The sequence below is a fragment of the Labrus bergylta genome, chromosome 11 (genome assembly GCF_963930695.1).
Source record: "Labrus bergylta chromosome 11, fLabBer1.1, whole genome shotgun sequence".
Classification (NCBI taxonomy): domain Eukaryota; kingdom Metazoa; phylum Chordata; class Actinopteri; order Labriformes; family Labridae; genus Labrus; species Labrus bergylta.
The window spans coordinates 25,710,050-25,848,790 of record NC_089205.1 but is presented as its reverse complement, the minus strand read 5'-3'; the positions used below and the strand labels follow the sequence as shown (position 1 = coordinate 25,848,790).

Below are 138,741 nucleotides of genomic sequence, written 5' to 3'. Positions count from 1 at the left end.
AGATGAGGTAATTTAGACGCTGCAGAAACAGCTTTTACAATTTCTGAAGCAAAGATTCACAGTCAGGGAAACATTGGACTGTTAAAAGAAAGCAGAATGACATTTTCTAAACTAAACAAAGTTTGGACGATCAGATCAGCCGAGAGAGAGAGAACGGGGCGCTAAAATGGACAGAAACTGAACATTTCTCACAGGAGCTTTAAAGAACATTGCATGAAAGATGTTAAGACTGAAAAAGGATTGTTTTAAATTATGTGCTCATAAAATAGTTCTGTTGTTTTCCTCATGGTTAACGTGAAATAAAGTCAATATGGCAAGAATAGAGATTACAATAAAAGACATAAACAAGCATATTTAACAATTAAATCTAATAGAAAATAAAGTATTATTGGATTCTGAGGGTCAACAAAAGTCTGCAAGTAATGATAGGGTAAAACAAACTATAATCAGCAAAGAGAAAACAGGGGGCGTATACCACAAAGAATGCAGTAAAACAGAGAAGACATGGGGTGAACGAATTGCTGGGAAGAAAGGCAAGCGTTCAGGGAGTGATTGACGACCTGACCTTTGTGAGTCAGTGAGAGTGTAATCTGTGTGTGTGTGTGTGACACACACTCATGACAGAGATAAGCGTCCCAGGCTGTGTGTGAGTTGAATGCCTCACTGGGAGGAGTAGAGAGGAATGTGAGTCTGTTACCAGGCCTGATTGAGACACAAACTGTTCCAGTACACAGCATTATTATCTGACTGAGCTGCACTCTTCAGTTTGATGACCTTATAGGACACGTATGTTTTCTTTGATTGCTCGGGCTAATGTTCTACTTGTGTTTGGAGTTAATGTGCTATCTGAGAGGGAAGAGGGATGTTCTCGTCAAAGTTTTAAAGCTGTATATTTGAAGTAGTTGTTGTAGAGTACAGTCAACATAGATTTATTTTAATCCTGTAAAGAAACAAACAATAATCTTGGACATATAAACCTACAAGAGCTAACCCTTGAAATGGAAATCATACTTTCCTAAGGACAGCTATTCATCTTGCAGTGGCCTCTGTAGCTTCTTGTCTTGTTTTTTATTTCTTTCGATTTGATCAAATTAAGAAAGAGGACAGCTTTGGGATTGTTTTCACTGTTTAGTGCATCCACTACCAAAGTGCAAGAAACTTTGCTCTTGAAAATGGGGGAACAAGATCACGTAGTGAAGGCTTGTAAAGCACATGGGCTTAGGAAAACAATACATCAGAGTAATTTATTTGAATATGAAGCCTTTTAATCTAATAAAAAAACAAAGAAATGAAGAATGTAGGAGTCGCTGTAGTTAGGTTTTGAAGTTGGAAATGCTCCACTTTGCTCACAGCAGGTTGAATCATTGGTGACAGTGGATTCCTTGTTTTCCACAGGCCGGGAAACTGACCTCACTTTATGCCCGTCTGTGTAAATATGTTTGCATGGGCTATGTTTGTCAAACTAGGGCAGGACTTTGAATACTGGTCAGGTGTGTCAGGATGGCTGAATACACTTGGATGACCATATGGAGTTTTCACTATAATTTTGAGATATTTAAGTAGCCCAAACGTCTGCTGTAATATTCAAATAATATAATGTGTTTGGACTAACATGGAATTCATTTTATCCAGTTTTATACAAGGGTCATATATGAGGTTTTCAACATTACTAAGATTTAACTGTAGAGAAAGAAGTAACATGTAGTGCATTGGGTGTGTTGAGACGATGCCCGTGGGTAAGCTTTTCATTTCTTTCTTTGTTTCTTTGTAGGGAATAATCAGAACGGGAAATCAATCAAGTTGATGGTTATTTTAAGATCTCTTTAAATTGAATTTGACTTTTACTCAAAACGGCCTTACTAAGTGTTAATAACTCATTTGTAAAAATCCTACAAAGTTGATATGGAGCAAGCTGTGAGTAGCTGTTAGAGTTTGTTTTTTTGCTAATAACGAATCATTTTGCATGCAATGCCTGTGCAGGTTGTTGTTTATCTAGGGCATGCTAATTCAAAGCTTGATCTGGACTTCTTGGTTTAGATGAATTTGCATGCATGCATTTCAGTAGTTTTAAAGGCATGCTGGGAGTCTTTGGCCTTCGCACATACTTTGAGTTGCTTTTGCATCCAGTCTTGACTTAGTTGATCTGTTATGCAAAGCTGTCTGGAGAATGAGCTGAATCTGCCGTCATCAACTCAATTAGTTTCTCTTGTCTGTCTGTCTGTCTGTCTGTCTGTCTGAAACGGGCTTTAACCAGACCAGTCATATGTGACATGGAGATGAGAACACCTGGCCCCACAGATAATACAGTTGAGTCAGCAAGCTTTTCTGAAATGGGCCTCAAAAGCTGTGATGTCATTGAGTGGTGTGATCCTTGACATAAATAATTTTAAGTATTGCCAACAAATATCCAAAGTATGAGGAAAGAATAGCTTGTTTAAACATGTCGGCTTGCGTGGCGTCTCTCTGCCTGATAGCCCGAGGGCTGAGAACGAGTTTGAAGCGAGAAGCAAGTCAGAGTTCTCAGTTTGAATCTACGGTGTGTCTTGTTTTGTGGCATCAAACTATCAGCGACAGATTTATAAGAACAGAAGGCAGAATCCTGCTCATGTAAATCTCTCTGTGCCTCTGCTTGAGTCATTGAGTTGATCATGCCAATGCCCATGTTTTGCATAAAGTGCTGGGAAGGAATCCATCTCAACAGAAAAATGTTGTTGTTGTTGGTGAAGTTGTCTGTTCTACTTTTCAGGAGCCGAACCCTGCCACCTTGCAGCCATGAGTTCTCAGTCGGGCTTAGGCACCAGTTTGATGTGTGAGTTTCCTCATATCCTTAATTTGTCTTTTTTTTCTTCTCATTGTATAATTGTGCACATGGGAGTTTTAACGTTTGCTAACCAGCCTGTGGTGTTTTTATGGTTCATATTCAGTCCAGGCTATGAATGATGACCTGAATGCATCACTGGCAACAGCTGATGAGTTATCCAAAGAGTTCAACTCCCTGCTGAGTGAGGCCTCATCCAACGACAACAGAATGTCTGGACCTCAAGTATGCACATGCCCATCTGCACACACACACACACACACACACACACACACACACACAAAGTGCAACTTTTAGCCTACTCTGCGAACTCTTAATATGTGAAGGTGCCTCTCTTAGCCACCACACCGTAAGCAGTGGAGTTTATTTTTGATGCAGTATGTTACACAACTAAACACACTTAGTTGCTCAGGTGACTCGTACTGTACTGGAAAGTGCAATTTAAACACACTCATGCTGTGAAGAAATAAAACGACCATGTTGCTAATATTTTAACAACAACATGACGAAAGTCTTATCAACAACAAAACATCAAAATAAGCATTGTTCTTTTATTATCTGAAACAATGTAGTAATTCTACTTCACAGCGCAGAAGTATAATTATTCTGTACAATATCAATTTTCTCTTTAGACCAGCTCTACATTCTCCACAGAGATGCCTATGTCCAGCACCTCTAGCTACACCAGAGACTCAAGTGGCAGTAATGGCAGCTCCAGCTCTTTCCCGTTCTCCCCGAGCTCAGCAACCTTCAATGCCCCCGACTCGGTCTTCTCCAGCAATAAGAGCGTGCCATCCAACCCTGCCTTCTCCTCCAGCTCTCTTTCATCCCTCAGCATCCACACACACTCACCGCTTCCCCGATCAGAGAGCTACTCGTACAGCCAGAAAAGTCCCAAACATTCCCCTCATACCCAGAGACGTAATTCCCCCTTGCGTTACGACAGAAGCCCACGAGGCTCATTAAGCTACGCTGAAAGAAGTCCATCCCCGAACCTCACAGCTGTGTCTCTCGATCAGTCATCACGGTCAGCCTCATTCCATGGCGCCCCAAACCTACTGAGCCCTTATGAGAGCAGCCAGATGGGCCGCAGGTCACCTCGGCCGGACAGAAGCCCCTCTCCTCTGTCCTTCAATCAAATATCCAGCACACTGCCTCGAAATCTTGGCGCCTTTAGGACACTTGGTAAGTTATTGTAGTTTAAACATTCATTCATTCATCCATCCACCCATCCACACCCTGTTTACTCTCTGTTTGATGTTATGTTGTGCTGTTACTGTAGAACGTATGTGAATCTGTGAACATTAATATCCCTTTTGGACCAGTAAAGCCCAGCTTTGATACCTAATTATCGTTGGATTAAACCCACCAGATTTAAATCATTTTGAGTTGACATTACAAGCAACGTGGGAAACTTCCTCAAAGATTGGTACATAGTGTGTGAAAGAAATATTAACCCAGTATATAAAAGGGCTTTTTCACAATTTTTACAGTATTACCTGCATTGTTAAGATTTATGAAGAAGGGTTACTTTGACCAACAAAGGGATGCATGTTTCAGTCAGTGATGTTAGTATAGTGCTGCATGTGCTTCAGGCTGGTAATCAACTTTTTAGATTGCACCACTTTGGCAGAACTGAACTGGCAAATAAAATTTAAAGAAAATCTAAAAGTTGTTCCCGGGGGGATATCGACTGATCACTAAGAGTCCCTCATGTTCTGAAATAGAGACATGTATTTATATATGCTAATAGAAACTATAAGACAATAAAAATAGAAATAGAGTATTTATATTAATAAAATCAAAATTGGAAAATATATAAAATATATATACATATACATATACATAATGCAATGTTATAGGAATTATATAATATATAACTACTGTATAAAGTTAAAATGCAGCAGTAAATGTTATGCCAAAGTAAAGCATTTTTGAGTTATTACAAAGAATAAGTGTTGTTATATGACATTGGACATTTTTTTTATGAGGCTGAAAAGTGTGGGAAATTATTTTAAATGAATACAAACTACACTGTTACCCTGTGCTCTGTGTCACTCTGCTCACAAAATAATTAAATCATGTAGTGTTTAATGTCAAAGTATTCTTGCTGAGATTCTTGAACCGTACAAATATAACGGCTTCTTTTTTCCCAAGCTCACTTTGTTCCTCTGTCTGACACTCAATGTTTTCATGTGCTTGCTTTTTGTGCTATTTGATCTCCGCATCTCTCTGAATTCCTCCTCCATCTGCGTCTCTCAGATGAGGGTGTGAAGCGCCAGAAGAGCCCTGGCAAGTGGAATGAGACAGATCTGGACATGTCCTACGAGAAAAAACCTCACCACACCTATGACAGTTGGTTAATTTCTGCTTTCTGTTGTACTTCCTAACTTTTATTTTGCCTATAGTCCAAAAAAAAAGATAATTAGTAACAACACCTACATAGAATTGGCACCATTCCTTTACATAATTGAGTCTCTGTTTTCTAAATTAACACTTTCCTGTTTCAGAGACAGAGTGGCTACGGCAGTCTGTGCCAAACAGCAGCTGGAAAGAGTCCAACCTCGATGGCCCCCCTCCTTCAGCCTCAAGCCTTAAAAAGGTCCGTGTTTATGTTGGCTTTGAATAGGTACAGTGATTGGTGGGTTTTTGTATGGCTTAGTTTGGTCCATGGTTTGGGAGTTACTCCATATCCCCTCCTTACAGGATGAATTGCTTAACAGAACATAGATGTGAATGTGTAGGTGACACACCTATCCTTAGCTGGGACAGAAATCCATCACAACTGGCTAAGCAAGCCGTGTCACTGGCTTGTTCATATAAGCTGTGCCAATTAAAACAAGCTAAAGTATATAATTACAATTAAGTATTTTCTTTTATTTGGGACAGAATCCTTCAGATTAAACCGTCATCTGAAATGGCAGGTAGATGTTGGCACTAATGAATTATTCTTTTCTTTCCTTCCCAGGATCCTCGCTCTAAATCCCTCCAGTATGCAAATGCTTCTCTGCCCCGCAACATACGTATAGCAGTACCTCCAGATGTTTCATCCCCAGTCCACTCCCCTTACCACCCCCAGCCCATCATTTCCCGCATTTCTATTCCCCCAGCTCCTACTGCATCCCGCCAGCGCAAGCCTATACCCCTCTCCGTCATCATGCGTCTTCAAAACCCTCGCTGGGTAGCGATGACAACCCGCCACCCTAGAAGCCTTGGAGGAGAAGGTGACATGGGTCCTTACCAACCAGCTGTACCTTTCACCAGGGAATTCTTCCACCAACCTGTGGTTCAGCCACTGCAACACCCTCCTGAGCTGAGACAGCCCACAATATACAGTGATGGTATAACACATTTGAGATCAGACCCACTGAAATTCAATATATTCACAAGATCTGTGTTAGACTTTGTATTAAATATGTGGTTTGGTTTTAATCATTGCAGCGCTGAACCCAGGTGACATAGACGCAGAGATAGAGCGCCTGGACTTTGTCCAACACATGCCTTTGACTCAGGAGGATCATAACATGCCAGAGGGCAGCGCAGAGGTCAATCAGAGTGCACCCAAAGCTCCTCGGCCCCTCAGCCCCACCAGGCTGCAACCAGTGGTGGCTCCCGAGGCCCAGAGCCAGGTGGTCGCTGACGTTGAAGAGCTGCTCCGCATCCGGGGAGAAATCCCTCGAGCCCTGAAGAGACGAGGCTCCATGGATCAGCAGGGGTCTCTGAAGAAGGCCTCTCATTACCAACCGAACCAGTACAAGAATCTCATTGACAAGCTTTTTCGCAGGAAGGAACGAAAACAGAGGGGGGAACGTGGCAGCGAGAGCAGCAGCTCCTCAGATGAGGAGGATTGTGCCATGCCTCCTGCCCCTCCACCTACATCCCATAGTTCACGTATCCCCCTTGACTACAAAGTAAGAACTGGGCTTACAGAATGTTACAAAAAAATCATTAATCTATATCATTAAGAAAGTTTTTTTTTAATGCACCAAATATTTCAAGATACAGTAAATCCCCTATGGATTAAATAATGGGATGTTCAAATGATGGAATGTATTCATGATCTATCACGTATCCTGTTTGTCCCTTCAGAGCTACCGTTCCATTCTGCGGCGGGCCAGTAGGGAGCGCAAAAGTTCTGGGAAAAGAGCTCGACTCAGCCCACTTGTTCTGGTGCTGGACGGAGCCTTGGTCGGGGAACTGGAAACAGTGCAGAGGGCCGTGCAGGAGGTGTGTGTGTGTGTCTATTTATACAATCTAATCATACATATGTACACACACACGTACATACATCTACTACTCCTACTGCTACTTTGCTGCAAAAACAATCGACACCTTCTTTTATGACATCTATCTATCTATCTGTCTGGGGCTAAAGGTGCTCCTGATAGTAGATTTCTAAGATTGATAAAGAAGATAAAGCTAGTAACAGTAGACAGACTTGGACTGGAAAACTTACTGTTTAAAGGCTTCATATGGGATTTTTCACACTTAAATAGAAATCAAGTATATCCTCTGAAAATAACTCTGTGAGTCATGACTGTCTACAATGGGTGTAACACCTGAGTCCCACTGTCTGTGATGTTTTCAGAGTTTTCAGAGTCCTATCTTCAGTTTGTTTACATCGCCCGGACGGCCGGCTGACTCCTCCCCTCGTGTATAAAAGTTGTTTAATTGAGGGACTAGAGAAAAGAAGAATAACATACTGTACTCACTGCTTAACTGTGTTTCTAGATCACGCTCATTTCAGGTAAATTTACATGCAGTGTGAAGATACCAGCATAATAAAGATTGCTAGCATTAGCATGCTAACACAACAATGCAGCGCGAGTTGTTTTGGTTTCATGCTGGTGCTCAAGGGCGACATTTGCTGGATCAAAAAAAATCACATGTAAAGCCTTTAAGAATAAACAAGTACATGAAAACGCTCATGAATTAACAGGTAAAATGTTTTCCACAGATGATCGACCCTAGCCAGCCCAATGATGAAGGAATCACTGCCCTTCACAATGCCATCTGCGGAGGCCATTACAATGTAGTGGATTTCCTGGTTCGCATTGGAGCCAATGTCAGCGCACCAGACAGTCACGGCTGGTAAATATTTGCTTCTTCTTTTCCACCAATATACTGTCCAGCAGTGTTTGGCCTCCACTGAAGGTTTTGTGATACTCAGTTCATACATATGTCATGTTAAGATTGCATAGAAGATGATTGTGTCATAATGTTGTATTAATATGTAACCGTAATCTCGATTCTTTCATGTATTTACTTACTGGCATTTCTCATGCACAACAGGACCCCTCTGCACTGCGCAGCCTCTTGTAACGACCGTCCTCTGTGTGAGTTTTTGGTGAGGAATGGAGCTGCTGTCATGGCCATGACGGAGAGCGACAGTGCCACCGCCTCCCTGAAGTGTGATCCTTACGCTGTTGGATATGAAGAGTGTGAGAGCTTCCTGAGGGGTAAGACGGTTACAGCTACATTTAAGCTCTCCCTGTGACACTGCACTATGTGTGAGCTTGGTTTCCTGCCATTCAATCGAAAAAAACATATGGCCTTGCTTTAACTTCATTTGGTTGATTAGGCCATGAACTCAAAAACCATGAGCTCTTCAATTGGTTGGATCTAAAGACACGATATTGCCCACCTGAACTTCATCCTACATTTTTTTTTTAAATGAAGGCGACTGATTAGGAAATTCAACTCTTGGAAAAGAAACCTTCACTGTTCCACTCCCTGTCAGCAGTTATGGTTGGTTACCCATGACTACCGGTATCTCAGGGTGTTTCCACAAGGACTTTAGACATTTTTTCACTGGCAGGTTTTGAAGTTAAATAAATAACAGTACTAATGGTTAAAGGAGAAATACAGATGAAGTGTTCAAGCCTAAACTTGTTTTAAAGTCTTTATCTGTGATTTTTCACACTTAAATAAAATATAAATAAAGTCTATCCTCTGAAAATAACTCTGTGAGTCATGACTGTCTACAATGGGTGTAACACCCGAGTCCCACTGTCTGTGGTTTCAGAGTTTTCAGAGTCCTATCTTCACTTTGTTTACATCGCCCGGACGGCCGGCTGACTCCTCCCCTCGCGTATAAAAGTTGTTTAATTGAGGGACTAGAGAAAAGAAGAATAACATACTGTACTCACTGCTTCACTGTGTTTCTAGATCACGCTCATTTCAGGTAAATTTACATGCAGTGTGAAGATACCAGCATAATAAAGATCGCTAGCATTAGCATGCTAACACAACAATGCAGCGCAAGTTGTTTTGGTTTCATGCTGGTGCTCAAGGGCGACATCTGCTGGATCAAAAAATCACATGTAAAGCCTTTAATGCATATTCCTACTAATTTTAATTTCAAGGTTTAGGTATATAAACCTTATGCTTTTTAAACAGTAACACTACCATGAAAGCAAAAGTCTTGAAGACCACTTGTCCAAACTACCACTCTCTGTTACAGAAAATGTAAAGCATGCATATACTGTATGTATTAATTGGTTTTTTTTTGAATACCAGGTGTGGAGGAGGCCATGGGGGTGGAGAACAGCGGGGTGTTGTATGCTCTGTGGAACTACCCGGCTCAGGCGGCCGATGAGCTGAGCTTCAGAGATGGAGACATGGTCACCATCCTGCAGAAAGCTGAGGGCTCGAATTGGTGGTGGGCCTCACTCTGTGGCAGGGAAGGCTTTGTACCAAACAATTACTTTGGGGTAAGAAACCAATTTTAAACAAAGAGTTAAAACAATTCAAATCCTGATTCAACCGCATTGCATGAAAAAAAAAAACATTTATTTCTTCTTGTTTTGTTCTTTTTGCAGCTTTTTCCAAAAACTCGGCCAAAATCTCTCTGCTAAGTCATCTTTTGATGAACAACCTCAGTGCAGAGGACTGTCTGAAAATCTGTGCGTTACAGCGTCACACTGTTTTTGAGAGAACAGTGTCTGTGTGATTATGAAAGCCTGTATCGCTTTAGCACATGAGAAATGTTTCTGATATGTCAGGCAAGGAGAGTTGAAGGAGAAGTCGCAGTATTCAATTTGTTCTCACTGACATGACAAATGTCTGAAGAAGATGTATTTTGTGCCGGTTCTGCTGTATGATATTTTTTCCTCGTTCTGCTACAGTTTTGTACTCTGCTAAACATTTCTGTCCAGCAACGCCCGTCTAACCAAAATTTAAAACAGGTCATGTCTCAGCTGTGTACATTACTGACTCATTTGATGGTTAGTAATCAGCATGCATTCAGTGCATGTAGATGTTTTAGTCCACTCACCACACTCATCACAATGTAGCTTAATGCTGTCAATATACTAGACAAGTTTGTTCAGTTTAGAAAAGGGCTGCTTAAACAAGATACTCACTACAGCGATTTCAGCTTCTACAACAGAGGTATTAAAAACGGTTCAACTAAAGGTCAATGATCAGGATTCGTTAGAGATCTTTTAATCACATTGGATGCATTTTCTTCAACATATTGAATTTATGTTTTTCAGCAAAAAGTTTGTGTTGAAATGTCTTGCTCTTTGTCTTCACACTTAAAGGAACTATTGTTTGAAGCAACTATTTCTCACCATAGCTGATCCTTATAAAAACGACATTCTAAGGGCTGAATATTAATTTTAAACATTGGTGTATAATATTTTTCAGTATGTGGCTGTAGATTTTTTTACATAATAGTTAAAGCAGCTTTTGAAGAAACCTGATAGCCCCTGGCTAGTTCCCACTTGGCTCCAGTCTTACACACAGTGTAGGTCCGTCATGCTGCCTTTATGAATTAATATCTTTTTTAGGAGAACTTTTAATCACAAAGATACTGGTCTTGTGTGGTTGTTGCTGTTGTTGTTGTTGTTGTTGTTGTTGTTGTTGTATTTGTGTGTGTGTGTATTCACAGAATGAATGATTTGTAATGAATTTGTTTTCATGTTTCAGTTTTCATTGTAACACCTTTGTTTCACTGCTGGGTTTCACAGTGCACACATTTTTAGATATGCAATAAAAACATGAGTCTAATTCTTTGGCTTCCTTTGACATCATTTTTTCATGTGCGTGCGTTTGTGGCTTAAATAAGACTGTGAAATGTCCTTTAATGACCAGCAGATGACACTATACAGTCACGTATTAGTTCAACAGCAGCATAACGTCTACATTTGTCAAGTCAAGTAAAGTCACATTTATTTATAAAGCGCATTTAGAAACAGCAGCAGCTGACCAAAGTGCTGTACGATGCATCATGAAACAATATGCAGGAGTTCACAAAATCCTAAAAGAAACAGCCTTTTCAGGACCAGAGGGCGCTAACATGTAAAAATATGTTTTGAGGCAGGACTTAAAAGAGTCAACAGAGGGGGCAGAGCATGATCTAATGGGGGCTTTGACTCCAAAAGGATGATCTAAGGGGTCTACATAAAGTGTACTGGCTAAGGAGGTCGATAATGTACAGGGGGGCCAAGCCATTCACGGCTTTAAAACATTTTTTTCAATAATATCAGCAACTATAAACCAACACATAGTAAAATATAATTTATTGAGGCTATTTTTGGCTTTAACACTCGGTCGCTGTGCATCATGCAAATGCTTTCTAAGTACTTGTTTCGTCCTCTTTCAGTTTTTTTTCCCTCATACTTTTCAATTTTTCTCTTTACATCATCGAGCATCACAGCCACTGGCGCATTTTCTGCGATTCTTAATAAATCAATTAGCTGCACTATTATGCACAAGGGTAATTACTAAAAAGAACTACACACTATTAATATTTTTTAATTAAAACTGGCTTAAGCCTTCTGATCTGAAGACTATCTCGTTCCCACTGGTATAAAGAAAACACCAGCGCCTGTATGCATCATTACAATCCCTGAGGAAGATCACTGTCAACATTGTTTCATGCTGACGGCTCTTTTCTTTTTAATATTTTTTTAAATATTTTAATTTAATATAGAATACAAAAGCATGTGAATATGATGAAATGCGTTCACAGTTTACTCACACACTCTTTGGTGTGTAGCCGTGGAGAACTTAAGCAGTGTTTCATATTTTTCTGGTAAATAATTCAGATGATATAAGTAGAGTCGACTGTTCACTGGCCTGTGGCAGCATATATAATGTTCTGCTGAAACAGATCTCCTCTAAGCCTCAAGTAGAGGGCCACGGCAAAGAAAAAGAAGCATGCACTTTACTCTTTCTATGATAGGTCTCAGTTATTCATAAAACATTAGGTTCCTTGATCCAACTCAACCTTGAAGGTGAGATGTCATTTACACATTCAGCGTGGAAATACAATTTCTAAGATTGGATGATTAAAAAAAGTTTCATGGGTAAAATTATTTAAAGGGAAAAAAAGACATTTAATTTCTTTCATCAGAAATTTAATAAAGAAATGTTTCAGTTGAGATGATTTTGTCAGTGGTTCCAATCATAGGGGTCACAAGATTAATCAGAGGGGGGTCACAACATCATTAAAATGATATAAAAAAAAAAAAAGATTTGAATATTTCTGCTGATTATCACTTTTTCAATCTTTTCTCTGGCTTTATTTTGTAGAAAGCATTGTTCATTTTTGCTTTTCTGACCTCTAAAATAGTCATTCTCAAATTGTATTCTCTCCTGTAAGTGCTTGCAAGTTGAAAATGTGCAACTAACAACAAGCTGTGGTGAGAAGAAGGTATTGATATAATTTAAAGGGTCACATGTTAAAAGATTTGGGAACATGACTCCTTATATTCATATTTTCAAAAACACTATTTAATGCAGTCTAGTTCAGTTCAGTAGGATCTTCTTGTCTGCTTGTCTCGCAAATCTATCTTTAGCACAGCTATTGGATTTTACGGCTTAACATTCAGGTTTTCTGTTTTTCTAACCGTTGAGTCTCAGACACAAATTCACATTTGCTTTGTATCCATGAGGACACAAATTTACAGTCACACTTGAAGCACTTCTCCTTCCTCCCTGTGGGTCTTTGACAGTCTGAGAAGAATTGTATCTGCAGCAGTTTTGTGCTGAGCGTGTTCCTGCTCGAGCAGAATTCATTTGATGCCTCATTGAAAGCCCATTATGGCCAAGATGGAACAAAATGAACTCTTATTGACATGGTCTGCAGCCAGCTGGTTCACAGCGTAGTTACTTGCCCAGTCTGCAGGGTGGTTACACATTTTTATTTTTATCTTATTCTCCTCACTGCATTCAGTTCTGCCTCACTGCCCGCCACTAAAACCCCTGACTACACACTTATACACACAGTGTGGTTTCAGAGAGGCGAGCCATTATCAGGGGGGCAGCCTTTTTTGGCCCATCATGGTCTGACAATCCCACTTGACACGACAGGCCGTCCCTCAACTGCTGCGGTCAAATAAACACATAAGAGCACTAAGAGCAGAAGGCTTTACAAACATAAAGTGAAAAAACTGGACTGGGAGGCTGTACAGCGAAATATGAGGAGGGGGGGGGAGCAAAGCAGGAAGGGAAAATTGAATGGAGAGAAATAATGATTGTGATAGAGGGAATGGAACATCTTTCTGAGCACAACACACACTTTTCTGTCTGATAAGATACCTGCCAGAAGAATGCAAAGATAATCTATAAACCAGTCAACCATGTCAAATATGCTCCATTATATCTGCTACGACTGACGGCCTGTAGAATAACACACAACTATCTGAAATCTGTTCTGAAGGTTACAATAAGGAGGAATATCAATACAAGTGGCTATGGAGTAGACATACAGAAAAACTAGTATCCATTTCATTCAGACAGTGTTGCAGTGTTGACGTGGGGTTTACAGTACAATGCTTCTGCTTTAAGGAGGCAACCCGTGGACCCAGAAGTCATCAATGTTGTATGTTCTTGCCTTTAAAGTATTGAAAAGATGCCCCTCTCAGTTATACTTCTGAGGAGATATGTTCTGTCAGATTGGTGAAAGAAAAGTATCTTATACTGTGATCTCAGCGAGGGCAATGTTTCATTATTCAGGGATGATAAACAAGTGAGTATATGTGTGTTTTTTATGTGTCCCTACATGGCTGCAACAACAGTTGAATGCAATCACACCACATGCCAAGTCTGTTTTCCAACAGTCCAGGCCAGAAGTGGACTGATGTCTCCCTTTATTTGAGAGTATTGTATGTGACAGCCAGCAAACTGCCTTGAAGGGAGACCCTCTGTATGTGTGTTCCAGTGTGTGTGTGTGTGTGTTTTTTTTTTTTTTTTTGTGTCAGTGTGTGTGGTTTTGTTTGCGTGTATGTTAGCCTGCATTATTGCATGCATGCTCCACTCTCGCTCAGACACTGAGGTGAGCAGACAGATCCCTGCAGAAACATTCAGCTTTACTGAACCCAGCAAACAGTGCATCAAGGGCACAGACTAAAACACGGGGAAACAAACAAAGTCAAATGTACCAAACATTGTCCAAAGCAGTATTCAAAAATGTCCAGTTCCAATTTCTGTGCGTCTCCTCCTTTCCCGACTCTGCGCTGTTCCAGCCATGCTCCCACTTTGGGCTCCCATGGAGTAATGAATAATAGAGGAGTGCTTGTCCTCCCGCGCTCCCCTAGTTAATCAGAGCTCGCCTCGCTGCCCTCTTCTCTGCCACTCCTCACTTTAATAAATCATTCAAGCCTTCAGGACAACAAGTCCGTCAGCGCAGGCTAAGCAAGGGCCACGCTTGGTGAGGATAAAAAAACCTCACCATCTTCCCTCTCTTCAACCGCCTCCTCTTATCCTGCACTAAAGCCGGGGACAGCACTGTCTCACAACTTTCCCCTTCTTCTGTGTCCTTTAATTTTTCAGTTGCCCCATCTCTTACGTCCTCATCTTATCTGATTATCAGTAAAATCAGACTAGCAAGGAGTTTCTCCCCCTGCTTGTGTCTCTCTTTGTCTCTCTCTCTCCCATGGGAAACCATTTCACTCTCACTCTGCCAGGGTTCAAGCTAATGTGTAATTTTCTCGATTCTCATTACTTCTCCTCCTTCTTCGTGGTTCTCTTGGCTCTCTGCCCTGCCTGTCTGAAAATAGAAGTTCCTGTCAGGGATGACGTCACATAAACGCGTATACCAAACAGATGCTGCAGCATTGTGGGTCATAAAAGAGATGGATACAGGATCTGTGCAAGGGAGACCATTTTTTCATGCCATGACACATTCTCATAATAAGATCTATTTACATCAATTTAGCAAAAATTCAACATTTATGTAAATAGATGCGTCCATGTCTCTTTAAGTAAAGCAATTGAGAGAATATTCACAAAATGTACTCAAATTCTTTTGGTGCTTTTTGCCTAAATAACCGTGATGAAGAACAAACTTCAGATTGTGTTTGAGATGAAAAACACAGAAGTCTGATTTGAAAGCTTTGACAAAAAACCTTTGTTTCCTCTCTTTTCTTGAACAACATACAAGTTGTATCCGACCTTCTCTCCTCCATCCATTCACTCCCTCCCGCCTCCCTCTCTACTTCAATGCAGAGATCCCCTCTTGGTATCATTGCTCTGTACAGCCTCAGCATCTCTGTCCCCTCTCTCCTCTCTTCTGGGTGTTCTTATCCTCCTTTAGGTCTTTACAGATGTCTGCCCGAGTAGCAATTATTCTTAATCTAGCTACATTAACCAAGAACCCCACCACCACGTCCTTGGCAAGCAAGTATAATTCACTTGAATTGTTAAAAAGCACGAGACTCCGATTCCTATCCCCCAATCCTTATCCTCTTCCTCTGCATCTCTGCGTTTCTGTCTCTCTCACTAAAGTTGCACTTCACTGACTCACCTCGAGCTTGTTCTTCATCAAGCCTCCCTTTCTGCACATCTCATCCCCCTAAATGACCACTCAAGCGTGTATTTCATTATATACAGGCTACCACAGTTTCACTGCAACAAGATCCATTGGAATCTCTCAAAGTGATGTGTGTGTGAGTATAAACCCGGGTATGTGTGAATGCCCTGGTGTTTACTTGCTGTCTGATCTGATTAGTGGCTACTCCACAGTCCCTTTTTAAAATGTTCATAACGAGGAGACCGTTCAGTTCAGTGTGAGGTTAATGGATAAAAAGGAGGAGGATGTGGGAAAAAGGTGCTGCATCTGGGAAAAATATATCACAGGGCAGAAAACAAAAATGATAAAAAGAGAGAGCAAGGACGACGGCCTGTGCAAGCGCAGACTAGAGATGTGAATTATGATATCATTTGTGTGGTGACCTTAGTTAAATATTGCGGTCGGCCTTGTTGCTGTGAAGCACTTTACCCCAGGGAGCTCGGCCAATAGACATTAGCCGTGCCGGATTATGTATATTACTTTAAGAAGTCATGATATATTTAAATATTTAGGTAAAAATGAATACTGCACAAACAAAACTCAGCAGGTAAATGCTGAAAAGATCATACACACAAAGAAGAGCAAGAGTCTGGATGTGCTTATGCATGGTGGTGCTTCGAGCTAAATACTGTCGTCAGCATCCTTACACGATTACAGTGACCATGCTAACATGCTGATGCTAAGCTGTAATGCATACAATGTTCTTTTTATGTATAGCACATCAATTTATATGTTAATTAGCCCGACAGAGTCAGGAGTCGGAGCTGAAACTGGAAAATGTCATCGATTTTGAAGGTATTTGGTCATTAATCAGGGATTTCTTTCATCTCAATGTTAGCACTAAATAAAAAGAAAGAAGATCACCAAGTTATAAGTCGGCTGGAAAGGGCTCGACTGAAGAAATAATTGTTTGGTACAAAATTAAATGGCAATCCATCCATAGTCAGCAGAGTCAATAGGAAGTCCTCTGGAAAGTTTCTTTTTTTAAAGTTCGATTGAGATAAATTCAACGTTTTCTGAGTTATTTTGGTCCGAGCCGAAAGTTGTGAACCAAGAGACAAATGTCCGATTTTGCCATCCCAAGAGTCCGCATGGCCATAAAACATTTTATTTTGCTCAGCAGGCAGACAAAACCTTCAACTTTGCAGTTTCTTCTTTCTGCTTTTGCTTCTGGTTCTTTGGCCTTTGTTACCTCTTCAGTTTAACACTATTTTTTATATTAAGAGAGTAGAGCAACTTATGTTACCAATGTTAAATATTTTGTTATCAGTACTTATATATAAGGTGATGAACTATTGTAAACAACTATAACACATGCTTAGTTGATTTAGTGTTATTGCACACTGGCAGAAACATTGGCAAATCTAAAGAACCTACAGGAACAAAATGTGCAAACGAAAAAAAGGGATGCTTACCTGTAGAACTGTTTGTTTATATTAGGTTAAATTGTTTTTCTGCATCATGTTGGTACTTTTCCTGTATCAAAATCAGCAAAATAAGGATTCTGTCATGGTCGTGAGTCTACACAGCTCCTCCTGGAAATATCTTGAGTTTTTCAGGAGATTTCTGCAAGTGTGAAAGTCCGATAAGACAGCTTTTCTGTGTTTGTTTGCTTGTTTTCTCGATAATGCACTTTACAGCTCTCAGCCTGATCCAAACAAAAAGTAACATGGTTTACTTCATGTTAAATAAGTATTGACTAAAGTTTATTTCCCAAATTGTTTGTTGAAACATTTTGTCTATTTAACTTTTGTTGATCTAATAATCTTTTTTTTTTTGATACCTAGCATCTACCCCGCACCATCTGGTGTAGGATTGTTCCAGGTAGGAGTGTCTGTTTGCACATCCCTCATGAGGATGGATGTTTTCAGAGAAATACAACTAAGCACTGAGCAGCTCTGTCCCATTTCAACAGGATGGAGCTGCTGAAGCAATCACAGTTATAGCCGAGCCAGGGGCGGAGTCACATCAATAAATTGGACAGCACAGTTACTCTTTGGGTGGTCACGTTCCTGAACACCCTTCATTTCTCTCCCTCCATCTATCTCTCAAGTATCAAACAGTCGTTGTTTGCAGGCTTACAATATGTCTGTAAAAACTTTGTGTCATCGTCTTTTCAGAAAAGCTGCAGCCAAAGTCAGCCTGATCGGTCGTTTCATGCTTTTACAGCGAAATGTTCCTCCATAATCTCTATATACTTTCGAAACAGTTACTGTTTCACAAAGACAAAGCCGGGACACCCTAATGCCTGACATCGCTCTCACATCTCTCCCATTTATCTCCATCTGTGTATTCGTCATTCCCTCATTCAGTCACATGAAAATCAATTGATGGATATTTTTTACTTCAGGACTCTTTTGATTCCATAAATACTTTACTTAAATCTCAAGTGTCTTAGTTTTCATAATGATGAACATTTAAGGCTTTATATGCGTTTTTTGCGATTTTTTGATCCAGCAGATGTCTCCCCTTGAGCACCAGCATGAAACCAAAACAACTGGCGCTGCATTGTTGTGTTAGCATGCTAATGCTAGCGATCTTTATTATGCTGGTATCTTCACACTGCATGTAAATTTACCTGAAATGAGCGTGATCTAGAAACACAGTTAAGCAGTGAGTACAGTATGTTATTCTTCTTTTCTCTAGTCCCTCAATTAAACAAGGGGGGAGGAGTCAGCCGGCTGTCCGGGCGATGTAAACAAAGTGAAGATAGGACTCTGAAAACTCTGAAAGCATCACAGACAGTGGGACTCGGGTGTTACACCCATTGTAGACAGTCATGACTCACAGAGTTATTTTCAGAGGATATACTTGATTTATATTATATTTAAGTGTGAAAAATCACATATAAAGACTTTAATCCTGCAGGAAGTTTCTACATCCAAACTAGCTGTTGTTTTGACTTGTTGGTGCCAAACTCTGCTCCTCATAAGTGCATCATGTTTTGTCTCCCACCCAGCTTGCCATGTAATAAATTTACTTACACAAACAATCTCTTTCCCCAAGAAACATCCTTACTCTTCTTCTCCACATATTTCTCTCTCTCTCTCTGTTCTTACTCAGGTCTACCCTTTTTACCAAACCAGCACATACAGAAATAGAAAAACCAAGAATGTATTTGTGTGTTTGAGTGTATTTAAATAAACACATTTGCTTATGTGTGGGTTAGGGGGTGAGCCGAAACTGTGAACGTGTGTGTGTGGATGTGTTTGGGAATCTCACACTGAGCTATTTCCCTTTGATTGTCCTTGTTTCCCTTAGCATTTCTTTCCTTATGTAAGATAAATAATTCAGGCCTCCAGAGGCAGAAAGTGGGGGAGAGAATATTCATGGAAAAAAAAAATGAAAGAGTCATGAGCCCCCGACTTCCTCCGTGTATTGTTTTTCAGGGAGGCAGAGAGCACAAAGGCGGCATTTCCCCTGTAGTGGTGCGTAAACCCCAGCCCCACTGCAGAACACACACACACACACACACACACACGCATACATACAAACCAGCTCACATCAGCTGTGTGCAGCCTAGACGGGAGATTGAATGGCTGTATTTGCATTTTGCCCAAAGTGCTTGGCAAACACAAACTCTCTTGTTATCTCTGGTGTGTAACGGGGATAATAGATTACATCTTTGTTAAATATCAATAAGAAGAAGAAGAAGAAAGGAGGAAAGAGAGAACAGCAGGTTTGACAGAAGAGCACCTTTATCTATTCAGAAAAAATAGTTTGATAACTGAATTGATTAAATTAAATCTGTCAACCACCAGTCACACAGATTCAACCCTTAATAACTGTTTTAGATTTCCAACGTGGTTTGCTTTCTCTCCACAGCGAGTATTGGATTAGCTGTGTTTTCTCTATTGAACGACTTAGCACCTCAGGCTTTCTGCTAATACTACCCCCCCCCCCCCCTCCCCTCCTCCTTTACAGCGTTTGCTGAGGTGGCCATTCAAGTAGAAATGTTGCAGCCCAAGCGCTACCAAAGGGGAAAACACAGGCTTGCTTAAAATATCAAGCCTTGTTTTTTTTTTTGTTTTTGCCTGCAGCGTTTTTCATCTCATCAAGGATGCTGTTATTGAACCTCATTTAAGAATCTGATATCACACTGGCTTGGTCGCCTCTGCGTGTGACGTCTGTTATCTCAATGCCAGGTGGTCGATGCCTTTTCACCCAGAAGCTGTCTCAATCCTCAGTTAGCTCATTATTCTCAAAGCGGCTTGTGAAAATGATTGGCGGGTAAGGCGATAAGAGTCTTATTCTCGTCTGGTGACACTTCTTTCAACATCAGACTCAGGGAGAGGCAAGGCACAAGAAGTTGAAAAATCCAAGGGGCACTAGATAGCCATAGCGGTTACATCATGTGCCCCGTAGATGTTTTTTTTTGTGTTGATCTTGGAGACGCCACTGGGACAAAGTGATAAGTCCCCTTTGCTGATCCTGTCCTCTACATGTGTAAGCACTGTTTCATAATCTGAAAGTTAATTCTGCTGTCTTTATCAGTCAAACAGTGAACCTTTATGTGGAAAATATGTTTTAAAAAAGACTATAGGGCTGCTGCATGCTTTCATCTGACCCAGTGGCAGAGGTCACAGGCATTAAAAATAACTCAATCTTAAAGTCAATCTTTCTCTGATGGTCTGTTTACTAGGTCACATGCAGGCATCAGTTGAATATGAGTCTTTTTCATAACAAGTTTAAACGAAACTTGAAGAATGGGTGCTGTTCCTATGATTGAAGGGGATTAGTTTTGGTGAAACATTTAAACGGGGTAAGGTGAAAAAAAAGCAAAATCCCTGCAAGGGAAAACACCACATAAAACATTAAAGGATAGAAGATAGAAGCCATAAAGCCTTACTTCGCAATCCAAATCTTTATTAAAACCCAACATTTTCAGCATGTAGGGTTCAAGCTCTGTGATTGCTTTTGTTTTATGGAGAGACAGAGATTTTAAAACTGTTAAAATACAAACAGCTAAGGGCTCCAGATAGGCTTGTAGTTATTTTATGCACAGAGCCTGTAGTCCTCGAGGGGGCCCACCGTCGACTCCAAACCCTCGGCACTTTACCGCACGTCAATCCATACTCTCCCAATGTGAGGCACGTTCCCTCTGAAATAGATTGCCAAGTGCAGGTTAAATGCACCTTCAACAACAGACTACACAGACCCAAATACTTAAAGCTGAACTAGAATTCTAAAATATGAATGTTTTTTTGACTGTTTTTCTTTCCAGGATGGGGGACTTTCTGTTGTGTGTGCGTGTGTGTGTGTGTGTGTGTGTGTGTGTGTGTGTGTGTGTGTTCTTAAGCACAACCATTGTTTACATGGTTTTCCTGTTTACTACGTGTAAGGCTGTTTTGTATTTGTCCATTTTTCCTTTGTTCAAATATTTTGTGGATTTGTATTGTTCATAAAAGGGCCTAAAGAGAAAATACCCCAGCAGTGCTCAGGGAGTAAACTGGTCTGTCTTCAGAAACCAGTCCAGCCCCAATGCCTCTTGTTCCCAACCCAAGTCTCTACAGACTGAGCTACAGCTAACCTTGTATCTGTTAACCCGAGAATCGAATAAAGACTGAAAGACATTGATGAAGCTGGACAAGGACACATTTAACTGTTTTTTTTTTTTTTTTTGGGGGGGGGGGGCAGATGACCTAGTTGGCTCTTTTCCTATATGTCATTACCCACTCTATCCCCCCGGTTTCCTACACTCTATCCCCCCACCGCCTCCCCCAAAAAAAAATCTGCAAAAGGGTTAACTGTATTAATTAACGATGTTTACCATCAACACTATTCATACACCCACACAACATTTGTTGAAAATTGCCTTTGAGTGAAACTGTCCTCAAGTTTAACTTAAAAATCTCCATAATACAACAACATGTGAGTGCAGAAAAAGCTGTTAAAGATATCCTAAAGGTGAGGTCAGTCATATTAGTGTTTTTTAAATCTCGTCACCTGCATTTCAAAGTTGAAAAACTAGAAACAAGAAATGAGACTGCAGGTTTTACTGTCCGTTCTTATTATTTGTGGTCAAAACCTCAGTCATAGCAGAGGTCTGACAACATTGATTGTGTATTTTGGGAACAATATCAGTGTCACAAGAACAAAGATGAACATTGGTCTTACCCTGAGCTATATCATTAGTGTCCCCATCTCCATCCCCCACCTAATCAATTCTTCTATCTCTTCCCCTGCCCTTTACTCTGCATGCTCCAGCTAAGAAGTAAACAGAGATGAAGATGGAGACAGAAGCGGGAGATGGAGGCATTGGCCGATTGAGAGAGAAAATTGAAGACTAAAGGGGAGAGGACGAGAGAAAAGGGAGGAGGATCCAAAAAAAAAAGAGAGTGATGGGGGAGGATGTGCTGAGAATAAGGAGAGTGTATTGATCCCTGCTTCATGATGGACTGAGAGGATGCTTGTCACTCTGACAGCCAAAGACAAATGGAGCATCAGATGAACAGATTTGTGGCTGTGCTGAATAACTGGAAAGCACAGAACACAAGATCAACAAAAACAAAACAAAAAAACATGCCTAAAGGTTAAACCTTCTGGAGGGGAGGGTGATTCTAGCTTAGAGCAGAGCACCTCATTAAATACTCAGGGTAAGCCCTGTGGATTGCATTGATTGCTGGTGTCCAGCAATGCTTGAGCTTCATAGCTTGGCCTCCTCTAAAAGAGGCGAAATGAGCGTGAGCCTGGAGCAGGGATGATTGTTTTTTGCATCTTGAGTCTATTTCTGACTAGAGATCTTAATGTGGGCTGGCCCAGGCAGCTTAAAGTGGGTCATAGGGTGAAGCAGGCATGAAAGGGCTGACACTAAGTGGAGTCATCCTTGCTGGGGGGCATATCACTGCCTTCGCTCTGGTACATACACACACACAAAGCAAATGCATAACACCAACCCCCCTTGTTCTCCACCTCCCTTGGTTATTTTTCGCAATACATTTCTGTTTTGATGGCTGCCTTCGTCCATTTTTTTGTGTTTGCCTCAACACGATTTAAATCTCACACTTGCACCTTTCAGCACACTGCGGATATTACATTTGCAGCTTGTCCAGAATCCTAATATCCATTGGCATCCAAATAAACACACACATTTGTGTTGCTACAGCTAACCTTAACCCTCCCCTGTTACATCCCATAGCATTAAACCCAATCACACTTCCAACCCAAAATCAAGCCCTGACCTTACTAATCCTCTTAAAAGAGGAAGAAAAGGCAAATGTCTTTACGCAGCATATGTGCGTTCTTCCCTCTGTCCTTAAGAGGACCTCAGAGTAATTAGAAGAAGCTCAGGCTCACACCTAACAGGCTCTAGGACCCAGTGTATCTGCCGTATTAAGGTAGCAGAGCTGAGAAAAGGCAAAAAAAGGGAGAGAGAGAGACGGAAAGGAGTAGAGAAGAGGGCTGCATTTGGAAAAGTCAGAGAAAAAGCTGAGAGTGGCAGAAGAAAGTTGACACCACGTAAGATGAACTGCAACCGCAACGAGGATTAATAAAAGACCTTCTCCTTCCAGAGAGGAGGAGAGAGCAAGCCGAGGAGGATGCGAGAGGAGCTGCTGTGCAGAGGGGAAGGGGAGTCTTTGACAAAGCATGCACAATCCTGATGCCACCCTGCACAGGTGTACGGGTGCATTTGTACGCGTCCACAGCCGAATCAGCACAGCTCGACGGAGGGGAAAACTAGTTTGACTGACTGTTCATAAAAACACATGTGGGATACACAATCTGGTCACATTTTAGACAAAAAGGGGATACTCACTAACACACACTTCTTCTGCACATGCCCACGGTAATCGAAAGCCATCAGTGGATCCGTGTGTGTGGCAGAATCCTGTGGATGCAATAACTGGGACGCTGGATCTTCTCGTTTCTTCTCGGAGGACTCATCCCGAGGAAAGCTCCAGGTTCTGACGTGAAGGTGAGAAAGCAGATATAAACCATGAACAGGGACGAATATACTGCATTTAATTTGACGGTTTTTTTGTGTGTTTTTGTCTCTTTTGACAATTTAACAATGATTCAGATTATGTCCCCTTTCTGTTGTTGTCTCCTTCCCACCTCATCTCATCCCTCACTGTGGCAGGGGTACGGAAATAGGCTATAGCCTGCATGGGGAATTTTAGAAGATTAACATTTAAAAAGCAATAATATGCACGTAGGCCTATACGATCCTTAATTTGAACCTTCTGGTTTACCATAAAACTGGTATTAACTGTAATAAAAATGATTTAAAGCAGCAAACACGTTCATCTTTGCTCCTTTCAGATCCTACACATCAATAAAAAAAATGCTCACAGAATTTTAATTCTGGATATTTATTGAGTACACCTAGTGTTAACAATGAGGTTAAAAAAAAACATTTGTTATTAATAATAACATAAATCCTGATTAATGATGGCCAAGTGAATATGATTATCAGTATCTCAAATGTGCATATTCTGAAGGAACAGGAATAGGAAAGGTATAGAGGTACCAAAAATGGGACCATGTTGCCAGCTAGTGTAGGTATGGTAACTCTAATCCTAATCCTTCTGGCTAATAATTTATTAACTGTGAGGTGCTGACAACCTCTTGGCAGAAAGCTTCGACATCCAAATATGTCACCAATAGTCACCAAAAGAATAGTATCAATAACATCAAATGTATAAAATGTTTACACTGCTCAATTCTCTGCTCAAGGTGATGTTGCAGTTTGCAGCAAATGCATCTTTTCTTCAGAAATGATCTATGTCAAGTGTGATTTGCATTTCAGTACTGTAGTTCTGACATTTAAAAAAAAAGATTTTAACATGCAGGCTAATATTTTGAAAGTTGGATTTATTTATTCTGTTTAGGAGTCAGAATCGGTTTCTGAACAATTAAGACATATTAACCGCTCAGTCACAGTAGTGACCTGAAAAAGAGGACCAGATTGTTATCAGATTCGTTGCAGCAGGAGACCTCTTCTGCTCTGAGTATTCCTTAAAATGTAAATTAATATCTCTAATTTGCATGTAGATTTTTGAAATATTGAATGGAGGCTGTGCTGCGTCAGAGTAGAACAGCAACAACAACAAAAACCTCTTTTTCACAAACACACACAGCTCTGCTCCAATGTTCATGTTTGTGTATTGCTCTGCTGTAAGACAAGCCGGGAGTGCTGTAATACAAAACCACGCTTTCCTTATGCAGCAATAGTGAAGCCGGAAAAGGACCGCATCCCCACATTTTCATCTTTTGTTATGTTTTTTAAAAACTTGAGGTATGGAAAGCTTTCTGTGGAATCCATTTGGAAGATCAGTTATTTAAGTGTGAAATCTAAAATGTGTGTCAGGATGAGGTAGGAAAAGAGACATTTTGAGTCCTTTCAAAGGACATGCAGGGTGAGCTTTCCTGATTAACAGCAGGTGTTTTCCTTACTCTTACCACCCCTGTGCTGTACAGTGCTGTGTGTGTGTGTGTGTGTGTGTGTGTGTGTGTGTGTGTGTGTGTGTGTGTATGTGTGTGTGTGTGTTGTAAATTAGATGCCAACACATATGCCCTCCCTCTGTGGTAATGATCATGAGACCATGTAATACATCATTGCTCATGTAAAGATCTATGGGGGGCTAATTACCTCACTGAGCTCAGTCGCTACATACGTACCATAACACACACACTTGTTTTGGTTATTTGTGAGGACACTGTATTGATTTGTGTTTGTTAGAGAAGACTTTTATTGACCTTAACCATAACTGGCACTTTCAAAGTTTAATCCTGAACCCCAAACTTAGCCTGAGTACTCTTTTAAGATTAAGTAAACACAAGTAATTATGTGTGTGAACAGATTTTTGAAATTAGTACCAGCACTCTCCCTCTCTCTCTCTCTCTCTCTCTCTCTCTCTCTCTCTCTCTCTCTCTCTCTCTCTCTCTCTCTCTCTCTCTCTTTCTCTCTCTCACACACATACACACACACACACACACCACACACACACAGTGATAAACACATGCAGGCACACATAACTCATAACACAACCGGGCTGATATTAACACAGCGTAGATCAGTGGTTCTCAGCTGGTGGGTCGGGTCAGATGAAACCTACAGCCTTGATATTGCACCTGTTAACTATTTGTTCGGCATTATGGCTGTTTTTTAAAATCATGTCATGGTTACACATACATTAGCACAGACTTAAATAACTAGAATTAGACGTTTTAAAAAATGTATGTGGTGTAAAATAATGGACCCACATACTTATCTTATTTTTCAGTTTTGGCCGTCATTTTGTGATTGAAACAATGAAGGATTATCGCAGCGTGTTGAAAGTTTTAACAAAAATGAACTATCTCAAGTAATTATTACTTGGACTAATCATTGCCTTTGTTTATTTTTTGTAATTAGTTAGGATGACGACGTGCAAACACTTGAGGTTTGTTTAAAATCTTTCTACACGAATGTCTGTTTTGCATTTTGTAAATATGCACTTTTTTGTAAGTTTAGTCATCAGATCTGAGGAATGAAACTGGTGTAAATCGTGCAAATCCTGACGGACAAAAATGATTGCCGTATATGCGGATCAAATCAAATCTCTTCTGTGATACATGCGCTGTTTGTTACATGTGTATACAACGATCAGCTACCTCATCTCACATGTTGAAATGCTTTTAACGCAGACACATCCGCATGCATCCATAGATACATGTAAACCCGGGGAGAATAGCAAACTGAGTTGCAGCTGTAAAAGACACTGAAGCACATGTGACACACGCACACACATACATAAGCTCATGCATGACTACACAAACAACAGAAAAGTTCAAGTCAGTCGCACGCGTATGTCCCATGTGTGTCGACAGATGCACATAACAGAACACTGCAGAGATCCATTTTCAACATATTGCAGATCCTCATTTCATGGGCCTCGTTGCACACAAGCACTATCTGTGTGTGTGTGTGTGTGTGTGTGTGTGTGTGTGTGTGTGTGTGTATGTGTGAGTGTGTGTAAGTCAGCTTATGTATGTGAGCATGTAGGAGGTAGGGGAATGGAGCGTTTCACAGGGTTTGTTTTCTATTTTACTGTCTGAAGGGGGAAGATGATGCAATGCTGCAAAGGAGTGCATGTGTGTTTATGATTGCATGTGTAGGCATGTGTTGGAAAATAAATTACTGTGTGTGTGTGTGTGTGTGTGTGTGTGTGTGTGTGTGTGTGTGTGTGTGTGTGTGTGTGTGTGTGTGTGTGTGTGTGTGCAGTGAGAGCAGACACACAGTCCACTACATAATGCGCTAACACTGTCAAACACACATTCTGCACCGGGGGGGTGTTCAAGTTAACCCAGCGCCTGGCGTGACTGCACTCATTTGTTATTATAGGGTAATTCTGAGGAAATTATCCATCCTTTGCTGTTTAATGTGACAGTAACACATCCTTACTGGAAGGCATGGCTGCGCTAGAATTATCCCATCTAGTTATTATCAACCTTAGCAGAGGAACAGAACTGAAATGGCAAATTAGCCTCTGCTTCATTTATCCTGCAGTGAGCACTCCACTCAATGGTGAATTTGTTTCCATAGGAACATGATGTTACTTTGGGCTTCACGAGCTGTGCAACGCACTCTACATCTCAGCCTGTTTTTTTTTCCGCTTATCTTTCCTGTTCCGTTTTTTTCTCTGCTCTTGTAAGACACTCCACACAGATCAAGGAACAGAGACGGCGAGCAAGAAAAGCCTTTGGAAATCAAATCAACAGGGACATTTAACCCCCACTTGGCTTTTCAGATTTTTGTTTGACATAACTCAAAGCCTGCTCTGGTCTTATCAGCCTCGACATCGCTGTTCTTCAAGATGTCTTTTTCATTAGAGACTGAGCATGTGCAGCTCCAATTTCCTGCAGCCACTATGCCATTTCTTTTCTTCTTGAGTTTCACTGATCTGCATCTCTTCAATCTGTGGCAGCTGAAATAGTACAGCAATTACGTTTATCTGTGTTTGTGTTCATATGCTGAGAGACAGAATCAGTGTGTGTGTGAAAAAACACAAGAGTTACTGATATTCTACAGTGTCAGAGTCAGCAGCAGGAAACTGCTTTGCAGCAGGGATTTGGTTGCACATTTCCATATCTAAAGAACAAGAATTCTTTTCTTGCAGCAAGTCAAATTAAACCCATGTTTTAAGTTTAGTACAGTGACTCTGCAGAAAGTATTGGCTTAATGTGAAAAAGGTAGGGAGTTTGATCAAAAAACTGAAGAAGAAGGGTAAGAAACTGGAGCTGAGTGAATGTGTGGTTGTGTGTGTGCATGACAAAGCATCAGACTTAAAAGGAGAGAGATAGGGGAGGGAGAGAAGAGTAGCTCTTCTAAAAGTGTTGGCGGTGATTTGCAGCGGCGTCCTTGCAACCTTCCCTCTACCTGACTGGATGTTTTATGAGCGTTGAAGAATCAGAAAAAGAGGCAGGCTTATAATACAGCTGACAGAAGTCTTTTTATGGTGGATAGGCAGAGGTGCAGGGAGGGAGGGAGGGGGGGTGGGGGGGGGGGGGTGTAATAAAGCTGAGTGCATCTCTCCTGAAATGAAGCTGCAGCGATCTGGAGGAGAGCAGAATAGAGGGAGAATGCTAAAGAAGTGCTACACATGTAAGTGTGTGAGTGACCACTGTATGTGCTTTACTATGCACCATATGTCCAGCTGTGTGTGTGTGTGTGTGTGTGTGTGTGTGTGTGTGTGTTATGAGGGGGAGGCAGTTTGCTGGGAGCTGTTGCTGACGTCAGTGTGTTGAACGATCACTCAGCTTGTTCAGTATGAGAAGCACTAGCCCCACATAAATGGGTGGGTGAAGGAGGAGGTGAGTGGAGGGGGGTTTGCTCAGAGAGGCAGTATCAGCGCACAGAGAAGACTGCAACCCTCAGCACCATGTGAGCCCAAAGACACCCAATTATTCTCTTCTTTTCTTTTTTTGCCTGTGCTGTGCAGTGAAGCATGCAACAACGAGCCAACGAGTGCCTTCATGCCTGTGAAGCACGCTGCCATGCAGAATGAATACTTACTGATGAGATATTATGTAGTTAGTTGAAATAACACTTTCAGATGCATCCCACCCAGAATGAAAATACCCTTCACACACTACACAGAGGCTTCTTTTTTTCATCTCTTCTCACTTGTCAGCTCACACAGCAGCCTGTCTCCACCTCTCAGTAGTGCGCTAATTTTAGATGTTCTCGGTTTGGGATATATGAAAGTCAGTTGTATAAGAATTTAACTACGTCCTCTGACACTTCTGGGTTATGTTTTAAGTCACTTATCGCGTCTATGTTATAGGGTAATCAGGTGCATATGTCCAACGCGCCATCCACTTCCTAAGCTGCTTATCTTTGGGCGCTGGAGCTTATCCCAGCATGCCGTAGGTGAGAAGTAGGGTAGGCTACACTGTGAATAGGTCAACTTTTATTCTGTCACCATACCTTTACATCAAGCTGATTAGATTTTAAAAAACAATGTCACGTCAAATTTGTATGACACAAGGTCAAAATTGAAACCACATATGTGATGTCGTTTATAAATATCTGTTAAAAATCTTCAATGCCTGAACAACTGATAACAAGTGAATTTTTCCTTCTTTATCATATGTCCGTCAGCAAACAAAATCTGTTCATTACAGACACTACACGGGCTTTCTACTTCTTTATCAGCCATCATTGAGTTGTTTTATCCCCCACAGTTTTTCTCTGTTGTGATATGATGGTTTCTATTATTATCAGTGTGATGTTGACAACCGCCCATGCAAAATAGTTTTAGGACATTCTCTAGCTCGTTTACCTCTTCTTGTTTATCAGTGAAAACTCTCAAATATCTTGTAATTTAGACTTTGATTTTTGCTCTGAAATAATATATAAGACAAATAGTTTCCTGCATTGCAACGTTTAACAAACCAGTGTGGTATTGTTCGGTCATAACAAAAAGCATAAATACAGGGTAGTGACAACTGCTGTGTAATTTGTAAACTGTCATTTAAAAAGAGTTTTATCTGAGAGAATTAGAAGTGATTGAAGGTTTACTGCCAAACCAGCCTCTTGATGCGTCTGCTCTGGTTTACGACACTTAACAAGAGGGACGCATTTTTTTTGATCCACACTATAAACAATATTGATGTTTTGAAATTCATAACCGCTGGATAAATTCCTGGAAAAAGTGTGCTTTGCATGTTAGATAATTGTTCGCTTAGTGTGGACAGTAAGGCACTTTTTAATAAGCCACTGCACACCTGAGAATAAGTGTTTACTCGGCTGTGACTGATAATGTGGAAATAATTGATATGACTGGTTTTAACAGTTGAATTTGTTTCTCTGTGTTGTAAGTGATAACTAGATGGAGGGGTCCAGTGGTACATACCTCGCATTAGTTGAATATTATCATCGCATCGGTCCTCTTTGCTGTGAAGCATTCATAGCATCTCCAGTGACTCACAGATTAAAAGAGCAGTTTAATCCTTTAAATCAAAATAACTGTAGAAGAAAAGAAAGATTTTTGATCAACCCAAATGGTCTTAATCTATCACACGGTGATTTTATATTCCATATAGTCTCCAGTATCTCAAACTGGTGTAAAACTGTAGTTAAGAGCAGCTTTCTCAATTAATACAATAGTTGGTAATACAATGTTTATTACATGTCCATTTTGATAATCACAATATTTGTACTCGACTTCCACCTGGAGAAAAAAAAAGATGTTCACTGTTAAGCAAAACATTTGTTTTTAGGTTAATATTTTGTTTAAAGCTTCTGTTATAAATATGATAGAATGATTGTTATACCGAAAAGAGCAATTCACCAACACCAGTTGCAAGCTGTAGTGATAAATCCCCCCCCTCCCCCTTTTTCTAAAAAAAATAAAATAAATGTAACAATCCCGAAGGCTCCAAGACACAACTTGCAGCGAGTACATTTATTTTCCCATGTGTGCTCGTGAGCATAATCTCCATAGGCAACATTTCAAATCAAACTCTGCTCCTGTGAAGTTATTTATAGTGATCTATCGACGCCCACGGTGAGATTCCCAATGAGAGTCTTGGCTCTGGGAATTTCAAGCTGAAGTGGGCCGCAGAAAAAAGAAAATTTGAGTCAATAAATAACAACATGACTTTCTTTCTTTTTACTGCTCGAAGAGCCCTAGACAACTTTTTGTCCGTTAAACTGATATTTGTCACCATGTTAAAGACAAGTTATCTCAGTGACAAAGGTCAGAAGTGTTATATAAACAGTGTATATAAACAGTAATGGTCACTTTGCGCATATTTCTTGTGTCTGGTTAGGTTTAGGGGCGATATTAGAGTCGCTTGGAGCCCTAGGCAATAATCACTTTACTCCTCTTCCTCTTTTTTTCCTGTTCCTTTCTGTCTCTCTCCCATAGATTGATAATTCCTCTTCATTTTTACTGGTTGATTTCATTGATAAACTTTGGTCTTCACAAGAATAATGCATGCAGCGTCTAGCAGGGAAAGAGAGCGAGTGCTGTCAGGGAGGTTTCCTACTGGAGTTTAAAAAAAAGAAATCACATTTTTGGCCACTGCTTTGGTTTAATTTTGTGAGCCCTCGGGGGGGCCCCCTCCAGGTCTGGGGCCCCAAGTAGTGGCCTGCCTTGCCTGTTGACAAGCAGCGCCTCTGCATATAGCCTTGGTAACATAAAGTATGTGAAGAAAAGAACCTCTCTGGTCCAGTGTGCATCCTTAGTAACACACTATCCTTGGTAAACAATAAAAAAAGTGCTGTGTGCAGAGAGTGTAAATATTGTGAGTGACCTTGTTTTTTTCTTCTTGCAGACCTCCTTGTCCTCATCTGAGAACTGGATCGAGAGCTGCCTGACTTCTCTGACGTCTGTCCTGAATGAAACCTTTTAAAGCTGGATGGAGTACATTAAAAACACACGTCCCAGAGGAGCACTGCTGTGGCATTCAGAAAACCCAAAGCCAGAAATCAACACCGAAGGACTTTGATTTCTCCAGTATTGCTTCCTGCTGAAACAACAGAGGAACAGGCGTGTTGGCAGGCCCGCTGACCTGCGGATGTGCACCATAGGATTCTATTTCTGGAGCCTCGTTGCTTTTACAGATTAACTGCCCTCAATTATGGCCCCAATCCTTTCATTGCGCCACTAGTTCGACTGCCGCTGGAGGTTGTACATATTCAAGCTTCAGAAAAACGCCACTGTGCATCCGGCCAGTCGTTTGAGGGCGACTACCTTTAGACTGTTTTAAGAAGTGGTGGCTGAGCACTTTTTTCAGATGCCTACAGAGGAACAAATATATCACTATATGTCATGACAGCTTGAGAGTCATTTTTTGTTTTTCTCCGTGTGACAGTTTCTCAACTTACAAGTCGTTGCACATTTCATCCAGAACAGTGAAAGGGGAAGATTGGTATTTAATGTTTTCCCTCCAATACCATGACTCTATGCATGAATTAATACTTCATCTTTTTTTATTTGCAACTTTCCATGAGGGCAAATCAAACTAAAATCCCATTGCCACGTGTTTTCATTGGCCTGTCTTGGGCTAATCAAGGTCTTCTATCATCAGAATTGAAATTTCCATTTTGCATGAGAAAGAAAATAGCTAACATTAGCATATTCATGAACACTGACGGGGCTCAATCAAACGAAATTGAAGACATTGGGAAAAATCCTGAGCCATCAATCCTGGGAACAAAATAGCTCATGACATGTGAGGAAAAGAGGCTCTCGGATCTACCCGCGCAACTTCAGCGCATCCCATAGCACGCAGGACACATTAAGGATATTCGCTCATAAAACCTGGCATGTGTTAGTGACCTCTGACCCAAAGGCTAAGATAAAAAAAAAATTAAGAACAGGATTAAAGATGGATTATCAGTGAAACAGTAAAATCTGCAAAGCAGCTGAGACTCTTCTGGGAGGTGCTCTGCAGACCAATTTGTAGATTACTTTGTGTTGTTGATGTGGTGGTCTCCTGTGTGTTGGGTGTTAAAAGATAGGGATGGAGAATCTAGATGAGCTAGAGCACCCTCTTCTGGGAGAAGGACACAATGACAACCGGGCGTCCGGGCCAGGGCCTGGGCCTGGGGCTGGACAGGCCCCTGGTGGGATGTTTAAGGGCTACTTGGTAAAATGTGAGGAGGACATGGCCTACCCTCCTTTAGCGTGGAGGAGCTATTGTGGACATCCTCCTGAGCTTCAGCAGCAGCAGCTACTGGACCCCTGCTCCTTACCTCGCACACTGGAGTCCTATTATCCATCAGCTCCGATCTGGGGCCACACAGACTCCCTGCTCAGCAAAGACTACCTGGAGACCACCTTCGTGGACATCCGGCCGGGCTCCACACTGGAGAGGAAGCTGCTGGCTGAGACGCAGGACTACAACAGTCTGTCTTACAGCATGGACGATGAGGATGACCTGCTTCCTGACTCTGACGTAAGACTGACAAAATGCCTGGAATCTTCTTTTCACATTTTAACATTAAAATCAACACATTACAAATTGTAAAATCTAACAAACATCCCCCCCAAAAAAAGAATGAATATTTATTTTCTCCATCAAACTGATTTGTCTATTCAGGAACATCCAAAACTTCAGGACTAGGCAGTACTTTATCCCCCATTGTGTCAACAATAATGAAAAAGTACCAGTATGATAATCTAGAGTCCAAGGGATGTGTTCCAATATATATTATCCAACCAACAGTGCAAACTTGAAATAACAGAAAGACTGCAAGTCCTCACCTTGGAGAATCAGAGTCAGGTGAATTGCTTAATGAAGGGCTGAAAAAAATGGTAAATCAACAAAAGAGCTGAATAATCATTATCTGTCAGTTGACTTCTAGTTTCACCTCTTCCTCCTCAGAGTGACTCTCATATTCACGGAATCTGGGAGCCCAGGAGAAACTTAATATAGACATATAAGCAATATATTTCAGGGTATAGGCAGCAATTGAATGATGACTGTGAAGAAGGTAGATGACATGAAGCTCGTCTGCTGCTGCGGTGCAGGTAATGACACTACAGTAGTGATGGAGGATGCCAGCTCTATTTCATAGATGACTGAGCAAAGCCCGGCCTGGAGTGAAATGTAAATGAGCCCATGTGATGTGTAAAGAGTCGACGTTAGTATGTATATGCTTTAAGAAGCTGTGGGTTGTTTAAAATGATTTGAACAATCGTTTAGAGGGTCAAATCAAAGGTTCAATCACCTGCTGTGGACTTAAAGGCTGAAGGCCGTCTTACTTTGATTTAGAGCCTGATCAAGTGGACACACACATAGCAGCACCACACACCTCATTAAAATCTAGAGCACTTCGCTGCCACAAAGCTCACCCTGAAAGTCTTTCTCCACGAGGGCAAAAGAACACAACAGCGCACAAAATAACGTTTTTTTACAAGCTCATTGTGAATGCTGACGGTCGTGCGGTGATGCAAAGTCGCCGGCCTGTGGGAATAAAACCTTGAAGTGACCTCAACGAACCACAACGCCACATCTCCTTCTCCTTTGTTTCACTTCAAACGTTTAGTTTAAGGACTGAAGATGCCCTCCTCCCCTCCCTCCCAACCTCTTTATCGCTTCATGCTGAATTTTTCACTGTGAGGCTGATCACAGTATTGATTAGCTCCTAAAGAGATGACTTCAGGAGTGTCCAAGCCTCAGTGACTTTATATATATATATCAGCAGGATATGTATCTGACATTTGGCTAAATTCAGGAGTTTCCTTCTCCTATAGCGATCAGCATTGCTTCACAACAACAGAAAATGCTGAAGGAAGATCACTCCTAATATATGAGAACAAGTCAAAAACAAGACTGCTCGATTCTCACACTGATCAAGTGAGAGAATTTTCTCAGACTAGCAGAACAAATGTGTGAATTTACAGTCAGAAACATTCAGTGTAACCCCTTGAACTAATCTTATTTATAATATTAGTGTACTGTAAGAGTACCTGTAAGATCTTCTTGGGTGATTAAAAGCAGAGAAAGAAAAGCTTTTTTTTCCTTTTCTTAAATCTTACAGGAGCATCTTTTTAAATTGCGTAATTATTTCACGCACAGAATAAAACGAGCTCAGTGATATGACAGGGCTGGCATGAGAGAGGAAGTCGGATTGAATACGCAGCTGTTACAAAAAAGACACGTGAGTCATGAATTGCCCGCGGTCAGCAGAGCTAGTGCACATCCAGACTAACCCCATTCAGTCACATTATCTTACCACACCAGCTAAGTCTTACAAATATAAAACGTTGACTCCGCGTGAGAGGACGTTGTCTGTGTTTGTTTGATGCATCTTCTTTTTTTTTTTTGTTTTTTTAAAGGGATAACCTAAAACTGACATATCAGCTGACTGAGTGACTAAGCTTTGATTCTTTAGGGTTGTGACGCCACACCCTTTAACCTGAGCTGAACCTAAGTGCACTCTGTTTGAATCCCAGGACTCATCCATTGATGACTTCAGTGATACAGACAGCGAGAGCAACTTCCCTCTGATGATCCCTCAGGACTACCTGGGTCTGGCCTTTTTCTCCATGCTCTGCTGCTTCTGGCCCCTGGGCATCGCTGCCTTCTACCTATCACAGAAGGTACACACACACACACACACACACAAACACACACACACACTCTGTCCTGAGCTGACACAATACAACCTGGCACTGTATTTCACAGCCAAGGGTGATTTCTTAACCTCCGCAGTGTGTGTAGACTTCCAACAGGTCAAGTGTCTAAGAGTTGAGACAGGTTGGGATTACAACTGGATTTGGAGGATTACACCAACAGAGTTTTTGAAACAACACACAGCTGAACAGGAGGAAGTTACAAAGATGTGCAGCGTTGATTTCACACGTTTGATTTATTTTTAGAATCACAGTTCTCTCTTACGACCTCCTGTGTCTTATTTTAGACTGAATGTTTGTTCAGAAGCTTTTTTTTTAGATATCTAAGTGTCACCTAGAATCACAAATCAGTGTTGATGTTTATTATGAGTAATCTTCAACCTTTCATGACTCCTCAAAAATGACCCGATCACAACTGGCACACTGGACATTGTGAACATCTTTAATCTTTAATCTTTAATCAGCTTTTTAATGGCAAAGCGCAAGACAGAAACAAGTTGTTTTTTTCTTATTTGATGTTTGATTTAGGGACGACCAATTGCCACTTAAGCCTACTCTTGATGTAAACAAAGGAATACTTGTCAAGACATTGTTAATAACAAATTATAAGGAGCATTTTTTTTTTGTATTAGTGACCCCAGTCTGTCTCATACGTGCTATCTCTTTCTTATAAGAATCATATATCCAATGCCAGAGTATATCATTTATTTTGTATGATAATGTAGTGAGGAATCTAACAAGCCCTCCTGAAAAAAAACAATATGGGATGCCTGTGGCCTAGTGGTTAGTTTGTGCATCTCATGGATAGAGGCTGTAGTCCTCCAAGCGGGCTTCATGGGTTTGAATCAGACCTGAGGCTCCTTTCCCGCATGTCATTCCCCACTCTCTCTCTCTCTCTCTCTCTCTCTCTCTCTCTCTCTCTCTCTCTCTCTCTCTCTCTTCTCGATGTCCAGCTCTGTCCACTATCCTGTGTCTAAAATAAAGGCAAAAAGGTCAATATAAAAAAACCAACACATTTATTTTTATAACACTACACAGGAATCATGCTACGTATCTGAATAATCATCACCATGCAAGCTGAAAGAAACTTCTGTCTTGACTTTTAAAAGAGTATGCTTGACCACAACAAATACTAAAAAAAATGCACATGCAGTGAAGTATTTTCCTATTACTACGTGTTATTATAACAGCTGAGAAAAATCAGCCTGAAACTGATGATACCCAGTATCAGTAGCAGGACAAAGGAAAACAGCACCACTGCAAAGAATGATGTCATCAGTCAGTATTACCACTGGCAAGTGTGGACAATCCCCAAACATCTCTATCTCCAGCCACCAGAGGCCCTTAGTGTATGCAGGCATCCTTCCAGCAGTGCAGGGGAAGAATCCCATTAACACTTTTGCAAAAGCTAACTGGCAGCTAGCTGCAAAGGCCTTTTGATCAAATCAATGGCCTTCATTAAGGTTTAATTAGAGCCATAACTAGAAGCCCCAAGGTGATAGATTTCCAATATTGTTGAGTGCTTCCTAAAACAGGGGTCAGAGTCAAAGACAAGGACTAGAGGGAGAGAGGGGAAGGGAGGAGGGGGGAAGTGATGAATGAGGCACAAGTGCTGGGTGTGATTCAGAGATGGGACATAATACAGGCTTAGTGTGTTATTGGAATGAGTGGAAGAGGAAAGTGGAGGCCATGGAGGACATTGACAAATGATGATGAATGCCCTTTCTCTCCTATTCCCCCCCCCCTCTATAATCCTTATCTCACTGTCCTCTCTCCTCCGATTCTCAGACCAACAAGGCATCGGCTCAGGGGGATTTTCAGGGGGCCAACGCAGCATCTCGCCAGGCTCTGTGGCTCTCAGTGCTCTCCATCGTGTTCGGAATCATAACGTACATCTGTGCCATCGCTGCGTTGATCTCCTACCTGTCCGGAAAACCACCGTAACAGCAACTCATCGGAAAGGAATCCCAAACACAAAAAAAATACCAGATCATTCACACATATCATGAACATCTAACACACAACAAACACACCACCTGTTTATGGAAGTTATTCACAGTCTTTGTCTGTCGACCATATCTGCTGTCATGTTTTTTATCTACACCGAGCTGGGAAAGGAAACACAAGAGGGGAGCTGCTGCAGAGATTATAATCACATCTAATTTGATTAAGGAATAATTCAGCTCGGCGGACGCCCCCACACACGTTTAGACAGATTATTAAAAGATAAGTTATGCAACATCGCTCCATATAGGATAGTCAGTGTGTTGATGTGGTTCATTTTGTCACCCGATGACTCAAGTAACCTGCCATCCTTTTAAATCTGTGTTGTAGTTGTCATTACGTGTTAGTGGTGTTAAAAGAAAAAAAAAGAAAAAAAAAAAAGTACAACAACAAATGCAGATGTTATCACAACACTGTATATATCACTGTCACAATGACATCTGATGAGTATCGAGAGGCAGTTGAGGAAGAGAGGAGATATGAGGAGATAGCTGACGGCAGAGAACGACAATGGAGTCTGCAGATTTATGAGAAGGTCGCGGCAAGGACGCAACGGCGGCTAAATCCTGATGGACCTCGCTGTAGGGGGGCCTGAGCTCGCACTGTCACTCTCAGGGGTGAAAGCTGGTGACGGTTTGAGAGATTTAGCTTTTAAAATATCAAGGGGCCAGAAGCGATACTCTCTCAGAGAACTCAGAATATCTTGCGACTGCTTTGGCCAGAATGAGAGAACCTCGTGGAAACGTTGCACATGTACTGTACATCAATCAATACATCCTGATTTTATTCAGCACCTGTTATTGTTTACCTGCAGAAAGGACTGATTGAGCTTTCTTTATGACAAGTTTGATATTTATCTTTATGTTGAAATACAGGAAAATAAAGTACATTTAAAATACATATAGTGCCATTCTGTAAGAAAATAAGTATAGAGGTGGAGTTTGGGAGCAAGGTTAAGATGGAAAACAGTGAATCTAGTTTTAGAAATAAAGGAGCTGCTTCTATATACATAGATGGGAAATGTTGACATAGACAGAGGGGCGCAGACCTGTGATGAAAAGTGCCAAAAATACGGAAGAAACTCTAAGGATGATCCTTTTATCAGCTGTTCCATTAATAGAAGCAAACCAGGCTGCTACTTCACACTCCCCAAATTTAGATTCTGCTATTTTCTCCTCATAAAAAAAAAACGTGCTACTTTGCACTCTGAGAAACTTGAAAATTAAGCTGTATCCATAAACTTATGTAAACACAATATCACCTTTATTTTCTTCTCCAAATGAGTTTGGGTAAAGTATGACGCAAAAACAAAAAACAAGAGATCTAATGCTCAGCTGTGTGATGCATGAGTCAGTAAAATCTCCTCTTCAGCCACAACAACATACATACGTGCATGGCAAGTGTGTAGTTTGTCATGCACAGACCTGCTTAGTGTTTGGCTTCAGTCACTTCCCTAACTTGGGCCTCAAAGTATTGCATCAACAGCTTTGTTAAAAGGAGAAGAAAAAAAAAACTCTGGCCGCGTTGGTTTGAGCTTAAATGTGCCATTAAACTGTGAACAGGAGATCTCCAAGTATAAATATTTTAAAAAGGACTGAACGGTGAAGTTGAGATTTTCTATTTAGATGTATAGTTTTTATAGAGTCCACAGCTTGACTTCAATTAACTCAGATCAAATCATTTGTTCTCTGCAAACTCAGTGTTGTATCAAAACTAAGCAGGATGTAGATTTTGATCACTCGACGTGGTGTTAGTAGACACACCTCTGTTATCTCAAGTGTCTGACCCTCTTCAGCTATCACTGTTGATGTCCTGTGATGCAGCTGCACCGACACACTGCATCATATAGAGTTCTGACAATCCTGAACCATCCTGTCTCCACCAGGCGTTTGTGTCAATGAAATAAAATGACCCTTTTGTTGTTACAGCAGTTACCACCCGTACTCATTTATAAAGGGAGCGATTTACGTGGATTTGACTTGACTGATCATGTCGTCTTGAGACAGGCTCTGTGCAGATGTGTCTCTTTGTACAGACAACAACTGGAAGAGGTGAAATGGACAAATCTCTCAAGGGGATAAAGGTCAAAGGCTCTGGTAAAATTAGATTTATTAATACAAGAGGTACTCCGTTTTTACCCAGTTGACATCCTTGTATTACATGTAAATATTAAACTGAGAGAAAATCCCAATAAATGCACTTGTTTGACATTCAAGGTCTCTCTTTTTATTTTACACCCCGACAGACTCAAGCTCAATGTGGTCTTCTTACAAAAAAAACAAAAAATCACATCACCCACAGCTTCACTACACACATCTGAACTGAAGAAGAGGTAGCCCAAAGCAACTTCTCAATGATTTATTACAAAATCAGTATTTGTTAAAAAAAAAAAAAAGACAAGAAAACAGAGATCATCTTCTTCATCAGAGGTTTTTGGAGTATCGACGGCTGACGGAGTCTCTGTAAAACTGGAAGATCTTCTGTGACGCTTTCTGACTGACTGCTATACACTGCTGCAGCTGTGAACGAGAAGAAGAGATCAACCCTCAAAACATGAAACGTCTGTGATATCAATACAACTGAAATCTGATGCATCAGAGATCAACACAAACATAAATCAGAAAAATGAAGTGGTATTGTTTTTACTGATGAGATTTTTACTGACCTCGTTAACTGAAAATGATCCTTTGGTATCCGACATCAACACTCGGCATTCTTTGCTGTCGATTGCAAAGGTCATCAAAGCTCGACTTTCCTGACGAGAAAGGAAAACAGAGATGATCAAACCAGCAGCAGCTCTGCCTTCACAGTGAGGACATGCAAATAATCAGAGGACTCTCCTGTGAGGTTTACTCTACTCAATAAGTCATTGAATAATAATCTACTGAAGTCTTTGTTGTATGTGGTCTTTAGTTTACCAAACACTCTGTCTGTATCAGTGAGATTTCTACAATGCTTTTTGACTCTTAAAATCGATATTTTACGAGATGAAGTAGAACGAGTTTGGAGGCTTAATTGAGCACAAAATGAGGACTAGCGAGTAGACTGGCCTAGAAAAGCGTTAAAAAGTATAACTGCAGTATTTTTGTGTCATTTTTTTTTTTACAACTCGACACACGAGGCTCATATTTACCTTTTCCTGTGCTGCTGTGGGGTCCGTGATGATTTGACCGTCTGCGTCGATGGCACAGGTAACTCCACAAAACAGGCAACTCATAGGCAGACCTGCATCCATCAGAGCCATACAGGCCGCATTCAGAGAGCAAGACAGCAGCTGGGGAACAGGTAAGGAAGTATACTCGCCAAGAAACACCATCAGGACACCATCATACAGTCTACATGTTTAATGGAGTTCACAGTGCAGCAGCAGAGAGTTTCACTGAAGGATACTGAACCGTCGTCATGTAACACCTGAAGAATGAGAGTGAGGGAGGAGCGGGGATGAAGGGACAAGAGCAGAGATGCCTCACAGGTCTCTCGCACACACTGCTCCTGCGATCGCTCCCTTACACCTGACACACACATGACAAAAAACACTGGGGTAAATACTTGACTCAGGCTGGAAACAAACTAACTCTCTTATTCCACCTGGTGGTGTGTTGGGGTATAGCAGCACAACAGAAGTAGACAAGGTGGAAATTTAAAAATGATTTGGCCTCCGTAAACCCTTAACTTTATCTTTAGTTTCCTGGGTTCCCTCACTTAGTTTAGTTTATTTGCACATTTTTTGAAAGAAGAGTCAAACAGGAAATTAAAACAAATAAAAATAAAACACATGTCCAGGTGAGGGAGAAACCCATGAGGGCTTATCTCAAAACCTCACCTTAAGAGATTAAACAGTGTCCTTAAGTTAAGTTAAAATAAAATACAGTAAAAAAAATAACAAAGTAAGAATATTTACTATCACAAATAAAATTTACCCAATTTGAAAATGACATACAAACATTGAAAACATAAAAAAATAGAGCAAAACAGGACACACAGTATGTAGACAATATAACAAAATCAGGACACTTCACTATTCACTACAAATCTTTCTGACATCAACACATTTCTGAGTCTCAATTTGTATCTAGAAAAAGACAAAAAAAAATCATCAAGTAAATAAATGTGGAAGAAGTAATCAGATCTTGTATTTTTAAATGAACAACACCAAAGTAACGTATTCTTTAAATGTCAATTTCATTCAATATTTTAGTATTTTAATGAACCAGTGTTATTTTAACTCAAATATGAGAGTCCTTTAACTGCGTGATTATCATTATCACAATAATATACTTCTGCGTATTATTTCGCTGATAGATCATTAACAGTTATTTAGTTTAATGTTGAAGCTGACTGAGATGTGGCTGATGTGCATTACTTTATATACACTTCTGTTTTTTTACCTAAACATATATTTTCCTAATTGATGCAGGGTAAAACTTTAAAGCAGTGATAGAAAGTACCTCAAAATGTTAAATGTTGTCAGGCTAGCAGTTGATTTGTAGTGACAACACAAATCAAATGGTGCAGAAATATTTATGGAGTTTAAATATTTACTCAAGCCCAACACTTGCACACAATTGTGAGCATGTGAGATGCTTGTTCCATAATTTGACTCCACGGCATCTTATTGAGTCCTCGAGATGTACGACACATTGATAGGTGTAGGTTATTGGTTTGTCTAGTTAAAAATGCTTTAAAGCTTTCTGGCAAGTTTGCGCTCACTTTAAAAATAAAGCTACTTATTTGAAGAATATTAATATCAAAGATTGTCAATATGTTACACTTCAGAAAAAACTTCACTGTAACTAAAGAAAGGCTTAAACTGAGACATAATTCAACAGAACCTAAAATCTTTAATGTTTCCACAGTAACATCACATGATCTGAACACATAGTGCCGTTTGTAGCATAACATTGTATATGAATATTATATCTGAGCTCTGCTAAGTTATTTAGTAAAGATATTAAATGGTATAACACTAACACACTTTTTCTCTTTGGGTCAATTACTCACTTGGCAGTCCAACTTTGGGCTGGATCAGCACCTCCAGCGTGGCCCGGTCGTAGATTTCCTTGCTGACTTTGACCTCGGCTGGTCCGTACACTCCAGCCAACACACTTGTGTCTCCTTCTCGTACAAACAAAAGAGAGCATTGATCAACGGAAAGTACATTATTGATCCGGGTGGGGAAATCAAGTACAACTGAAAAGCCACAGAAACATCTCTTAAGTGGACAAAAGTAACAAACACAGGAGTTAGCGGGATTATTACAGAGTCTGACCACACTGGAGAATTAAATATTTTTCTAAAAACAAGTGAAGATTGAACGCAAAGGTTTGACTTGAGTTTATGTGCTTCATTATGTATTACATGCAGTAAAGAAGATTGTGATGTTGTCACTGTTGCTCTCAATTTCGACTGCAGATTTTAGCATAATCAACCTGTTCACACCAAACAGGACTCACAACCTCACAGGTTTTTACACATTGTTGGGCGTCTTTCTTCAGGAATTAAATTCACAACACACTCTAGATTTCATGACGTGGAAACCACCTTTGAGGACATGTTTGTAGTTCTTCAAGTTCAAACGGTGTATAATTGTGTTGATGGTAGGGCTCGGCGATATGGACCAAAACTCATATCTTAATATTGATTTGCTGAATGAAGATACTCGATATATATCGATATGTTTTTTTTATTAACAGTGAAAACACATGGAAAAATAAACTACCTGTTTGTGAATTTAAAAAGGAAAATTATAAACGAAAAATGTTCCTTCAATACAATAAAAGAGAGAGAGAGGAGGAGCAGAGTCATCATCAGTGAGGTGAGGAAAAACCTGGCACCTCTGTAACGTTATTTTAATGCCACATAAACTATATCCACATTAACGATATCGTCTTACCCTACATCTTGTTTGAAAATATATCGATATATCTTAAAAAGTGGATGTGTTTCCCAGCCCTATGTTGATGGTTGACATTTTAATCACACGTCATATTATAACCCAACAAATCAATTATAATATTTGTGACAACCAAATCAAGTCCTTGAAGTGGCACCACATACGTGATCTCCTTCTTCTTCCAATTTAGGGAAACAAGATGAAGTTCACACTGTGGTGCAGGTGAGACTGTGGCCGACCCCTCTCTCACCCTGCTGCGGTCCATCAAGACCAAAAACCTCTCGCCACAGGAACAGTTTCTTCCCCATCATGAACAACGTCCCTGCCCCTCCTCCCACATAACCCCCCGACTCTCCTCAGCCCCACAGTCAGTGAAACATCAGAGTAATGGGAACGCTTTAGAGACTTTAAAAATGTATCTTCATTACATCTCTGTGAGCAGTTACACACTGAGATGTTTTCTCACACCTTTTGTACATTTTGTGTTCTTATATTTTACATTTTTAAATTATATTTTACATATTGTAATATCTTCTTATTCTGTATTATTTAAGTTGCTGTTCTGCTTTATTTCCTTGTTAATTGTTGAGCACCAAATACATCAAGTCTAATTCCTTGTATGTGTAAATGTACTTGTTAAAAACCCTGATTTCTGATTCTGATTCTGATTGGAAGAGTAGGCAGGTTCATTTATTATAATGTATTGACAGAACTACATGTACCAGATTCCATAATTGAACAAATATGACTGAATGAAGTGATGAACTACAGTAAACTGAACACAATCCAACATGTGACAGATTTGATAAAGCTCTGACTGAAGCTGTGTCTTATAAAACTTGTTTCTGCTCCCCAGACTGTTTGTCTATTGAAACAGCTTCCTCTGAAACCTGAGCAGTAAGTCAACAGATCTTAACTTGTGTAGTTCTGCTATCATTCATCATTATCTGCTGTCGTCGCATTTCTCGACCCTGCAGCGCAGAACATCGACTCTCAGACAGTTTTCACCTGGTTTAGTTACCTTGAATGAAGGACGCTGAACCGTCAGGACGAGACAACAAACTCTGTTCACATCCAAACTCCCTCATAGTAACATTTGAAGAGCCGCACACCTCCATCATGCTGCTTTCTCTGTGGGGGGAAAAGAAATGTGTATGTCGCGGTTGAATGACGTCATATGTTTTGCCATGTAGTACCTACGCGGCCCTGGTTGATGACTTTTAGGAACTAATTCGTTTACGTTACATTGATACCTCAAAAATTAATGTATATTAATTACTTCGTAAAAATGATGGGTTGAGCCACAAGGTGTTGCCGTAATAAAATTAGCCATATCTATGTTTTATTGACGTAAATTTGACGAAATTAGCGAGTTGCACTTCCTCATTGTGACCACAAGAGGGCAGTAAACCTGTTTGTTTTTATAAGGGACAGCGTAATCCGTCACCCTGTTTTACACATAGACTGTACAAATAAATAAATAATAATATAATAAATTATACATTTTACAGCGGAGCCCTAGTCTCAGCAGCGAGACATTTATAATTGTCTCTAGATGTTAATATAGTTATGAAAAAATGGGGAAATATATATATATACAGTCTATGAGGGACAAAAAATGACTAAAGTATAAATCTATGGTATAAATAAATAAATGTTGGGAGAAATGCATACAATAATGTAGAAATAAATAAATAATTAAATAAATATATATATATGCAACAATTCATATAAAAATTAATATATAAATAAATATATTCATATATTTATTTATGTATTTCTGTGTCCATGTTGTACAAGGAAAAGTAAATATGTAAATCAAGTGGGCTATCCATTACATAATTTTGAAAAACAGACAGAAGCAAATTTACTTTTCCTCTTACGACCTGGACACAGAAATAAATAGATGTGTAAATGTAAAAATACGGAAATAAATTAATAACTCAATTAATGTGGAAATGTATGCATTGATACATATATAACTGTAGGAATACGCTAATAAATAAATAAATAAATACATGTAAAAATATATAAATAGCCTTTTTCATTAACAAAGTGTATTTATTATTTATTCATTGGTGTATTGTTTTCAGCATTTATATATTTATTTCTATATTTATTGATGCATTTATTTAATTATTTATTTATCTATACATTATTGTATGCATTTCACCCAACGTTTATTTATTTATTTATACTTTAGTCATTTTTTGTCCCTCATAGTATGTTAAAGCCCAACAGCAAATACAGTTAATCGTAGTCGTTGTAGCCTGAGTTTAGCATTTCAGGCACCAGCAGTAGAAAAATCAAACTCTTCACAAAGTCTCCAGTTTGGAAAAGTAAAAACTTTTTTTTTTTTTTTTACATAGTACGATTAATAACTGTATAGTTCCTGCTCATTAACCTACTCACAGCACATGGCCTAAAACATCCATATAGACAGAGTAGTAAAAAAGGGGAATGGGATTTCTTGAGGGGACTGTTCCTGTCAGGTTGTTCTCAGGGCTTAAATACCCTCTCACAGCAACAGAAGCCTGCAGACCAGAGCCTTTAGAGGGCACTGCTGCAGACCAAGGCACCGACATTTCCTGAAGTTGGTCTGCATGTCCCCCTGTTACGAGTCCTCTGCCTCATCCCACCTCAGCTGAACCCCTCAACCTTTATAGAAAAAGGACACAAGCCCTGAAGTATCCCACCAGGAGCATTATCATTTAGCCTGAGTCTGGAGCCTGCAGCCAAGATGGCGCAGGAGTGCGGGGCGTGTGAGGACATTTCTGGGCGTGTTGGAGGGTAAGAGGAGTGTTTGGAGGGCTACAATGTAAATTAATAATAAACTGTTTTCACCTTTCGTTGTACGATATTGTTGAGTAGTATTTATATTTGAAGAACACTCAATGCTAATGTTATCTATCTGCTTTAAGAGTCAAGTCAACTAATTCAACTGCCCCTGATTAAGCATACATTTATAGTCTGTGTCGTTTTATCCAAATATGTGTATCTCTTTTGTCTTAGCCTACGTCATTAATAAAAACATAATTGCAATTGTGAAGGCGGAGCTGAGGAGCATTTGTTTTGATATCACAAAGATACAATGATTCTGTTTTGACAACATTTTTATAATCTTAAGAGCCAAAAGTAATGGCATCAGAGTTTCTTGCATCTGCAATAAATATAAAGTTAAAAATGTGTGTTGGGCCTCTTGTGGAAATAAAGCTTATCGAGACATATCAGTAACTGGAAACCACCTTTCAGGACAGTTATGTAGTTTCAAACTGTGTACGTAAAAGAAAACCAACTCAAAAAAAACAATACATGCCAAAAAAAAGTAGATTACTTTGCTTACAGTTACATGAAGGCAAAACGACCCTGTTGCATGCATTACATCACTATAACAGAGCCCAGATGAGACACCTAACAAAAGCACACACCTGTAGAGTATCTGCACCAAACCAGAGTCAAGAACTAAACTTTACTCTGATTCAAGCTCAAATGAGAAAACCAATCGAGTTCCCTGCTCCAGTTTCACAACACTATTCATAGTTTGTCCTCTATGATATCTAATACAGCCACATTCACCGTCATGTTGGTGAATTGTTTGTTTGTCTTTAGGTTGCACATCACAGTGCGAAAGCAGTCGGATGGCCGCGTGCGTCTGGAGTTGTGCAAAACGTGCAAGCTTTACCACTGTCCCTTCTGCCAGGCTTCGGTCTACAAGCCGAAAGCAGAATATGCAAATGTTTGGACACACGTTGAAATCCACAGAATGAGGGCCTTGAAACATGGAGGTCAGACTTTAAACTCTATATCTCTCTAATAATATAATATTTTCGCCTTCATGAATTCTTTTTTTCCTTTTTCAGAATTCAATATCCATGTTTGCCAGCTGAAGTGCAGAAGAGAAAGACATTTCCACTGTCCGTACTGTCCCAGGACGATCATGACCCGGAAACATTTTGAAAGACACATGAACAATTGTGTTGAGATGCAAAGTTTGACACGTGTTAAGGCTGCAATTCCGCCCTCGACTCCTGCTCAGCCCGTTTCTGCAGCAGGTCAACGTGTCATCCTCCTGGTCAACCTCGCTGCCCCTCTTCAGCAAACTGTCGTGATGGGACAGAATCCTGCTCCCCCTAAACCCTTTGTTAAAGCAGAGTCCACATCAGGCCAGCCCCCTGCTCAGCCAAAATCCACCTCAAGACAACCTCCTGCTTCTTCTGAGCCTCCTGTTTCACCAACATCAGGCCACCCCCCTGGTCCAGCTGAACCCCCTGCTCAGCCACAACCATTGGCAGATAAGCGCCCTGTTCCACCTCAGCCTCTTGTTACACCTCAGTCAACCTCAGATAAGTCTCCTACTCCTCAAAAATCCACACTCGGTCAGTGTCCTTCTCCAGCTGTTGTCCCCCCAGCTACAGCTTTCCAGCCTGCTGGTTTGCCTGACTTACCCGTTCAGCCTACAACCCCAGCAGTCCACTCTGCTTCTCCAACAGAAAACCCTATGAAGCCACCAGGACAAATACACGGCACGGTACGGAGAAAAATAAAATGTCCGCTGTGCAACCTTTACTTAAACCCAAAGAATCTGAGAATACATAATCTTCGGAAACACTTAATTTCTGAAAGGGACATAACAGCCAAAAACCATCTTAAGAGTCAGTGTATTGACGTGAATAACAGTGTGTATGCTGTAGCAAAGGCGTACAAGGCCACTGCCGTACCTCTGCACGTCATCAAACAGAGGTTGAGTAGCACGAACCACATGATGTGCGAAGAGGATCGGTGCAAGAGCGTTTCAGATTTTCGAAAGCGGAGCAACTTGCCCGAGAGCCAGTGTCCTCATCTACGCTCTGTGGATTTCTGTTTAACTCGCGCAAACAGAGTCGACCTGAAACCAGAGCTGTTGCAGGAACTGACTGTCGATAAACGGATTGGAAAGGACATGGCTGCCAAGTGCCTTAACTATCGTGACATAGCCTCTCAGAACGGAGCGCCGCTTGTCGCCCTTGTGGATCTCGGTGGAAGTCATTGCTTGTATTTGTCTGTGTTTGAGCCGAACATGTCCCAGTGCAGCAAGTTGGGTCGATTATTTGTGACCTTTACTCTAAAAGGAAGGATTTGGCATTGTGTTTGTTCTCGAGGTAGGGTTCCCTGCTTGCACAGATGTCTTGCCAAATGGTTTCTTTTCCAAACCAAGAAAGATTTATTATCCTCTAATGCGAAACAAGACGCACCCATGAGCCCTTCTGAGCTGATAGACGACTCACCTGTGGAAACCTCCACAGAAACCTCCACTGGAGAGGAGCCTCTAAAACAGATGGCGGCGTACATTTACAACCAAAAGAAATTACCCAACATGTTTCCAGGGGACATCGACCAGTTGGAGCCTGAAACACGGTTTCCAAAGCATTTGGTTCCATCTGAAACAGTCTGCCAGGTGTGCCAGGGTGACGTCTTCTTATCAGAACCGATTTTGATCACCAACAAAGCCAGAGTCATAACTCTAACAGGAATGACAGAAGGTTTGTCAAGTTAATCTATGGTCTATTTAGATTTTTTGTTTGTTGTTTTGGCAGCCACACTAACACATCTTTTTACGTTCTCCAGATAATTCCACACTTTCCAGAAAGTGTCCAGACTGTCAGATGGTCTACCGTTACCAGGAGTGGGGGGAGGGGCTTCACAACTACAACAACCACATAATCCTGAGTCTGCAACTGTGCATGCTTCTGCAAAACTCCATCAAGGTAAGCCATGAAAGAAGCAAACGTGCTTTTGGTTTTATGTATTTGTTTCATCATTGTGAATTTATTGTTTGGAAATGCTTTTTGGCCTTTTCCAGATTCACGCTGCTGATGGTGGAGTGGAGGTGCTGGAGCGGACAGTAGGTGTCAAGTCTTCATGTGGCTTGGAGGTGCTTCAGGCGTACCTTCACTTTGAAGCTCTTACAAGTCACACCTGTCAGTCTGAGGTCATGATGGATCTTTATCTAAAAGGCGTTTTCAACATGGCAGGTGAGCATTTCATGCATCTCTGGGTTTTCATGCACTGGCAATGAATACTGATACATAACCTGATAGGTGAACAGAAGAATATGTGTTTGATCCCACACCATCTGGTCAGTAATTCAGAAACACTTTTTTGTAGGGATTGAGATCAAGGACTTGCCTGAATCCTTCACTGGAGAAGTAAATGCAGACGACTTCTGGGATTCAGCGTGCCTGGAGATCATATCGAGCAGCCTGGAAGCTCGTAAGTGTACTTTGAAAACTTGTAGTGAATCAATTTGACATTTTCACAGTTTGCAAATTGATTTGTTTTTTTAAGGTCATCGAGATAATCCTGTTATTATCTCAAGATTTACTTTAAACACACTGAGAAAAATGTCAAAGTCTTGTTCATGCAGCTGACTAATTCACGCTGCTCTTTGTAACAATAAAGTTACATGAAGATATTTGCAGTTTCACACAACGGAAGTTAAGAGAGAACCTTCTTTTGATAAATCATTTATTGATCATCTGAGATTTATTCTCTCCGGCAAAAAAACAACAACATTGATTGTCTTTTTCATATTTTTCCATCATGAGAATGTGTTGATATTCTTTGACTTGAGTGATAGCAATGTGACTCTTTAGCGATTTAACACCATTGGTTAGAAATAACAAGCATCTTTTTCTTAACTATTCTATTAAAAGAGTATTTAACAAGCTAAAGCCTCATCGACTGTAAGAATCTATTTTATTCAAAGAGTGTCCTGGACAAGACGACGCAGCAGCACATTTGAACAAAGTTCTAGACATCCAACACTTCAATAATTTACAAACACCGGTCAACATGTCCTGTGTCACAGAGCAGAAGTGCAACAGTCAAAGCATCTACAACCTGATGCATCATCATCCAACACCTTCAATCTACTTTTAGAAATATGTTATTTTTAATGATTACAGCTCGGGCTTCAGCAAGGGGTGATTTCTTTTTGATACTTTGGTATTGGAAAGATGAGATTTCTTTTACAAAAAGACTGTTTGACATTTTTCTTTGTCACATAATTTTCATTTGAAATGTAAGGTCATGTTATGCAGGACTGTTCAGGTGAGTTATCTTCTGTACTATTTTTATACAGGAAGTCCCGGCTATAAATCTAAGTTAGACGATAAACTGAAAGAAGCCGCAGCGTCTGCCGTCTCGACCTCCTTCTCTCTGGCTGAAAGAAAGAGGCTAACTAAAGAAAGAACAGATGAGTGTCACAGAGCTGTGGCCAGATTTCTTGTTAAGGGATTACATCCTGTGTCGACAGTAGAGTCACCGTGGTTCAGGTAGGTTTTTGTATTTTTGACCTTGGCTTTTCTGATGTTGTTTTAACTTCCTCTGATGAGCTGCGTTTTATCTTTCCTATCTCACACAGAGAGATGACAGAAGTGCTAAACCCAAAGTACTGCCTGCCTTCCAGAGATCAGCTCACAAACAAACTGATTCCTTCATGGTTCTCTGCAGAGAAAAAAAGTGTCATGAAAGAGCTGCTGCACGTGTCTAAGGCTGCATTGACATGCGACTGGTGGTCAAGTGTTAACCGTGACCAATACAGGACAGTTTCTTTGCACTTCATAACAAAAGGCCAGATGGTGCATAAAGTGCTGCGTACTAACCAGGTTTACGACGCTCAGGCAGACACAGCAGTGGCCGAGCAGGTAGCTGCTGTACTGAAGGAGTTTGGTGTCGGAGGCAAAGTTGTTGCCATGACAGTGGATAATGCGTTCAGTGTGGACAGAGACATAAAGAAACTGAAGTTCAGGAAGCTGAGATGCTTCGCCCAAATTCTCAACGGAGCAGCTCAGAAGGTTTACACCAGCAACACTGTGGTACGATGGACATCAAAGATTAGAGCTGCAGTTGTGGGAATGCAAAGTTCCTCAGCAGCTCAAACTGTTCTGCAAGAGAAGCAAAAGCTTTTGAGTGAGTGCAATATATATGATCCTTTCTTCCTCTATGGCTGCAACACAAAGTAGATAAACTGCATGAATGTAAGGCGGTGAACATCAGGATTGTGTTTGTTTTTCAGATCTACCGCGACACTCTTTAGTAATCGATGTCCAAGCACACTGGAACTCTCTGTACCTCATGGTGGAGAGGTTTGTAGAGCAGTTTTCTGCCATCCAGGCCGCCACAACAGATCCCCAGATCAAACCTTCTTTTGAGAAAAAGAGGTGATTAAAGTGAAAGGTAATAGTAATAAAAAAATGTATTGTTAGTTGTGTAGAATAACCTGTTTGTTTTTTTATTCTTTCCAAAATGTATTCCAAGGCTGGAAACGCTCTCAGACGATGATTACTGGAAAGCAGAGGAGTTCATAAGGACCATGAAGCCCCTGTACACGTCTACTCTCTGTGTCTCAGCCGACAAGAGTCCTTCATGTAGTCAGATATTTCCCATCCTGAAAAAACTGGAGGCCCACTTTGAACCCGGGGACGAGGACTCTCTCTTCACAGCCACACTCAAGGAAAAAGTCTGGGCTGACCTGTCCACATGTTACAGGGTATGTAGAATATTTAAAAGGACGATTGAGTCCCCGCACCAGAAGCTGCTCCAAGTTGCATTTAATGAAGTTTATCACCACATGTGACGCTTCAGGCCTTAGCTCTTTCACCAGACAAGTGAGGAGACTCACCTCCATATGTACAACCCCTGGGGTCACCTGACAGGTCATGTGATACAAAGTAAAAAATATAGCAGAATTATAAAACATTCATAGTAATTGCAGAAGCATTGCGATGAAATAGAGCTCGATAGTGAATGAAAATGTACAGAAATCCAGCAGGTAAAGGCCTGCAGTACCTGGAGCTTTGTTGGAACACTTTGAAGTACATGACTGGGACATCAGGAGAAACCGTCAATGTTAAGGGAACCAGGGTGAAACTAAATACAGGGTAGGCCTACTAATAATGAAGCAATAATCAACCGATTCTGCTCTCTGTTGAGAACTGGTAAGAAGGTAACAGCAACTGTCATACTTCTGTTATCAGGAGATGTGTGTTGGGTTCCTTGAACAGAAGTGGTTGGTGTTTGAAAGCTTTTCCTCCTGCATCTCAGAAGTGACCTACAAAAGGGAGAAACATTTAGATCCTAAATAAAGAGGATTATTTGTAGACAGCAAATCAGGGACCAAAGGTTTCAGCTCAGACTCTGTGCACAATGTGGCTGAACTCGGCTGTTGTCTTCTCAGGTTTTATCACAAATAACTTGAAAGATTTGAGTCTGTGTGCTTGATTTCAGGATGCTGCTACCTGGAAGTTCCTACAGGAGTCCAGCGCTATGGATCCAAGGTTCAAGAACAGCATTGACTCAGATGAGATTTGGTGCAGAGTGAAAACGGCTGCGGTTAGGGCTGCAACCTTGAGAGAGGTACGGCTCTCCCTTTTTATTTACCAATGTTACACTTTGTCCTTAAGTGTATTGTGTTATATTGTTTTATTCCTGAGAGAGCTGTCCTTACTTCTCAGACAACACTCTTCCTCTTTGACTGCAGACGATTTCCGACACTCAGAATTTCTGCTCCTGTTGAATTTAAAGCTGATGAGTTGACACACTCGCCTTTTTTTGGCAGTTTCTGGATTCCATTTCAAAGTCTCTAATTTAATTTATTCTTAAGGTTTCAAACTCAGAGGAACACAGACTTTTACACGAGGACAGCGATGAAGAGTATTCAAATGAGGTAATTCAGTCCACACAACACAAACATTTGTTGATGTCGCCCCAACTTGTATCAACATTGTTTTCATTTTTTTGCTTCATTTCCATTTTTTCAGACTCTGCTTCCCAAAAGGCCGAGGCTAACTGCCCTGGAGGAGCTTTTTGAGGAGGAAGACAGAGCCCTAAAGAGCAGTGCATCAGCGGAAAACACACTTTCACTACCTGAAAGAGTCCAGCAAGAGATACAGCTGTACAGGAAACTGCCTGCTATACCCACATCACAGGACACTCTGGCCTGGTGGTGGGAGAGACGGACCACTCTGGCTCTCCTGTCCGAACTCTCTAACTCATACCTCTGTGTGCAAGCGTCGTCTACTCCTGGGGAGAGAGTGTTTTCAACAGCAGGAGACACAATAAGTCAGGAGAGGGCACACATTCTACCAGAAAAGGTCGATATGCAGATTTTTCTACAGAAAAACTGCTAAAAATTAGACAACCAATATATAAAATCCTGATATTTGCTGATTATGTGTTCAACAGCAACATTCACTGTAATGCTAGTTAAAAGATATGTTCATTTTTTATCTAACAATAAGCATGAGTAAACACGTTTCCTTTAAATATATATATATATATATATATATATGTGATATTTTTGTTATTGTTAAGTTCATTGTATTATTTTTACATCACAAAGATGGCACACAATAAAGTCTGTGTCACTTGAATAAACTTTTGAGTTTGTAAAATCAATATTTCTGCTCTTGAATAAGTGCAAAGTGCTTTTGTGATGCATCCCGAGAAGCATTTACGGCAGATTCTGGAGGAGTTTGTTTCTTGTAAACATCATTATGTAACCAGTTAGGAGTTGCTCATTCACTTTGCTGTCTAACCTCTTTTTTGTGTTATGCCAGTCAAGAAGAAATCTTTTGAGTAAGATTCTATTCTCATTTCCAGCCCTGCATGGTTCAGCATTATTCTTCACGAGCAGTGTAAGTATGAGGACTAAAGTCAGTACTTTTTGTAAAAATGTACCAAGCTCAATGAAGGAAAAACCTTTAATTACCTGAGCTACTTATACACAACTAAAAAAAGAATCTAAATATGTGACGGTTGAAACATTAATGAACATACAAACAATAACCTTTACTCAGCACTGATACAAAGAAATCCTTATAACAGTCTGAAGAAAGGCAAATATGATCATGGCTGCAATGATCGCCTAATTAAATCCTGCTGCAAGTGAAGCAAAAACAAACAAACAGTTGAGACCTTGATTGACAGTGACATGAAACTGTCTGTTTTTGTGTACTAATAAATTGGGATGGCAGGTTAATGTCATGACAATGCTAAGTGCTACCATGTGTGACAAGTAACCTAAAAAGTATAATATAATGAATTAAAGGCAGGCCAGGCTTCTGTCGCTAATTTGAGGCCAGTATACGCGAAATAGAGTCCATTCAGTTTAACTGATGGATGGGTTTTACATTTATAAAATATCAGGTCACTCGAGGAAGATAAATGAAACTGTGCCACAGAAAATGGAAAAGTTACATCAGGTGCACTTAAATACAACATCCGCATCATAATGCTCTGATCCGCATGACTGCATCTGGTAGACTGTGTGTAAGCTGTGACAGGTCGCAAAGGACGTGTTCTGTTTACCCTTCAAGCTAAAAGTTCAGACTGTAAACGCAAAGTAAAACAAATATTTTGCTTAACACCCTGAGGCTTGTATACACAGTCTTTCTCTGGAACAAGAACTAACGTGACGCGCATATATGCATTGCAAAATACGTAGCATAAAAATATTAAAATGGCATTATTGTAAGGAGCACTTCTTGGAGCTTGTACAATTTTATCAAAGTCAAAGTCAAAGTCAACTTTATTGTCAATTTCAAAATATGCCAGACATATTTTGAAATTGCGTTTGTCTCCGTCCCGCGGTGCAATACAACCAAAATAAGATAAAATAAGATAAGGTAAATAGATAAAATAAAATAAGGTAAAATAAAATAAATAATATTTACAGTAATAAATTCTAAATTGTGCAAAAGGTACAAAAAAAAAGTTAAAGAAAAGAAAAGAAAATTTAAAGAAAAAGTAAACTTGAGCAATATGTGCAATGTGCAGTAAACTGAGTGTACTTTTATGATGAATGTGTTATGTTTCATTTAGAGGTAAAAATAAGAGGGGGTATTAGATGTGGGGATGTGTTGATGGCAAATTATCAGTGATGTATAACCTATGTGTTTAACATATTTGTAGTGGCGATATCTATAGTCTATAAATAACAAAAATTCCAAACAAATTATAAACTTAACACAAACTCATAATAAAGCCACTGAGGCACCTAGAGGGCGACTCTTATGCAGGATGTATTAATAAGTCCATTGTCCAGGTCAGGGGTGGGCAACTGGCGGCCCAGGGGCCACATGTGGCCCCCATCAACCCTCGAGGTGGCCCTCAGGTCAATTTTTACATATCAATTAGATGGAAACATGAAGAAAATGTGACAAAATCAGCCATGAAATCATGAAAACCAGAAATACGTCCATAATAATATTTGCTTACTGGCATATGTTGAGTTAAATTTGAGACATAATTGATTTTTTTTATAATTTATTCATAATTGATCGTTTTTGTATACTACAATTTGGCCCTTTGGATGGGAGAATTCATTGAATGTGGCCCTTGCCGTGACCAAAGTTGCCCATCCCTGGCCCAGTTGATGATTGAAGGTCATAGGGTGGTTTATTTTATCCAGAGACATCAAGCAGGCAACAAACAACAAAAAAACGCTGCTGTCTCTCTTGCCCTTTCATCCTGTCATCCTGGCTTCCTGGCTATATAGACACACCCATTGTACAAACTCCACCCTGATGCCCCAAGTAGCAAAAATAAACGAATGGAAATAACTCACATGAATGTAAACAATAATAATCAAAATACCCTGAACATAATCTAATATTCAAATGTATCCCCAAAATATCCCAAAATAAGAATATAGACTTTCACTTAATTTAGGAACAGTGAATAGCTGTAATAATATTGGTTCCCTCGCCTATTATTGATTATATTCACATTTTTATATTTTTATATATATAAATATATTTTATATTTTATATTTTTATATATATAAATATATTTTATATTTTATATTTTATATTTTAATTTTATATTTTTATATTTTTATATTTTTATTTATAAAAATATATTTTATATTTTATATTTTAATTTTACATTTTATATATAAAATATATTTTATATATTTTTATATATTTTATATATTTTTATATTGATAATATTTACAATCTATGATTATAGCCTGATTTTTAATAGCCGGTCAGACTGGGTTTTATTTTGAAGGTTTGACCGGATGTACACGGGTATTGTGGCCTTCTTGACACTGTTGTCTGTGGATATTCGGTCTGCCTGCAAAGTGTGATTGTAGTAGAAAGGAACAGGAATGCATGTGCGTTCTCTTGATTGATGTAAAGCAAACAAACTCTGGGTTTTTTATCCGTTCCTGTCAGCTTTTCTGAAATATCCATCGCAGAGAATAAACATTCCTGACGATCCAGCGCCGGGCCTGTTTGATCGGACGACTGTAGACTGTCCTGATGGCGGCTGTGAGGAGCATGAACAAACTGTATGGAGTGTGTTTCCATGCTGCTCGTCAGACGGCACCGAGGCTGCTTCAACACAGAGCCTTCAGAGTCGGGGTAAGGGCAAATATTGAACTTTATTGTGAAAGCTGAATAACACGAAAGGTCGCAGCAGTGATTGGATGAGATGATGGGCCTCGAAAACTGAGAGGTTAATAACAACTTAATCACAAGAACTTGACATTTATAGTTTAAATGACTCCCCAAGAAGTAGTTAAGAGTGAGTTAGGAGCTGGGAATGTTTGTTTAGGTCAGTATTAGTCGGTATTCACAAGATCGCGTTGCCCTCCTCAGTTATCGCGATAGGATGTTTGCCAGCTAACAACCTTGCACATACTAACGAAGCCTTACTTGGTTATTATTAGTCTCCAAAAGACAATGTCATGAAGTCGAATTGGACACATTAGGGGTTTATGAATATGTTTGCTTGCCAGTGACTCATGTGGCCTCAGTGCACCGCGTGTTTGTTGTTGTGACTCTGAAGATTTGCGAGCTAACTAGCCGGCAGAGATGTTAGCCTGCTCCTCTCTTCTGATTGGACGAGCACAGGGGCGTGAGATGGATACTTCCGTGTTTGAACCACAGGAAGTAATACTCTTGTACTATTTACAATAATATAATAATAATACTATAATTAAAAAATAATAAATAAATAACTATAATACAATAATAATGTACTCTTTATACAGAAGAAAAAACTGAATCATTCTTCAAACACATTTAACATTTATTGAAAACCGAAACCTCACGAATAAATTAAATAAATACATTTTTGTTTGTTTGTTTAATTTCCTGTTTGTTTTCCCTGTTACTTAATATTTATATTTGTTGTACAGTAGGGCTATGTCCAATTTGAATTGTTCTTATTTTTGATACTATACTATAATAGGCGGGTAGATGTCAACAACAGATTGAACATTTGAATGGTCATGATTTTGTCACTGAATTTAAATCTATTAATGATTAAAAATGTGAATAGAAACAAACAAATGTAGACAAGTTATACAATTTGACACATTTAGACTAGCCAAAATACATTTAAAATGCAAAATCAAATCAGTGTCACACATGGAAATTGTTTTTTTTCTTTCTACGAGATGTTATTTGGGTGTAGATTACAACATGTCTTTAAATCATATTGCCATTGAGAAAATCCCACCTTGGATTGTTTTCTGAGAACAGGAAAAATATGTTGATTATGTATTTTTAACACTAAACAACAACATAGCTTTATAAAATAAAATGGCATTATATTATCACGACAAATAAATGCTTCCTTATGTTCTTTGAAAATTGAAATAATGTTAATGTACGACTGGAATAATATGCCATATTTTCTTCATCATCTTAATTGTTAATATACGTTAAAGAGTAAAATAATCTGTGATTAAACAAATATTGTCACTGTCAGAGTAAGTTTGAGAAACAAGAAATGAGGTCTAATACAGTCAGATCTCCTTTATTATAATTGTTTCATGATTGGGATCAGATTATTTCCAGAGAGCTGCTTCTGTGATTGTCTCTCCCATTTGTTGTGAACATAAAGATGAATCCCCCCTTTGTCGTGCCTCTTCTTTTTAAATAGATGACCCCCCCCCCCCCCCCTCCCACAGTCATAGTATTAATATATAATTCTTGTATTCATCCTTTCAGGCCGTGCACCAGCAGCAGCCATTTGACTCGTCTCTGGAAAAGCCACAGTTTCCCGGGGCCTCTGCTGAGTTTGTGGATCATCTTGAGTTCATCCAGCCCAATGTTATCTCTGGGATCCCAGTGTACAGAGTGATGGACAGGCAGGGAAACATCATTGATCCCTCTCAAGACCCTCAGGTACAGTCACCTTCTATCGCAAGTGCAATTTAATGACCGCAGCTCTTGCTACTTTTTTCTGGCTAAAAGTTTTTTTTTGTGTGTGTTTGTTTTCAGCTCTCCAAAGAAACGGTTTTGAATTTTTATCAGAAGATGACTCTGCTGAACACAATGGACCGCATTCTCTACGAGTCTCAGAGACAGGTACTTCCCTCTTGCTTTTGATGATTCAACCGGTGGCAGCATTCAAATATGATTCGGGGATGTTAATTAGTGTCTATGACAGGGTCGGATCTCTTTCTACATGACCAACTATGGTGAAGAGGGGACGCACATTGGTAGCGCTGCTGCTCTTGACCCAAGTGACATTGTCTTTGGTCAATACAGAGAAGCTGGTAAGTATTGGCTAAACTGTGGTTTGTAGTTTTACCCATCATGGTTCCCTATTAAGATGAAGTGTTACTACTTTTTTTATATTAATCCTATTAGTTTACTTACCTTAACCTTTATAATTACATCTAATGTTGGCAGTATTTGTCATGTCTTTCTATCAGATGGCAATAACAAGCACACGTAGTAATCGATCATAGTCAGTAGTGATATTAAGTCAAATGAGCTATGCTGCAAGCTTTGAGAGGAAGGGTTATTTAAAAAAAAAAAGTTTGCTAGTGCTTCTGTTAGTGCAAAAATAATTCTATAATGTGCAGAAAGGTTTAGGAAAATGTAGAAGTGTGAGCATAACTTCCAAATTGAATCCTGCTGACCACCGTCTATATTGTATGCCCTTCTTATTCTGTTCTTCCTGTAAATGCTTCCATATGCCTTTCTCACATGCTACTATCTCTGTACTGTCTCTAAACCATTTTCACTTCACTCTGAATCTCTTTTCACTTTTTTTACTGTATCTTTATAGCCTCTTCACTAATAGTTAACCTCCAGTTTTTGGTTCACCCCTAATATACTTCTGAAGATAGATAGATACTTCATTGATCCCGAGGGAAATTGAAAGCATCCAGTAGCAGGTCACAAAGACGAACATGTGCATGAAACATTTGCTACAAATTAAACCACAAAACTGCCCCCCCCCCCCATACATATATATTAACCCGAAACAAAGATTTAAAGAATACCTCTAGATGAATCAGACTTAAACTGTGCAATTAAAATAGACTTATACAAGAAATGTACATAACCTGTGCAGGGATAAAAATATGTGCAATTTAAACAAGAACCTATAAACAGTTGAGGAAAAACTCTGTAATTAGACCTGAATATAAAAAATAAAGAACGCCTGTGAGTAACACTGTTATCATTTCTATGCTGCAGGAGTTTTGATGTACCGTGGTTTTCCTCTGGACATGTTCATGGCTCAGTGCTATGCCAACGCAGACGACCTCGGCAAAGGCCGGCAGATGCCTGTTCATTATGGCTCCAAAGATTTGAACTTTGTCACCATCTCTTCTCCTCTGGCCACTCAGATTCCCCAGGGTGAGCTATGAACATGTGTTTTATTCATCTCTTCAGAATGCAAGTTCACATATGCACCTTGAAAATATATATTTAATATTTACTGCCTCGTATATGTTTGTTTCAGCGGCTGGAGCTGCATATGCAGTCAAGAGAGAAAACATGAACCGAGCTGTAATCTGTTATTTTGGAGAGGGAGCGGCGAGCGAAGGTGACGCACACGCTGGCTTCAACTTCTCTGCCACCCTCGAGTGCCCTATGATATTCTTCTGTCGTAACAACGGCTACGCCATCTCCACCCCCACCAATGAGCAGTACAGGGGAGATGGTATCGGTAAGAAGCATTTGTGCGTTAATCGGCAGTATCTGATTTCAAATCCTCAGCTGCTCTTATGAAAACATGTCTCAATCTTCTCGAAATGAACAGCTGCTCGTGGTCCGGGTTATGGCATGCTGTCCATCCGTGTTGATGGTAACGATGTGTTTGCTGTTTACAATGCAACAAAGGAGGCACGCCGCAGGGCTGTGGCTGAGAACCAGCCATTCCTTATTGAAGCAATGACCTACAGGTTAGTTGAAGATGATTTGTGATCATTCTGCATTTTCACAGTGAGCCTTATAGTTTTTTGTACTGACTGATTTATTTTGATAGGTCACTGTTGTGGGTACATTACTGATTCAATCGTTGTTGCTGATGTATAACTACAATTAAAGAACAGAGAAACTCAATATTGCAAAAACTAATGAATACTTTTGTTTTGCTCTTCATCTCTTTTAAGCAGAATTCATGTCAGTAACCAACAGATGATCATGTGAATATCAGTGTATGGTTTAACTGTGGCATTATTCATTTCAAATTATTTTGATCTAATGGTCTCATAGCTGAACTCAACTTTAACCTTCTGGCTTTCAGCATCATATTAAGTCCAGGGACACTGCTGCACGGTTATTCATGAACATTTTAGGATATTTGTCTTTTGGGAATTTCATTTTAGGGGAAATTGTTTAAAAAAAAAAAAAAAAAAAAAAAAGGACTCACACTCAATGTTGTGGTATGGAAAGCCGACTGAAGCACAATAATTCTGTTATCTCTTCAGAATCGGTCACCACAGTACCAGCGACGACAGCTCCGCTTACCGCTCAGTGGACGAGGTGAACTACTGGGACAAGCAGGACCATCCCATCTCCAGGCTGAGGCACTACATGACGGCCCGCAACTGGTGGAGCGAGGACGACGAGAGGAGCTGGCGGAAGCAATCCCGCAAGACGGTGATGGAGGCGTTTGAGAGGGCCGAGAAAAGGCAGAAGCCCAATCCTGAGCTGATGTTCACCGATGTGTACCAGGAGATGACGCCCGGTCTGACCAAGCAGAGGGAGTCAATGTGGAGGCACGTGCAGCAGTACAAAGAGCACTACCCACTTGACCTTTATGACAAATAACCGCAAGAACAGCATGGAACGAGTGGTAATGTGGTGAACAAACATGGGAGTGGGAGAGGATTAAGACTGGGATAAACCTGCTGCACTCTTTTAACTAGTCATAAAATCATAGGTTTGACATGACGTGTTTTCTCTTCCTACACAACAGAGGGAGAGGAGGAACATTGTGCTTTCAAATATATCTTCTACATGCCTCTGGGTTTGGTGCCTTAAGTCAATAGATACACTGTAAGTTCCTCTTGAAGTGCTCAATGTCACACACCTTACAACGGTATTTGAATGTCACAAATGACCTTTGGCTGTTGTAGTTCAAATAATAGAAACACACAGAGCAATAAACCAGTGAACTTGAACCTCTGTTGTGTATGTTCCCTTTCCTGTAACTCTCCTTAAGTGGTTGTGGTCTTTTTACAAGCATCCTTGTGTATCATTGGGATGTCTAACGTGTTTAATAACTTTCCTCTGTTAATGGTTTTTAGTGTGCAAACACAATTTAGCTGAGTTTGTATGCTGTAGCGCTGTTACACACATAAAACACAGACTTGTAAACCTCTCTAGCTCATGTTTTACGTTTGGTGTTTTGTGGAAAATAAAGTGTCAATTAAAAATATTTTTTGTTGATTCTCTTTTTCTTTTAATTCATTAGGAAACATTGAAATAGGATTAATGACAAAGGAAACCAGTGTTACATTTAAATTAGAATATTCTCGTCCTTGATGCTCAAATTGCCTGCAATCATAACAACCAGTCCTGCTAAAAGACGTCAGGTTTCCTCAAATTTCCCTGCAGAATTGCTCTGCATATGTTCACCCAGAAAGATTGAGTTACCAACACAGTACTACATCACTACACTACATCATCCACAAACAGTACAGAGAGGGACAATAGTAAAGGCAGACATACGTGGCTACAGTCGAATCTTTAATCACTTGTTCAACAAGTCAAAAAGGGACTGTGAATGCCCCGCCACAACTTTTTCGTCTGCTGTGGGGAGCGCTTGTGAGTCAGAATAAGTCCTTTATGCACACACAGATTCTCGCGGTCCCCCTCCTTGATGTCAAAGGTGTGAAAGCCTGTGTGCGCCTTGGGAGAAACTCCCAAAGCCTTAAAACACATCCCAGTGTAGACGTCATCGATGGGGTAGAAAGGAATGAAATGTGAAACTGAGTAAAGGGGTTTCAGCAATGCTCCGGATATAAGAAATCCACCTCCACCAACATATGCAGGGTAAGGGCCGTCGTAGAAGCTCAGGGGGATATTGTACTTGCTTTGAGGGTTCCTGATTGGACTTGCTGTTTTTATGACATCACCACTATACAATGTAGAAGCTTTGGATGAATCCAGAGACTGCAGGAAGCTGAGTAATAGCGGCGTGTTGACGAATACATCATCATCCCCACTAAACACAAAGGTTACATGAGGACAATATTTCAGACTCCACTGGAGGAACACGTACATTTTGAGTGTCAGGTTTAAGAAGGATTCATTAAAGTCCCACTGAAGGATGTCCTTAAAGAGGCTTGCTTCATATGACAACAGTTGGCTGAGATCAGGATCGTCCACTCGGGGGCTACCCATGAGAAACACTGTGTGCACGCTCAGCCCACTCGAATTCAACCCCTCCCGCCCCCAGGTCTCCCTCACAGCCTGCCTCTGCTCAAAGTGTCCAGGAGTTGACTTGATAGCAAAAAGCAGAGATATAGGATTTCCTTCCACCCCACTCCCAGAGACGCACTTTTTAGGTTGATTGATCAGGACTGGAGGGGTCCTGCAGCCCATGCCCTGCACAAACTCTTGGAATAAGTTGGGGTATGAGTTGAAGTCGTGCAGGTTGGTTCGTAGAAGCTCTTGATTTGTCTCCATGCAGCGAGGCCAATCAGAGCCTTGTCTTAAAGGATTTTCTCCCTTGTCCAGCTTCACCAGGGTCGAATACAGTAGACGGTTCCAGTACGCAGCATTTGGAGGGATGGCTTTTCTGAAGTCTTTGGACACATTTACATTCTGAATATCGACTGGAGCCGAAGTAATGCTCTCCTGCTCATAAGGTTTCGTTATCACATCTTGGACCTGGGGCTGGACGCTAGGAAGACTCCGGAGGGCCTCTTTTGCAGCTCTGTGACTGTAGATCGTCTCAAGAGGTAATGTCGAGTAGAAAAAGATCAGAAATAACGTGGCAAGAAAAATCATTGCACTAAAGGTTCGAATTTTTCTCATTGAAACGAGGTAAGAATAAGAAGCTGCGTGTGGTGTGCTGTGTTGGTCCTAGAACTGGATCCTCTTTCACAGGAAGATGGTCCTGAAGCCTGGTGTGTTTTTGTCTTTAGGTTACACAGACCCAGCCAGTGAATGATGCACCTGCAAAAAAACACGTTATGAGTTATTTTTGCAAACTTTCAAGAAGTAAACAATGCAAGAGTGCACAGAAACTGGCTTTCCTATTACGTCTGTGAAACGAGATAAGCACTCCTCCATTTAGTTTTACAAAACTGTGCTTATGAAACAAAATATTCAGGTCTGTGGCAGTTTTCTGAAACACCGTACATACTGTCAAGATTCATCGTAAAAAGCGTGATAAATAGATTCAAAGGTTCACACTCTGAATAATGAATCGCAATAACATTGTGAGCTTCAGAAGCTGTAGAGGAACACAACCGTTTTTTAAATTGGATGTGTGTCAGCATTTTGGCTTCCCCAAGACAGAAAATGAAAGAGGTGAGACAAGACAAGACGAAAACTGTGTGCAAATATTCCGAGAAGACAGGGAACTACACAAATAGCACAACCAACATGATGCAATGCCACAATGAGATGCTCCAATCACCTCCCCCCCCTTGTCGCGAGAAAAACATAAAAAAAAAACACTGACAAGCCGGTTTGCAGCCCCTAAATGAATCTTATTCAGTCATAATTTCTCATCTGTGACTTTGCTTGGCTCCTTAAACTTATGGCACGCAGTCGACTCTTTGCACTTTTACCTTACCTGTTGCCATTTTCTTGTCAGAGAAATTAATAATATCCACACATATTAAACATATTTTCTGTCAGGCACTGCACAATGTGTTGTTACAATTTTAATTTAAAAACAAGTAGCCAGTCAGTAATTTGCCCTACCTATTAAAATAGTGAACTTCTACAAGAGGTGCTGCATCCCACTCCCAATGTACAAATAAATTATCTTTATACTACATAGTTTAAAACAAACAATAAACATAGATTCAGATGTTTAATTCAATCGGTATGGTTGCATCTAGATTGCTACCCTCTGCCATTCAGCACATTTTAATGCAAATATGTTAAAGTAAAAACCTTATTAGTAGGCCTACTTCTTTAATCTTATTTTCAGAGAATGTTTTCTTCTTTTAGAGTTTAAAAAAAAAAAAAAAGTCCTGTTGCCTGAAAAAAGTCTCAGGAGATAACTCTGCTGGGTTACGGGTGAAACACTTCCTTGTCCCCAGTGTTTAATTAGTAGCAAACCGGTTTAATCACTAAATAAACAGTTAACAGAGACCTCACAGATTATCGTCAATTTACAATTTAAAAAAGCCCATAATAAGTATCCCTTCAAGATCTAGACAGTTTTGTATGCATAACGCACATGGATACCGTAGCCTATACATTCTGCATTTGCCTAAAAGGTAATTTCACATGCTTATGTCGGTCTGTGCATTACATATTGGTATGACTCGAATACTTTTCTAAACAATTTATCACTTCCTTTAAGAATAGACAGAAAAAAAAAAGAAAAAAAAGTCTAGATGATTATTTCTCCCGATTTTTTTTTTTTTAATACTCACATCCAAGTTGAACGCCGACCAAGCAAAGGGCTGAAGCATGTGTCTGAAGAAGGAAAACAAACAAGTGTCCAGTAGCCTTCAGATATTCCATCGGGTGAACATGTTCTTCAACACAGAATCATTCAGATTTTAATCCCACATTGTTTCTAATGCAACTGAGGGAGCTTGAGAGCACACCTGTGATCTGATGTATAGTATAGGGGGATGTAGTTCATGTGGTGGTGTGACCAGGACCAGACACGCAGAGCAGACTGGAGGCCACGCCCCGGAAACTGTGGTGTTTGACAGCTTTATTGAAACGATTACAGCAAATACCACAAATGTACAAATTATTGAAGACCAACTTTTGACAACATCATAAGGTTGGAACAAGAGCACAGTGTTCGGATAAGTAAAGCTCCTTTTTCTTTTAATGTATTGCATCTTGTGCAGGCTTTTTCAGCCTGGGTAGTTATAACAGGAAAAGACAAAACATGAAGACAACCACAACAGAAGTGAGTAACTACTTCAATGCAGAGGAAAACGGTGGCTCTAGTTTTCTTGTCCATTCCAAACCATGCACATGTTCACAAAGGTGATGGGCTTCTTTCACCTTAGTTTGTAGAATAAAAGCACTTTAAATGGAAAAAAAAAATGGGGGAGGGAAAGCAATCAATTCAAAATACTTCAATTTTCATAACCAAATCTAGCTCTTCAGGTCCTGAGAATACCCTGGAATAAGGAAGAGGTTTTTTGTTGTTGTGAAATAACCAAAAACAACTCAGCGTCTCTGCTTAAGACAGAAACTCAACGGCTGAGATGAAATGCTGCTTAATTAGAAGTACCCTGATATGACCAACAGTATACTTACAGTACACTTGAGCACTCAGAAGTACCAAGAGCCAATGGGAGTGCATTTATTGGCATTCTGGTTTGTCCATTTTATTTGAAGCACATTTTGAAAAATATATTTTGTAGATCAAAGTGTTAGTAAGTAGGCATCCTTTCATCCATCTCAAAACAAAATGAATGAAATAAAAACTTTATATACAAGTATGCTGGTATGTTTCGTATTGCGTCCCATAAAAATATTTTAACTTATGTTGGGGCGAATACCTGTATCATAACAACATACAACTTACACACTGTGTGCACTCAGGAGAGTAGTGTTGAAGAACATAATTTGGAGCAGAAATTGAGCGGATTAAAAAGGGAAAGGAGAAATACTGCAGGTAGCAGGACAGAAACACATTATCTGTGAAGAAGTAAAGGGGCTAATGGTCAAAAGAGTTAAGACGGCTGCTAGAATTGAGGTGAAAGGCTCAAGGCAAAAAGAAGGGAGGTTGTTGGGCTTGAGGCCGAGCAGGGGGGGAAGTCAGCGAAGGTCACTCTCGTCATCCTGTATGGTTTTCTTGATGCGGAGAAGCATGGTTGTGAGCCACTGGTCCAACCGTGAAATGGTGTCAAATTCCTTCACCTGAGAGAATAAGTAGAAATGATTACACAACATTTTAAATTAAAAATAAAGTTTAAAATAAATGATTTCTGGTTTGTTACAGAGCAGACATTCAAAAGTAGAAATTAATTGAAATCTCGGATTTATAAGAAACCTTCAGGTTCAGGTTAGTTTCAAAGAAAAGCACTACACAAAAAAAAGAGTATTTAGTCGATCAGATATGCATTAAACCAGTGGTTCTCAAGCTATGGTACACGTACCACCGGAGGTACGTGGGCTCCCTGTGGTGTACTCTTATCTTATGTCTTGTATCTATTGGGTAATATTTATATCAAATGTGTTTTCCCCTCTAAATTAATCTAGTTTTTGCAACAAACAACTTTAATCTGCTCAATTTATGCTCGGGCACAGACATAAACAACAACAGGAGTACACCTCGCGTTTTGAAAAGTTATACTCGATATTCCGTTATAGTTCAGTCCTGAAACAACAGCAAGCAGATGAAATTTTTTTTTATTTTTTTTTACTTGACCTTCAGGGGGGGCCCCTAATATAATGGTAGAGGAAACACTGTAGAATATCTCTTAATGTAGGCCTACATTAACAGAATATCTGTTAATGTAGGCCTACATTAACAGAATATCTCTTAATGTAGGCCTACATTAACAGAATATCTGTTAATGTAGACAGAATATACAGATATTCTGTTAATGTAGGCCTACATTAACAGAATATCTCTTAATGTAGGCCTACATTAACAGAATATCTCTTAATGTAGGCCTACATTAACAGATATTCTACAGTGTTTCCTCTACCATTATATTAGGGGCCCCCCCTGAAGGTCAAGTAAATTATTATTTTGGGGCTTTTTGTGCCTTTATTGTAGGGATAGGATAGTGGATAGAGTCGGAAATCAGGGAAATAAGTCATTTAAGGATAAACCTAGGGGAAACACTGATTCTACATTAACAGATATTCTGTTATTTATTGGAGTTCAGCACACAATCCGCACACAGCAATTTTATGAATAAATGAAAAATTAAATGAGAACAGGTCGGAAATATAATTGGGCCCAGGTATCGTGTCTGTGTGGGAAACACTGTAGATTAAATATTTCCAAACAGGTTGTTGGTATAAAGTTGTCATTTTTATGGTTCTGCACTTTTGTGTGTGTAAGTTCTAGCACTAGCCCTTAGTAGGCCTACAGTCTGGCTGCCAGCAGTCAATAATAAATAATATTCTTTTTATGAATTAATTTGCCTCTTGCATGAAATGTGTGTTTAAATAGGCCTACAGTGTATTTTAACGTCTACCATAATGGTGGTACTTGGAGAGCCAAATATTTTCGGAGATGGTACGCAGTCTAAAAAGTTTGAGAACCACTGCATTAAACAAAAGGACAACAAAATATAACATAAATAAAGCAATGGAGCTCTACAGCTTCTGTATTTAGATACAAAGGATTGCATTTTTTGCAGCCAATTATTCCCTCTTTGGCATTGTTTCTCAACACCATTCTCATTTCTATGATTTCCAGTTACACTGCTAGGAAACCCCCTAAAAAGTTGTCTGTTGCTCCTAAAGACTACAACGTTGTCGGGCAGTGAGCTCAGAGATAGAGAAAAGCCATGACAAAGACCTTCATAACTCAAAACCGGTTTGCTTAAGGAAATTGTCTCTTCCCTCTTATTAAATTTTCCTGTGTTTCTGAACATGTTGAAAGGAACCTTCTACTCACCGAATCAGTATAGGCATCCACATTCTGTTCCTCACAGGCGTCTAGAAGTTTCTGGTGGGATTAAAAAGTATGTTTTCAATAACTGTGCATCAGATGAGCTGCACCAAGACAAAAAAAGACACCCTGGGACAACTGGTGTGTAAAAACAACAGGCTACGATACACTTTCTGCATTCCTGTAAGCAATACAAAACAATGACCTTAAAAATGTGAAAAACTCAATACATGGGGCGCGCGCCCTAACCACTGCGCCACCAGCGCGCCCCATGTACTGAGGCTGTCGTCTCGAGCGGGAGGCCCGGATTCGCTTCCACCCGTGGCCTCTTTCCGCATGTCATTCTCCGCGCTCTCTCCCTGGTTTCCCGACTCTATCCACTGTCCTATCTCTGCATTAAAGGCACAAAAGCCCAAAAATAAATCTTAAAAAAAATGTGAAACACCAGCATGGTTTTAAATGGGGACTTAATTAAGGTCTAAAATGAATGTTTTCATTCTTTCAATTACAACTAATCGAATGCTATTTTGTCCCTATAGGCGCAGCTCGGATGAGCCTCCGCAGTGTCCCACTGTAGTCACAGTGATGGAAAATAATGACGCTGCTGCATCTTTCACTTTCTCTTTCACAAAAACAAAACTTAAGACAGCTCAGTGGACCGGTCCAAAGTAATGTCCACCTCATGACATCAAACATTTCCTTTTTTTTTACCGTCCCTTTGAGCTGTTTTCATTTAGCTTTTGATACGTAAGAAGTTCATTTTTCTGTGGTAAAGTTAATGTCGCAACCTTCAATCTACCAGAAGGTTTTTACTTATTTCAAAATAAAAGCAGGGTTGAATTCAAACAGCAATCAAAGTACTCCCAGCTGAAGATGGTTAAATAATTGATTAATCACGATTAACTATTGAAGTTTTGTGATTAAACTCAATTATAATTTTGAGTCGTTTGACAGCCTTATTTTCAGTCAATACACAATTTTAAGGGAGTAGACCTTAACTATGCTTACTGGTTCATCTGCTTGATGAAGACTGGGAGGTGACTGTATGAATGAGGCTATTACAATCACACTTCTGTTTTTTGATGTAAGCGAGTGGTTTAACCACCTGCCATCAGCAGATGTTTTATTGACCGCAGCAATAGAAAGCAGCTCAGATGGAAACAGAAGTAACACTAACAGTTGTCAGGTTTATCTCAGGAGTCTATTGATTTGGACTGCTCTCCCTCTCTCTCAGTTATCAGCCTGGTCTCTCTTTGTCTCGGGCAATATTTAATGTTGATGTTTAATATTTTTGGAATGGAAATAATATGGAGGCCTACCTTCAACAGCTTGCATTCTCTAGCGTCTGAAAAGGCTGGAAACATTTCTTCGTACTTCTGCACAGCAAGCTGGGAGACAAGAGGATGAATATTAACACAGAGGCTTGTGTCGCACTTGCTGTACAGAGACACACAATGTTTGTTCGGGCTTACTTTTGCATTCAGCATGTCCACACAGAAGTGACAGAGCGCCGCTTTGAAGAAGTGATCCTTGGCACTGTATTTCAGGAGTGTACTGTCCATTGCATGGGTTCCAACCTATTAAAAGAAAAGGACGATTCGGTGTGTTTCGTTATTCAAGCAAACAAAGAGTTGACATGCTCAACTCAACGATTTTTTAAAGGCAATCAGTGCCAACCCACAAAGACATTGTAAAAATAAAAGATAAGCACCCGCAATAAAATATATAACAATAAACGTTATACCTGAATGAGTGCTGAAATCTTTACGCTTCCTTTTTTTTAATTTTTTTATTTTATAGCACCTGAAGTGACTGATGGCATATTTACATGAAGATTGTTGCTGAGCAATTACACACCTGTTCATAGATCTCAATCGCTTTTGGATACTGCTCCAGCTGAGCGGCATAGGTTGCTACTTTCAGAAGGCACTTGTTCGCTGAACTGAAAATGAAACAAACAAGCCTCTTAGTTTAAATGTATCACCAGAAATCAACACTCTAAAACAATAGAAAAATGCATACCCTAACCCTCTAACCCTGATTATTATAAATATAATCAAGGGAAAAAATAAGCTTTTGAAATATTTTGACCTCAAAGATAACAAGACAAAAATGTGCTCATTTCAGATAGTCACCTTGTGGATTCTTCACCTTTGTAATAATCTGCTGCCTGTTCGTAATGAGCAATGGCCTGCAATGTAAATTGGACAAAACAAGATTATGATCTTCATATAAACTGCTAGTAGCAGTTCAATTAGAAGTCTTTCCTGAACTTAATAAATATGAGAAACAATTTATATTTCATCTGACCTTGTCGATGTCAACCAGCTCTGTCTCGTATATTTCTGCAATGGTGATGTGATGTTTGGCTGCAATGGTGAAGCGACCCTAACAGACAACAGGAGGAAAAACTTTTTATAAGTAACTTCAGATACACATTTTTTAAATTCAGTAATTTCAAATTTAAAGAACCAGTTCAGACTCACCATATCAGTGTATATTTCAATAGCTCGGTTTAAGCAGTTTATAGCCTCTGTTGAGAGAAACAATAACTTTCAGATACAATGAATACTCTGTCTGACTGGAATTATCCAGTGAATCGACATCAGATGAAAACAAAGAAGCATAGACTTTTTTGTTTTTTCAACAAAATTAGAAGCAACCGGCCGTGTTACATGCAAAGTTAAAGGCAAAAGTGGATTCGCAAATTCTCCTGTGTTCAAGAATGTGTGATTATTTTTTATTTCACTTTTCTCCAATACAAAGCAGTCAATATCCCACATTTCTATTTTCTACTGCACAGATGCAAAAGACAGACAGTCAGACAGTCAGACAGACAGACAGACAGACAGACAGTCAGACAGACAGACAGATTTAGCACACACTTGTCCACAGGAGGCTTTTTGAGAGAAAAACAAAAGTAATAATAGTGAGAATTAAAATAAAGAAATAATGATAATAAGAAAGACCAGAATAATAAAATGTACAATAATAATACAATGACAGAAGGAGAAGCAATACATTCAAAATTACCTACATATATAAGCTACAAAACAAAGCCAACATGATCAGAAAAACAGTTGCAAGCTATTCATGACAGCACTGTTGTTTTTGATTTTAGCCATTGTTTGAGTCGTCTGTTAAAGGCATTACTATTGGTCTCTAGCTTTATATTGGTAGGTAGAGCGTTCCACAGTTTTTGCCCCCTTTGCAGAGAAAGCAGAAAGACCAAAAGAGGTCTTGTACATTGGGACAAGGCTCATGTGATCGCCCTATAAGCCCCTGACACCCAATGGCTAATTCAGAAAACAGTGGTGCCGCAGGATTATTTAGACATTTAAAAACCAGTTTAAGGTTCCTAAAACTCAAAAGAAATTAAAGCTCAAAAGCTTGTGTTTTCTTGACATATCGCAGTGATGCAATCTCATGGGTTTCTGAGAGATGTTCTGTGATGCCTGGGTCAGGCTCTCACCTGCCAAGCTGGGTGTTTCAGTGAAAACATGGATGACAGTGTCATCTGCGTACATCTGGCCGTTGACATCCGGACAGCATTTCGGTAGGTCATTCATGTATTTTGTAAACAACAGTGGATCAAGCACAGACACTTGCTGTACTCCCATGTTGTTGGTATGCAGACCAGACTTGTTGACCCTGACACATTGTCCCCCACATTTGTCTGCTGCGGCAGATGAGTCGCCGTGAGGATGACAGTCTATAGCTGGTATAATGTGCGGATTAATACAAGACACACGACTCACCCCAGAGTCAAGAAAATGTTGTGCTGCCGCTGAAGTAGCTACTTGTACTGGACGACAACTTAAGCTCTGTGCTCTTGTCTGAGCCCGAAACACGTAACTGCAGCCGCTGCAGGAGCACATCTGGCTCTCCCAAAGCACTTGTGGATTGCCGGGTACCTGGCGCTGCGTTTCCAGCAGTGATGGCTGGACTAGGACTTCCACCCATCAGTTGACTTCTAGGGGCAGCGTCTGCTCCGCTGGGATAGATGCCGTCTGCTCCTCGGAGTCAGGGTGAGTTGCGGTGATGTTGTGTATATTATCATTGGTTGGAGAGTTGTAGTCACTGCCAATGGCTCTGACTGCCTCGGGATGATGGTTTGCACCGTTGAGTCAACCGCTGAGTGGAAAAGGAGCCCAGGAGTTACAGTAGATGCACATCTCCCGATAGTAACAGTACCAGCAGTACTTTTTTGGCTGAAGATGGGCTGTTCTTCTGCCTGATTGTAGTTTTGAGTACTGGCTTGGAGACCTGAGCTTGGATATCCCTCAGAGTCCATGTGAATAACTAAATCCAAAAAGATTTAGTTGTGTTTTTCATGATAAAATGCCCAGTGGATCAGTAGTAATTTGGTGACAATGGGCGATTTTGTGGCCCGAGTCTCTGGTGCGTTGCAGTTAAATAAAACAGTACTATAAAGCTGCAGGTTGGGGGTGTAAAGGCCGGTATTGCTCGTGTTTTCCTTTGCTTTTACTGCACCATTTCAAGTTGTCATACAATAGCTTGTTCAAAGGCCAGAAAAATACCTTAAAGAGTAGGCAAAAGAGATTGAAAACAGCGATGTTAGAGGATTTCTGCGCGTGAGTGGAGCCTGACAAACCACTCAAGGCAGGTGCTGCCGTCATCATGAAATATTACGTAGCATGAAAAGTGCTGTAAAGGCACTTTTTCTAAAAGACCTTAATAAAATCAGATGAGCAAGGTAGGGCAGCTTGTAAAAAAAGTGTTACACGTGAGCTTCAACAGCTAAATACTCCATGGTCTGTTTAGAGTAATTATTACCTTGTGGATCTGCTTTTTTGAAGGCATTTCCAGCATCTATGAAGTTAGTTGCTGCATCATGTTTGCTCTGCATCTGGAGGTGAAGGAGAGCAGCCTGGGAGAATGCATTTCCTGCAGCTGAAAGGATAATATTTCATGTTAGAGGGATAATAGACTTTGCAGGCCTTGGCAAGGGAGAGGACATTAACTACACTTGCTTATTCTGCCTGTAATGAAAAACTCTTACCACACCAATTTTTGGCCATTTTGAACATGTTGGCTGCCCTCACATACATGTCACAGGCCTCTTCCATCTTCGAGGAACCCCTGTGTGACAGCACATGTGATTAGTGCACAAACATGTGCAGAGTATTGCTGAGTGATACGGAAAATTACCAGTAGAGGACACAACAGCGATAAGCCAATAATAACCCAATGCTAAAATAGGGATTTTTTTTTTCTTAACTAATATGCAATATTGTGCAAAATCAGGACATATAAAATATGCATCGCTGGTCAATATTGTGCGAAACTTATTTTATATTACCGATAGCATGAAAATGAATTGCTCATATTATCCACATCCATCAGTAAACTTACTTTAATCTTGTGCTTTACTGACTCTGAAAAATACATATTCCACCTCACTGCAATGAACTTAAGAACTCTTTTGTCCCCCTGGCCATACGTCTGTACAACACCTCACGGTTATGGCAGGGGGAAGGCACACACTTGGACTAAATCTTCCATTTCCCATCTGCACAGCTGTCCCAAGAGTCAGCCTCTAGTTGGATACTTTAATGAGAACCTCAATTACTTAAATTGCACCTTTAATTTAATGTTTGCACTGCCTGTTATTTAATCTCTGTTTTTGATAACTCTGCACTATCTGCAAATGTAACAAATGTTTCATGTCATGTACGTCTTTGTAACCTGCTACTGGATGCTTTGAATTTCCCTCGGGATCAATAAAGTATCTATCTATCTATCTATCTATCTATCTATCTATCATTATGACATTTTTAATTGATATCGATAAAAAAAAATGTTTCACTTAATTAACAAAATTATAAACAACCGGTTGTAAGACAAAGAACTCAAAAGTAAAGACACTTCAATCGTCTGCTTTACCATATAACAACTATTGCTACACATGGCTGTTGTTTACATACACAAACAATCAGACATGCTGCCATAATCTGGATTAATTTACTCTGTCTTTACTTGTAGTCTGTGCTTATATACGCTCCTCGTCTGTGTTTATATATGCTCTTTGTCTGTGTTTATATACGCTCCTCGTCTGTGTTTATATACGCTCCTCGTCTGTGTTTATATACGCTCCTCGTCTGTGTTTATATATCCTCCTTGTCTGTGTTTATATACGCTCCTCGTCTGTGTTTATATACGCTCCTTGTCTGTGTTTATATACGCTCCTCGTCTGTGTTTATATACGCTCCTTGTCTGTGTTTATATATGCTCCTCGTCTGTGTTTATATATCCTCCTCGTCTGTGTTTATATATGCTCCTCGTCTGTGTTTATATACGCTCCTTGTTTGTGTTTATATATCCTCCTCGTCTGTGTTAATATATGCTCCTTGTCTGTGCTTATATATGCTCCTTGTCTGTGTTTATATACGCTCCTTGTCTGTGTTTATATATCCTCCTCGTCTGTGTTTATATACGCTCCTTGTCTGTGTTTATATATGCTCCTCGTCTGTGTTTATATATCCTCCTCGTCTGTGTTTATATATGCTCCTCGTCTGTGTTTATATACGCTCCTTGTTTGTGTTTATATATCCTCCTCGTCTGTGTTAATATATGCTCCTTGTCTGTGCTTATATATGCTCCTTGTCTGTGCTTATATACACTCCTTGTCTGTGTTTATATATCCTCCTCGTCTGTGTTTATATACGCTCCTTGTCTGTGCTTATATACGCTCCTCGTCTGTGTTTATATACGCTCCTCGTCTGTGTTTATATATGCTCCTCGTCTGTGTTTATATACGCTCCTCGTCTGTGTTTATATACGCTCCTTGTCTGTGTTTATATATCCTCCTTGTCTGTGTTTATATACGCTCCTTGTCTGTGTTTATATATGCTCATTGTCTGTGCATGGTCCTTTTGTCTGTGTTTAAATGCTCATGTATTTAAATGCGCTATATGTTACACATTTTTATTTTACGTCTGTGTGCTGCTTTATCAATTGCTTCCATGCGTATGTGTTATGTTTTAAACTGTTCTTGTGTCCATGTTTTTTGTGCTCCATTTTCCTGTATGCTTTTTTTTTTTTTCTTTCTTAAATGTCATCAAAAATTAGCCCGCATGGCTAACCCATTGATACAGCATGATCACTTGGACTACATGTTTTTGTTGTGTTACTTTAAGTGCTGTATAACAAATCTGATGCAACTCAAACACATGATGGTGATGGACCAGCTGCCCTTGTGAGTGTTTCCCAGCAGATGGCGTTACAGCAACAACATTTCAGATAACACACAATGTACTTGCGGTGTTATTGCTCAAATGAAATGTTAGATGACTCGTCCTGATTACATATGAACCTGAATATGTCATAAGAAGCTACCAGATCCATTACTAAGTCACACACACACACACACACAAACACACAACTGTATGCAGCTGTTTTCCCACACAATGTAATCCTCATGTTAGTGATCTGGAGGAATATAAAGTAGCATATCCAGTTTGATAATAGAATAAAAGCAGATCAGTGTTGCTGTTTGTCTGTTGTGGGATAGTTTCTCCTCCTGCCATCAGGTCTGAAATCATCTATCACCTTCCGCCTAGCTGTCCATTGGCTAGCTTAGCCCAGCAGTAGCTCCCTCACATACTCACCCAAACATCGCTCCGAAAAACGACTGAGAGGATTTCATTTTCTTTTCGGCCTCGGCCATTAAAGCCATGGCCTCCTTTTCTTTCCCGCTGTTGTCCATTTTCCTTCGTAACCCGCGCTGACTTCGAGGAGAAACAAGGAGAACACCAAAAGTCAACAAACTCGCTAACCAGGTGCTAGTAGCGCAGGGTTTTTTCTTGTACGCCTTGTCACGTCATCAGCAAAACCCAACGCCTACGTCATGTGACTGTAGTGGAAACGGCTGCGTTCAGGTGCTCTTCCGTAAACTCCGCCATCGACATTTCCGATGTGAGAATATTCACAGCAATGTTTCTTAAAGAGAAATAAATAAATAAATAAAAAAAACATTAAGGCCTACTAACAAATAGAAGCTAACTACTGCTGTGAATTACTAGCAACAGCATTTGTGAGCATTTGTTTTGACGTAATTTATCGGGGATTCAAACTCCCAAATGAGGCTGTGTTGTTTTATGTAACTGTTTAAAGTGATTTAATTAAGTTAACTCATTAACTGTGACACAACAGCCGATTGTTACCATTCACACTGTCTAAATTACGATCATTAATACGTTTATTTTAAGTCTCATTTAATATATTGCCATTCAACAAATTCTCAGTTTGTTTATTATCTCGTTACCAATACATAACTGCATTATTTTCGACAGAGACATGAATGCATCTCATGGTACAAAACAATCAGACTGTATAGAGATTGCCAGTATTATTTACAGTCTATTATTAAAATAGAAAACTATATTGTTCTTGACCCCAGTCTAAATCTTTACTTTAAAATGTTAAATCAAGCTCACGATTTCTACTTCAAGCACAAAAAAAATTATTTGCTCCTATGACGATACACGTTGTTTGAGGTGCTGATAAGCAAAGCACTCACAGAATAAATCACTGCTATCATAATATTTAACTACGATTAAGAGATTAGGAATACACACATTTACATACAATCTCCACTGATTGCACAATCTATTTTTGTCTAAAGCGACGCGTTCAGATTTTTAAAAACATGAAGCCTTTGCTGTTCCTGTCCTATGTTGGTGTTTATTACTCTTTAAACATCAGTTCCGAAAAATACATAGTGGTTTGTTAGGTCCTGTATGATTTAAGCTTCAGAAGACAGCTTTGATGAGGAAAAGTCCCCAAACTTCACATTCTCACAAAGTTTTTTTTTACATACTGTGATGGGGTCTTTTTTTTCCCTTGTTTACAAATTTCATATAGACTTATGCTACGTTTTGAACATAAGCAAAAGCTGTTTTTTTAAATAAACATATCTGGGAAATATGTTTGTTTAATTAGGCTAACTAGAGCACAAATGTCACGGATACATAACCACTTTTTAATTCCCAAGCCTCATCCTCAAAGCAGATCAAGACACACGTAACCGAGTGCAATATATTTGAACACCGACTGTCATTAAAATACTTTATTAAAACTGAACAATTTTCCTGCAAACTTCCACCTTCGATATTGTTTTAACAAAATGTTTTACATTTGAACATAGAAGAGGGAAACATATATATACCAGATTTTAAATTTAGAAGCAATTTTAAATTTTAACTCTGCACTGTAACTTTTAACCCTTTTTATATTTTTACTTTATTTATTTCAATTAATCAATTTAATTATTTTTATTTGAACATATGTTCAGATTTAATAATTCCAGTGATTTTTATTATTATTATTATTTTTTTTTAAATATTCTATTTTAATGTTTCTTTCCTCTGTCAGGATGCTTTTGATGTCTTGTGTGAAGCACTTTTGAATTGCCTTGTTGTTGAAATGTGCTCCATAAATAAACTTACCTCGCCTTGCCTAAGACAAAATTAAATTCAGCATGCCAGCGCTTTCGTTTTCACATTGCACGCCTATCATAGTCATTCAATAAAAACCTCCACATTCGATAAATATTCGATAAAGACGATGCCCATATTTAGATCAGGCAAAACGGAAGTCTCCTGTTTCCTGCCTGTAGTTGGGTCCTGTACAGCAGCCCGTGCGAGGCTGTCCTGGAGACCCCGCGCTGCCTGCACCTCTATCGTCTCGGGTGAGTTTGTTACGGTGTAGCTATTTCACTATTTATCCTAATAACTGCAACAAAGCTGCAATATTTGTGTTCTGCAGCGAGGCCACAAACTGCACCGCTGCCGCAATCGAAGCGCCACACTGCCGCACGACCCGGCAATAATAGTCATTTTCCATCGAATTCCCAAACATACCCCCCTGATCCAACAGTGTCCCTACATTAACTCATATTTTACCTGCAAGTGGGGACAGATAGCTCGCTGCGCAATTGCGTTTGCACTCCTAAACAGACATTAGCACTCAGTCCTGGTGGAGTTGAGGTTCTTCGGTGCCGTACGAGTGTCAAAACTGTGTCACTCTGTGGTTTGTTTTGAATGTCAAAGGCTAAAGCTAGCTCGTACGTCTGGATATTGTTGATAGCTACTTGGGCTTAGCAGGCTAACCAGCTAGGCTACCGAAATGCAAACCCAGATGCATCAAAATGCCAGGATGCTGGTTTGAAGATCAATCGTTTTTATTTAATTAGAGCATCAAGTGTCTCTCGTTGCCATTAAATATCGCACACTGTAGGGAAAAAATCGTGCGGAATATGCAAGTAAATGTGTGTGAAAACAGCAGGTAGCATGTAGCAAGCCGCTTGCAGGGTTTCCATTCATATCCTGCGTACTGGTTCTTCTGTGACCGAGCAATGGCTCCACAGAGCAGCAGGTAGGGATATGCTCCCCCCCCCCCACCCCTTTGTAAAATCCGAGGGAAAAATGTTGGGTGACTTGATGGGGGTTTTTTTTTTGTGTTGTGAAAGTGTTTTTGCAGTTCGTGAGACTTTGTGGTCAAAGACGAGCTGCAAGTATTTCTGCAGGTCTGCTGTGAAAACCGCGCGTTTTCAGTGTGTTGTTTTCTGCTCTGTGCACACAGCTTACACAACTCAGGTTTCAGCTCTTTAACACTTCTTCACTATGTTTTTTTTGTTTTTTTTTCTGTTTGCAATAATTATATCAAAACGTTGTTTGGTTAAAGGGTTCAAAATTGATTCATGTTTTCGATTGTAGACTGCTTTATGGAAGAAACACAACATATGGTTTGTGTTTGTTTGTGGAAGTCCATTCATAAATAAAGATAAAGAACTTTATTGTGTTTCAACAGCTCTAGAAAACAGGAACCAGGAATATAATTATTAGAAATAACAAGAAGTTAAAAATCAAACATATTTACATCCGGTAAATAAAGGGTGAAAAAATACAATAATAGAATAATACAAGGTATTTACACTTCTACTTGTGGAAAGAGTTATTAAAATTAAAATTAAAAACACACACAGTGTGTAGCATTATTGATATGAGTGGTGACATTGATCCCACTGGGCTTGTTTTAACCTCAAAGCAGCAAAAGTAATGTAGCCTAATGTTTTGTGTCATTACACTAGTTTACATCATGTAAACAGGGATTATTGGAAAAAGAGTTGAATTACGATACAGAAGCTTTATATTTAATTTGTGTCGGGAATTGTAAAGAAAAAGTAACAACATTTAAATAAAAAAACATTTCTTTAAAGAGCAACATGTACGATATCTACTGAATTAAATCATAAAATGACCATACTGTATCATCAGTAGTTTTTGGGGTTTTATTTATTTTATTATTTACCATATTTTGTATTGCAGCATCAACACAGCAGTAGAAAGGTTTATTTTCTGTAAGAACAGTCTATGCTAAAGTAGTACAATAATGTGGAGAAGAATCCCTCAAATGTCATTAAAACTGTACGTCTATGAAACATTTCCAAATCATGTATAACAAAATGACATAACTCCAATCAGAGGCAGAGGATATTTGATGAAGGTTTTGCTGTTTTATAATTCATCATCATTATCTGTGACTAACTCATGTCAAAATAAAATAGAGATGTAAATTAGTTTGTACACATTTGACATATTATTGATTTGTGACAAGGATTTTTTTAATGAACAAATTCTCATTGGGCTATTTCATCCTTAACAGTTGTCATGGATGATGAAGACGGCAGGTGCCTTCTAGATGTAATTTGGTAAGTCATTATTGACATAGTGTATTTTCTCTTTGGCTAAATGTTCGGCTGCATGGTTCGCCTTGTTCTGTTGTAAATCACGTTGTTTTCTCCTGCAGTGACCCAGAAGCTCTCAATGACTTTCTTCATGGATCTGAGACCCATGTGAGTAAGACAGAAAAAAGAAAGAGGACACAATTGATAGTTTTAAACTGTGTGTTCACTGGTTTGATGTCGTGAGGAGGTCTTATTTCTGCACATTTTAGTTAAGGCTTGCCTCAAACTGTGTTGAAGTCACGATCAGATTACTCGTTGACGCACACTGAAACCCACGTCCCCACTATTTTCAATTTTACTGCTTCTTCTACTTATTGATGGCTCTATCAATTTTTTCAGCCTCCCTTTCCTTTTAAAAACAAAATGCAACTACTAACGCTTCCCAACTCTGTGTTATTCTTATAATTACCCCCCCCCCCCTGTCGCTTATATTTTTACTGATTCTTTACCATCTTGGTTCTCTGGACTTTGTTCTGTCCATTTCTTGCCCTCCTCCTCCTCTGTTTGATGGTCCTTTTGTTTCTCTGTTCTGGTGGCTTTTCCCTGCCTGTGTGGGTCCCTTTGGTTTCTGTCTGTCCTTTCCTGGGTGGGTGTGTCTGTAGTTGGACACTGACGACCTTTTGGATGGTTCGAGTGACCCCTCCAGCTCGTTCTTCTCTACCACTGGGGTGAGTAAAATCCCCCATCCTTTTCCTTCTGTTTCCTATCCATCCATCTGATAGCATGCACCTCCAAATATCCTCCCTTTCCACTAACAGTTCTACACTCTACAATCTTTGATTTTCTGCAATGAGACAAGAGGTTTTTGTGGGGTTTTCATGTTTGCATTGTTGCCATCATGCATATTCATCAGAAATTCACCAATCACCTGGTTTCACTTCTCTCCTCTTGACTTTCCTTCTTCACTTAAAGGGCCATGTTCCAGAGGTCCAGCCTGCAGTCCAGCTGTCGGCCAATGAGCCGACAGGCCTGCCCAGAGTCAGTGTTGACCTGGACTTCCTGGAAGATGATGACATCTTGGGAGGATCCCCTGGTGGCGAAGGTGGGAGCAATGGCATTGGGACAAATCACGAGCCGTGTGACATCCTGCAGCAGAGCTTGGCTGAAGCAAACATCACTGAGCAAAGTTTACAGGAGGCAGAGGCTGAGTTGGATCTGGGCTCCTTTGGAATTCCAGGCCTTACGCAGGTGGTTCAGACACTGCCTGATGCCAGCCTGTCTGGGGCTGGAGGCACCACTGTTGGTGTAGGCATAGGTGTTGGAGGAGCAGCAACAATTTTCCCTGGGTCAGCCCCAAGCACCACTGCTACGCCTCCCAATGCCACAGCAGACATGCTGGGGTCAGTCCTGGCTCAGCAGGGCCTTCAGCTCCAACCCCAGGTGATGAATAAGGCCATTAGTGTTCAGCCATTTATGCAGCCTGTGGGCCTTGGAAACGTGACACTTCAACCCATTTCAAGTCTTCAAGCTCTTCCTAATGGGAGTCAGTCGGGACATTTAGGTATTGGACAGATTCAGGTTGTGGGTCAGCCTACAGTCATGACTATCAATCAATCTGGACAGCAAATCCTGGCTAAAGCCATGAGTGGTTACCAGCTGCACCAATCCGGGCCAGAGGTATCAGCTACTGGTTCTCAGGCCGCACTTGGAGGCTCAGGGGGTGGACTTCTGATCCAAGGTAACAAAACCACTTTGGGATCTCCAGCTTTAAATGGACCAGCTGTTTGTGTCAGCAGCACAAACAGCAGCAGCGGCTGCACAATGACTGCTCCTGCTGGGCTTGTGGGCTTTGGCAGCACCTCTCTTAGTTCAGGAATTGGACCCCAGGTGCAAAATCAAGGCCAAATCATGCAGAACGTGATCATCCAGCGCACGCCAACACCCATTCAGCCCAAACCTCCTCAGGGGGGAGCCATTCAACCCAAACTCTTCAAACAGCAACAACAGCAGCAACAACAAATATCCCAACCTTCTCAAAATGATGCCCACAAGACGCTAGGGTTGCAGCAAATTCCAGTTTCCACTGCGCAGAATGTAACCTTTCTGACTGGAAAGCCAGGCTCTAATGTTGTGTTGAATACTCAAGGCACAACACAAGGCCCTCAGTTTCAACAAACCCTATTCAAACAACAAGGAGCACAGCAATCTGGCAAACCCCTCAGTGTGCACTTGTTAAACCAATCAGGCAGCATCGTTATTCCCTCTCAGACTGTTCTGCAAGGTCAAAACCACCAGTTTCTCCTGCCACAGCTACAAGCCGGTGGACAGATCCTGACCCAACACCCTGGCGGCCACATAATTACCAGTCAGGGGCCTGGTGGACAGCTCATTGCAAACCAGATTTTAACCGCAAACCAGAACATTAACCTGGGTCAGGTGTTGACTTCACAGGGCCACCCCGGGGCTGCCCACATCCTCTCTGGGCCCATTCAGCTCCAGTCTGGCCAGATGGGCACACAAACCCTCTTTCAGGTGCCTGTCTCACTGGCTCAGAGTCAAAGTCAGACACAGACACATACTGTCTCAGGTCATGCCCAGACAGTCATACAGGGCATGCCAATCCAGAACTCCCTGACAATGCTTAGTCAGGTGGAAGGGCTAAGCCCCGCAGTCAGTCTTCAGCCAGCCCTACAACCCCAGCCAGGTGGAGTTCCCAGCAGCAACATCACAGGAGCAGCAACCATGGCTCAAGGCCAGCCTGGAGAGTGTGTTACTGTGCTTGGTAGCTCTACGGATCAAGCTGCTCATCCCACTCAGCAGCATGTATCGCAGTCCTCTATCCTCGCCATGCAACCATCTTCTTTGTCCACGGCTACTACAATACCCTGCTCTTCTCCGTCCATGTCTGTGTCCACCTCTTCATCTGTCACAGCAGTGGGGCTGGTCCCCCATCAGGCTCAGCACAGTCCAGGGAGGTTACTCTTCACTAACCAGGGCTCTAGTATGATCCTGAGTCAGGAGTCCCTGCAGATGTTCCTGCAACAGGTCAGTGTTCCAGTCCTTGGTTTACTTGTGTACAGTTAACACTGTCTTAAATGAATAACCTGCACGGAGTGACATCTTTGTCTGACCTCTTTGGTTTACTATTTTACTCCCTTTTCCCTCCAAATCCCCTTCCTTCTTCCCTCCTTGGTCCTGAAATGGTAAATACACTCATATCAGGAGCAGCACCACCAATCAGAGAATGAGTCAACCCCCTCTGTGGGCGTACCAGCGTCTGTAATCGTCAGCAGCAACAACATCACTGCTCCGGCCCCTGCTGTCCATGACAGCCAATTAACTGACTCTTGGGTGGGTCAGAGCCACAGTCCTTCCCCTGGCCCCTCCCACATGACAGCAGTGGTAAAGCAGGTAGAAATGCCCCTTTATGTCAAGCCCCACCCACTTGTTGCTGCTGCTGCTGCCACAATGTTAGGGAATCTTAACCTTTCCACATCACTGCTCTCTACTACCTTTCTGCATTAGTCAATGCTTTCATGGCTACTGAAGTTGCTATGCAATTCCTAAAGCTTAACAATTACTCATTTGCTTGCAGCTTCAGCTTGATTCTTTCATTGCTCTGTTGTATGTGAAGGCATAATCATTCCAGTTGTCCTGATGTATTGTCTGTCAGCCACTGTGCTACGTACATTATTTGCTTGGTGCATCCTTAATAGAATGTTGCCTACCAATCAAGGGTCCACTCTTTTTTTTTTTTTTTTTAAAGTTAAACTAACATTTAACTAATTTGGTATGTTCTCATTCATTCCACCGTATTTAATTTGTAAAAGAATATAATACCATGCTCATGCTTGTTAAAACAGCTACCAAGGTGCCAAATGCAACTTGTTCACCTTTTTACTAACACTCAGCTCAATCAAATTCAATCAACTCACCTCACTTAATCAAATGAAATCCACTCACTTTCATCTGCTGCATTACTGAACAATTACTGACCAACAAAATCTACACCTCTCTACCCTGCACCTCTCATTTAGACTCGTGTACTTGAGTACCACCCGTTGTAACCTTGTCTGACAAGTGTAATGATCCCTCAGCGATGATTACATGCTCCCCCGACCCCAGTCCCTGAAATCTTAGGATCACCTTCTACCTCACCATCACGGGCCCGCAGATCTTGACTTCTTGCTTTTGTTAAATGTTTTTCTTTTTGCTCACCCAATGATCATTGTGCCTCTTTGTATCTAATCTTCTTCAGACGCTAGAAAAAAAATCAATGGGCTTCTAACTTCAACTTCTAGTTTTTAAAGTCTAACACTTTGCTTATGGAACGTTTTGTGTCGTTTTACCAATTTTTTTGTATTATGGTGTCTGGGTTGGGCGATAGTTTGATAATCTTTTGCGTTTCAGTGTATTTGGGGGAAATACATTCATTGTCTTAGTACTGTGGCAGAGATTAAACGTTTAAAGCAAAGTAACCCCAAATAATCATGTCATTGAGATGTCTTCTCTATATATTGGAGAGCGTTTTGTTTATTAAATGCAAAGATGCATAGCCTGAAGGTAGCCTTATCGCCCAGCCCTGTTTTGTATCTAGTCTCAATTTTAAACCATGTTTTAGAGGGTTTAGTTATAATCTAGTGTGCATGCAGAACTTGTATAGTGTGTGTTGTTTTTTTGCTTGATGTCCTCCTGCTTTTAAATGTTGTCTGCATTCTTGAATCAAATAAGCATACCAGTATTTTGTGGTTCCACTTTATCAGGTACCCTCTGCTGGACATAAGCAGCCCCTGAGGATCCAGGGCATGTCTCCTTCACCGGGCTTGACGACTCACACCACAGTGCCCCCAGTGTCAGAAAGCCCCCAGCCTTCCCATTCGCCTCTCACTCTGAGCCAGCAGATCCAGTCACCACACCACCAACAGCAAACACATCCTCCCTCTCAGACACAGACTCAAACCCCCACTCGTTCATGCACACCTTCGCCCCATCCCCAACTCTTTATTGTCCATAATCAGATTGCTGAGTCCCCCCAACCAGCTCCACAAGGCCAACCGCAGAAGACACAGCATGCACAGCCCCAGCAGACACACATTCATGTTCAGCTTCAGCCTCAACCACGGCCAGCCTCCCAGCCTGCCCCTTATCAGCAAGAAATGCCTCCTATGTCACAGTCCCCCAAGCCTCCTCCTGCACCACCTGCACAGCACCAGTTCACTGCTCCTCCTGTCAGCACTTCTGCCACTGCTGTAGTAAAAGCCCAGGTTCCCATCCTGGGCCTAACAGCGGAGCAGCAGCACCACCTGCAATTAATAGGAGCACAAATTCAGACCCTGTCGGGCATAACTCAGCCCTCACCCCAGCAAAAACAGCTTTTGGACAAGCTGCACCAGGTATTATCCCGTTCACCTGAAAGATTAATAAAAAAAAAGGATATTTGTATGCAAAAGTGTTTTCAGTATAATTATCACCCTCCCAAAGTGTAGCAACTGTGTAATGTCATGTGTGTTGAGATATTAGCAGATTTTTTAGATATTCAGAGGAACATCATCAGTGCAATTTAAATGTTTAAATGATACAGCAAGCAGTGTTAGGTGAGACATCCCAAACGTTACTACTTGCATTCGATAATTGTAATGGTTATGCATTTGCACTCGTTTGTGGAAAGTCTTACTTCAGTGCATATTTAGTTGATAATTGAAGTGGTGATCAATTCAATTAAAATTAATCGGTTCAAACCAGCAGGAATGCTTCAGGAAACCAAATGGGTTTATCTAGACTTTATTGTATGAAAGCTAATTAGAAAAATGTTCTAATTTCGTTCCCAGGTCCAGCAGAACATCTTGCTGCAGGCCAAGCAGTCTGCACAACCCAAGCCTCAACCTCTGCCTCAAACTCAACCTCCAGTCACCAGTCAGTTCAGCTCTCAGCAAGATGTGCCTGTTGATAAATTGGTGATTGCAACATCTTCCAGCACTGGTACACCTGCTCAGCTTCTGTCAGTGCTGCAGCCCACATCAGTGCTTGTCAAAACGCCTGCTACAGGTTAGATACGTTTTTAACTAAATTATGTTTTTCTGCATGACCCTTAACACACTATGAAGTATTTTAATTATTTGTTTCCTCTTCTAGCATCAAGTGACTTACAGGTATTCTCAGGCACCCAAGGGCCAGCTGGATCAATGGTGAATCAGACTGTCACTCCTGCCAGCCTTACCCAGCCTGCCCAGGTAGGCAACATCATTACTTCAAATGCATGCATTCTGGTAATTCTGTGTACTACAGTTTAGAATTGAATTTAGGGTGATAGTTTTTTTCAAAAGTGTCTAATCTCTCTTTTTTTCAGGTTCAGCCAAAGCCAGGGGTGATCAACTCAGTTGGAGGAATGACTCTGGGGAAAGCTGGGATGCAGATGCAGGTGTTAGGAACTAGTCTGACTCAAATGCCTGCGCCACAGACCCCAACCCCATTACAAACTCAGGTTAAGGATTGTAACCTTTATGTTAATGAAGCCCAAAAAATAACTCTAAAGTTTAAGTTTGAGAAATTAATCCTTGTTTTTTTTATCTTGTATGTTCACATCACAGACAACAACAATGAAGATGCCTTTCAGTGCAGAGCCAAGCAAAGAAGCCAGGTGTGTGCCTTGTGCATTTTAAATGGCTTAGCTGAACTGTTTCATCATTCATTTTTTGTGAAAAGTATCTCTTTATACAAACTTCACTACAGGATGCTGGAACAACTGAGGAAACAGCAGGGTTCAGTACTCCACCCAAACTATAGTGCTCCTTTCCACTCTTTTGAGGACACATTTCACAGACTGATGCCTTACCATGTCTACCAGGGAACTGCCAACTCTTCTCAAGACTATCAAAAAGGTAACAAACTCCATCTTCTAGCGCACAGGCCAAACGTAAGTTGCCACTTCTCCTAATATCACAGTCTTCATGACCATCTTGGTTCTCCTGTTCACAGTGGATGATGAATTTGAGAGGGTCTCCTGTCATCTCCTGAAAAGGACCCAGGCTATGCTGGATAAATATCGCTGCCTGCTCTTTGCAGAGTCAAAAGTAAGTATATAAACCAAAGCATTGAGGCCATTAACCTTTTCGTCGTCCTTGTCCTGAATTGATTTTGAATTTGTGGTATTTTGTGTTTGAACCTGAGCAGCGACTGGGCCCCTCAGCAGAGATGGTGATGATGGACCGGATGTTCATTCAGGAGGAGAAGATTGCGTTGAGTCAGGACAGAGTTTTAGCCAGGGAGAGACCAGGTACTGTACCAATATCTGTTACATAGTCATGTGGTTGTTTTTTTTTTATCTAAATATGGTGTAAGCTGATAGTATCATTCTGTTTTATTTCTTTGCAGAGGAGTTTGTGGCAAATGCACGTATGTTGGAGGGTGTATTGTCATCCCAGCAGAAGTCATCTTCTGCTGAGCCCACTGTTGCGACTGGTGGAGTAGCAGCTGTCCCTGTTCCAGCACCTCCAGCTCCTGCCCCAACCCCAACCCCTCTTCCAAACATCCCTCCAAATCCTCCTCCTGTACCAACCCAAGCTCCTGCTCAAGCTTCAACTCCCACTCCTGCTTCCAATCCTGCTCCTGCTCTAACCACAGCACCGCCTGCTCCCCCTCCCACCACTCCCTTCCCCCCCACCGCTCCCTTCCACCCCACCAAGCTAGTAATAAAGCATGGTGAAGGCGGGGCATCTGTGTCCTGGTCCAGCAGTTGTCCCACTACTCCAGCTGCAGCAGGAAGGCTGGCCGAGCCCAACAGCCAGAACTCCTCCTCGAGTCGAGCTCCAGCAGCATCGTCCTCTCTATCCTCTTCGTCTTTCAACTCTCAAGCGGCAGATGATGAGGATGCTCTCCCACAAAGAACCAGCAAACCGCCTATGAAGACCTACGAGGCTCGCAGGAGGATTGGCTTAAAGCTGAAGATCAAACAGGATCAAGCGGGGTTCAGTAAGGTGGTCCACAATACAGCCTTAGACCCAGTACACACACCTCAATCTCAGCAGAGCAGCCTGTCCGCATCCCAGCCTCACACTCAGCTTGAAGATGCTGCGACGCACCCGAAGTCCCAACCTGTATCAACTCCTAAAACAGTCATCAGAACTCAGTCCCCGGTATGCACTACCCCTGCTGCCCCTGCTGCCTCATCAGTCTCATCGGTCACCATAACAACTGCTCAGTGTAACCAATCACAGAGAGGTAATGCTACCCACAACGCAGCCCCATCTTCCTCCACCTCCTCTTCCCATACTTGGTCGTTTTCCACGTCTTCTTCCTCAGCTCAAATGAACGGGACGTTGGATAACCACGACGCAGGGGGGGTGAAAGCCAACTCTAACTCCACTGCCACTCCCTCGCAGACAACCTGTCGACTCCCCCTGAGAAAAACGTACAGAGAAAACATTAGTCCCCGAGTCAGACCTGGTGTCCCAGGGGGAGGAGAAGAGAGTTTTACGTACCCCAGACCTACACCTTCACCCCCCAGGCATGAGGCCTCCTCTCCTCCCTCAGAGAGGACAGTGATAGCCAGTGTGAAGGTGGAGAAGAGAAGCAGGGAGGCCTCACACATTCACACAGAATCGAGCAACGAAACGGGCCGCTATGGGAGTGCAATGCAGGGGCTGGATGACATGGACGAGGTGTTTAATCGTGGCATCAAAACTACACAACGGCATCACCTTCCTCCGCTCCTAGACAGGGAAGGGGCAAAGGAGAGAGGGGAGGAGTGCACAGAACTAGAGACGGATGTAGGTAAATACAAGAGGGCAAGTGGAAAAAATAGACATAGGGCAGGTGGGACATTCAGAATGGACCAGCATGCCCCTGGGCCTCCCTCTCCCGAGTCCTCCTTCACTCGTGACTCTTTGCTTCCTGCCAAACGCTGTAAGTCAGACTCCCCTGACATGGATAACGCCAGCTTCTCCAGTGGCAGCCCTCCTGACGACTCTCTTAATGAGCACCTGCAGTGCGCTATTGACAGCATCCTAAACCTGCAGCAGGAACCCTCTGCCCGTGGGCAACACATTAAAGGGGGCAACAGCAGGTCCCACCAAAGCCAGCGCCCAGGGGGCTCGGCAACCTCATCCCACAGGCCCTCAGTCCCAACCTCCTCCTCATCCTCGTCCTCTTCCTTGGCCCAGCACCCTCAGGTTGGTGGCCGTGGCCACAATGGCAACCTGGTGCCCCAAACTCAAAGCAGATAACAGCCCCTCAGCCTAAGGCCAGACTGACAAGGGTTAAAGACAGATTTGGAGGCAGGGGAAGGAGGGCACTGTGAAAACAGTATCACTGTACTACTCTGCCAAGCTGTGATGGCTCTGTTTGTCTATTTGAATTGTCCAGATATTTCTTTGTCATTTACAACCTGAGGTAGACCTGTGGTGAAACTAGTGAGTGTGGTCAAAGGTAAAACTGTCCTTGTGAATTGCAGACTTGAAGATGCCTCACATTTTTGTATCTGTTCTATCAGCCAAGCTAAAGTGACGACATGAAATTGTCCGATGTTTTTGTTGTTTTTCCTTCTTCTTCACTATTCATACATTCCTATCATGTGTGCCCTGATCTTAGTCAACAGCGGTTTATTTTCCTGGTTTCAACATTGAGCCAGTGAGCATCAGGCAGCTAAATTAAACAGTTCAGAAGTCAACAACCTGCAGCTTATATTGGAAACATTAAACATGGTGTCTGCCTTTTTACAACCAAATGAGATGATCCTATGTTCCCCACAAAGAGAACATGTCACAGTCCACCTACTTACAAAAAAAAAAATGAACTTCAGATAGCACATGAACTTGAAGGTTGACTTTCAATGCTAAAAAGATAACTTATCTTGGTCTGCAATTGGAATAATCAATACCGGTTCAAAATCCACAAAGCCTGCAATTACACAAGCATTAAAAAAAGTAAAAGGTTTTTAAGGTGTTCGCTTTAGGGCTTCTGTCATGGTGTAAATGAAATGAAAGGAAATTCAGTTCTCTTCTGGTTCCAATGTAATGATTTTCACGGTTTCTTGTTTTTAAACAATGCCTCCACACACACACACACACACACCTGCCCTCTTGCTGCGTATGATGCCAGGTTAGGACTTATGGCATTTTCCGTCAGCAGGGGGCAGACTAGTTATAACAGTTGAATTTCTCTGTTCTCAGTCTGTTTCATCTTTCTGCCACTTTATCCCCTGCCTCCCATGTGTGTTTCGTTTGTCTTTTACGGCCTGGTGGACAATTCAAACACAAACACGGCACAAGCATTGAAATGGAAAAAAGGAACAATAATAATGTACAAAAGACCGTAAGAGAATTTGAAGTATAGTATTACAGATTAATTTTGTATTGTATTTATTGTGTATAATGACACTTTTTAAAAAGAAATGTACATTTAGTAAAACTGTAAATTAAACCTTGCTTCTTTTATGAAACATTGCACACTGTCTTGTCTTTTGTCCAGCAGTTCAGCCTTTGGTTCCTAATCTTCAGGGTGCATTCCTGTGGATGAGTGCTGATGACTGAGGAGTACTGTATGTTAGTTAGGAGGAGGCGGTGGTGGTAATGGTGGCGGCCACAGGGTGTGTTCTCTATCAGACAGCCAGCAGGTGGTGCATCGCAGTGGAAAAGTAGAGTGTTGGTGTGCTTCAGCGCCTGGAGGGTTCAGAGTTTGGGAGGAGCAAAGAGCTTAGACTGATGTGGAGGGGAGGGGGGGCTCTTAACTGTAAATGTATGACATCTTACAGTAGTTTTAGAATATAAATAAATGTAGAATCTTTGAGGCTGGAAGGGTGCAGCATAAGGTTGTGTTGAGCATTCAAAATATGCATAAAGACACAGGTTCTATCATCATGATTATTAAAAAAATAAAAAAAAAGGCTCCACCCAAATTATTTATTCAAACCCCCCGCCTCTGGGTCCACGCCTTCTGACCACAAGTCAGCTCATCTCTGCCCTGAACTGAATGTTATTGCTGTCCAAAGTGTTGCCAGGCATCCCCAAAAGAGGAGGTACATTTAAGCAGAAGCAGGCAAAGAGAGAGAAAAAGTTTCAGTGTAGAGAGCTGTGTGTCCTAACTGTTTGCCTTGTGCTCTTTTCAGCAAGCAGAGTACGAGTTCTTGCCAGATTTGGAGCTCATCTGAAATACATTAAACACTGGAGTAAGAAGGATCCTCTGTGATCTGGCTACGTTGGCGCTTCACTGAGGGTTCCTATTTGCTGTCAGAGGTACACCCATACATGTAGCAGCAGCTCCTCCAAGAGATTGGCTGTTTTTGTCTCCTCAAGTCAAAATATTTTCCAAACTCCGGCGAGCAAGACTGAAGAAAGGAAGAAGCCAAGGCACTTGAAGAAGAAGAAGTCTTTCTCCCTTATAACTTGGTAAATACTTCTTTTTAAACTTTCTACATCAATCTACTGATCAGCTTCTGTTTTAACCTTTGTGCAAGTTTTGCTGGATTGTGAAACAGAAGTAGAAAATTATTCTTGATGGTGTTCAATGAAAGTAAAGATAACAGTTTAGTCTAGGAAATCAATGAAAAAACATGTCAAGCTATTTACAATCTTTTTGAAAAGTAATTTATAATTCTTCATTTTGGATATTAAAAGGTAAATCTCCTTTTTCCTTTTACTCCTGCATGTTATTCTTTTAAGCACAAATGATGTTGTAATTGTTATGCATAAACTCACAAGCTATATTCCACCACCCTTAATCTTAAGAAATGACCTTAACCAGATGCTCAGATCAAATTTAATGTCTGCCCTGTAGATCTCTAAAGTGCGCCATCTTGATAAAAAACTTTTTTCACATTGGTCTTGTGACATGTCAGGACAGTCTTGCCCATTTTTCTTGTGGCAGATATTTTTACATCCTTGTTCAAATGGGATTTGCTTTGGGTTCACATGAGTTGACATTGGCTGACGCGTGTCTTACCTTTGTGCCTCTTTGTCAGCCTGCTTCTAATGATGAATCTTGCCTTCATTTCCTAATCCAGCGTTTCTTTTTTTTTTGTAGACTGTGACATAAAAAAAAGATTGTAACACAAGGCTGAAATAATTTTTCAATTTGCGGGCAATGAGGTCTTTTCCCTACGTGAACAACTAAGCATGTATTTTGTGCTCCACTGAGAGGAACTGCAGGGGATAGAAGGAATGTATTACTCATTTCACATTAAAGAAATGAGCTGTGCTTTTGCAAATCCTGGAGCAGGGCTGGGTTTGTGAGTTTTCCAGCCTGAACACCATTTTTTTCCAGGCATGCACAGACAATACTTGGCAATACTTGTGGGCTGAAGCCAACTCTAGATTTAACATCTCTTCTCTAGGCTGGGGAAGACTTAAATCACCAATAATAACAACACTTAGAAACTTTTGCCTGCTGGATTTACCTCTTTTTTTTTTTTTTTTAAATTTGGATTAACCTCTGCATGTCTTCTTTTCTGTCCACATCTCAGGGGCAAACATTTTCCAAAGGGGAAGATCTAAACTTCAAACAAAGTATCACCCCCGTCTCTCTAAGCGTGTGCAGAGGAGTTTTCAAGGACAAGTGAGCGGTGTCCACATAAATACAGGAAACACCTGAAGGTTTTCGAAGCTTCAGCTACAGGAAATACAGAAACAGAAAAAAACTCAGACACTAATCTTTTGTAAGAAGATCCCTGTAATCTTCTTCCTCGATCAACATGTCACGCTGGGGGCGAAAAAATGTGAAGAAGACGCCTGAGGTGATCCGCACTGTGACAGAAGGGCTCAAATCGTTGTATCGTCAGAAGCTTCTGCCTCTGGAGCAGCACTACAATTTCCACGACTTTCACTCCCAAAGCCTGGAGGATGCAGACTTTGATAACAAGCCGATGGTGCTGGTGGTGGGACAATACTCCACTGGAAAGACAACATTCATCAAGTAAGATTATCCACTCTGCAATAAAACATTTCATGACCAGTAACATTGCGTGTGATAATAACTGTGATCACCAGCTCTGAGAAACTAATAAGCTCTTTGTGTGACTGACAGGTATCTACTGGAGCAGGATATTCCCGGAAGCAGGGTGGGACCTGAGCCCACCACAGACTGCTTCACTGCCATCATGCACGGGGAGGTGGAGGGAGTCATCCCTGGGAATGCCCTTATTGTGGACCCCAACAAACCTTTCCGCAAACTTAACCCCTTTGGAAACACTTTTCTCAACAGGTGAGATAACAAATGTTGTGTCATTTTTTCCACTGAGTGAGTTATAGAGACATCAGTGTGAAATGCACAGAACTATGTGAGAGAACCCAACAAGGGAAGCAGGGAAGGAGAGATAACAGATTTTTAGCTCTTTGGAATTTCATGTCCTTGTGCCAAATTTCAGAGCGAAGAGGCACTTTCCTTATTTGTGGAAAAATGGAGAAGGGGAGCGATATCACCCAAGAGGGTGATGAAAGCTGAATGTTCTGAGGCAGGAACAGCAATGTACGCATGTTCAAAGAAAAGGTCAGAGGGCTCCACAGCCCCTCGGGGCAAAGGCAAATAAATGAAGTCACACACTTTGTGAAGCTTAGGTAACCTGTTAGAGAAAGCTTACATTGAAGTTCTTTCCTCGACTATGTTTTCTGTCTGGGATTTCTGTGCATGTTTTTCCACTAGTGTAACTCATGAGAAAAAAAAGTCACATGTTTGTCAATGAACTGCTGTAAGCTTCTAAGAAACATGGACATGCAGACAAGAAGCAATAGAAACATTCAGTGCTAATGTTAGTGGAACTGCAGTGTAAAAATGTCTGGTGCCAGTTTTCCAGCGGCGTCCCTCTTTCCCTCTGCAGGGCGGGTTTGTGAACGTATTTGCGTCTCTCCTTTTGCTTTGACTTCCTGTTCAGGCAACCGGTGGGCTCGTTAAGCACATAAGCCACGGGAAGTGGTGTTGTTTTTCTAAGCCACACATCATTAGCAGGGCCTTATTGTTTGATTCTGGCAGTAGTGGTCATTTTCCTTCAGGAAGAACGCAGCATTGAGAGGTCTGCTTGCGCACAATGGTCTGCAGTGGGAGGGGATGAGGGTGTGGGGAGTGCCGCTTCCAATCTACTCCTTGGATGACATTGGCTTCTTTGATGAGAGTTTAACCGTTATTCACATGATTTAGATGTTTTCCTTCTGCACCAACAGGGTATCTGACCTCTGCGAACTTGGGTCTTTATGTGACTTGTCTCCTTTCTGCTGATAAAATGTCAGGTTTCAGTGTGCCCAGATGCCAAACCAGGTCCTTGAGAGCATCAGCATAATTGACACCCCGGGGATCCTGTCAGGTGCCAAGCAGAGAGTGAGCCGAGGTGAGAAAGGTGGCAAAGGTGCCAAAGATGGCAGAGGTAAGGAGAGGACATTTGGGGGGCTTGAAGAGACGCACATCCCTAAACTTCAACTCACAAACTCATCTCATCGGCACGCCTGGCTAACCCGTGGGACTTGTTGCTCTGTCACAATAACACTTGGCAGCAGAGCGAGAAAAAGCAGCCATTAAACCATAATCAACAACAGAGAAACAGAAAGACATTCTGTCAGCACATTTGGGAAAAAAAAAAAACAATGTTGAGAAACAACCATGATCATCATCAACCAGTCGTTCCTCACTTTTCTCTCCATTCACGCCTTAGGTGACTCACTCATACACAAATCATTCTGCATGAAAAACTAACAACTTTAAAGGGTCAGTGCATCCAAATTATACCTTACATTCCACTGGAGTTATTTCTCTAATAGTTTTTGTTATCTGTTGATTTTGTTTTACACATCCCTTCGTGAGATTTCTGACTCCGGCCCAATATACAACAGAGCCGAGTGGAATGCTGTTTGTGGATTTAGCATTTATGTGTCTTTGTAGATGAAGTGATCAGGTTTCTCTGGACAGTCCGCACCGTTTATTTGGGAAGAAGTTGTTCCACTGCAATCAGCTCTCAGCAAAGTTCTTGGAAAATCCAGGATACATGGGAAAGTTCTGTTAACAGTACTGCGATTATACTAAACATGAGTCAATTTAAAGGAAATACTGAGACGGTAATCTAATTAAATTGTTAAGTGGTGAAACAAAAGTGTCTTTGGGGAATTTGGGTGAACTGACCCTTTAAAGGATGATCACATAGGCAAATATGAGAAAACATCATGACATTTTAAACTTTTATTTTGCTGAAATTTTTCTTGCTGAGAGTCAAAGAAATGTTTTTGTGATAAAGTGAAGCCTAGTGTCTGAATTGTCATAAAGTTTGACGGATATAAAAAAGAGTTATGAAGGGTTTGTGTCTGTTCCAACCTTCTTCCCTCTCCTGACAAAAATACACTGACATTTTTGAGCCTGTAAGTTAACTTTCTTGGTGTTCAAACAGGCTATGACTTCCCAGCTGTCCTGCGTTGGTTTGCGGAACGTGTCGACCTCATCATTCTTCTATTTGACGCCCACAAACTGGAGATATCAGACGAGTTTTCTGAGGCCATCGGAGCCCTGAAGGGCAACGAGGACAAGCTGCGCGTGGTGCTCAACAAGGCCGACATGGTGGACACCCAGCAGCTTATGAGGGTGTACGGAGCGCTCATGTGGTCCCTGGGGAAGGTGTTTGGCACCCCGGAAGTTTTGCGCGTCTACATCGGCTCCTTCTGGTCAGAGCCGCTGATGGTTACAGACAACCGCAGGCTGTTTGAGCTGGAGGAGGAGGATCTGTTTGCTGACATCCAAAACCTTCCTCGAAATGCAGCTTTACGCAAGCTCAATGACCTGGTCAAGAGGGCGCGTCTGGTTAGGGTGAGTTCTATTCCCATTGTTTATTGAATGATTATGGACAGGTTGACAGTACTGCACTCCAATCACGTCATTTGTGTGAATAACTTTGTGTTTTCATTTGCTATTCTTTCCTATATCCCAGGTCCATGCCCATATCATCAGCCATCTGAAGCAGGAGATGCCTGTCTTCAGGAAGGACAATAAAAAGAAGAATTTGATCTACCAGCTGCCTGTTATCTTCTCCAAGATCCAGCTGCAGCACAACATTTCTGCTGGAGACTTCCCCGATTGTGCTAAAATGCAGGTAGGTCTGAGTACAGTATGTTTCCCCTGCTGGGCACATCTGGGAGGCAGATATGTAAAGACTTCTTCTTATCTCTTCCGAAACGTTTTTATTACAGTCGGGGTTAGATTTAAATTAAATTATAAATCTACTCGCTGACACATTTTTATCATTCCTTTTTTTTAAAGGAGCAACTGATGGTTCATGATTTCACCAAGTTCAAAACCCTGAAGCCTAATCTGATGGCAGCCCTGGACGAGTTACTGTCCGCTGACATTGCCAAGCTGATGCCCCTCCTGCGGCAGGAGGAGCTGGAGGCAGGGGAGCAGAGAGGTGTGCAGGGTGGAGCCTTCCTCGGGACCCATTGCGGACCGTTCTCCGAGGGCGACCCCTTTGCGGAGGAGAACGGGGAGAGAGGGGAAGAGGAGGAGGAAGACTGGGTGGTGACCAAGGACAAGCCCAAATATGATGAGATCTTCTACAACCTCGCTCCCAATGAGGGGAAACTGAGCGGCCCCAAGGCTAAGGACTGGATGGTGAGCTCCCGCCTGCCAAACTCGGTGCTGGGTCGCATCTGGAAGCTGTCAGATGTAGACCATGATGGCATGCTGGATGATGAAGAATTCGCGCTGGCTAGCCACTTGATTGAGGTCAAGCTGGAGGGCCATGGTCTCCCCCCTGAGCTTCCAACACGCCTGATCCCACCATCCAAACGCAGGCAGAAGGGCTCTGATGCATAGACATATCACAAAGTCTCTTGAGCTTAGAGAGACTCTTCTTTATTTCGCTTTTGCTACTGTTTTTCTTTGCTTTTGTTTACGCCCCAACACTCAGTAAAACGTTGTTTGAGCATTCAACATTCAACTTTTTACTTTGATGCTGATTTCGGTCTTGCACAATGGAACATAATATATCAAAGCACAGGTTAGTCCTTGGAAACTATATGACAAGGGCTTACTGTCAAACATTGTCTATTAACAAGTCACACTAGGTCATGTTGCTTCTCCCCCCTTTGCTCCTCAAACTTTGCCTTTCATGATGTGGATTTAAACGCACATCTACTCATGTCCGCTGAGCACTAGTAAATAAAGGCTGGCGCCCCTCTAAGCGAGCAGTATTCAGCATAATATATCTGCTTAACTATAGAGCAAAACTTTTCTATAATAAAACCTTTTAATTCAACATTCCTTAGGAGTCGAGATGTGAGTGGCACAGTATTTACGAGGTGATATTTTGTGGGGTGTGATTTTTCCAGGAAAGATATCATCTATGAATTTTATCAACAAAGACTTATTTTGTTCAACGATTTGTTAAAAGCTTCTTATTTTGTAACTCAAACTGGCAGCACACATCTAATATTCCGCACTTCACTTTTATGCTTTTCCATGACACAATTTGTACACACTTTATATATTATTTTTGTAATTGTTGCCGTCGTTTTTTTGTTTTTTTTTTATGTGTAGGAGCCAGACCTCAGTTGCATTTTTTTTTCAACTAGACTGAATGATTGATATATAACTGACTACTGTACACAGCTCCACCAACTGTTCTTATGTCAACTAATATTGCAACCAATAAAATCCTTTGACTGTGCTGAGTCTCTTTAGTGACCTTTTTGTACGTCAAATTATAGACTCAAAAAAGTTATCAAACACTTAGCTCTAAAAGATATCTAGCATTTGAGATAAATCAGAATCAGAATCAGCTTTATTGGCCAGGTATGCTTAAACACACAAGGAATTTTACTTTGGTAAACTGCTCTCTTTGTACAAAGGTATAATATTAAATATCAACAATAAACACAAAAATAAACAAATAAGCAAAGACTAATATGTACAAGGCTAAATAAGATAATACAAGATAATAGTGCAGTGGTGAATAGTGCAAAGATGTTGAAGTAAAGAATGTCATACAGACTGAGGGCATTTACTATGGCACTCTTAGGAGAGTTTAGATGGTCTCTCAGTGACAGACCACATAAACAGTGAGTCACACTCTCTCCTGCCAAGTCCCCATACCACCATTTTCCACGACTCTCTCCACTCATTCCCACCATCTGAAGAGCTCTCTCTGCCTCTCTCTCTCTCTCTCTGATAGGCACACAGTTAAACAGTCCTATCCCCACCCCTGTTTTTGATCTACAGTCACTCTCTCACTAGCCTGCTCATGAGCCCCTTTTTGTTTTATCCCATGTAAACTATGCGGTGAGCTCAAATATGTGTGCCGTGTGGAGCTGTGTGTGTGATTCACATAAGGGCGATCAAGCTTTGCAGAAGAAGGGGGGGGTGGTCTCCCCGCCTCCCTGTTCCACTCCTCCATGGAAAGAAACACAAATGAGAAACAGAGGCAGTGCAGCTTTTTCCTCCCCTCTCGCTCTCTCTCTCTCTCTCTCTGGCTTACAGTGACTCACATGTGAAGAATGTGGTGGGTTGGACCAAGAGTTATTAATACCTCCTTTCCTAGGGTCCGCTAAGTTTCCTCAGGCTCATGCACAGGATCTAGACACTGTACCTTTATGAAAGACTTTAACAACATCCCCCTATTTGGAGAATTCCTGTGCTAGACCTGTAGCAAACCACACCTCATTCTGTACAGTACGGCTGAAATGTTTCTTGGCAAGACACAAATTTATCCTGAATTCACATGTATTTTAAAATCATGCCATTTTAAAGATTAGATTAAAAAATATATCCATAGAACAGTGCTTGCCTGTTTACATGATGAGGCTATGCTGAGTCATAAACCTTCTTTAACATTTGTAGCTCAAATCTAGCTACACGGTGCTTTCACAGCCATGAGGTGAGTCCAACAGGAAGGGAGCTACAGCAGAGGATCCCCCACAACATCGGGCTCCCCCAACAATGAGGATTACTCAACAAAACCGGGGTCTCCTCATACGTCACCCAATGTTTACACGGGGAATTCCTCACTTGCAAAACCTGCCTTGGAACAAAAAGTGAAGTCACTCTGGAGAGTGGTGACATCTGGTGGAAACAGGATTACTGGCAGCCTTACTCTGCACACTGCACACTACTACACTGTCCAACTGTAGAGCCACAAAAATGGGCATTAAAGGGTACGATCAGAATTCTTAGTCTAGACATGCTGTGTTGAAATAGTGTAACATTTAAGAGAATTCAGTAGTCGCAGTTAATCTAACGAAGCGGATATCTTCCACAGAGCTGTTATAAACACAGAGGATGTAAAATGGACTGTGGATTTTTAATCATCTAGTTGAAGTTTGACTCAGAACTCGTCATAAACAGTGTGTAGAGGAAATTAAAACAGCTAATAACATACAATTTAAATTTGTACATGAGTTTTGTATTGAGATGAGCTACAATGAAAGTTTATCATTTATCCTTCCACTCTGATTTTAAAAGGTATTTTAAATATAATCCTGTTAAGTATGACATATATCCAATGTGTGATTATATTATTAATTGTTGAAATAAGAATATAAAGTGCGCTACTCTGATACACACATACAAAATACACATTAGCAATAACTTATTTTCTGTTTGTGCAGCTCTTCATTTTTTACTCAACATCTGTTAACAGCACGCCCCTCCTATATCCAAAATAAACCCAACAGCATCAATTTTACTTAATTTGCACCAATTTCTGAGTGTAGGTGATAGCTTGATTAACTGATTTGACTCAGAATGGTGTCAAAGGAAGGCCATTATGCCTCCATTAGACAGCATCGTCTGTTTTCATAATGTATATTGTTATTTGATTTGAATAAGCGAGAACTCTTGGTTTGTGTTCATTTAAAATGCTCAAATTGCAATAATGATGTATTGTGCAGTGCTAGTTGTTAATACACTATTTTTGTCAGTTTTTCATTCGCTTGGGATTTAACTTTTCATGCAAGCTCCTGAATAGTTGTAATTTGCGGACGTAAACTGTGAAAAATATGTTAAGACAGTTACCGAGAAAAATAACAACTTTATTATCATTCCAAAAGGTGAGCAGAACAAGTTGTAAACAGCTTAGTCCAATGAGTTCAGCTCAAATTCCTTCGCAATTTTAGCTGCCAAAACACAACATTTTCTACATTACTGACTCAAACCTTTGACAATTAGTAATGTTGACGTATAACATATACAAAATGTTATGCAAGACATGAAGGCAACCTTAGCAAATCTATTTAGAAACACAGATTTATTAAGAGGGGTAAATATGTATCAGTGTGTACAAAATATCTTTCATTTCAAACTATTCTTCAAACACCCAAACACCACATTGCCAAGTAAGGCATGACTAAAGCGACCCGTCCAGCTTTTCAGAAACTGACGTGGTTTTTGATGTCTTTGATTTGCTTCATCATGTCACCGATCTGCTGTCCCTGTTCTCTGAGGACATCCTGAACCACCTTCTTCTGGTGGGCATTCAGTAAGACTGATGTCCTGGCGGACGGTGCGTTCTTGTCCACCTGTGTCTTCTGGTATTCCATCTTCATGTTCACCTGCTTGATGGAGTTGTCCAGGTGTTTAAGTTGATCGCCGATGGTCTGCAACTCCTTCCTCATATCCTTCTCACTGTTTGACAGAATGGGTAGGTGGCTTTGAAGGCTGCCCAGCACTTTCTTAACCCTGTTCATGATGGTTTCCTGACGATACTTTGCGTCTTCGTATTTGTCGGCCAACCTCTCTGCCGCCTCTTTCAGACTCTTTTGGTCCTCCTTGCACAGCGCCATGTCTTCCAGCTGCCTTTTCTTCTGGCCCGTCAGAAGTTTTACCCTCCTCTGCATCTCTTCACGGGCCATGTCCTGCTTGAGAATGTACTCCTCGCGGAAGACCTGCGTGGCTCTGCTGAGGAGCTGGAGACACTCCGGAGGAGGAGGCGACACATCCTTGTCGCCGGCTTTCAGCACGAGAGGATTAGTGGAGCTGCGTGCCAGGATGTTGCGGATGTGCTGCTCGAAGGAGTCGTCGGCCAGTCCTCGTAGAGGGGAGCTGACAGAGCCTGGGCCTGGATGGGAACACAGCAGGGGAGGGGAGGGAGGGCGGACAGAGCTCAGCAGGGGCAACAAGATGCACTCGAAGCTGCTGGTGATGCAGATCATAGTGGCGCCCAGGGAAAGGTCAGACACAATCAAAAAGCCACGGACCGGAGACGACTGGTTGCTTAGGAGGGGTCTGGTGCAAAGAATGTGCTCGACGATACAGCGCTTCTCAGCGGACAGCTCCTGGAGGCCGTCCTTATCCTCCTCCCCGGACTGGAGGAACTTCTGCAGCTTGTTGACCCAGATTAGCCCGACTCCGTGCACTCCCGCTTCATGCGTGCAGTGATACCTGTGCTGGCAGAGGGGGTCTCTGTGCAGTCTGATCGGGCAAGTGAAATCAAACTCTTGGGGGTCCTCGTCCTCGCCCGTGGCCACTTTGAGGGTCAGCTCCAGCTCAACACACTCGAACACATAAAGAGCCGGCACCGCCTCTGCTCCTCTGATCCACTTCTCCACGGTCTCCTCCTCGTCTTCTGACTCCAGCACCACGCAGTGATACAGCGTGCCGGTTTCCGTGGCAATGACCAGGATGCTGGGAACACAGGGCAGGCAGAGGATGGCACAGGCGTCATAGCCGTAATTATCCTCTGCAGCAGGATACATGGGGAGGGGTCCAGCGGGTTTACTCACACTCACCACCCCGTTTGTCTGGCCGGTGTAGCTCAGGTAGGTCTCCCCGTTTTCGTAGAGGATGTACAAAGGGTACACCTGCTGGTCTTTGGAGGACAGTCCTGGCAGCTGCCGAGGTGGGGCTGAAATCGGCCCGAAGTCAAAAGCAACAGCAATCTCTCCCAAAGAAGCTGCGAAGGACCGGGCGGGAGGATGACCGCCGCTGTCATCTTCCGCCTGCGACAGAGACAACACTTTACCCGGCGTCTGCGGTGACTTCAGCCCGTAGAACCTGATGGTGTTGTCGGACGAGAGCAGCACCAGGTGGGGCTCGTCCGTCTCGCTGGGGTACCAGGCCGCCTGTCGCAGACTCACCGCCGGGGAGCTGGTGAAGAACCGCTCCGCCACCGGGATGGTCTTGCAGCTGACGTCGCTCCTGCCGCCCTCGAACTCTGACCTCTTGCCCCACCGCTGAGGAAGCTCCAGCACCGAGACCCCTTGCTTCCCGACGAGAGCCACGTGGTGCTGCGTGGGACTCAGCAACACCTGGCACACCTCGAAGTGCGGATGGTTGATGCACAGCAAGGTCTGAAAGCTTCCGCTGTGGTCGTCCGAGTTCAGCTGGCGCAGGTTGGTCGTGTAGAAAACGCGGTCGGCGTCGTCCCACACGAAGAAGTCCCCGCCCAGGCAGAAGGTGAGGTTTTTAGCGACCCCCCTCTCGTTTAAATTGGGCTCCAAATGCAACTTGCTTCGCAGTTGTTTGAAAATCGCATGATTCGGTAAGTCCTCCAACCACCGCTCCGCGTTAAACGCCGCCATCTTCGCCCGTTGTTTCTTCTGGCGGAAGAACGGGGGTGCGTTCGAATTGTGCCGCCTATCTCCTCACACTAGCCACTTTACCGTAACCCCGGAAGCATTTAAGTGGCGGCCACGATAAAAGCTAAAAGAAAAAGGTGGGTCAATGCTTCCTTTAAGCATAGGATTACACTGGATCCATCCTTTTTTTTTTTTACGCCCCACAATTCCTCGCGGCCGCAACGTTTTAAAGTTTAAAGCGGAGTGGCGCATCCGAGGCACAATTCGAACGCACCCCCCCCCCCAGTCGTCTGTGGCAACAACAGGAGTGTTTTTACGACAGTTGTTTAACGTGTTCTGGTGGCCGCTGTCGTAAATTATTTTTGCAGAATCACCATGGCGTTGAAAGAGACCGCTGGTCTGTACGAGACACTGAAAACAGAGTGGAATAAGAAAAACCCAAACCTGAGTAAATGCGGGGACCTTCTGAGCAAACTCAAGGTACAGTCACACACACACACCTGGTTGGTTTAATATCAGCGCGTGTGTGTTATCATGTTTTAGAAGCGTTAGCTGTTAGCAGGTTAAGCTAAGCTAAGGAAGGCTAGTCGTGCTAACGTTAGTGTTTGTTTGTTTGTGTGTCTTTAATACATTATGATGTTTATTTGGGGTTTAAATTATGTTTTTGTTTTTTACTGATTAATTGAATGTTGTGTTTCTGGCGAGTCCTTGTAATAATTTTAGCATTTATGTTACGAAAATGGGAAAACAAATCATAGTCAGTGTTGCTAAATGCTAACACACAGCTCACCTGTAATTAACCTGAAATAACAACAAAATAAATTATTTATTTATTTATTAAATTTATTTCAGACATACGAAATAAAATCAAACATATTAAATAAAATCAAACAAAATGAAAAGTACGAAAATACAATAAATAAATAAAAAAACAATGTTCAAATTAATTCACAAAAAAATAAAAATAAAATTACATTCAATTGATTTTCCTGAAAAAGAATTTATTTAATCCTTTTCCACAGCTCAAGAATTAATATTTATTAAATTAACTTCCTGTGTTCCTTATAATTTCTCTATATATACAATCTATCTATATTACTATATTTATGATACTATATTTGATATTTACAATCCAATGATTTTCCATACATATATACAACTTGATATGATTTTATATAATTTATATATTTATACAAACCATATATATATATATATATATACATACATACATACATATCTATTTGTACAATTTGATGTACTATATTTACGTTTTATATATTTATACAATCCATATATCTATACAGTTTGGTACAGTATGTTTACAATTTTACATTTGATACATACACCTGTGTATACAAAATTTGTAAACCCAATTATTATTATTGTTATTATATTTATTTATTATTTATTTATTTAATAACTTCAATCAAAGTTAAATGACGCTACTTTCTGTTTCATCGCGTCTCCAGCGTTAACCACTGAATGGTTATTAAAATACGACTCCTCTGTTGTAATTCTTCCGGTTGAAATATTCTTCCTTTCATAACTCCTTGTTTTATTTATTATTGATAAGTGTCACGATTTAAGATTTCAAGAACCTGCATAACTAGGGCTTCACATTGCCTTTATTTTCTGTATTCACAGGTGTCCTTATTGGAGCTGAACTTTTTACCTACCAGTGGGTCCGCCCTGACCAAGCAGCAGCTCATTTTAGCTCGTAAGTACAATAAGCAAGCCAAGCTGACAATTTATATTAATCCTAGATCTGTGTTTAAATCTGTAGTATGCCTCATTAAGACAGATCTGCATTGTGCTTTAGGTGATGTCCTTGAAATTGGAGCCTTGTGGAGCATCCTCAAGAAGGACATACCATCCTTTGAGAGATACATGGCCCAGCTAAAATGTTACTACTTCGACTACAAGTAATGTCACCTTTTGGTTTTCACCTCTTTTTTTTCTCCATCAAATCTGGATATTTTTGCATTGTACTCACTGGTTTCTTCTAACTTGTTTCTTTTATTCTTTCTTAAAGGGAGGAACTGCCTGATGCTGCCTACATGCACCAGTTACTTGGACTTAACCTGCTGTTCCTGCTCTCACAGAACCGCGTGTCTGAGTTTCACACAGAACTTGAGAGACTGAGTGCGCGGGACATTCAGACCAACGTATACATCAGACACCCAGTATCCCTAGAACAGGTGCAATATTTAACCATACACAAAGCATAGATTTGGGCTTTTGATATCGCATTGTTACTTTGAAATGACCGGGCTCAAAATGTGATATTTATCAGTCAGAATAATGTATCAATCTTTTCTGCATTACTTGTTAACACTGTATCATATTAACTTATATGTAAATACTATGTAAATGTTTTATATTCTCTTCTTGCCCTTTTAGTACTTGATGGAGGGAAGCTACAACAAGGTATTTCTTGCAAAAGGAAACATACCTGCTGAAAGCTACACTTTTTTTATAGATATTCTGCTCGACACCATTCGGTAAGAATTTGTTATTTACTTTATATTCATATTGAGGGTTGTTGTTTGCTTTTAGATGAGTTTGTAATTTCTGTTCAAGTCCTAATGCATCCTGTTGTTTTAAAATATTCTTCATGTACCACTATTGACATGAAAAATATTGGCATAGATCAATTGAAAGTTCAGGAATGCATACATCAGGACACCTTTGACAGACACTAGGTAGAGTCAACTGCAGTTTGAAATAACTAAAGCTTCAGCTCACCATAGCAGGAAAAACCCTACTATTACATTTTACTGACCAATTGTTGACCAAAACAAATGTAAAAGATAACAACCAAAATGCATCCATCCTGTATTTAAAGAAGTATGTAGTAAGCTGACTTGATGTAGAAATGTGAGGAAATTACTTTAATCATATAATCCAGGTGCAATTAAGAAAGTTATTAATGATGACTTAAACTGTGGTCTTTACCGTTGCAGTGATGAAATCGCAGGTTGCATAGAGAAAGCATATGAGCAGATCCAGTTCGGAGAAGCTACGCGTGTGCTTTTCTTCAGTTCTCCAAAAAAGATGACTGAGTACGCCAAGAAGGTATGTATGATTTTTTTGTTTAACTATTATTAATGTCACATTTATAGTATCTAGAGCTTACAAAAAGAAAACATTGACTTTCAAGGAGATAAATGTTGTAGAATATTGTTTTACTGAAAGTGATTTCTCCTCTCTCTCTCTTATACAGTAAGCAAAAGCTCATTGTTACTTTCATATCATTTCAGAGGGGCTGGAGTTTGAGCCAAGACGGCTATTACTCTTTCACCAGTCAGCAGCAGCGGACAGAAGAGGTGACCATTCCCTCTACAGAGCTGGCACAACAGGTCATCGAATATGCACGACAGCTGGAAATGATTGTGTAATCCGCCCCCAGGAACACTCTCAGCCATGTACAGACACACTCAGATACTCACGCTGCTGATTCAGTACACATCCTGTCAGTTCAAACACAATTTCCCGGAGGAATATAAATGCTATGATTGCCAGAGTGGTTGACAATTTGCCCACATCTTTCAAATTAATTACCATTTATTTTGCCTGGATGCTCTAACGTGTCTGAATGCGCTCCTCCTATTTTATTTAAAGGATGAAAAAAAACTTAAAAGTATCATAAGAGAACAGTCTGTTCAGCAGCAGAGCTACCTTTATGGAAGACATTTACTGGTTTATAGTCGTTACTTAATTTGTCCAAGATACCAATGGTTCACCATTAGACTGATCTTTTTATGGGTCACTCCCAGTTGGTGTCCTTATGACCATATACTACGTCTACACTTTTGGGTCTCAACTGTTTTACATGTTTATCTCAATCACCACCCCATGACTTTGCCTTACAGTGTCACAAAAAAACTGTCAATAGAACCCCCTTGTTTCCCCCCCAAATTAAATCAAACACTTTTTGTATACAAAGTTCATTTTTCTCTTAGCAGAGCTCACAGAAATGTGTTGCCCTTGCCTTGTATCCTAGCAACTGAGAGGATTGCCATTGAAGTTTGTGTTTTTTAAACGGTAATGCCTCTTCCTCCCTAGATGGTTTGTAATCCAGTTGATCTCACAATTGAATTCTTTGTCTGCAATAAATGATTCCGAAAAGAAACATTTTTTGAATGTCTGTACATTTTTAGTTTTTGCACTGCAACTTTCCCAGGACGCCAGCCGTCATTTACAGGACCTTTACTGAAACACAAGCCATTGTGAAAATGTAAACAATTTTGAATGTAATCTTGCATTGATGAGAATCTTGTTCCTCCAACTTTAATATAATACAAATTAATCAATTTAAATCTTTTCTTACCTTAAGATTTAGTTCTTTGTGTTAAAAGAAAAGAATACTCAGTGGGCACCTAAGGGGAACAAACCAGTTTAACTTCAAATGGGTGTTTAGCAACCATCAGCACTCAGCAGAGACTCCCAGTTTAGGACTTACTGCAGGTCTGATGCTTGGCTCCTGTTTTTCATCTGCCGTGCAATTATTTTGATTCACCTCTGTCTACAGAGTGACATATTTCTAGTGTTGATTTTGGTTTCTGGCGGCATGCATTTTCCATTTGCCTCGCAGTAGTAATTTGAGGAAAGGAAACCCAAGTTTTTACTGTAGTCCTAACCTTAGAGTTTTGTCTGCCTATTGGGTTTTGACCTGCAGACAGCTTTAGGCATCTCTTCAACTAAAGTTACCTGGGGAGTAGTTGCATGTTAACCTTTTGAATGCTGTATGAATTCTTTAGCTTTGTGGGTGGGTTACCTTGGGGAGCTCATTCTCTTTCTTAATTGTTTTCTTCCATGTCACTAAATCCTGGCTATCGTAAATGTTCTAACTATTTTCAGGGAGCTCTGATCTCCTGGAAGAGCCATTAATTTCTGCCTCTGCCGCAGCTTCCTTTGAATATGGCCCAGAATCCATATCAGTACTTCACTGCTATCATGTTGGTGACGTCACTGTGATATAAGCAGTGTTGGTGTGCACTTTGAAAGTCTGTCTTAGGCTTGCACACTACATTTCTTATGTTGATGATGGACATACAGAAGCTGCCTCTTTGCGGGTTGCTGTAAAAGTGCTGCAAATTTCGACTTCAACTGCACTTGTTCTCAAGACCTTATTACTCTTGGTGACACTGGAAGTTGTTGGAGAAGAGGAAGAGGTCAAATGTTAAAAGTAGATCAAGTGATTAAAACAAAATGTTCCCCTTTTTAGAAAAAAACAAACTGAAGTTGTTTGTGCTACAAAAGTTTGTTCTACACAGTTAGGCCCTTCATTTCTTAATAAGTTAGCAGTTTGTTAAATATTCACAGTTTTTTTAGCATTGTAATACTTTTTAAGAAAACTTAAAGTCAGGAAAAACACATTAACAAATGTTTGGTAATTTTATTTTATACATAAATTGTATAATAACGTATTTGATATATATGAGTCTGGGAGAGTTTCCAAATTCATTCAGGGGACCTGTAAATACAATTTTTTTTTGTGTGCAATCGTGTTATAAATACTGCTCCAGGTAAAAGTTAGGACTGACTTTAATGATAAAAACATATCAGATGTACTGGTGTGCATAACAACACTGAATTTAAAGAACACGGTTGACTAAGGAACAGGTATGTTGTTGTTTTTATATCCATGTAAGTTTGAGTAGGACTGGGTTGCGTTTTTAAGTGACAAATGGCATTAGTCACGTCCATTAGTTAATGAACATAATTGCATATTGTTATTTAAACATAAAAAATAAATAAAAATAAAACCTGGGCTCGTCCGGGATTTGAACCCGGGACCTCTCGCACCCTAAGCGAGAATCATACCCCTAGACCAACGAGCCGTGCGTGCAGCATGTTGCCACCACCTTATTAATACCTCTACACGATCGTACACAGCACGTCTATGTAATGATTTACATTATTAGATGCTTATGGCTTCACTAGACTAATAACTAACACATTTTAACATTTCCTATTTTATGCATTACAGCAACTTCTTCGTTTTTACTGACTTTGAGTTCCGGAGATAAAAACTTAAACTCGTTCCAGGGTGCATTGCAGTAGCTTAGCATACTGAGTCGATAAACGGATTTTGAAGTAGCCTTTAAAGTGAACAACATGTGATATAGAATAACTTTGGACTTAGTCAGTAATGCTGCAGACGAGTGGTTATTTAACATATTGAAAATAACGCCATTAAGTAAAGGTTTTCATAAAGTATTTGTTCTGACTGGGTGGCTGTCCATGGTGCTGAAATCATTGCAGCAGCCTCCTCAATTTGTACATGTGTAGTTAAGTTAGCCTACACTGGAGCATATCGTGTTTTTCATTTCCTGCTTCTGATTGACAACTTCGTTATACTCACATTAAGAATGAATAAACAAAATAATCTAAGGAAAAATAGACTAAGTAAGAGTAATATAATAAAACAAGTATGCACGGAAACGTGTGTTGGTTTAGACTACACCTTTAACCTGTTTTTTTGTATTGACAATCAGTGGATCAACTGGAGATCTTTGATGGTCTAACAATCTTAATTTACCACCCACGTCACTCATTTATCAATAATCAATAACTTACTGCTCAATTTAGATGATTTGAAATCACATGGTCACATGCAAACCTTATAGCCCAGCAAAAGCCAGATGCTGTCAATGATTTGTGCGGATGTGTTGGCACAGGGCAGGTAGAGTGAGAATGGGAATAAGAGAGGGAGTGATTTGGAGCGAGAGAGGGAGGGAGGGAGGGAGGGAGAGAGAGAGAGAGAGAGAGAGAGAGGGAGGGAGGATGCTGCCAGCGGAAAATGGCTGCTGCAACCTCAAGCCTATCCTGATACACCGAAACGACATCAAGGTGGAGAGAGAGAGAGAGAGAGAGAGCCGGAGCAAGGGAGGAAGAGAGAGAAAGATTAGGAAAATGAGAGCAGATATAGAGAGAATGTGGGTGAGACTGTGAGTGTTTCATGAAAGGAGGATAAAAAGAGAGAGAGGAGACCCTGGGGTGGGCTGCTGCAAGCGGCGGGCAACACCGAGCCATGGAGGGCGAGTAAGTCCTTACATTTTCATTTTGAACATTGCACATATATATATTCAGTCATCCACTGAGCGGATAGAGAGAACGCCACCACCATCAATGTTTAACCAATCCAGTATCTTGCACTATTACCACAATCGGTGCTCTACAATTTAGCAGGCTGTCGAGACTTAAAAACACCATTACGTAGTCTTGAATCAACAGCATACACCCCATTTCCGATATATCCATTCCAATATGTGATAATGTTAAGCCATCTACATGGGGACCTGTGCTTTTAGTCGGCTGGTAGTCTTCATTACCCACCAGCACAGAATAATTAAATATAATAATGACTGAAATATATTAAACAAACAACAGGAGCAATGCAACATCACAGAACTAAGTGCATGGACAGCGATTGGTAAAAAAAAAAAAAAAAAAGAGTCACGAAATCAGTCAATGTGTAAAATGTATGGGAGAAAAACGGCGAAATATGGCGAGTTTGGGGCCAGCATCGCGTCATTCAAGACATGGCTACAGTAAAACGAGGGAGGGATGGAGGCGTTGTGATTTTTATCAACGTGTCTCGGGGTTTCATTATGATTTTTTAAAGCCAAACTTTATGAATGAAATGTGATTTTTTTTCTCCCTCTCGCTCGCTCGCTCGCTCTCCCTCATCCTCACCCCTCCTCTCCTCCTTCCCTTTTCTAATCGGCCCCCTCCCCCCATCTCTCGTTTCCTCTCCATCCTCTCACCCACTCGTTCCCTTTTTCCTTCCACCTTTTTTCGCACGCGATTGCATTGTATTTAGGCCTTAAAAATATCCGGCGGAAAACACAAGGCACGGTGCGATGTGCGACTCCAGGCCTGATCTATTCCATTCATAAAAAAAATATAACATCAAATCGGGGTGTGTTAATGAACGCGTGCAGCAGGGGCGGGATGGCGAAAAGAAGCGTCTGGGAAATAATTCCCAACAACAACAAAAAAAAAATCAGTGTGGTTTGATAATAACAATAAGACCCGGCTGTGCATGCGTTACATTCACATGCTGAGTATTCAACCGGTTGACAAAGGCAGAGAATGCCGGGGGGCCTCTGATGTCGAATGGGTGCGTTCATTGATACATCTATGTGGGAAACACTCATTCTTCCTCCCTCCTCCCATTTGGCCATCTCTCCCCTCCTCAGTGCTGGCTTTCATTCTTATCCGTTTGCTTCACTTTTCCTTTTATTCTCACATCGCATATGGACCGTCTGTCGCATGCTGAACTCCCGGATTGGCATGTGCTCCTTGCATAGCAGAAAGAAACACACTATCCATATTTCCTTTTTACTTTCATAACATGCTAATTCATATTACATGAACCTCCATCCCCTGAGCATGGATTATTAGCCTGTTGTATGATACACCTTTGAGCTGTCATGTTGCAACGCCACTTCTCTTAAAGACCGAGTTGTCAACTCAACTTTCTTGTCTTCTTGGAATGAATTTCATCATGCAATCTTAGTGCCACAGAGCAGAAAACAATTGCCTTGCCATCTTATTCATTATATACTGCTGCATTTTTTTGTATTGTGAAAGTTGGTCCCGGCTTTAACTGAATGAATGTGCGTATCTGTGCGTAATTGTGCGCGTCTATTTGTGTTGCGTGTGTCAGTGCCAGTGTGTATACCATCATCGCGTGGTTTAATCAGCCTGGGCCTCTGCTCCCTCTCTCGGCTTCCCTGACAGTGTGCGTGTTCGTGCAGTGGTGATGACACGTGATGACTCCAGTGGCGGCTGGGTGCCCCTTGGAGGTGGCGGCCTCAGTCATGTGGTGATATGTAAAGGGCGGAGTCACGAAGGCAAGGGGCGGAGAGAATACATCATTCGTGGAGAACGACTGCGAGATCGAGCAGTGAGTGTGTGCGTGTGTTATGGCTGTCTTTGGTGCCACGTTGCTCCTCGACACCACCTAAAGACTGTAGATGACATGTTATGTGAGGGGCATGATTTTCAGGAGGGTATATATATATATATATATAGAGAGAGAGATGTATATATTATTTTTTTGTTAATATAACTTCCTGTGTTGCTGGGGCTGCTGTTTGTGTCTTCAGCCAGTGCTGGAGTGTGCAGTGCAAAGGGGGTTAGTGTACAACAAGGTGAACCCCATCTTCCATCACTGGAGAGTAGAGGATCGAAAGTTTGGCCTTACGTTCCAGAGTCCTGCTGATGCCATCTCCTTCGAGAAAGGGCTGCAAACTGTCATAGACAAGCTGGACAGAGGTAGAGACATATGAGTCACAAATAAAAACATGTGTTTGAAATGGCTTGAGAAAGAAATGGGAAATCATTAATCCTCTCTCTTTTCATCCGATCAAGGCTCTGACTCGCCCTCGTCCTCCACACCAGAAGAGGCCGACACAGAGGACGACGGGCAAGCAGTGAGTATCTGAGCCGTTTGCTGTTTTCAACATTTATTCTCCGCCTCATACAGCGATTATTGTTTTTGACTTGTGGGATGACATTCAGCCTCTGCCAGTCCCATACAGGAAGTGAGTCTTCATCCAACAGCAGAAAGGAGATGCTTCCCAAACCCATCACCATAGTGACGAGTGAGTCTTCATCTATCTGCTTCGTACGGTCAGAGGAGTTTAGCTTTGGATCCAGCCATGCTGTTACCACTCAGACTCCTGCTCAGGTAGCTAAACACCTCCTGCTTCTTGCACATCATTGTTACTTCACTGTGATAATATGATGCTCCATAATATGCAGCTTATTTCTCTGCACTTGTTACACTCAAATGGTCATTTATGTAAAAAGAATAGCGGTTGAAGTTCGGTTTGGGGACTTCCTCAGGTCTCTCAAGGGGGGAAAATAAGTTATATTTGGATTTATTATTTTAAATTTGAGCAGTGAACGCAGTGAGAGATTGTCTGCTTAATTATTGTTACCGTTTCCATCCTGAAGTCCAAAATTCACAAAAGCAACTTTTTTTTTGTAAACTCAAAGCAAAAAGAAAAACATCTCAACTGATGTCCGATAGCTTGAGATGTAATCCGATCCGGTGGTTCTGGATCCCTCATGTGTCTATTAGAGATATTCTACAAATGAACATGTTTGTGTACCAGCAGCCACAGGACACAGTGTTCCTGACTTACTCTGTCATCCTATACCCTTCTCCGCAGATCCACACCAGGCCGGGACAACACCAGCTTTCACAAATGACCCCCGTGTTGAATCCCCCAGCGCCTCCGCCCCCGCCTCCTGCTCCACCTACCCCTCCTCTAGGTCCCCCGGCCTCCTCTCCTCTGTCTCCCCTCTCGCCCACCATTTCTCTGCTGGAGGAGGGCGACCTGCGCAGTGTGGACCCTTGCAAAGACCTGTGGGGCTCTCGAGGCTACGAGGACTATCGAAGGGCGGGGGCAACCAGGACTATGGTTGGCGGGCTGACCGGGGGAGTGGTTGTAGGCGGCGGCGGGAGTCTTCAGGACAAGTCAGAGCTGTGTGTGGTCCGCTTCGAAAAGGACCTGGCAGGAGTGGGGACCGCGGGCTGTGAAGTGACGGTGAACCTAGACAGTAAAGCTTCCCAACGTCTCTCCTCGTCGTCGCCCACCTGTATGTCCAACGCCGTGTCAGGTGTGTCCTCAGGGGCCGGCTCACCCCAGGAGACGGGCAAGGGCTCGCCCTCTCCCTGCTGCATCCACACCTCACTGGCCACGCCCAGGTCGCGGACTCGTAAAAGAGGAGGAGGGGGGGCAGGCGGCAGTTGCGACACGGGCGTGATCTCGCCTGACGACGACAGCCCGTGTCCTCAGGGTTCGTCGTGCTCGTCTCGGTGTGTGTACTGCCGCTCTGTTTTCAGCGCTTCGGAGAATGGGCGGGGCCGCTGCAGGGACGCCCCAGACCCGGCCCTTCATTGCCTGCGCCAGTGGACCTGTGTGTGGTGCGCAGAGTCTCTGCTGTACCACTGCATGTCGGACTCTGAAGGAGAGTTCTGGGAGCCTTGCTCGTGCGATGACTCTTCGGGGGCCCACTCGAACCCCCTTTGCTGTGCCCGCTGGCTGGCCCTCCTGGCTTTGTCGCTCTTTGTGCCCTGCATGTGCTGCTACCTGCCTTTGCGCGCCTGCCTGCGTTGTGGGGAAAGGTGCGGCTGCTGTGGGGGGAAGCACAAGGCAGTCCGATGAGGCCGGGCTCGGGGGCGTGGGAAGGGTTTCCCCCGGACCAAAGAGGTTTTGGGTGTTGAGAGGAGAGAGCACCTGCAGGGGTGCACAAAGGGGGAGCATAGGTGTCAAAGCATTCTCAGTAGACCCAGACCTCTGACTTGGCCTTCCAAAGCCTCACTTCATTCTGCTTTTTTCTTTTTTCCAACCTGGGGCCTTCCTCTCTGGCCCACGCCTACTGAAGGTGCACTGCGATCAGATAAGGCTCTGTGGGAGTCGTCTGGAGCCGTCATAGTGGATCTACTGAGGCTCGGGCTGATCTAGAGTTAACAGTCAACAGACTTGATCACAGGAAGAGAAGTGGCAGAGGCAAAGATGATGTGTACACTGTTTCAAAATGTCTGTTTGTTTTTTTATTTAGAAAAGAAAAACACAAAAAACAGAAGATGTTTATATATATGATTGTTATAATTTTAATTGGTATATTTTACTAAGTGTAAAACATAATGACAGAATCCCCCAAATGGCACACACTATCACGTTCACAAACATGAGATCTTGGGGAAGGTTGTTTGTTTCATGTTAGCCTGTTTATCAGTCAGATGAACAGATGTCACCCTTTACCTCTAATTTTACCTCAAATGTTGTTCAAACCCTGGTTAAGAAAGCCGTGAGTGCAGTCCTAAAGAAGAGAGTGTGAGCATCTCAGACCACTAGTGTTGTCTTTTGGTTAAAGTTGTAGAGAGAGAGAGAGAGAGAGAGAGAGAGGTTATCAAATGCAAAGGGACAATTATTTTTTAGGGAAGTTGCAATGAAAACCACAAAGACTTAAAAGTCATAATGTGACGCATTATGGTCCTTTGTAACCAAACACAGGGTTATTTCTTTTCTCTTAAAAAAAAAAAAAAAAAAAATCAAGAATTTTTGTCGAACATTGAACACCCTCACTTTACACATAATATTTCCATCTTTCCATGTGTTTTCAGTATTAATCATACGACACATCCTATCCTCCCACTGTAGTTGTTCAGTCTGTCAAGGTGCTTACAACTGAGGCCTCTGAGCGAGTCTGTTCTACCTAACGTACACAATGACAGTACAATCCTAACCCCAAAGAAATACAAAACAGGACCCCAATGCTAACCAATCCCTCGACATGTCAGGGCCTTGAAATGAGACGCCACCAAAAAATAACAAGTGCAATGAACAGTGTATTAAAAGAGTATTTTTGTACCAAGTAGACACAAACTCGACACGAATTGGAAGTATTGGAACCGAATACTGTAGTGTGTTATTGTGTTTGATATCAGAAAGGAATGAAAAACAGGAACACTAACTTTGTCTTTGAGCAACAGCATGTGTGACTTTTAAACTATGTGCTGTAGTCTATTGGCAGTGTGAGACGACATACATTAACTGAAGATGAATGGTGGTTAGGTCTTTGTTTGGGCACAGTGGCAGATGTGTTTACTGAATGTTGCTTTAAGTATGTAGTCAAAAAAAAAAAGCTGCTATTTTTAAGTCCTGTCCTAACCCTGTTCAAACGTTCACGCTGCCTCTTGGCAATGGATGAGGTGGAGTGGCAGAGTCAAACAGTCCTTCAAGGTCTTAATCCACCCACGGTGCTGAGGATGCTCAAGTATGTGTGAGAAAGTTTTTGGTTAGTCAAGTCACCCCAAGACATTTAAAAAAATCGTCTGGTGATATACAGTACCTTGCATTTATGTGTATATTTTGCTAATTTGTGGTATATTTTTCTATTTCTGGCAAATAACTGGCGATGGGTAGGTTACATGCTAATTTCCCCCCCTCAACTCCAACAGATTCTGTCAGCATAAACATTAGCTTTTGTACTGAAACAAAGACCAAGGGCCATTTTTAGAGCTTTCACTTTGCACCAGTGCTTAACATGATGCAAATGAAAAAATATATGATCATAGAGGTAGGGATGGTAGGTTTCATAAAAAAAACAACAACATTGCATTGTTTCAACTGGAAAACCGAGGCTCTAATATCCTTATAACTTGAATTTAATTACAAAAATAAATGCAACCACCTCACCCCTTGAGTGAATTGTTGAAAGATTTTCTAGAAATGTAAGAATTTAGAAAGCAGGGTAGACATTGATTAAAAATAAGTCTTGAAATGTCCTGAGCATCACAGATTGATGATCTCCTCACAGTGTGGGAGAATCTTTGGGGGGGATTTCTCTCTTTATGTCCTGAGGCATTTTCCTTTAAAATTAAGGATTGGAATACTTCCAGTAAGCTATGTACTGTATGAAGGAAATTATTGTTGGCTAGTTCTACTACAGTCTCATGTCTCAATCACCTGGTAGATCTTGAAATATGGCTTCACTAGATTATTTATGTGCTAGGTTAAACCAAGAACTTTTATCCAAAGTGACTTGAAGTGAGCGAACAAGCAGCAGGGTTCAGAGTGAGGAAACAAAAACTGCTGACAAACATCACCCTCGACCTCTTGGTTATGAGACGAACGTTCTTCACCTCTAGGCTGGCCTGCCAACAATGATGGTCCTCTTAGAAGAAAAAAAAAGAAAAGAGGCATCCTGTCACTCGCAGGAAACTCACACTGAGTTGGACTCTAGACTGCCATTACCCTAACCTTAACTGACCTTTAGTCACACTTACACACAGATCCCCACAAATCTGCAATGCACAGACCTCTGCACGGTTCCACACGTTCACTCGATGGTGCAGATATACTGAACAAGTAAAGCCATTGCACAGTTGTCCTACTTCTGGTCGAGACAAGGAGTTGGGAGTAAAGTACTGACAGTCATGCCATCACAATTGCAGGCCCCATTCTTACATCTTAATAAATGTGCCTTTTGATTTGAGTAATCAATAACTTATGATTTCTGAGTAACTCTGTGTTGGGTACTATTTACTTTTTGGGTTATTGATTTCTGCCAATGTGCATATTTTCAAATGTACGTATTTATTAGTTTCAAAGTAATTATTGAGATATTTACCTGTTTTATTTATTTATTGAGATATTTATTCTGATTCTTTATTTTTTTGAGACAGGTTTTTATCTTCCGTGCTGTCTTACTTCTGACTTTGTGCCAATGTGCTGCTTTGAGGTGTTACATATCGTGGGTTTGTATCATTATTAAACCCTCACTCTATATTTTAAATCAGAGTCTACTTCTCTCTCACATGTGCATGTCATAAACTCACTGTGCCTTTTCAAAAACTCTCATAATAATCCTCTTCATGTGTTTTTTTTCCTTCAGTTTCCAGCCTTTAAATATGTTTTTCATAGAACTATGAGGAAAATACATGAAACACATCCAGTGATGTTTAGAGTGAGCCAATAATACATTTCCTCCTCTACCAAACTCAAGAATAACAGTGACACGTTAAAACATATATATAGAAAAAAACTTTATTCCACAAACTAAAGTGTTTCTTTGACAGACCAGAATAGCTGTTCTCAGTTGTTTTCAATTATTTGCCAGAATACATGTGCTGCCTTTTATGTTTGAGGATCTCAGTGGAGGTGAGGGTCAGGTCTTCGTTACAGACGTCGCAGTGATAATCTCTTGTAAGACTGGACGCTGAAGAGGGGCCGGCCTTTCCTTTTTCTGGTTCTGAAAATCCCCCCCAAAAAAATCCCCACACTTAATTTCAGATGTTTAATTACTTGCAGAGTTACTGGCACAGAGTATTACACAGCTGCTCGGATTTTTTAGCTGAATGTATTTATTTGATAATATTTCTTTTTTTTTCAAAATATATTTGAACATGGGGATATTTCTGACCTTCGTCCTCCTGCTGCTGCTGTTCTCCTGCCGGCCTGCAGGAGGCCTCATGCTGCATGCGTTCCAGTGGAGTAAGAGGCATGTAGAGGTCACAGTTAGGACAGCTCCAAAAAGTGCGTAAGCATTCACTGTAGAGATCCTTTGAGTCCTGCAGAGTGAAAATAAAAGGCAATAATGTAACACAGAGGGATGTTGTAAAGGTAGCTTGATGGGGAAAAAGGATAGATGATCTACAATCATTGAAAAAAAGACCAGACTGTTCCTGTTCCATTCCAACTCACAGCCAGACAGTTGTAGGTGAAGAAGCTTGTGACACGCAGGCCTCCTTTAATGGGGTCCGGCTTGGCCTCGACTCCTGGAAACAGCGGGTTAAGATCTGGAGCTTTGGTGGGAGACTGCTCGGATCCAGGCCGAGGGCCGATGTACAGGTTCTGGATCTGGAAAGCTGCGAGTCGCCGTAGGCTGTAAGTGACCTGGCAAGAAAAAGGTAAGATGTAAAAAAATGATGAGTATGCAACTCTCTGTCTCTTTATTCACTTTTAATCCCCACGTGGTTATTTTCTGGTGAGATATCATTCACAATTGGTCGCTGCAATGAGGTCTGTAGCCTCAGTACATGGAACGCGCAATATAACCACTAGACGCCCCCTTGACTTTTTTTTTTCTTTTATTGTAACACCTAGGTCAGCACCGCATCAGTACCTCTGTGTAGAGCAGGAAACGGACAAGGCCTTCACTCAGCTTTTCCCTGACTTTGCGGGACACGCCCTGGGCCGGTTCCCCCATCTTGCTCTGTCCCAGCTGGACCAGAAGGAGGCGCTCCCACTCGGCCCTGAGGGTAAGAGCCGTGGACAGCACCTTCAGGGCCTCCTCTGGCTCCCTCAGCTCCAGCTCCAGCCAGCCGTCGACCACCAGACGACTGCAGTCAGCGTTACTGTCCACAGAGTTGGCTACCAGCAGTAGAGCCTGGGGAGCACATGCAGGCATTTGGAGAATTAAAATTTAAATATGAAGCATTGATGGACCACAACTGGAATAACGCTAACACTCAAGGTAGGAGCAATGCAAGTTGCACACAGTAATTTTGGTATATTATATAAATCATACAGGTGGTTCTGAGACACCCTTAAGATTTTACATAATGTTTACATTTGTAAAGTTGGGCAGAATGTGGAAGACGTGTTTCCAAAGGTAATCGTCATAATTTGTTTCTTTTCTCTACACTTTTACACAAAAATGATAAATATAAATTTACCTTACATTAACATACTGATAACGTTACAGTCATTGCCATACAAGACCCACTGAGAGACAATGAAACAATTTAGACTCTTTATCCTTTTCCTAGAATCTAGTTAGTAACCGCATCAAACTAAAAGCTGCATTATAGATGTTAAAGATCACAATGTCTGGTAACTTGAACATCATGCAGAGCGTCATTAGGCCTTTAATAATAGGACGTAAGGGGATAAAAGTGGGTTAATTGAGGGAACAGTACTAACTTGCAGAGCTGGAACCCGCACACAGTTGGACAAATATGGCTTGTTGGTCTCCAACAGAGTAACGAAGGCTAGCAGCTGGTGTTTGCTGCTGTCCCTTCTTTCAGGCTCTGCGGGCAGGAAGCAGAGACAAAGAGGGAGACAGATGAGATGTAATGAAAGACAAGCAGACAATAACAAGAGTCAAAGGAAACAACAGAATATATTTTCAGTGGATCAGGAAGCAGAGGAATTAATGTTGTTCATTGATTCCAACACATTTATCAACTGCACTGCAACTACGGTTTATTCAAAAGCAAAATGAGCAGGTAGAAATATTGTCTTTGCAACATGAAAAAAATATTTGTTTGATTTTAGTTCTGTGACATCACCACAAATAAAGCATCTTTTCAGATTTCAAATGAAAGTTAAAATGTCTTCAAGAGAGACATTGATCTTACCATTGTTAAAATAGTTAGGATGATTTCAATAATGGAACATTCGGTCTATTGCCCAGTGATGCTTGAAGGTGTGTTTTGTTCTTTTTAAAGGTGAGTATGTCCTTAACCTCACTTTGTAATTCTTGCATATATGTGGCTCTGTTGTCGCTCTCAGGCTGTTGTTATGGCTGTCTATAGTATTTTTTACCTCAGAGAATTAAAGCCTCTTTGATTTGATTTGTTTTTCCCAGCAGTGTTTTTTTAATAAAGAAGAAAATGTAGGTATCCACCACAGAGAAACAAATGTTACAGATAGTCTTGACAATGGGCTTTAAGGGTTAATGATTTATTAATTATTTCAAAAACTACCTTCATGCAGTTCTTTAAAGGTTTACCTATTTCTCTGGTGTCATCTTCAGGCACATGTAACACCTCCGGGTCGCTGGCAAACACACTGGTCGGGTGGATCACCACCCCCTGCTTGTTCCTCGTATGAAACACCTGCACAATTTAAAATCATAAGTGGAAAGGAAGTGAAAATATATAACATTAAATTATCTTTTAAAATCACATTAGAAACAATTTTACAAAAAAAAAAAAAAAAAAAAAAAAGTCCATGTTTGTGATTATATAAACTGAGTGTGACGCAGCAGGAGGCCTGACCTGGTCTGAGTCCTTGCGGGTGGTGTTGTGTTCATCGGGCAGAGCCAGCTGAGGGTAGAGGCCTCGGCAAAGCAGCAGCTTGAGCAAAGACTGCTGTCGGGAGGACAAGTCCTGACTGATGCTGACCGCCTCCTGCAGCTCTGACACGTTGTGACGCAACTTGAACTTCACCTCCTGTTGCAGACCAAAACACCACAGTCACACTCAGAGTGTAGCTCTCAAACATAAATGAAGACAAAGTGTCTTCAAAGATAATATTCCAGTGAACACTTTGGTTTTTAGGTCTTCTCGGTTGTTGACGTCCAGTAGCCTCAAAACCTTCCTCTACTGCACTAATATGATCCACAAAGTCAGCACTTGCCTTTTAATTGAAACTTTTAATTAAAACTGGTGCTGATGTTTCAAGCTTTTTGAAGCAACCTTTTCCTATGCTGCACTGTCCTCACCTGTATGTCCAGGTTCTGTCCCGATCTCTCCTTGTCCTTCTTGCCTCTGCCTGTCTCCTCTGTGTCTGACCCTGAGGAGAACTCTCCTTCCTGGCCCTCACTCAGCTTCAAGACTTTCCGCCTGCTGCTTTCCTGCTGCTCATGATCTCTCTTCATCTGATGCAGTTTCCTCCTCTCTGTAAGCCTCTCCCTACGTTGCCCACGGTCACCGCTAGAAGAAGAGCTGTGCTCTGATTCCAGCAAACCATGGCTCCTCAGCAATTCCTGTAAACCAGAGAGGACGGTCATATTTAGAATAACCTTTATGCCTTAAAAGTTTATATATATTTTTTGAATATGAGAACTATGTCAGTAGCCTGCCTTGAACTGTCTGCGTAGGTTGACCATCTCATATAATCGCTGCTCCTCCAGACCTCTCCTTCTGCACCACTTCTTGGAGCCGCCACCTCTCTCTCCCTTTACCTGTGAGGCAGTTGAATAAAATGAAGACAATCTTATATCCGAGTTACAACAGTTTCAATATTGTTTGTATTAAATAGCCTGTGTCAAATTTTGGGATCATTACTGACCTCCATCCATGCATTGAAGGTGTTGAGCAGGGTAAAGGGGTCTCCCTGGTTGCTGTGCAGGGGCTGGCGAGCAGTTGCACAGTCAGGGTTATGCTGAGCGCTGCGCAGGAAAGGCGACTGAACGCTGAGAGCTGCTGCCACAGTCAACACGGGCTCGGCCAGATTAAACAAAGAGCCCAGCACCAGCATCTTTCCTGGATGAAACAAAAACACAAACTTATATAAGGAACGCTTCAAACTGCTTCTTCATGTGAAGCACTTTGATACTCTAATATGTCATAGCTTAGCAATAAGTGGAAGTGATCTTTTGTATAATGTTTTCAAGTGAAAGACCAAGCCAAAAAAAAAAAAAACATTATTTAATCTCTTTATTCCACCAATGTTCTCCTCTGTTGTGATTACAATAAAATATATTTAAAGTGGATAGGAAACTCAAAACACAAACACACGAAACAAAATGCATAATAGATGGAGTAAATGGATAAAGGAAACCGATAAAGTGGAATAATAACAGGTATGTAAATTAAATTATATTCAATTAAGAGAGTAGTGAAGGAACAACCCCCCCTGCCCCATTCTATTTAAGGTTTTCTTTTAATTTTATTATTATTATTATTAGTAGTATTTTTTCTTTCTAAATCTTAATTTAATTATCTTTTTTCTCTTTGTACCCTTTCTTTGGATTTTTATTTTATTTCATGCTGTATGTATTCTTGTATGTTTAAAAAATTATATATAAAAATGTGCCAGGATGAACAAAATTTGTGATGAAATATGACAACTTGTAATGTAGTAAAACAGCCTGCAATAAAATAATAAAAAAAAGAGCATAATAGACTTTGTGTAGAAGAGCTTACCTATGACCACATCCACAGGCAGCTGTGCAAGCAAACTACCAATAGAGGTCAGCTCACTGCGACTGTCCAGCGCCCCCTGCTCTTTCAGATAGGTAACAGCAGTCTGGATACTGGCAGCTGGAGGTGGATCAATAAAGACAAAAGAAAGTGGATCTCCAAGACTCATGCTCTTCATCTGCAGAAAGAGACAAAAAAAGCACAAATAAGTCGATAATATTTAAAGAAACGAGAGGAGCGTTGCTATCCTGTTTCCAGCGGTGTGTGGCTACCTGAAGAACGAGGGAGTCAAGAGCCACTCTGTGGATCTCCGGCACGGGATAAGGTGCAAAAGCATCGTAGTCGGACTCGGCATAAAGGCGGTAACAAACGCCAGGACCCGTGCGACCTGCTCGACCTTTCCTCTGCTCCGAGCTGGCTCTGCTGATCCAGAACTCCTGCAGGCGCTGCATCTTGGCCTTAGGATCAAAACTCATTTCCTTCACTTTTCCTATGATAGAATAAACAACAAAACATCCCTTTTACAACACGTATTTGAATAATAATAATCTAAGGAAGGAATTCATCATTGTACATTTTTCATCTTTTAACACTTTGATTTCCTCACTATGTTAAAAAGAGAGATGAGTAATTCAAACAAAGAGTATCTGACCAAAATAAGATTTTTAAAGATGGCTGATTGAAAGAAAACAGAAGAAAAAAAAAGTCACCAGCATCATATCCGCTACATACCTGAGTCTACAACAAAGCGCACTCCATCTATTGTAACTGAGGTCTCAGCAATATTGGTAGAGATGATGCACTTTCTCACTCCAGGAGGAGAAATGTCAAACACCTGGAGGATAACAGAAACACACAGTTAGACCTGATAAACACATCAGAGTCCTCCAACAATATCTGTCCACTCTAATCTAAACCGAGCTGCCCCATACCTTATCCTGTTGAGCCAGAGAGAGGGTGCTGTGCAGCGGTAAGACTATCCAGCGGCTTGTGTGCGTGGCATACACCTGACAGGCCTCTTGAATGGTGGAGATCTCTGCCACGCCGCTGAGGAAGAGGAGCAGGTCGCCTCGCTCCTCTGGAGGGTAACGCTGATCGATGCCCTGCAGGATGCGTAGGTAGGGTCTGGGATCCAGTTTCTCTGAGCGCGAGGGCTGCTCCTCAGGCGGAATGGGCTGGTATATGACCTTACCACAGGAATGAAGACATTTAATGTGATCACTTTTTGTATAGCTTTAAATTTGTGTTGTGGGTACAAACATATGCTCATTAAAAACCTCAAAATGTCAGTTTATCCTGGTGCTTTGTAGATGAATTAAATATCAAGCTAAGCTAAAAGAAGCTCTTGAGCTTTGACCAATAGTTTCAGAGAGGGATTATCTCAAGGCTCCAGAAAACTCTGATTCTTTTCCACACTTGTGTCGGAGGATTTTCTGATACTTTCTTTTCCTTCCTGGCTGGTACTGTTAAAACCAACCTGTTGTTGTTGCAAATGGCAATAAACATCTATTCTATTGTTGTTTTTTGCACAATCATTTAGCTGGAGCCTGATGGTTTTGGGGCTTATGGTTCAGGTGTACTGACTGGCATACTTGCCAAAACCTGATATGGTATCTTTTAGGCTGTATTGGAGGCTGGTATAGGAAAACTCCATCCACGCTCACCTGTATAGGAAACAGCCGGCCCGGTACCTGCAGCACGGGAGCGCTGCTAAAATAGTCAGAGAAGAGTTTGATGTTGATGGTGGCTGACATGAGGATGAGACGGAGGTCTGGACGTTCAGCCACGAGAGAGCGCAGGACCCCGAGGAGGAAGTCACAGTGGAGGTGCCTCTCATGGACCTCGTCCACAATCACCACCTGGTACTGATCCAGCGTCCTGTCCTGCTGGATCTGTCGGAGCAGCAGCCCCTCAGTCAGGAAGGACAGTTTGGTGGCCTCGGTCCGGGTCGTCTCGAAGCGGATCTGATACCCCACCTAAAAAAAACGTGAATGACTTTGGTTATGTATGTATTATGTATTTTTTATTTTTTTTTAAATCAAACTTGTTCAAAAAGCATTAAGAACCGAGTTAGTGCTGCAAATCAACCTAAATCTGCAACTAACATTTTTTCATGTTTGCCCATATTATACATTTTCTTAATACTCTTAACTTATAGCCCTCTGTACATAACTAGAGATGTAATAATAATAATAATAATAATGATACATTGGTTTTATATAGCGCTTTTCTTCAAACTTTGACAAAAGACACTTTGACAAAAACATAAAACAATAAACGACAATAAAGAAGTAATGTGGGGGGGAGGGGGGGGAGTTAGTGGGTGTAGGCAGTGATGAAGAGGTGAGATTTGAGGGATTTCTTGAAGGAGGTGAGTGTGGGGGAGTCTCGGATGTTATTTGGGAGTGAGTTCCAGAGGGGTGGGAGCAGCAATGGAGAAATCCCTGTTCCCCCAGGGCCGATAGTTTGTCCTGACGACAGGAGGTTTGCATCAGCAGACCTGAGAGTGCGGGTGGGAGATGTGAATGAAAGAAATGATAGAAAAAAATTGGTTTTATTGTCAAGGACAAACCTTTGAGCCGTACTGATTCAGACTCTCAAAGCTGACCCTCTTTGCTAAAGATATACAGGCAATACGTCGAGGCTGGGTGCAGGCTATGTGGGTGAAGCCGGCTGAAAGGAGATACTGAGGTACTTGGGTGGACTTCCCGCAGCCCGTGTCCCCCGCCACCACCACCACAGGGTGACGTCTCACTAACTCCACGATCCTGTCCTTGTACTGGAAGATGGGCAGGTTCTTCTGCTCCCTGCAGAGCTTGGCCAGTTTGCAGAAACTCTGTCTCTGGCTGAAGTCCAGAAAATGCAGCAGAGCCAGGCGGCAGTCTGAGATCTCCTGGCTGCCTGGACCTGAGGATCTGCTTCTGCTGTGCTCTGGCTTTCCCATCCGCTCCTCGATGTCCTTAGTGCACACAGACACATTGATCCGATAGCGAGCATCATACTCCCTCGGAAGGCCAAGGTCGACCTTTGCAGAGGCAGACTTGTTCCTCTCCTTCCCTTCTGCTTCTCCCTCACCTCTTCGACTGGAGCCAGATCCAGACATGTCCTTTTTAGTTTTAAACCTCTGGAAGCGGTCAAAGAAAGCCCAGAACTCTTTGTGTTCCGGACTGCCAGCCTGGATGTAGTCATGCCGGCGGAAGAAGATCTCGTCCAGTTGGGCTCGGCACTGCGGGTCGTCCCAGTCCCAACTGCGACCTTCTCTCCTCCTCCTGTCTGAATCCATGTTCACAGAAAAAGTCCTCCCCCAACAGGTTTATTCACGACTTACATATGAAACCCACGTTTACGGATTTACCAGCTGATTTCTACTTGTGGTATTTTTGCATAATAAAAACATTAGGCTGTTTAAAAAGAAATAGCCAATGAAAAAAAAAAACTGGACGAATTCAGCAGCAACAGCGGTGCGTTCAGAGGGAACAAAAATACGGTCGGACCATTTCCGCTCTTCCGGTTAAGTGTTGCACTCGTTCTTTCCGGATGAGTCTGTTTGAATAACTATTAAAATAAGAATAATTTTGCCCGCCACGCAGAAAATTATGGAGGACGAGATCTGACAGAAGTATAAATAAATAAATGTATAAATAAATACTGGAATAAATAAATAAAATAATGAATAAATAAATACATAAATAATTAAATGCGTGAATAAATAAATAAAAACTGGTAAATAAATGGGACATAAATAATTAAATGTCTGAAATTTATTTCTACATTTATTTATTTCTACATGTATTTATTTCTACATTTATTTATTTCTACATTTATTTATTTCCACATTTATTTATTTCTACATTTATTTATTTCCACATGTATTTATTTCTACATGTATTTATTTCTACATTTATTTATTTCCACATGTATTTATTTCTACATGTATTTATTTCTACATGTATTTATTTCTACATTTATTTATTTCTACATTTATTTATTTCCACATTTATTTATTTCTACATTTATTTATTTCTACATTTACTCATTTCTACATTTATTTATTTATACTTCTGTCAGATCTCGTCCTCCATAGAAAATGCTGTCTCATATGTCACAGGGAATTTTACCATCTACACTACGATTTATTTTGATTTTTTAAATGACAAATTTGTCCCAGAGAAAAAAGGCATTTATTGAATGCAAATGTAATCTCATCTCAAATATGTGCACAACGGACAACATAATCTCCCTAATTGATCTCCAGTTGGGGAGAATATGCATGGAAATCGGAATGGTCTCCACATAATTTATTGCACCTTATATGATCCTACAGATGTGAGGATTTATGTATGAAGCACAGGTCAAACATGCATTAGTATGAAGGTGCTTTAGAATACAAACTAGTTTATAAAAAAGTCAGAGCAAATTTATCCAAAATTTGAATTTGAAATCCATGTAAGTGCATAAACACATCATTGCAGCTGGGGATTATATTAGAAAAACTTTATTTAAAAACATCTGCTATAAAATACACATTTACAGAGTTTAACCAAGAGGGAATTTACTAACATTGTGTTGAATAGATGTGGATCATGTTAAACTCATCAATCAAAACCTATTACTGCACACTGTATTTGATCTTAGAAATGCAGTTCACATCAGTAAAATAAAATGCAATTCATAATAATAAGGGTAAAGCTCTAACAAAGTCAACAATCACATCAGCAACCTTCAGGGATTTCTAAAAGTCTGTCATAAAATGCGTAAGATACCAAGCCATAGGAGGTAGGATGGAATTAGCTTGCGGTCACTTTGTTTCTAATTCATAAAATTCAGAGCAAAGACAACAAGGTGGGATATTCTTGTGACGGCTACTGATAACACACAGGACATAGGATGCACATTTCATGTCTACATGTGTAACATGGACAGCTTAAATCGATTGCTTGTGCAGCATATAACATAATTCTCCATCAAAAAGACACATTAGACCACAACAACAAAGAGATAAAAACACACAAAGAACACAAAAATAAAAACACCTATTTACATTTTTTTAAATCATCAATAACATCCTCCTCAAACAGCAGAGGACATAACCTGCTCTTCAAGAGAACAGTGGATTTTCCGCCGAAACCCTGACCAAAGTCACAGCCACAACATCAGCTGGAAAGTCAAAATGGTGTTTTACTGGAGTCTGAATCTGTACAGTAGAACTCTTTATTAGTCTATGTTCATGTCCATATTCTGCATCGTCCCATTTGCAGCAAACTACACTCCTGTCTTTTCTTTGATCCAGCCGCGGTATTTGGTGACCCTTGTGTAGATGCCAGGTTTGTTCCTGCGGGCACAGCCATCTCCCCAACTGACCACTCCTGCCAAGAACATACGAGTCTGAGACGGACTGGACAGAGGACCCCCAGAGTCCCCCTAAAAGAGACAAACACAGGAACATTAGTAAGCATAAAGATACCACATAGGGGCAGTGTGGAGCAGAAACTCTTTTCCACTTTATGATTTTCTCTCTGCCTCTTTCTTTGACTCCTCCAACAACGCTTTCCTCTGCAAAAAAACAAACAGTACTGAGCATCTGGCATCTTTTTCCTTTGCCTTTAATAGATAGGGCCGTTGACAGAGTTGAATTAATGGGGAGGGAATGTAGGGATGACATGCATAGCTGGACCATGGGATGCTGGCACCGAAGTAACTTTCTTTCTTATCTTATGTTTGACAAGTTATTCATCTTCTTTGGTCTGCAAATTATTCTGGGGGACTGAGTGTGTTCGGAGGTAAGAGGAATACAGAGAGGAAAAAAAGCATCATAGGGTTATTGGGTCTTTTTAAATCACCTGACAAGCATCCACTCCTCCACTCAGTACTCCAGCACACATCATCCGGGATGTGATCTGCCCGTCCATCAAATCGTTACACACCGAGGGGTTAATGGTGCGAACCTGGGCCTTCTGGAGAACTTTTGCAGCAAATCCTTAATAAAAAACAAACAAACAAACACATAAACAGAGGAACAACATCATTATTATGTTAATGTCTGTTCTGTCAGTAATCATGACCTCCTCAAAAAGAGTTCTATTGGCAGGTTCACAGTAGTTTCATATTGTGTGTATTAGCTACATGACGACCAATTCTCAATAACAGAGCGAGAATAAACTACAGAAGTATTTAAGCAAAACATGAATTATAGTAGTTTCCCTGCAGTTTGATGTTATTGCATCTCTTGTGGAATGAACAATGACTTTGTTTACTTTGTTGTAATTGGTTATCGATATCCTAGATATTCAGCTTAATTTTGGGATTTAACTTAAAAAATACAATTGTTGTAACACAGGTATTCATCAAAATGACAAATAAAAGGTTGTCTCACCTCCTTCTCTTGTAGCGCCCCACCCGGTGATCCACACAGTGCTACCAGTTGGAAAATCATGTTGGGGAGCAGGTAAGCAGATGGGCCTGATGTAGTCGGAGTAGGTGACAGGACTGTCCAGCTCCATCAAGGCGATGTCATTGTCAAAGGTGTATGCATTGTAGTTCGGGTGATATATGACCTGCTTCAGATTCCTCTTCACCACATGACTCCCAATGTTTCGCTGCGTGTGCAGACCGAGGTAAGCTTCCCACGTGCCGGGCTGGGAATATCTGAGGACAAGCATCCAAACACATCCCAAAAATGTCACAATTAACACCAATCATGAAACAATGGCTACGGCGACAATAGATGTCACAACAGCATTATCTGCGAGTACTGTCCCTGGTTTGTCACATTATGCAGAGAATAAAAAATTCTGTAGTTGGGAAAATCTGAAAACAAGTTGCTACCTCGTCTTGCCGTCATCTTGCACACAGTGGGCAGCGGTGACCAGCCAGCGGGGACTGATGATGGACGCTCCACAAACATGACCGTAATTTTTGACATGGAGGCTGACTTGCCAGGGAAACTCTCCTTGCTCTGCCTCCTGACCGCCCACAATACGCGGCCTGTTGAACATACTCCTCCCGCAGTCTGCAAAGTAAACAATCACTTATTCACAAGGGCTTGCTTGTTTTGACGCCTGAGTAGGTGGAGGCTCACATCTGTTTTGTCATACAAGGTAAAACATGCAGATGGAGATAATAACTAGTTTTTTTTTTTTTAAATGTTAGACAAAGAACATGTCCCGCTGAGGATTCATCTGAGACTTACCGCAGTTCTCCTCATCAGATCCGTCTTCACAGTCCCGTGTCCCGTCACATTCGGGATTTACTTTATCGATGCATTTATTGTCTTTACATTTATATGTCAGATCAGTGCAGCGAGTACCAGAGGCTAAAGAGGAGAAAAAGGGGAAATACATCAAGCTCAGTTTATTAATTGTTGTGGCTGATGATTCTGCAATCAGATGCCTGTTAACATATTTAGAGCAATGACGACATTCATTTTGAGTTGTTCTTTTCACACCCAGTTAATGACAAGACAACGCTAACTCTGGTCAGGTTAGACCGTCTGAATCTGGATCTTTATTTTAGTCTTCACCAAACCAAGAGAGAATTTTATGAATACTAAGAAGTTAAGTGGTCACTACCTTAAAAAGGTGTTTGCCAACTTTTTATGTTTAGGATTTGAAGGTAAGAAAAATCCCTAAGTGGATCAAAAAAGGAAGAGAGATAAAGAAGCAAAAATTTTGCTGAATGCGGCCGCCTGCTTGTTCAGAAAGCTGAGTTGAAGATGATGAGACTAATCAAAAGGAGAAATGTGCTGTTAAACCAAATATTTTTTTCTGAATGTGCAAAATAATCTATTTGCGCTTCTATATAATATATTCCAGTCAGCACAGACGTCGGGTATGTTACTTCAACTCCAGTAAGGAAACAATTGCACTTTTTTAAAGACTTAAGTCAGTGACCTTTGTCTCCAAACATTTTTTGTACTCAAGGAGAAATCCAGCCTTACTTCTCCCGCAGTCGAGCTCGTCTGATCCATCGCCGCAGTCGTCTCTGCCGTCACAGCGCTTCTTCTCAGAAACACATTTGTTATTCTTGCATGTTATCTCTCCAGATTTACATCCACCTTTGAAGACAAACAGCCAGAGCGGTATAAGAACACTTGAAGTGCTTATGTTTAATTCAGAACACCCGCCCCCCCCCCCGCCATGTGTGCCAACATGTCTTACCACAGTCTTTTTCATCTGTGCGGTCTCCACAGTCATCGACACCATCACATTTCCAGAACTTGGGCTTACAAAATCCATTTTTACAAGAGATGCTGTTTGCACTGCACTCTGGAAGAAAACATTTAAACTTACTATGTTTGCTGAAGGTGTAGAGAATATGAAATGAAGCTTGAATGGACAATGAGTGCACCTTAAGTAGAAAGTACTTACTGCAGTTTAATTCATCGCTCATGTCTCCACAGTCATTCCATCCGTCACACTTGAGATCCAACTTAACACAGCGCTGATTCCTGCACTGGAACTGCTTTGGACAAGCTGTGGAGGGCAGGATTGGTATTTGATGAACTTGCTTAATTTTTTAAGAAATAATTATCATCTGTGTAAAAAAACAGAGTCACTTACGGTCTGTGACGTCAACGGCCTCAAACTCTGCATCAAAACCTCGGTCCACATAGGAGGAATCCGAGCGAAATCTCACCTCCATTTTGTTGGTCACACTGGTTTCAGTCACCGTTCCATCAGGCTGTTCCCCACAAAACCTGGGGAGAAGACGCGAGAACCAGTGACACGTCTGACCTGTTATGTAACTCCTTTTTTAGTTTAATACACACAGAAATGGACTCACTTCTTTCCATTGATCTCCACAAAGTCTTTGGAACAGTCCTTCCTGTTTTCCTGCCCGGGCTCGGACAAGAGGAACTTTTTGAACGTCAGCTTCACGACCTTACGATCAGGGACCTTAAATGATCGACAGAGAAGAGAAAAAAGAACTGCTTAACATGGTGAAATGAGATCTTTTGGGGATCAAAAACAGAAACAGACCTTGATATGGCATTATATTGTGTTGATTGAATGCAGACATCTCACCGTGATCGTCCACTCACAAAGAGTCCGAGGAGGATAGTAATTTGGGAAGTTAGGGGATGTGAAGCTTCCTTTTTCACCTGTAAGCTGGCCACCACATGTAGTACCTTTTAAAAAGAGAAAATGTGTAACTGTTAGATATCAGCATGCATAATGTTGCTCCTGACAGAGAGGCTCAAGTGGCCGACAGCCCTACCTTTACTTCCACGTTTGACTTGTGACACTTGAGCTCTAAAACCTGGGAAGTTCTTCTCGTCATTTGTGACCATTGTCACCAGCATGACATTCCTCGAAGAAATGAAGGTCAGTGGTTCACTCGGTGAGTAGTACCCACACATCCTGTTGGGAGAAAAACAAATGAAATACACCATGCCTTGTTTCCTGATCTGCTGGTTACAACTCAAGGTCATTTAAATGTTCATGTTCTTTGTAGACTCAAGCTGGTGGGGAATCCCTGTGTGGCTGCTTAAACAAAGTGCATCAGACTTTTCTCTTTAAGCTTGATGGATCGACATGGATTCAGTTCAATAATACCTAAAAAGCTAAAAACAAAATCCTACCCCTGTGCCTCTTAACATTCGATGTGGATTTAGGTCACTTACACAGTGCCCTACTTTTAAAGAGTCTTATCTCTCCTGTACAAGAATGTCGCAAATGATTTTATCACACTCGGATGTTTCTTTTTTAAGGACCCAGTTGCTTTCTGACTGCATGTAGATTTTCTGGTTTTATCATAATCTTAAACTTCCTTCTGATTTGCAACATTTGGACGTTAGTCTTGTTTTTTTTATTTTAGGAAGCTACATCCACACGTTGAGTGGCAAGTGGACTTTTATGCTCAGTAAAAAGGCTTCAACAGAAGTGACCCATTTGACCAGTAGAGGGCCTTACATACAAGATAACGTTCTCTACAGTGGGTTAATTATCTGCATGCAGCTTAAGTTTGAATCATGGGGAAACTCACTCTTCCATAACGCGGCTCTCAATAGCCGCCAAGGAGTCGTAGATTTTGACAAAGTCCTTCTTGCAGTCTTCTTCCAGATTCATCGTGTCGAAGTCGAGCTTGATGACGTGGTTGTGGTCTGCTCTCAGCCGCCACTGGATAAAGGTGTTGCTGGGATAAGAAACGTCAGGGAAGCCAGGGGACTGGATCTGGTCAATTGTATTGGTCCTTGCATGTTCTGCAAAGTTGAAAAAATCTGACACAAAAAAAAAAACAAGGATTTCAGAAGGTGTTCAGTGAAAACCAACAGAAGAATCTGAAATTTAATCATGTCATGTTTACAAACTTATTTTACTATATTAAATTAGCAAATGTGCAATTTAAAACAACCATCACATTGTTAACACCGTCTATTATTTGTACTTAATCCCTCTACCTTTAATGAAAATGATAATAAATTACGCTGAAGGTAAATAATTCACAATGAGGCCTTTGCCAAAAAAGAGATGCAATGTGTTGCAGCAATGTACACTCCCAGTATTACATTTCTCATTCCACTTTGAGGACAACAACCAGAAAAGTATGCTAAAATGTGACATGTTCAAAGTGAAAGTCAGGATGTTGTATTCTGTAGAATATAAATGACTAAATAGTTCACTCCTGCAGGGTATGATGCGGTTAGAATCCCATGAACTTTATGAGAAGCAGAAGTTTTGTTGCTTATATGGATGACTTGTAAAAGATAAAACTAGTTAAACAAATGGTGACTACAGGTAAAGCACTTACTGCTAAATGTTGTTGAAGTCAATCGTGCATCAAGTGCTGTGAGAAGAAAACAACACAAACAAACATTAGATGAGGTTGTTGACAAAAGTGCAAAGACAGAACATGAAAATGACAGATCACAAGCGTGAGTTAAGAGTTGCTCTGAGCCTACCTGAAGACACCACATCATCAAAGACCAGAGTGTTGCTTGGTCTGTGCAGGGAGCGCTGCTCTTTGTCCACTAGCTTGTCCATTGAAGACATGGCTTTGTCCACAGCTGCACCCTGGCCAGCCGGGACGCTGAACTCAGACAGGTAGTAGGCAATAACACTACCTTCACTAGGAGCAATGACACAACAAAATAAACTGATTAGATGTGGATCAAAACAAAAACATTTAGGCAGGGAAATGTTTAAGTCCCCGTTAACCAACAGCCTAGATATCCTCCAACATGCATTTAATGAATCTGTTTAACTGAAGTTTGTTATTAACAACTCATAACTGCAGTTTTCAAAGGCGTACCTGAAAGCCTGGACGATAGAACCAACATAGTATTTGGACAACTGTGGACTTTTAGAGTAGATGACTTTAAGCTGAAACAGAGAGGAGAAAACACAAAAACAGTATGAATGAAGGCTTTTTCAAAAAGATAAAATGCAATGGTTGACATGCAGGCAAATGTATTCTCTTACCTGGGAAGTCACCTGCTCAGCCAGTGCCTTGAACTCAGAGCTGTTGGCGTTCTCGTAGGCGTCTTCAAAGACCTGGTTGGTGATCCGCATGGAGCCGCTGTACATCTTCTTGACCCGCACATCTTTACGGACTGCAGAAACACACAGAAAAGACCGAAGATATCTTACTGCACAAACTTTTGTCACGTTTTGACCTTCATTTTTCTTTGTCCATTTTTTGATTCTAACAAATATATATGCAAGTTATATTTGGCCTTTTTGCCGTTATTGGATAGGACAGCGAAAGAGACTGGCTTTAATCTCTCACTTGAAGGGGGAGGTTGCACTTCATGAGGATTCTCTGTCGAGTGCTCAGCTGAAGTTTCTTGAGCACATCTCAAGTTCCAGGTTAAGGAGGACAAAACACCAACATTTCATATTTGGCTCAAATCACAAAAAGGTTGTGTGAGGTGAGATGTAAGTGTTTCGTCATCCTTAATGTGGAATTTAAAATGTGCTCCATCTAAATGGTTTTTCAATAGCTTTTAATCGCTTTTTCTAGTTTTCTATCATAAAGGAATTGAGTCTTTTTCTACAATCATATAGTCTATTAAACCATGTTATGCTTATGTATTTAAGTATTTTAGAAGGAAGATAGAAGTGACACCAAAGTAAAAAAAAAAATAAAAGTTCTCTCGTCTTTATCTTCAACAAAGAAGTCAGGATTTTGTTTGTCATCAAGATATCTCAAAACTGTCGTCTGAGGTTCTCAGTCCTCCAGTTCATGGAAAATTCAAAGTTAGATCGAAAGGCATCTGGACTGGTTGATTGATCTTGAAGACGTTTCACCTCTGAGAGGTGTAAGATCTTCAACCAGTCCAGTTGTTTTTAGATCTAACTTTGAATTTCTGAAAACTGTCTCAACAATAAAAACACTTTTTAATTAACCTTCACAGCACTAGCTTGGATAAAAAAAAAAATAATAATTTCAGAAAATAAACACCTTTTTTATTTTTAAAACAAATTTAGAGAATTGTGCATTGGTGGAGGAATCTGCTCTTTGAGTCCTCCTCCTCTACTAAGAACGATACATATAAAAGGTGTTGACAAAGAAGGCTAGCCGCTCGAATATATTCATCCAACGTCCTTTTAATCAGTTGAATGACATTACCCATCTTAGTATCACTGCTTCAGTTTAAGTTAAGTTTGTGCCATTCTGCCTTATTAATCATTTGAGTAGAACAGAAAGGGTTCTTACAGTGGAAATGCCAGACCAGCAGTCCGGTCATAAGAGCAATAACCGCAGCGAAGACCACCACTCCAATCACAGCCCCAACTTTCCCCGGACCCTTTTTCTTCTCAAGCTTTTTGTTATCTGAAGCTGGCAGGAACTGGACAGAGGTGTCCCAGTCTTTGTCCTAGGAAACAGAAGCATAGTATTATGGTTAAATGGATACAAATAAATACAACTTAAAGGCTTATATCACATCAACAATAAATTCCAAATAGTTCATGAAAAGCATTTCACAGGAAGATAAAACCATGGTGAAAATAAAGCGTCAAGAACTTCTTCAACAACGATGATTCTTCAGCAGAGTTGTTGACTGTATTTGTGCTTTAAGACAGACGTAGCTGTTTGTTCATTATCGAAGTAGATAATCAACAGAGAACAGTGACAGCTGCAGACAACAAGTAGGTACATGCATATTATAGGAATGTCCAGGTCTGTGGTGACTCACTAAAATAGGGATTAGAATAAGACAAAAGAAGCTGCTCTATAAAAAAAATAGCTTGTCAACGGAACAAAATCTGAACTTTAAAAAAAATGATAATCTCAAAATAAAAATACAGAAACACAGTTTCACAGTTGGCACTGTTAATGAATGAGAAGGGGACTTCATGCATGACTCAGCTCGGTGATTACATTTAAGAGGCAGGTAGAGAGGGGGGAGGGAGTACAAAGGTTTCAGCAAACAGAATCCTGTCAAACCTGCTGGGAGCAAACCACTCACAGAGCTGAAGAGGAACACAACAAGTTCTTTTTTTCCCTCAAATGCTTGCTGTAGTATAACATTAAAAAAAAAAGGTCAATGAAACACTGAACTACTTTAACGCATTACAAAATTTAGATTTTACAAACTTGTAATCGTTTCAATTTGAAAGACGTCGCTAAAACTTTAGATTGTGTGCATTGATAAGTGTGCCTGTAACTTTAAGAGCTATACGCAGCTTATAGGGCTCAATCTGCAGATCTATGACTCTGTTGAAATGTTTAAAAAAAAAACACGGGCAACACTTTATATATGTATAAATCTGACACACTTGATATGTGAGGAATGAATTACCTAGGATAGGGAAACAACTCCAGCATTAAAACTTAGTGCTGGACAGAATTGTGATCATCTTAAGAGCAGGCCATGCCATGTTATTGATCATTTAAAGCCATTGTGCAGATTTTGCTCCATCATGTTATTTAACCAAATGTTTCACGCATTATGGATTCACTGTCTGGGTTGATTTTGAAAAGTTACTATTAAAAGGGAAATACATTTAATATACAGCTGATCAGCTCCTTAATGTGTTCGTCTCTAATAGTGATTTTCTGATTATTCTCGTGAAAAACAAAAGTGTGAATCTGAATATAAATCACGTAATCATTAAGTGTTACTTATCAGCAGAGATCATTGATCTACACATGCTAAACTAGCATAGCAACACGACTTCAGACCTGATCAAGTGTGCCCTGGAGGACAGATTCTCAGATTCTCTGAGACTGAAGGGCACTGTATAGCCTATACATCACAAAACTGTGACGTTGGGGAGTCATCTCAAAATGTAGGACTCAAGTGAACAAGTTGCAACAGGGCAGAGGAACCAGGAGGAATTCAGGTGTCAGCCCTTCGAGGTCGTTGATTCCCAACCTTCTCTGATGGAGCTCAGGGAGGTTTCCACATGGTTATTTTGTGAGGAATCACCGAACAATATGATGCAAAGTCTGCATTCTAAGGAGCTTTTCCACAGAGTTTGAGCCGGTTATTGAGTATGTTCTTATGTATTAATGCACTGGGGAAGTAACCTCTGTTTTAATGTCCTAACTTCTTTGAAACAAGGTCATCGGCTGGTGCATCCTCTAAAGGCATGTTTGTTTAGATGAGATCTCAAAAACTTGTTTTATTCTGGAACACATTTGAAGCCCTTGTATATACAAATGTAACACTTGACTTGTTATTGTGTTGTTGTGTTAGTCCTTATGCAAACCGATGTGGTGTTGATAGAGCAGCCCGTTTGGCTGCAGATCATTACACCCTCTCAAGTGTTCTATGTAGGTCTGTGTGTGGAATGAAAACACAGGTCCTCTTTCTATTTCATGTCTGACAGGTTTTCGATAGGTATGCAGGTTCATGAACCTATAACCCACTTATTTCTTTTGTCTTTGAAGCAGTTAAGGTCACTTTCAATCTGATGCTTTCAACTGTCCCAATAAGTACACACCAACGTTAACAAATCAACATCTGTGTCATCCAGATAACATTAGAAACCTAAAGACCAAACATAAAATGATCAAATGAAGTTAATTGGATTGAAAATGTTTGGGCTTAACAGAGGATAAGATTCTTACCGACTTCGGGGTGTATCTCAGTCCACTGTCCATGTACTCCATCAGGGGTCAATGCAGGACAAGACTGCTCAAATTAACACAAAAAATACCAAAAACACCTGAACCACTCCTTTCCCCCCCAAAAAAAAACGTCTCCTCTTCTTGATTATTTCTTTGACTTGTAGAAGTTGTTGTAAGCCGCCCACAGGCTGTTTGTCGAGGTGAAACTGAAGGCCTGGTCGTAAAGACACAAATCCGTCTGCTTGTAAATTCAACCTGCTCGCACAAAATAAAAGAACTCCACGCAGGTGAGATCTAACAGGAGAGAAACTTCTCCTGGAGTTTAGAAAAGAAGGCTCTTCTCAGGTCGAGGTGTTCACAACTGTCTACCTGCCCTGGACAATGTCGCCTACCTAGACCGTGTGATTCCTGACGGAGGGAAACTCAGGAAACTATTTTCCGGGATCTTCGGGTTTCTGCAGGCGTGTCTCCACCCCGAATACACCTGTGGCGACTTCCTGTTTACCTGCCACAGGTGAGGTATGTTTTATAGATGAAGTTTACGTTATGTTTGATCTGAAAATGACTACAGAATGTTTTAAAAACAATAAAACACAGTATTAACTTAATTATCTTACGAATAGGTATTTAGCGATACATTTAGTTGTTGTGTTTTGAAGCTGCTGTGGCCATTTTAGCCTGGACCCATTTCCACGCACTTATTGTAAAATTAGAAAACATGTTGTTTTAAAATACATTTTTAAAACCTTAGGGGTGCAGTCTATTTTTTAGTATCAGTCTTGTGATCATATCGCAGATGTGTTTGTGTGATACCACCATGATGACTCAATTCACGACTGATGAGACATCAGTTTCTGTTTGAGTAAACAGGACGCCCACGTCTGAGGGTAAGCCCCTCGGTCTATATGAGGGGTATATTTCAACATTTCACAACAATCATTTTAGAGAATGTAATGATCTGCTGGGCTTCATAAGTTAATCATTGAAAATCAAACAGCTTGTTAACAGAAATAATTTGATAGCCTACATCTTTTTTTCTTTGTTAACAAAGCTTCAGTCCCAGATGTAAATTATTAATGAACACACACAACATACTGGTCATAACTTATTTCAAGAGTATTACCTCAAACATACAGGCTAGGTGTAACTTAAAATAAGAATATGTAGCCTGTATGCTCATCACACTATTGGTGACAAATTGTTTACGTCACGTTACCACACAATCCACTTTTTCATTGATCAGAACTGTTTACTACAATTAGGTTGAAATTAAAGTATTCCTTTTTGAGGGTCTTGAACCTCTATGGGGAGTTAGGGGTCCTTCCAATGGAAGGATCTGGATAATTTACCTCTGCTTTGATACTTTTCTGCTCTCTGGGCAGTTTAACATTCTCATTTTAATAATTTAAAATAATTTGAGATGTTTATTTCACATTTGATGCAAACGTGGCAGGCTATAATTAAACATTTAATGATTAGATTTTAATTTAAGCTTTAATTATTATTAATTATTTTATTTTATGTTATCATTAGTTAGTGATATTATGTCTAATATCATATAGGCTACATTTTAAATAGGCTACATTAAAAGCACACACGTGTCTGCAGTTTTTACCTGGAACAGTATGCTGCTAGTCTCTGTCATCTCTCTTTCTTTGTCTAACCTCTTACTAACTAGTGTTTTGGAACCTACGGAAGAGGATTAGGGCCAAAATTTGAGATTAAAGTCAGAATAATAATAAAAAAAGTCAGATCAAATTTTTTTTTCTCCAGTGGTTCTAATCCTCTTCTGTATGGAAGAATTCAAAGAGACTTATGTGTGTATTTTTCGGGCAGACCATGAATGCTGAAGGCTGAGACTTCATCCTGTCCTTCAGTCGGGGTTAAAGAGATAGGGGCGGCACAGAGACGCTGAATGGAACAGAGCAGACAGAAAGGTGTGGGAAGCATCGTTTGCGCTGCATTTTTTTTATACCAGCCACAAATTGTGGGTGGCCTGCCACACTTCTAGATCCGCCCCTGGAAGAT

The 138,741-nt window shown here is 41.0% G+C and overlaps 14 protein-coding genes and 1 non-coding gene across 22 annotated transcripts in view; 8 read left to right on the top strand and 7 right to left on the bottom strand.

Moving 5' to 3' along the window:
- The window catches only part of ppp1r13l (protein phosphatase 1, regulatory subunit 13 like), a 14,360-nt gene extending 3,527 nt beyond the window's left edge, over positions 1-10,833 (top strand). Inside the window, exons 1-13 of one of the 2 annotated variants that reach the window (XM_020649236.3) lie at positions 669-786; positions 2,747-2,809; positions 2,925-3,043; positions 3,451-4,003; positions 5,081-5,173; positions 5,329-5,420; positions 5,787-6,159; positions 6,260-6,729; positions 6,908-7,045; positions 7,776-7,909; positions 8,111-8,277; positions 9,338-9,531; positions 9,640-10,833. In XM_020649236.3, coding sequence (XP_020504892.1) covers positions 2,773-2,809; positions 2,925-3,043; positions 3,451-4,003; positions 5,081-5,173; positions 5,329-5,420; positions 5,787-6,159; positions 6,260-6,729; positions 6,908-7,045; positions 7,776-7,909; positions 8,111-8,277; positions 9,338-9,531; positions 9,640-9,675 — 2,406 coding nt within the window. In that variant the 5' untranslated portion in view covers positions 669-786; positions 2,747-2,772 and the 3' untranslated portion in view covers positions 9,676-10,833. Of the gene's footprint in view, positions 1-668; positions 787-2,746; positions 2,810-2,924; positions 3,044-3,450; positions 4,004-5,080; positions 5,174-5,328; positions 5,421-5,786; positions 6,160-6,259; positions 6,730-6,907; positions 7,046-7,775; positions 7,910-8,110; positions 8,278-9,337; positions 9,532-9,639 lie in introns of those variants that run through there. The other variant, XM_020649235.3, reaches the window with a different exon arrangement.
- A 12,151-nt stretch (positions 10,834-22,984) lies between these two features.
- Positions 22,985-39,410, top strand: tmem91 (transmembrane protein 91). Its single transcript, XM_020649239.3, has 4 exons — positions 22,985-23,532; positions 31,383-33,008; positions 35,012-35,158; positions 36,980-39,410. The coding sequence occupies exons 2-4, from the start codon at positions 32,574-32,576 to the stop codon at positions 37,133-37,135; spliced, it is 738 nt and encodes a 245-aa protein (XP_020504895.1). The 5' UTR covers positions 22,985-23,532; positions 31,383-32,573; the 3' UTR covers positions 37,136-39,410.
- Positions 39,288-44,255, bottom strand: exosc5 (exosome component 5). The gene is made up of 6 exons (XM_065960296.1): positions 44,110-44,255; positions 42,197-42,310; positions 40,586-40,707; positions 40,329-40,469; positions 39,861-39,950; positions 39,288-39,714 (listed from the first exon to the last, which is right to left on the bottom strand). Exons 1-6 carry the CDS (start codon positions 44,207-44,209, stop codon positions 39,619-39,621), a joined length of 663 nt encoding a protein of 220 aa, XP_065816368.1. The 5' UTR covers positions 44,210-44,255; the 3' UTR covers positions 39,288-39,618.
- A 1,381-nt stretch (positions 44,256-45,636) lies between these two features.
- LOC109995499 (uncharacterized) lies at positions 45,637-53,429 on the top strand. The gene is made up of 13 exons (XM_020649237.3): positions 45,637-45,878; positions 46,698-46,873; positions 46,949-48,607; positions 48,693-48,832; positions 48,928-49,099; positions 49,233-49,337; positions 50,209-50,401; positions 50,491-51,038; positions 51,145-51,289; positions 51,387-51,618; positions 52,356-52,484; positions 52,732-52,794; positions 52,889-53,429. Exons 1-13 carry the CDS (start codon positions 45,829-45,831, stop codon positions 53,255-53,257), a joined length of 3,981 nt encoding a protein of 1,326 aa, XP_020504893.2. The 5' UTR covers positions 45,637-45,828; the 3' UTR covers positions 53,258-53,429.
- A 2,725-nt stretch (positions 53,430-56,154) lies between these two features.
- bckdha (branched chain keto acid dehydrogenase E1 subunit alpha) lies at positions 56,155-61,766 on the top strand. The gene is made up of 8 exons (XM_020649228.3): positions 56,155-56,497; positions 58,094-58,270; positions 58,367-58,453; positions 58,536-58,644; positions 59,576-59,737; positions 59,844-60,050; positions 60,144-60,285; positions 60,814-61,766. The coding sequence occupies exons 1-8, from the start codon at positions 56,396-56,398 to the stop codon at positions 61,154-61,156; spliced, it is 1,329 nt and encodes a 442-aa protein (XP_020504884.1). The 5' UTR covers positions 56,155-56,395; the 3' UTR covers positions 61,157-61,766.
- Positions 61,767-62,056: 290 nt separating this feature from the next.
- Positions 62,057-65,155, bottom strand: b3gnt2l (UDP-GlcNAc:betaGal beta-1,3-N-acetylglucosaminyltransferase 2, like). Its single transcript, XM_020649229.3, has 2 exons — positions 64,951-65,155; positions 62,057-63,511 (listed from the first exon to the last, which is right to left on the bottom strand). The coding sequence occupies exon 2, from the start codon at positions 63,368-63,370 to the stop codon at positions 62,090-62,092; it is 1,281 nt and encodes a 426-aa protein (XP_020504885.2). The 5' UTR covers positions 63,371-63,511; positions 64,951-65,155; the 3' UTR covers positions 62,057-62,089.
- A 65-nt stretch (positions 65,156-65,220) lies between these two features.
- On the bottom strand, positions 65,221-75,965 carry napab (N-ethylmaleimide-sensitive factor attachment protein, alpha b). 2 transcript variants are annotated; one of them, XM_020649230.3, is made up of 11 exons: positions 75,749-75,965; positions 73,141-73,220; positions 72,915-73,031; positions 70,604-70,650; positions 70,428-70,505; positions 70,253-70,308; positions 69,975-70,059; positions 69,590-69,694; positions 69,437-69,505; positions 68,124-68,174; positions 65,221-66,406 (listed from the first exon to the last, which is right to left on the bottom strand). In XM_020649230.3, exons 1-11 carry the CDS (start codon positions 75,844-75,846, stop codon positions 66,305-66,307), a joined length of 888 nt encoding a protein of 295 aa, XP_020504886.1. In that variant the 5' UTR covers positions 75,847-75,965; the 3' UTR covers positions 65,221-66,304. The 2 variants fall into 2 exon arrangements, with proteins under 2 accessions (XP_020504886.1, XP_065816164.1); XM_065960092.1 differs by lacking the exons at positions 72,915-73,031; positions 73,141-73,220; positions 75,749-75,965 and adding an exon at positions 71,590-72,855.
- Positions 75,966-77,690: 1,725 nt separating this feature from the next.
- bicra (BRD4 interacting chromatin remodeling complex associated protein) lies at positions 77,691-90,267 on the top strand. 4 transcript variants are annotated; one of them, XM_029280286.2, is made up of 15 exons: positions 77,691-77,829; positions 79,806-79,851; positions 79,950-79,995; positions 80,490-80,555; positions 80,800-82,872; positions 83,050-83,238; positions 84,591-85,220; positions 85,656-85,872; positions 85,960-86,057; positions 86,174-86,308; positions 86,415-86,464; positions 86,557-86,705; positions 86,803-86,897; positions 86,998-87,100; positions 87,199-90,267. In XM_029280286.2, exons 1-15 carry the CDS (start codon positions 77,706-77,708, stop codon positions 89,046-89,048), a joined length of 5,871 nt encoding a protein of 1,956 aa, XP_029136119.2. In that variant the 5' UTR covers positions 77,691-77,705; the 3' UTR covers positions 89,049-90,267. The 4 variants fall into 4 exon arrangements, with proteins under 4 accessions (XP_029136119.2, XP_065816542.1, XP_065816543.1 ...); XM_065960470.1 differs by having other exon boundaries at positions 86,995-87,100; XM_065960471.1 differs by lacking the exon at positions 80,490-80,555 and having other exon boundaries at positions 86,995-87,100.
- A 533-nt stretch (positions 90,268-90,800) lies between these two features.
- On the top strand, positions 90,801-97,450 carry ehd2b (EH-domain containing 2b). Of its 2 annotated transcripts, none has more exons than XM_020649232.3 (7): positions 90,801-91,208; positions 92,282-92,730; positions 92,842-93,018; positions 94,038-94,135; positions 95,183-95,595; positions 95,717-95,878; positions 96,046-97,450. In XM_020649232.3, exons 2-7 carry the CDS (start codon positions 92,510-92,512, stop codon positions 96,595-96,597), a joined length of 1,623 nt encoding a protein of 540 aa, XP_020504888.2. In that variant the 5' UTR covers positions 90,801-91,208; positions 92,282-92,509; the 3' UTR covers positions 96,598-97,450. The 2 variants fall into 2 exon arrangements, with proteins under 2 accessions (XP_020504888.2, XP_065816545.1); XM_065960473.1 differs by having other exon boundaries at positions 94,038-94,171.
- Positions 97,451-99,788: 2,338 nt separating this feature from the next.
- On the bottom strand, positions 99,789-102,564 carry nup88 (nucleoporin 88). The gene has a single exon (XM_020649202.3). The coding sequence runs from the start codon at positions 102,294-102,296 to the stop codon at positions 100,146-100,148; it is 2,151 nt and encodes a 716-aa protein (XP_020504858.2). The 5' UTR covers positions 102,297-102,564; the 3' UTR covers positions 99,789-100,145.
- On the top strand, positions 102,147-106,425 carry psmd8 (proteasome 26S subunit, non-ATPase 8). Of its 2 annotated transcripts, XM_020649203.3 has the most exons (8): positions 102,147-102,171; positions 102,662-102,773; positions 103,938-104,010; positions 104,113-104,215; positions 104,326-104,491; positions 104,694-104,794; positions 105,257-105,368; positions 105,554-106,425. In XM_020649203.3, exons 2-8 carry the CDS (start codon positions 102,669-102,671, stop codon positions 105,689-105,691), a joined length of 798 nt encoding a protein of 265 aa, XP_020504859.1. In that variant the 5' UTR covers positions 102,147-102,171; positions 102,662-102,668; the 3' UTR covers positions 105,692-106,425. The 2 variants fall into 2 exon arrangements, with proteins under 2 accessions (XP_020504859.1, XP_065816546.1); XM_065960474.1 differs by lacking the exon at positions 102,147-102,171.
- Positions 106,426-108,064: 1,639 nt separating this feature from the next.
- trnap-agg (transfer RNA proline (anticodon AGG)) lies at positions 108,065-108,136 on the bottom strand. The gene has a single exon. It is a non-coding gene; the product is annotated as a tRNA-Pro (tRNA).
- Positions 108,137-109,083: 947 nt separating this feature from the next.
- On the top strand, positions 109,084-116,611 carry spred3 (sprouty related EVH1 domain containing 3). Its single transcript, XM_020649184.3, has 6 exons — positions 109,084-109,340; positions 111,045-111,210; positions 111,413-111,581; positions 111,678-111,739; positions 111,838-111,996; positions 112,484-116,611. The coding sequence occupies exons 1-6, from the start codon at positions 109,330-109,332 to the stop codon at positions 113,480-113,482; spliced, it is 1,566 nt and encodes a 521-aa protein (XP_020504840.1). The 5' UTR covers positions 109,084-109,329; the 3' UTR covers positions 113,483-116,611.
- A 242-nt stretch (positions 116,612-116,853) lies between these two features.
- On the bottom strand, positions 116,854-125,167 carry dhx34 (DEAH (Asp-Glu-Ala-His) box polypeptide 34). The gene is made up of 16 exons (XM_020649190.3): positions 124,268-125,167; positions 123,360-123,671; positions 122,628-122,882; positions 122,428-122,530; positions 121,968-122,185; positions 121,699-121,873; positions 120,842-121,035; positions 120,633-120,734; positions 120,273-120,536; positions 119,827-120,000; positions 119,559-119,664; positions 118,748-118,854; positions 117,948-118,211; positions 117,527-117,718; positions 117,246-117,393; positions 116,854-117,074 (listed from the first exon to the last, which is right to left on the bottom strand). The coding sequence occupies exons 1-16, from the start codon at positions 124,976-124,978 to the stop codon at positions 116,932-116,934; spliced, it is 3,468 nt and encodes a 1,155-aa protein (XP_020504846.2). The 5' UTR covers positions 124,979-125,167; the 3' UTR covers positions 116,854-116,931.
- A 1,007-nt stretch (positions 125,168-126,174) lies between these two features.
- Positions 126,175-137,154, bottom strand: st14a (ST14 transmembrane serine protease matriptase a). The gene is made up of 19 exons (XM_020649182.3): positions 136,714-137,154; positions 134,353-134,512; positions 133,116-133,246; positions 132,946-133,016; positions 132,596-132,762; positions 132,445-132,480; positions 131,680-131,914; positions 130,912-131,054; positions 130,719-130,822; positions 130,477-130,589; positions 130,254-130,390; positions 130,062-130,166; positions 129,852-129,959; positions 129,632-129,748; positions 128,885-129,007; positions 128,521-128,704; positions 128,069-128,340; positions 127,536-127,672; positions 126,175-127,116 (listed from the first exon to the last, which is right to left on the bottom strand). The coding sequence occupies exons 1-19, from the start codon at positions 136,753-136,755 to the stop codon at positions 126,958-126,960; spliced, it is 2,544 nt and encodes an 847-aa protein (XP_020504838.2). The 5' UTR covers positions 136,756-137,154; the 3' UTR covers positions 126,175-126,957.
- Positions 137,155-138,741: the final 1,587 nt, after the last annotated feature.

What these genes read in the sequence shown, in the direction of transcription:
- napab (XM_065960092.1), bottom strand. Translation starts at nt 71,995, where the DNA reads ATGTGCTCCTGCAGCGGCTGCAGTTACGTGTTTCGGGCTCAGACAAGA. An exon ending in GAGAATGCAAGCTGTTGAAG is followed by an intron (nt 68,175 to 69,436) that starts GTAGGCCTCCAT and finishes TAATCCCACCAG; the next exon opens with AAACTTCTAGACGCCTGTGA. An exon ending in TGGATGCCTATACTGATTCG is followed by an intron (nt 66,407 to 68,123) that starts GTGAGTAGAAGG and finishes TTATTCTCTCAG; the next exon opens with GTGAAGGAATTTGACACCAT.
- exosc5 (XM_065960296.1), bottom strand. Translation starts at nt 44,209, where the DNA reads ATGATGGAGGTGTGCGGCTCTTCAAATGTTACTATGAGGGAGTTTGGA. An exon ending in GCCCAAAGTTGGACTGCCAA is followed by an intron (nt 40,708 to 42,196) that starts GTGAGTAATTGA and finishes TGTGTGTGTCAG; the next exon opens with GTGTAAGGGAGCGATCGCAG. An exon ending in TGTTACATGACGACGGTTCA is followed by an intron (nt 40,470 to 40,585) that starts GTATCCTTCAGT and finishes CCTGTTCCCCAG; the next exon opens with CTGCTGTCTTGCTCTCTGAA.
- psmd8 (XM_020649203.3), top strand. Translation starts at nt 102,669, where the DNA reads ATGGCGTTGAAAGAGACCGCTGGTCTGTACGAGACACTGAAAACAGAG. An exon ending in TGTTACTACTTCGACTACAA is followed by an intron (nt 104,216 to 104,325) that starts GTAATGTCACCT and finishes TCTTTCTTAAAG; the next exon opens with GGAGGAACTGCCTGATGCTG. An exon ending in ATTCTGCTCGACACCATTCG is followed by an intron (nt 104,795 to 105,256) that starts GTAAGAATTTGT and finishes TTACCGTTGCAG; the next exon opens with TGATGAAATCGCAGGTTGCA.
- tmem91 (XM_020649239.3), top strand. Translation starts at nt 32,574, where the DNA reads ATGGAGAATCTAGATGAGCTAGAGCACCCTCTTCTGGGAGAAGGACAC. An exon ending in ACCTGCTTCCTGACTCTGAC is followed by an intron (nt 33,009 to 35,011) that starts GTAAGACTGACA and finishes TTTGAATCCCAG; the next exon opens with GACTCATCCATTGATGACTT. An exon ending in CCTTCTACCTATCACAGAAG is followed by an intron (nt 35,159 to 36,979) that starts GTACACACACAC and finishes TCCGATTCTCAG; the next exon opens with ACCAACAAGGCATCGGCTCA.
- bckdha (XM_020649228.3), top strand. Translation starts at nt 56,396, where the DNA reads ATGGCGGCTGTGAGGAGCATGAACAAACTGTATGGAGTGTGTTTCCAT. An exon ending in ACAGAGCCTTCAGAGTCGGG is followed by an intron (nt 56,498 to 58,093) that starts GTAAGGGCAAAT and finishes TCATCCTTTCAG; the next exon opens with GCCGTGCACCAGCAGCAGCC. An exon ending in GTACAGGGGAGATGGTATCG is followed by an intron (nt 60,051 to 60,143) that starts GTAAGAAGCATT and finishes CGAAATGAACAG; the next exon opens with CTGCTCGTGGTCCGGGTTAT.
- nup88 (XM_020649202.3), bottom strand. Translation starts at nt 102,296, where the DNA reads ATGGCGGCGTTTAACGCGGAGCGGTGGTTGGAGGACTTACCGAATCAT.
- dhx34 (XM_020649190.3), bottom strand. Translation starts at nt 124,978, where the DNA reads ATGGATTCAGACAGGAGGAGGAGAGAAGGTCGCAGTTGGGACTGGGAC. An exon ending in GCCTGTGGATGTGGTCATAG is followed by an intron (nt 121,036 to 121,698) that starts GTAAGCTCTTCT and finishes TGTTTCATCCAG; the next exon opens with GAAAGATGCTGGTGCTGGGC. An exon ending in TGCGGGTTCCAGCTCTGCAA is followed by an intron (nt 118,212 to 118,747) that starts GTTAGTACTGTT and finishes TGTGCTCCCCAG; the next exon opens with GCTCTACTGCTGGTAGCCAA.
- ehd2b (XM_065960473.1), top strand. Translation starts at nt 92,510, where the DNA reads ATGTCACGCTGGGGGCGAAAAAATGTGAAGAAGACGCCTGAGGTGATC. An exon ending in AGGTGCCAAAGATGGCAGAG is followed by an intron (nt 94,172 to 95,182) that starts GTAAGGAGAGGA and finishes GTGTTCAAACAG; the next exon opens with GCTATGACTTCCCAGCTGTC. An exon ending in AGAGGGCGCGTCTGGTTAGG is followed by an intron (nt 95,596 to 95,716) that starts GTGAGTTCTATT and finishes CCTATATCCCAG; the next exon opens with GTCCATGCCCATATCATCAG.
- LOC109995499 (XM_020649237.3), top strand. Translation starts at nt 45,829, where the DNA reads ATGGCGCAGGAGTGCGGGGCGTGTGAGGACATTTCTGGGCGTGTTGGA. An exon ending in CCTTCTTTTGAGAAAAAGAG is followed by an intron (nt 51,290 to 51,386) that starts GTGATTAAAGTG and finishes ATGTATTCCAAG; the next exon opens with GCTGGAAACGCTCTCAGACG. An exon ending in ACCTGTCCACATGTTACAGG is followed by an intron (nt 51,619 to 52,355) that starts GTATGTAGAATA and finishes GCTTGATTTCAG; the next exon opens with GATGCTGCTACCTGGAAGTT.
- st14a (XM_020649182.3), bottom strand. Translation starts at nt 136,755, where the DNA reads ATGGAGTACATGGACAGTGGACTGAGATACACCCCGAAGTCG. An exon ending in TGATGATGTGGTGTCTTCAG is followed by an intron (nt 132,481 to 132,595) that starts GTAGGCTCAGAG and finishes TTCTTCTCACAG; the next exon opens with CACTTGATGCACGATTGACT. An exon ending in CAAGATGACGGCAAGACGAG is followed by an intron (nt 128,341 to 128,520) that starts GTAGCAACTTGT and finishes GCTTGTCCTCAG; the next exon opens with ATATTCCCAGCCCGGCACGT.
- spred3 (XM_020649184.3), top strand. An exon ending in AACGACTGCGAGATCGAGCA is followed by an intron (nt 111,211 to 111,412) that starts GTGAGTGTGTGC and finishes TTGTGTCTTCAG; the next exon opens with CCAGTGCTGGAGTGTGCAGT. An exon ending in CAGAGGACGACGGGCAAGCA is followed by an intron (nt 111,740 to 111,837) that starts GTGAGTATCTGA and finishes AGCCTCTGCCAG; the next exon opens with TCCCATACAGGAAGTGAGTC.
- bicra (XM_065960470.1), top strand. Translation starts at nt 77,706, where the DNA reads ATGCCCATATTTAGATCAGGCAAAACGGAAGTCTCCTGTTTCCTGCCT. An exon ending in TGACAGCAGTGGTAAAGCAG is followed by an intron (nt 83,239 to 84,590) that starts GTAGAAATGCCC and finishes CCACTTTATCAG; the next exon opens with GTACCCTCTGCTGGACATAA. An exon ending in TGTCAAAACGCCTGCTACAG is followed by an intron (nt 85,873 to 85,959) that starts GTTAGATACGTT and finishes TTCCTCTTCTAG; the next exon opens with CATCAAGTGACTTACAGGTA.
- b3gnt2l (XM_020649229.3), bottom strand. Translation starts at nt 63,370, where the DNA reads ATGAGAAAAATTCGAACCTTTAGTGCAATGATTTTTCTTGCCACGTTA.